This window comes from Phaseolus vulgaris, chromosome 5 (genome assembly GCF_051622355.1).
Source record: "Phaseolus vulgaris cultivar YP4 chromosome 5, ASM5162235v1, whole genome shotgun sequence".
NCBI classification, from domain to species: domain Eukaryota; kingdom Viridiplantae; phylum Streptophyta; class Magnoliopsida; order Fabales; family Fabaceae; genus Phaseolus; species Phaseolus vulgaris.
Genome location: NC_143502.1, coordinates 13,764,534 through 13,908,712, shown reverse-complemented (window position 1 = coordinate 13,908,712; position 144,179 = coordinate 13,764,534). Strand labels below are relative to the sequence as shown.

General features: G+C 36.1%; 4 protein-coding genes, 1 long non-coding RNA gene, 1 other non-coding gene and 1 pseudogene across 9 annotated transcripts; 3 read left to right on the top strand and 4 right to left on the bottom strand.

Moving 5' to 3' along the window:
• Positions 1-4,986: 4,986 nt before the first annotated feature.
• On the bottom strand, positions 4,987-15,607 carry LOC137835197 (protein yippee-like At5g53940). Its single transcript, XM_068643585.2, has 5 exons — positions 15,240-15,607; positions 14,028-14,071; positions 5,854-5,962; positions 5,449-5,504; positions 4,987-5,340 (listed from the first exon to the last, which is right to left on the bottom strand). The coding sequence occupies exons 1-5, from the start codon at positions 15,333-15,335 to the stop codon at positions 5,256-5,258; spliced, it is 390 nt and encodes a 129-aa protein (XP_068499686.1). The 5' UTR covers positions 15,336-15,607; the 3' UTR covers positions 4,987-5,255.
• A 1,866-nt stretch (positions 15,608-17,473) lies between these two features.
• LOC137833989 (uncharacterized) lies at positions 17,474-18,259 on the top strand. Its single transcript, XM_068642057.2, has one exon. It carries the CDS (start codon positions 17,474-17,476, stop codon positions 18,257-18,259), a length of 786 nt encoding a protein of 261 aa, XP_068498158.2.
• A 27,519-nt stretch (positions 18,260-45,778) lies between these two features.
• LOC150027493 (uncharacterized) lies at positions 45,779-47,259 on the bottom strand. 3 transcript variants are annotated; one of them, XR_016520777.1, is made up of 3 exons: positions 47,014-47,154; positions 46,428-46,933; positions 45,862-46,004 (listed from the first exon to the last, which is right to left on the bottom strand). It is a non-coding gene; the product is annotated as an uncharacterized LOC150027493 (long non-coding RNA). The 3 variants fall into 3 exon arrangements; XR_016520778.1 differs by lacking the exon at positions 47,014-47,154 and adding an exon at positions 47,161-47,259 and having other exon boundaries at positions 45,779-46,933; XR_016520776.1 differs by having other exon boundaries at positions 45,862-46,933; positions 47,014-47,248.
• A 12,977-nt stretch (positions 47,260-60,236) lies between these two features.
• On the top strand, positions 60,237-67,188 carry LOC137835195 (uncharacterized). 2 transcript variants are annotated; one of them, XR_016521124.1, is made up of 2 exons: positions 60,237-61,236; positions 66,928-67,188. It is a non-coding gene; the product is annotated as an uncharacterized LOC137835195 (transcript). The 2 variants fall into 2 exon arrangements; XR_016521125.1 differs by having other exon boundaries at positions 60,253-61,236; positions 66,880-67,188.
• Positions 67,189-87,567: 20,379 nt separating this feature from the next.
• LOC137836284 (small nucleolar RNA R71) lies at positions 87,568-87,673 on the top strand (annotated as a pseudogene).
• A 9,376-nt stretch (positions 87,674-97,049) lies between these two features.
• LOC137833988 (uncharacterized) lies at positions 97,050-97,778 on the bottom strand. Its single transcript, XM_068642056.1, has one exon. It carries the CDS (start codon positions 97,776-97,778, stop codon positions 97,050-97,052), a length of 729 nt encoding a protein of 242 aa, XP_068498157.1.
• Positions 97,779-102,963: 5,185 nt separating this feature from the next.
• On the bottom strand, positions 102,964-104,004 carry LOC137835193 (ethylene-responsive transcription factor 4). The gene has a single exon (XM_068643579.2). The coding sequence runs from the start codon at positions 103,879-103,881 to the stop codon at positions 103,300-103,302; it is 582 nt and encodes a 193-aa protein (XP_068499680.1). The 5' UTR covers positions 103,882-104,004; the 3' UTR covers positions 102,964-103,299.
• Between the last annotated feature and the right edge of the window lie 40,175 nt (positions 104,005-144,179).

Sequence of the window (144,179 nt, the reverse complement as noted above, 5' to 3'; positions counted from 1 at the left end):
CCACTGGTTTAACCTCTATCCACTTTGTGAAGTACTCAATGGCAACCACAAGGTACTTCATCTGCCGCACTGCTAAAGGAAAAAGCCCCAGAATATCGATTCCCCAGGTATGAAACAGCCATGGGCTATAAATCGATCTTAGCTTTTCTGGGTGTTGCTGGCACTGCTTGCACCATTGTGCATACCTCGTGCAGTCTTCCCTCATGGTTGGTTAGTAATATCCTGCGCGAACAGTCTTCGACGAGAGAGTTCGGCCATCGATGTGATTCTCGCATATCCCTTCGTGAAGTTCTACCATAATGCGCGTGCATTGCTCACCACTTACACATATCAGGTTGGGGTGAGTGAAACCATGTCTGAACAAATTCCCATCGATCAGGGTGTATCTGCTCGAATTCTTCTTGACTACTCTCACCTCTGCGGGTTCCAGCGGGAGTATCTCGTCAGCCAAGTAGCTTTGGTAGGGGGTCATCCTTGTCTTGTCTCCTTCAACTAGGCAGACTTGTATTGAGTCTTCCCCTGGTAACGCGTATGTGCTTATTCTGGGTGTCTTCAAGGTTTCTTGAGCCAACAACCGATGACTTCTCTTAACACCTTCTGAGGTGCTTATCTGCTGGACTTTCGCTGTGTCGTCTGTGGTGGTTCGAGGTGTCCTCAGGGTCTCTTATATGACTTTCCTCTGTCTGCCCCCCTTGTCTGAACTGGCGAGCTTTGCTAGTAAGTCAGCTCAGGCATTCTGTTCTCGGGCACACTGTAGGTATGCGACCATCTAGGGGTCCTTGGCCTGGTACTCTCCTATAACCTGCCCTGTTACCAACAGGGAGTCACTCTTTGTTAACAAACTCTTCGCCCCCCATCTTCTTTGCTAGCAGCATTCCAGCTATTAGGGCCTCATACTCCGCCTGGTTATTGCTGGCCTTGAAAGCAAATCGCAGGGCCTGGTCGATCAGCAACCCATTCGGTCCTTCCAAGATGACACCAACCCCGCTTCCCTGTTGGTTAGAGGACCCATCTACGGAGAGGACCCACCTGAAATCTGCTCCTTCTTGGTGCGTGGCTGCTGAGGAGAGCTCTACTACAAAGTCAGCATAAACCTGGCCTGCCCAAACACACACTTTTCAGGGTTCAACTTCAACTTGTATTTAACTATTGTAGTAAATAGCTCTTCCAAATCAACGACGTGTTGGTCTCACACCTAGGAGGTGACCACCATGTCGTCCACGTACGCCTGGACATTTCGCCCTATCATAGGCGTAAGCACTTTGTCCATCAGTCGCTGGTAGGTCGCCCCTGCATTTTTGAGTCCGAAGGGCATCACTTTATAATAGTAGCAGGAGAGATCCATCATGAATGTTGTCTTGCATTCATCCCTTGGATGCATGCGGATCTGGTTGTACCCCGAGAAAGCATCCAGGAAGCTAAGGAGCCTACACCCTTAGGTGTTATCTACCAGGGCGTCGATGCTGGGCAGCGGGTAGGAGTCATTGGGACAAGCTTTATTAAGATCTGTGAAATCCACACACATCCTCCACTTCCCGCTAGCCTTCTTGGCCAACACTATGTTCGCCAGCCACTCTGGGTATTGTATCTCCCTGATGTGGCCAGTGCTCAACAGCTTCTGGGTCTCTTCTCTGAAGACCTGTCACTTATCATCGTTGAACTTTCTTCGTCTCTAGCGGACAGGTCGAAACTTTGGATCCATGGTGATGCGATGGCACGAGAAATCGGGGTCGATGCCGGGCATGTCTGAGGTTGACCATGCGAAAGCATCCATGTGCTGTGCTATGACCTCGGCAATTTGGTCCTGTGCTTCTTGGCCCAAAGATCTGCCAAGCTTGAACTTCTTACCCCTGATCTCCCTCTCCAACACTTCCTCTGCAGACTCGGGTCTTCTCTCCCGGGTGATCTCGAGAGGGTGACCCCTTTTTCCCTTGGAGGTTGGGTGGTGACTGAGCACACTCCTCTTTTTGTCTTAAGGCTGTTCTTGTAGCACCTCTTGGCCTCCTTCTGATTAGATTTCATGGTGATCACAGCTCCTTCAAGGGAAGGCAACTTCATCTTCATGTGCCTCGACGAGGCTACTGCTTTAATCATTTTCAAAGCAAGTCTGCCCAAAAGAATGTTATAGGTTAAAAATGTTGGCGGTGCGGGACGCTGCGCCATCTGTGAAGGTCGTCTTCAACTCTATGTGCCCCCGCACTTCCACCTGGTCTCCTACGAAATCGTATAGGCAGCCAACGTAAGGCATCAACTGGTCGGGAGACAACTGCAGCTTGTTGAAGGTCGACCAAAACATCACGTTGGCTGAGCTTCCTTGATCTACTAGGACGCGATGCACCTTTCTTCCTGTTGTCACCACTGAGATCACCACGGGATCATTGTCATGTGGGACCACATCCTGCAAGTCAGTTTTGGTGAAGACGAGGTCGGGCTCGGGCGTCTGGTCTGATCTCTGCCCTTCCACTGTCATCACTCATTTGATGTACTTTTTACGCTGGGAAGCGGTACACCCTCTTCCAGAGAATCCTCCCACAATGGTGTTGATTTCTCCATGGATGGGCACCTCGTGCCCCTGATCTCCTGTTGGGGCCGCTGTCGTCAGGGTCCCTGCGGCTCTTGTAAGTAGTCTTTCAAAAAACCGCCTCTTACCAGTTCATCCAACTGGAATCCCAATGCCGGACAGCTGCGTAGGTTATGGCCAATGGCTTGGTGGAACTCGCACCAAATGCTTAAGGTCCACCCAAAAATTGTGTCTGGGTGGGGTGTTCTCTCTCGTGCGTGTCCTGATTTGGGGCTTCCTTGCTTCGTACGACGGCTATGCTCCTGGGGTCTTCTTCTCTGTCGCAGCCTCATATACCCTCATGGGCTAAGGACGACCTGTTCCCCGAGGTCGGATAGGGAAAACACTACCGTATTTTTCTATGACTCGGTCCTCTACAACGATGTGTGCCACAGCTCGACGCCTGATCTCGCAAAATGTCTTTGGGCAACATCTTATTTGCGAGCGCTGAAGGGTCTTGGCATCACTCCTTTGGTGAAGGCGTGCACCGTCATGGCTTCGTCCTTGGTGTGTAGTTTCACCACTTGTACTTCAAACCTGTTCTAGAACTCTTTCAAGGACTCTCTCTGGTATTGCCTTACGTTAAAGATATCGTAAGAGATTGGAGGGGGAACCCTGTTGACAATGTACTGTTCTCTGAGCAACGTTGAGAATTGATCGAATGAAGTGATGTGTCTGTCAGGGAGACTGACGAACCAGTCCAACGCTGCGCCTGCCAGCGTGTCCATGAATAGCTTACAGTACACAACATTAGAGCCTTCTGAAAGCATCATCTGGTGTGGAACACTGTGATATGCGCCTCTAGGTCTTCTACACCTGTGAAGGTGGCCTTCGGGCCCATGGACGTGGCGGGTATCACAGTGTCCATGATCACCTAAGAGAATGGCATGGGGCGAGCCCTAACTGGTAGCGGCGGGGCTCGCTCATCCACAGTGCGTTCTCCTATGTTATGCAAATTCTTGCGCAGTTCCTCATTGGTTATTTGCAACTCTTCATTGTTCGCTTGTGATGTGGCCAAATCAACCTGGAAGCGATCCTGGTCGACTCTAGACACTACTACCGCCTTCTGAAGAGTGCGTATGGTCTCCATGAGTTGTTGCATGGTGACGTTGTCCCCTCCTGAGGATGCAACGGATCCTTGCCTCGTGCTCCTCATGTTTCTGGTGGCTCTCAACACGATTGCGAATGAGATCTAGTTTTAGGTGGATGTCAAATGTTCTTGCCGGTTGACTTGGTTGCCGGTTGACTCGAACGGCAGCCTCAGGCCCCACCTGTCTCCTCCTTCAGTCGAACTTCCCTAGGTTGCATAACGCTTCACCTGAAAGACAAAAGGGCGCCCCTACGGCCGTTTGCACTCCGACGCTCAAGTCAGTAAGGGCTAAAGAAACAATAGTGTGTGTAAAGCAGTTTCAGTCTTAGAAACGGCGTATCTTGCTAGGGTTTTTACCCTTCTTTTTATAGGTTGTATCTAAGGTTACTTATGTGATGCTCCCACGTCTCTTAGTGGGCTTAGGATTCCTGCGAGAATGTCCTTGCGCCGCTATTACACAATCTTAGTGTAATCTAGTGCATTGGACTTCCCTTTCCTAGAGTACATAGACCTAACAACGTAGCCGCGAAGGTATCTACTCATGTACCAATGTTGCGACATCATCTATTATGAGGGTGCCCTAAGTATTCACGTGACATGCATGCAGTCTTTTCCTGGAAACCCTAACCCTAATGGACCTTAACGCCTCTAGAAAACACTTGTTTGTGCCGTACCCGAATGTACCATACACACCCCATGATCCTCTCGTGACTTGGGTCTTTTTAGTATCTGGGTGTTAACTTATACTATTTGTGGGGCCCAGCTTACGTGGCAATCAGACCACCGATGTCCGATGTCTTTCTCTCAAGTCGATGACCGAGGTCTGACCTGTACATATATATACACACTAGTGTCTAGTTTTTTTTAAAAATAATTAAGTTCAAATTGAATCAATTTTCTTGAAAAATTTGAACCACCTAATTTTTATGTAAGTTAATTGATTTAAATTTCAAATATGTCAAATTCCATCCAACTTGATTTTATTCTACAAATATATTAAGGGACATTTTCTTAATAATGTTAATTTAAATTTTCAAGATGTTCACGTGTCAACTTATGAAATGACATTCTTCCCGCCAATATGGTAGTAAGAGTTGATATATACATAAAATAGATAAGAGATTAAAAAAAATTAACACCACATTCTCATGTACTTTTAGGTTTGATTCTTTTCATCTCTTATAGTGAATTTTGATGTTGACTCCTTAACTATTTCTTTTTATAATTAGTTACTTTTAATCATTGCAACCAAATTATCATGTCAATCTTTTTCTTCTTAAAGAAAAATTCAAAATATTATTTTACTAAAATATAATTTCTTTGAAGAGGTCCATAGTGACACCAAGTAAAGAGCCAAGTTCTTTCCAAGTATTTTGCACAGAGACTACCACGTTTCATCTTTTTCTTTCTCCACAATTTACACACCATTAACAACTCTCATTCTCATATAACACAACTCTCGTTCTCATATATATACCACATGTAAATAAAAAACAAAATAAACCTCACTAGTTTTGAACATTTTTCAAGGGTCACCTTTATTGTTGATCATATACAGAAGTAGTGTATTTTTTCTTCTGATCCAACAAGTCCAGCAGCACATGTTTAAGCCTCATCACCATCACTCATGCAGCCACGACTGTCGATGTAGAACTCAGTAGAGAAATCAACTTCATCAACTATCCTTCCTCTGTTGTATTCATAGACAGGATAAGAAAAGTTAGTATAAACACCATAACAAAAGTGCAACCAAATTCCCTTAACCAATTTACAACACCCAATGGGAAGATATACATACCTTTCAAGAACAAACTTCCCTTCTTTATACTTTTGACTCTTCTCGTGTGCAGATTCCTGAAAGAGAATACTAAATTTAAGTCGTGTGCCAAGCTAACAACTATATATATACATACATACATATATACATATATACATATATATATATATATATTATATATACATATATACATATATATATATATATATATATATATATATAATCAATCACAAACAAAATGAGTTCAGTTTGTGGATTTTTACAATGACTATCTCATATCAGCAGTACTTTGTAACTGGATAACAGTGTAAAATTAATTTTACAGTGATGGTGTATTGTAATGAAGCTATGTCTATATATTAAAAATTCTGGACCAGTGATTCCTGATTATGAAATCCACCAAAGAGGGTAAGAGAAGAGTATTACGTATTTCCAGCCAATAATTTGACCACAGCTACAGCAAAAGATATCTGCCACAGTATGTAATCCTGAAAGCATCATCCTTTCTTCTGGTGTTCCAAGTGTGAAGTTGACACTGGATCATAGTCCCCAAACATAAACATACCCATCATCAGTATCGATTACTCAGGTCTAGTGGTATTTTCAACTAATAATGACAAACCAACATTCCCAAACTTTATTTACTTATAATGCAAACAACAAATAGATTTATAAGTGTCATCTAAAACCACAACTATCAAAGAGAGACGGTTAGATATTTAATGTTGTTTGTAGGAAAATAACATGTCAAATAAGATCAAGGCAAAACAGTGCCAAATTGTGCGTCTTCTCTGTCAAATAATTTTTGGCTGTTTGCCTTCTTCTATTGTATTCTCTTCTATAAATAGCAAATACTCGATTACAGTTCTAAATGACAATTAAATATAATTCCTGATTTGTATAAGCTAAAAACTGAAATACGTAACTATCAGGAAGATTCTATTCATCAAATAAAGGGAAACAATAATAAGGGGTCCATGACCTGATCCATGACTAATATCCACTCAAATTTATTTAATTGATCCATAAGCATCAATTGGTTGGGTAGGAACGGTTTGTGAGGATGCGGGACAACTTTGATAAAGATATCTACAACTTTGATGCAGACATAGGAACTCAACCCAATTTATCCTAATACTCATCATCATAATAGAGTTGTTAAAAGGAAACACAAACATGTTGAGATTGGCCTTATTTTACTTGGTCATATTTCTCTTCCTCTAAAGATATGGGTTCATCATGCCTTCACTATTTCTATCGACCTTATTTATAGACTTCGTACAACCTCTCTTTAGTTCCAAATACCTTATTATATTCTCTTTAAGGTTTCTCTTGATTTTCTATCCTTAAAGACTTTTGGTTGTGCTTGTTTTCCTTGTCTTAGATCTTACAACAAATACAAATTTGATTTCCGATCTCATGTGAGCATTTTTCTTAGCCATTTTCCATCTCATAAAGGGTATAAATGTTCATCTCCAAAGATTTTATCTTTAATTAACACAGGTTTCCCTAAACTAAGTTATTTTCCATCAAGGACATTAGTAACATCAACTTTAGTTTTCCTCTGTTTTTAGTTTCATTCCTCTTGTTTCTTCCAATAATAATATTGATTTTACTATTTCCTTTTATGGCACTAAATTTAACCTTAGTGTTTCTCATTTTGAGAACATTTCTTCCACTCAATTTGCTTCTCATATTAATTATGAAGCTCTCACTACTCAACCTTGGTCTTCCTATCAATACTCATCCATGCAAACTAGGTCTAAATATAGTTAACTGCAAAAGATGATACACCCTATTGTTCTTATAGCACATTCTGAGCCTAAAAATGTTAAAATGGTTCCAAAAGATCATAACTGGTACACTGTTATGAGAATATGATGCGTTAATTAACAATAACACGTGGACTTTGATTTCTCTTCCTTCTACAAGACAAGCTATTGTTGTAAGTGAATTTTCAGAGTCAAGGAAAATATTGATGGCTCTCTAAACAAGTATAAAGGTTGTCTTGTTGGTTTTCATGAAACTTCTCCGTTATCAAACCGGTTACACCTAGACGTAAATAATGTTTTTTTTAAATGGTGTATTGGATGAAACTATTTACATGCAATGCCCTCTTGGTTTTAAAGTTGTTGATTTATTATTATTATTATGCAGATTCCATTCTATATTTATTAGGACAAATTTGTTAGTGATTTGATTTGATTTGGTTTGTACAACTTTAAACACCCATTATTTCTAGCTTTCATTACCTATTATTTCTTTCCTAAATTAGGTTGTAAAACAGTCTATAAATAGATAATGTAATCACATTTATAAAACAAATCAGAAATACATTCCATCTATTTCGTTCAACTCGATAATCAGATTGCTCTTCATATTAGCTCAAATCCAGTTTTTCATGAAAGGACCAAACATATTGAGATTAATTGTCATTTCATTGGAGAAAAGATTATATCGAGAGATATCAAAATTCAGTTTGTTAATTCAAATAATCAATTAGCAGATATTTTTACTAAACCCTTACGAGGGCCTAGGATTGGTTATATTTGTAACAAGCTGGGTACAAATGATCTATATGCACCAGCTTGAGGGAGAGTGTTAGATATTATTAGATATTATTAGATATAATTAGATATTATGAGATATTATAGATATTGTTAGATATTTCATATTTATGTAATGGGCTTAACCCATATGTTTCTTTTCCTATATAAACATAACCCTATGTGTTCAATATACACAAGGGATTTACCATACTCTTTCTTTTACTTTAATAATCTTCTCAAAGAGACTGGTAAGTTGGGTTGCAAGACCACTGAAGTGCCAATAGAGCAAAATCATAGGATTGAGAATGATGAGGAAAATCCAAAGGTGGAGAAGACACAATATCAAAGACTTGTGGGGAAACTCATTTATCTATCACACACTAGGTCAGACATAGCTTATGCAATTAGTGTGGTTAGCCAATTCATGCATGACCCAAGAGAAAGACACTTGCAAGCAGTAAATAGAATTATTCAATACTTAAAAGCCTCTTCAGGGAAAGGATTGTTATTCAGTAGAGGGATAAACTTATCCATGAAAATATATACTGATGCTGACTATGCAAGACCAATTGTTGATAGGAGATCCACCATAAGCTATTGCATGTTCCTGGGAGGAAATCTGGTGACATGGAGGAGTAAGAAACAAAATGTAGTTACAAGATCAAGTGCAAAAGTAGAATTTAGAGCAATGGCTCAAGGGGTTTGTGAACTAACTATTATGGATGAAGATCATACTCGATCTCAAAATAAAATATGAAGCTCCTATGGGTTTGGTGTGTGATAATAAGTCCACCATCAGTATTGCACATAATCCAGTTCAACATGACCGAACAAAGCACGTAGAGATAGACCGACATTTCACTAAGGAGAAGTTGAATAATAGTCTTATAGCCACTGAGTACATCCCTTCAAAACTCCAATTGGCAGATATGTTTACTAAGGGACTTCCCACAAAGCAATTCATAGATCTTACTTGCAAGTTGGTGAATGATAGATATACATTCACCAACTTGAGGGGGAGTGTTGCATAATCAAGAGAATTATTCTGTAATTAAGTTCAAATTTCATTCTCTATTTATTAGGATAAATTTGTTAGTGATTTGATTTGTACAACTTTAATCACTAATTATTTATTGCTTTCGTTACCTATTATTTCTTTCCTTAATTAGGTTGTAAATAGTCTATAAATTGAGACTGTAATCACATTTGTAAAACATATCAGAAATACATTCCATGTATTTATTTCAACTGAAAGAAATAAATGGATTGTATTTCTGAAATGTGTTTACAATTGTGATTATAGTTTGAATTTATAGACTATTTACAACCTAATTAAGGAAAGAAATAATAGGTAATTAAAACTATACAAATCAAATCAAATCACTAAAAGATATAAAATATGTCATAATAAATAGAAAATGAAATCTGCACTTAATTACGAAATAATTATCTCCTAATTAAGCAAGAAATAGTTTTCCAATCAAAGCATATTGCTAGAATTCAAACCATCATGAAAGTTACTTCAATGGGTCAATTTTATGAAGCAACTAAACTATATAGGTTTTCGTTAGGGTTTTCTATGGGAAAATGCCTTGACACCAATGAGCCATGAGCCTTTCATATAAGAAACTCAAGACACCACTTTCAACCCAAAACCTTAAGACAATGGTATGTGGGTCTTCTTTCTTATATATTTCTCTTTGAACTCATTCCTACTCAATGTGGGACAAACTCACACTTGGAATCCTAACAATCACCTCTTCAAGTGCGAGTTTCTCCCACATTGGTATTTCCGCACAAGCAACTGTGGTTACCCACTTTTACCGCCGTTATTATCACAATGGGACACGCTTACCTAAATCCCTTGTGAGGAAGGATACAAGGAATCCTAACAATACAAGATTCAACCACTCACGTATTCAATCCACATTCACCACACCAGTTTGTTAATTTTTTTATGTGGGAAAACACTAGGGTGATTTAACACTAATGAGTCATGAAAATTTCATATAAGAAAGTCAAGACACCACTTCCAACACAAAACCTTAAGGCAATGGGTATGTGGGTCTTTTACTTATATACTACTCTTCACACTCATTCCTACTCAATGTGGGACAAACTCACACTTGGAATCCTAAGAATCACCCCCTTTAAGTACGAGTTTCTTCCACATTGGTACTTCCGCAGAAGCAACAACAACAGTTACCCATTTTTACAGCCGTTTCTATCACAACAGGATACGCTTACCTGAAACCCTGTGTCAGGAAGACTTTCGATACAAGAAGCCTAACAGTACAAGATTCAACCACTCACATGTTCGATCCACGTTCACTGCACCAGTTTGTTAGATTTTTTCTGTGGGAAAATGCTGGGGTGATTCGGCACCAATGAGCCATGAGCATTTCATATAAGAAAGTCAAGACACCACTTCCAACCCAAAATTTTAAGGCTACGGGTATGTGAGTCTTCTTTCTCATATATTGTTTTTCAGTCTCATTCCTACTCAATGTGGGACAAACTCACACTTGGAATCCTAACATTTTTGAACTCACGTAAAGAATTGGAAGGGTATCAATGCCTTAAAACATGTTTTTACTATTAAATTTTTTTTTTGTTGCTAATCATATTCCCCAGTAGAATTCTTTCAAAACATAAATTTAACACTTATTCTGTAATGCCAAATTCAATGCAAAATAAAATCTAAAAGATAGTGAAAAATTAATTAGCATCCCGATTTGTATGTGTTATAGTGTTGGAATTTATAATTTTGAAATGTTAATTGTTAAGAGATTGATGCATTTTCCTATGATTAGATGCAAGTATAAGTCTGGGAGTTTTGCAATAGATACCCATGATTTTGATGACAACAAATAATACTATGTTTTTTGTGTCTAGATTTTCATTTAGTGTGAAACAAGTTGATGGAGGACCATCCATACTAAAGCCACCATTCTTTTCAACTAAGAGCAAAGGATCAACTTGGAAGAATACAGAAGATAATATTTGCCTTAGTCTTGTATAAATTTTGTAAATAGTAGAATAGTATTTTCTGGCTTTGTATTTTTTAGCCAACTTTAGAATAGGAATATAATTCTCTCCAAACAAGACATATGCTTAGGGCACCATTTTCCTTTGCATGGGAAATAACTCTTCAAGCTCCTTAAAGAAGCAAGCTAGGTGCCTTCTACATGACTCTCTAATCATTCAATGACACATGACAACTTATGAATGGAGAGTTTCTTGTACATAGGATTGCCACATGGCATGCTATGAATGGAGAGTATTTTAGAACTCTAATAGTCATTTTAGGAGTTTCCTTAGGCTCTAAATAAGAGACTCCTCTCTTGTAAATTTAGAATTGATATATGAAATTGTATTTCTGAAGTTTTCAGCACATTCTATCCAAGTCTCTCTATGATGCTTCTTGCATTCTTAGAAACTCAAGGAAGTTGGCCTAGCCTCTTCCTTGGCCCTTGAACCTTGTAAACTCACGCCCAAACCTCTAAACCTCTATAGCCATTCGGTGCTTCCTCCACAAACCTACAAGTTTTTTGTTGCCTTCCATCAATTCCATCTAACACTCAAGAAGAATTGCATCACGTGCATATGGGCTATTTTTTAGTTGGGCTATAGTTTTTTTTTAGTTGGACTGCATATGTGTAATAATATTAGGGGTACTTTGTGGCATTTACTACTAAATGTAGTTATTTTAGTGTTGTGCAATTAATTACTTTAAATAATTATATTATTAAAGTATTTTTTTATTTAAGGTACACTCTTATGAGTCTGCGAGTCAAATTTATGGAACTCTCACGAGTCTACGTAGACTCTCGAGTTTGAAAAACTTGATCACAGGTGATATAAGTCTTTAAGACTACAGACTAGACTAAGTCTTACAAAGCACTAAACACATGCATAGGAAGCTAAGACAAAGTGTTTAAGAGAAGAGCAAACTGAACACCGTCTACAAAGAAGTGTCAGACGTTTGCGAAGAGTAGACGAAATCTACATGAAGCACAAGATGCACTTGAAACCTAGACAAAGTCAAGAGAAGGAATAGACAAGGACTAGTAAACAAAGTCAAGAGAAGCAACACATGAAGACAAGCATGAAGCGTTAGAAGATGTCTACATAAAATCCGAAAAGAACAAACATGTTGCAAAGAATAAACAAAGCTTTGTACAAGACACGAGTAGACAAAGCTAACATGTGAAATTACAAGACGCGTTCGCAAATGCGAAGAACATCTATAAGTCATTACAAGTTGAGTCACATCTTGAAGATGATTTTGACACAACGGATTTTAAGTATGTATGCTCAATTTGGTATTGTCTGAAATACAAAGGAGAGTGAGATAAAGGTGTCCTGCGCTAGGCATGTTGAGAATAACAACAAAAGCTATCAGCAAAAAGTCAATCATGTTCTGTAAAACACTGACATAAAGGACAAGAAAAACGCACAAGCTACAACGGTCCTTTTTAACACATCTTTAAGTATAAGAATAACCATGTAAAAACAATTAATATTCTATACACAATCTATGTGAAATTGATTATATAGAGATTCACCAGCTTCTAGTGCTAAGTTTAAAGATCGTTTGCTAATGACTTAGAGAGAGGGCTATACTTGTAAATACTTCACTTTTGTGAAGCTATTCTCTAGTGCAAGCAGTGCTTAGATTTTGTATCCTCTCTTTTAGTGTTTCCTTGTTAACACTTTAAGCAACTTTCATTGTATTGCCAAGAGTGGCATAGTCTACTCGCCTTTTATCTCAAGGGAAGATAAAGGGATAGTCAGAAGTGACTTTGTATATTTGTTGTAAGTCAAGAGTAATAGGGAACACTTGAAATCTTTATTGATTAGTGGAGCCTTTTACCGTTGGCAAAGAAGAACTAGACATAGCCCAAGTTGGGGTGAATAAGTATAAAACAAAGGGTTTCTTTTCTATTACTTATGTACAAGTCCTTGTTTGTCTTATCAACATTTGTGAAAATATATTTGAACGTATTTCAAAATTATTAGACAAAACCCAATTAGTGTCTAATAGGATATCATGCTGTTAAAAGTTTTTCAAAGCGTTTTTCAAGTTGTATTCAACCCTCCTTTCTAACCATTTATTTCATTAAGAATAAGCTCTTTTGTAACATTCTCTTCTATTGGTTTAAATTAATTAGAAATCCATACGTTTTTAGTGTTTCACTTTGACGTCCTATTTAATGAACTGTCCATCAATGTATAGTTTTAAATAAGTTTTAACCCAGGAGCAGTAGAAAGTGTGTTAGAGTGTGTAGCTCCTAGTACTAGCACTCCTCTTTTAAGATTGTAACTAATGCAGTGCAATAAGTTGAAATGTGAGGGCTATTGACCTACATACATAAAAGGAGAGAAAAGTAGAGTGGAGATATCCCATGGAAGAGATAGATGCCTAACAGACTAGAAAGCTGGCGACAGGACAGAGGGAAGAGAATTGGAGAATCATAAGAATGATGATGAGAGAAATCAGAGAATATGCGTTAGTCCAGAATATCTATTCTTTTTTTACTTTCTTGTCATTTTTCTCCATTCCTCTCTGACTGATTTCAGCATTGTTTTTATTGCTGATTTCTAGTTTTTAAGAGAAATTTTCTGTACTGAAAGCTGCTGAGCTCCATTTCTTCTAGAGTTCTGCTTGACTACTATCGTGACTTTTAGTTTCTATCAAAAAGCCTCAATGTTAAATGATTTTCAAAGATGTGGATGCATTACAATTAATTCAGTTAATATGGCAAAAAAGGTTGAGGATTTCTTCAGGTAAATAAATAAAACACTAAGAACAATGCTCTTGGTAAATTACATAATGCAATTTCAATAGAGGTTTGACTTTTGCAGAACATGCAGCAGAATTAGAATATGTTGCAGGCAATTTTCATCTAGCAATATGAATACAAAAAAATAATAAGCATCAGGCATATATCATTTTATCAGTTATCAAACTGGATACAGCACTATCATTAACTTTAATTTCTTAGTCACCACCAATGGATTATACAAGAAAAGCTTAGATATACTCACACGTTATTGAATAGGTATGCTTTTCCCCTCCGGCAATGAAACGACTGAAAGACAGGTGATAGAAGATTAATATGACAAGTAATTTAAGAACCCAGCAAAGCAGTTGAAGACTTAGAGCATTATGTTGGCAAAAACAGTTCTACAGGCATCATGCATGACTTTAGAAGTAATACATTTAGCTTTTTATCTTTTCCCACGTCACAAAATATATGTGAGCTATATATTTAATCGAATGAAACATGAAGTCATGAATATCATGGAAAGACACCCCTATAGAATAAGATGGACAAGGTAACAAAAGCACAAAGAAAGCAGTCAAAATTTACAAGGGCATATTGTGAGTTCACACTAAAACTAGGTACATGAACCTCTAGTGCCTATTCCTTTGATAACTAATTTCTGAACTCATAATTCAGACAGATTAGGCCCCCTTGAGTCTTTTACAACGTACAGCTTGATGGAAGAACTACATATGTGTCATCACACTCCAATTATTTTCCCAGTAGATAATTTTGATCCCCAATTATTGCTGAATTGGATTGAAAAGCCCAAGGATTGAACTGTAGTTGAGCAACTATGCCATACCCACTCAATCGAAAGGCAATTTATAGGCCTTTTTTCATATATCAGATGAGCCAGTATAAGTTTGACATTTTTTTAATTCTTCTGTGGATGTAATTGGGGATGCAAAACGGGAATGCTTACAATTACATGGGAGAAATATAATAGCTAAGAGGGTACCTAAGGCTAAGATCCAAAATATGGTAAAGCCCCAGAAAACCTGAGTTCAGAAGAAGTACAAACTTTGCAGGCAGATAGAGTAAGAAACACAACAATAAGGCAAGTACAGAACAGAAAAAATTCCAATAAACATCCTACAACCCAAAATCCATTGCTGCAATGACTGATTTCAAAATTGCATAAACCATATATAATTTAACTAACAAAACTTACCAACACAAAATTCTCATATTAACAATAACCTAACTCAATTCAGATACTCTGATCCAGCTTCAATCATGGTACAACCTATGGTTACAGTTCAATGAGGCAAGTAGTGTTCATATTCCAACATATGAAAATGTCCATAAAACGATTAATTTGTTGTCTGAAAATAGAATATGCCCTAAAGGGTAGCGTTCTTAATTGAGAAACAGATTCAAAAACGTAGGCAGAATAACATAAAAGCAAGCATAAGGTTAGGTAAAGTACCCTTGAAATGAGATCATCTGCAAGGGCCAAGTGAGTTCTACAAAACTTGCATCTATAAGACCTTCCCTCAAGCTCCATCACAAAGACTCTTCCCATCCTCTTTCTGCTTTCTCTTGTTTTCTTATGTCACCACCGTCACTTCTATTGCTATGGTACATGGAAAGAGAAACAACAATACAATACAAATGCCTCAGTCTCTGGAAACTAGCTCTGTAAACAGACACGTGTTGGTCTTCTGCTCACAGAAAATAAAAATATTAATATTAATTAATTCTACTAAATTAATAATCATCTCTTATTGTTCATAGGTGTCTATCTATTACTACCACCATACACTGCAAAGTTTAGTTTTCGAGTATTCTAACTCCAAACTTTTGATTAAATTACAATTAATTTATATCAATTGGTTCAAAATTAAAGAAATAATTAATAATAGGTCATCATTTATTCAACACACGCCACATGACACGTCTTAATCGGTTGATATTTCAGCTTAATAAACATTGACGTTATCTGATAATGATAATACTAACATTTCAATGCACACTTTTTATTTATTTATTAAAATTTGTTATTACCGAAGCCAAGCTTGGATTGTATAGGTAGATAATTTATTTTTTAGATGACTTAAGTTTAAAGGTTGTCTAAAGTATAAATTGAAAATTCACTTGCGTTTAAGTTAAGTTAAAACTTAGATAAGTATAAAAAGATTTAAATAAACAAACAGATCTATTAAATCTTGTTATGATTCATGATTTTTTTCTAAAATATTGGTAAATTAAAACAACTTTCTCTATTAAGAGAGAGATTATACTTCTCTTTCTTTTGATGACTTCACCATGAACAAAGCTAGAGGTCTTTTTGCTAGAGTGTTTAGGGTTAACATTGATATACTATATATCTCTTGTCTAATCAAATTTTTGTGGAAAGACCTGATTTTTCTTTTATTGCAGCTATTGAATTTGAGAAGTTGTCCCATTTTTCTCTTCATGCAAAATGATAGGGCATGATATTTCTAAATGATAACCACAATAACAAAACCAAATCGCCTAATGGTTTTTCCAAGCCTCATGTTGTTCAGTATAAACATGTGACTATCCAAACCAAAAAAATCAATGATGCCCCTTCAAGGAAGTAGTAGTTGTTGGGTTTATAAATGTCTAAGTTCAAAAGGGGGTGAATTGAACTTATAAAAAATCTCTTCAAATAAAACTGTTTTCAAAAAACTTGACAAAAAGAACAAATTGATTCGAAGTAAAACATATTTAATTTTTCTTGTTACACTGACACTTCCAGGAATTTAAACAGATTGGTTTTAGAATCAATGTGTTTAATTTTCAACTTTACAACAACCTGGTCATAAGCAGATTTATCTGCAATAGTTGCAGAAAAAGAGATTGACAAAGATTCAAACAAAACAAGAAGTCCAATCACAAATCTTTAGAAACTTAATCAGAATGCAAGAACCCAGAAACAAATCACCCTAAACCTTAAACCCTATTAGAAACCCTAAACCCTAAACACCTGAGTTGGGAATGCAAGAACCCAGAAACAGATCACCCTTGATGCTGAACTGTAACAGAATTTGAAAAACTCTTCACCAAGAAGCATTAGCATAAGGAAACTTGAAGTTTTTTAGAGACCTTTTCAAAAACAAAGGAAAGATCTCAAAACAATTACTGAAAGCTTTTGAAACTATGTGTAAAACGTAATTTTCTCAGCTCATTTAACACAAAAAGCACTTCTCCTTCATGTATCAGGTGTAATTTGTTCCATTCATTCTTATATTTTCTGTCTACATTTGAATACTGTAAAGTGTACCGGACAATCCTCAGACCTCGACGTTGACCACAGTTATGGTGGGGCCCCAGAGGCTGGGTGCACAAGGGGGACAGGCCAGTATCTCGCAAAATACGTAAGTGCAAGTAGCCGACGTGTGGGCGGCATCGAGGTGAAGGGCGAGGAGGCCTCGGACCTCGGCTACTTAAATAGCAAAGATGGGCCGAAAAAGGTGATTTCCAAGCCACATTCCAGTTATCAGTAAGGGAGAGGCCTAGATCATGGGGGAGCATGGGGTGTGGATGACGCGGTAGATGTGACACAAACAAAGAGCCACTGGGAAAGAGACGACTCGTAAGGGTCACGTTCCAGGGGTGATCTACATGCATGGCACGTGAACAGCTAGGGCACTCCCAGGGCGGATGGTCCTAGAGATTGGGTGCATGAGTTGGAACATGCCGCCCAAAACTGACAAGAAGCTGGGACCCCACAAGGAGGCTTGGTGCGAGTTTCACCAAGCGTTTGGCCATCCCATATGCAATTGCTTGGCGTTGGGACACCAGTTGGACGAGCTAGTGAAGAGCGGGTTCCTAAACGACTACCTGGTGGAGCCACAGAGAGCTAAGACCTCAGCAGCATCGGGTGAGGACCAAGGACGTGAGATGCCCGTTCACAACAAGATCCACACCATCTCGGGGGACTTCTCAGGTGGAGGGTGCACTGCTTCTCAACGCAAGAAGTATGCACAATCAGTAATGTCAATAGAGGCGCAAGTGGCAGATGACATTCTCGACGTCGACCTTACTTTCACAAAGGCCGATCTTCGAGACGTCATTCCCCATGACAATGACCCTGTGGTGATTTCTGTGATAACCATAGGGAGGAAGGTACACCAAGTGCCAGTGGACCAAGGCAGCTCAGTGGATGTGATGTTTTGGTCTACCTTTAACATGCTGCAGTTGTCTCCCGACCAGCTGAGGCCTTACGCTGGGTGCTTGTATGGCTTCGCGGGAGACCAAGTGGAGGTGCGGGGGCATTTGGAGCTGAGGACCACCTTTATAGATGGTGTCGCCTCCTGCACAGAGAGAATAAGGTACTTAGTGGTTAATGCACCCTCAGCCTATAATATTCTATTGGGGAAACCAGCTCTGAATAGGTTGAGGGCAGTAGGCTCAACACGCCACATGAAGATGAAGTTGTCGGACTTGAGCGGGAAGGTGATAACCATCAAGTCGGACTAGCAAGAGGCTAAGAGGTGTTATGAAAATAGCCTCAAGACCAAGAGGGGGGTGTTCATGGTTACAGAGCGCCCGCCCAGCAGAGACGGGGACGCTCGTATAGAGATCTCCAGTGCAGAGAGCGCCCGGGAGAGGCGACTCGAGCCCGTAGGGGATGTCGTGGAGAGGCAGATTGGGGGCAAAATGTTCAAGCTTGGTAAGTCACTGGGCAGAGCGGAGCAGGACCAAGTTGTTGGGGTGATAGCATGGCATCTGGACGCCTTCGCATGGTCCGCCTCGGACATGCCAGGCATAGACCCAGATTTCCTGTGTCACCGCCTCACCATGGACCCCAAGGTCAAGCCCGTTCGCCAGAGAAGAAGGATGTTCAATGAAGAGAGGCGACAGGTCATAAAGGAAGAAACGAAGAAATTGTTGAGCGCCGACCACATAAGGAAGATCCAATACCCTGAGTGGTTGGCCAACGTGGTCTTGGTGAAGAAGGCCAACGGGAAGTGGAGAATGTGTGTGGACTTCACCGACCTCAACAAGGAATGCCCGAAGGACTCGTACCCCTTGCCAAGCATCGACGCCTTGGTGGACAGTTCCTCGGGCTGTAGGATGCTCAGTTTCTTAGACTCTTTCTCCGGGTACAACCAGATTAAGATGCACCTAGAGACGAGTGCAAGACAACGTTCATGACCGAGATGTCTTGTTATTGTTACACGGTGATGCTCTTTAGGTTGAAGAATGCAGGCGCCACCTACCAGAGGTTGATGGATAGGGTCCTTGTACCCATGATAGGTCAGAATGTGCAGGCCTACGTGGACGATATGGTGGTGACCTTGCAGGAGAGGGATCAACATGTGGCTGACCTAGAAGAGCTATTTGCAACAATAGCTAAGTATAGGTTGAAGCTGAACCCCGAGAAGTGCGGGTTCGGGGTGGAAGTGGGTAAGTTCTTGGGTCATAGGCAAAATCAGAATTTGGAAAACCAATTAAGTTTAAAGATACATTACATGGATATCATAGGCCAACTTCTTTGGTTCCTTGTAAGTATTTCAGAATCCTTTTAGCAACATTGAGGTGTGATTCCTTTGGAAAATATTGGAACCTAGCACACATACATACAACAAACATGATATCAGGTCTACTAGTTGTTAAGTACAACAAAGAACCTATTAAACCTCTATATCTGGTTTGATCAACAGGGTTTTCCAAAAAGGTCTTGGTCAAGTTGATAGCTTGTAGAAATTGGTGTGTTGATTGCCTTGCAGTGGTCCATCTCAAACTTTCTCAGCAGGTCCTTTCAATATTTGGCTTGATTTATAAAAATACCATCCTCCAGTGTGTTGATTGTCCTTGCAAAAGGCATATTTAAACAACCTCTAACCTAATATAGATCATGAATTACATAACAATAAGCTTCAAGGCGATTTTCTACATCAAACGCACTCTTTTACATGTTGTAAAGAAACTTCATCTATCTCCAATAGTAGTGTCACAGAGAAAGAGAATTTTGCGGTAGAGTCACAAATATATGATGTTCTTGTTCAGAGTACAGGGGTGGTGGGAGTTGAGAGAGCTCTTATTGATCATGATACTTTTGTTGAAGTTGTTGTTGGGCAAGAGGAGGTTAGATCTCTAGTTGGTTAAAAGTTTAAGAAATTTGTTGAAGAATTTTCTGTTGTTGATAATGTTTATGTTGTGACACCTGATTGTAGAAGGGTTGGTTCATGATCTCAGAATGATATTTTTGCTAATATGTCATCTTAGGAGAGTATCTATGAATCATATGATTTACTACAAAAAAAGGGATCCTTGCCTCTAAAAAATATGATCTTTTATAAGCATTCTCTGAACTTAAGTCTGCAACTAATGCAACAAGTTTTTAGTTTGTTGTTGCCAAATGGGTTATTTCTAAATTTGTTTCTCAGGATTTGGCCTTGCAATTTTATTTTTAATCTCTTTTAGGTGATGATCAAGAGGCTTTAGAGTCATGTCCAACCATCTTGGCAACGAATAAAGTTGAATCTACCTTTTTAGTATTTTCTAGAAGAAACCAATTTGGTCTCTAAGTTCTTGGCTACAAAGATGGATAAGGAGGAATCATTAAGTGAAGATGGTGAACAAGTTCAAACCTCTAAGAGATCAAGACGTCCTTCTAAAGCTATAGTGAAAGCCAATAAGAAGACCTTTAAAACTGGACAACCTAAACAAAGTAATGGTAGTGACATGCATGAATATCACAGGATTTTATCACCATTATTGAATGCAAACGGTAATCATTAATTCATTTGTTTCTTTTTGCTAATTTTATGGGTACAACGCTTTAGAGAAGGTTCATTTCTTTGTCTTCTTCTCTTTATTTTGTTTTTTGTTTTGTCTAAGGTCCCAATGTAATTGCTTAGACTACTTTTGGTAGTTTTTTTTTTTCTTTTCCTTTTTTCTTTACATGGGTTTGGTCTAGTCCCCCATGTTTGTTTACTTTTTTGGTTTATGATGGCATGTGCTTCCTAACATAAGTTAAATAATAGTAATAAATAAATGAATGAGATTAAGTGAATATTCACTGGAGAATAAAGCTATGTTTATAGGATTTTTGGCCTAGGTTAATATCCAATTAGGTGGTTATCAAATATTGGGTTGATTAGTATGTTACAATAGAAATCATTTTCATGAAATCCAAGTTATTTGGATTTGCAAATGGTTTTATCCTACTTTACAAGGCAGATGATATTATATTATTATTTTTTGGTACTAGGTAGTACAAAAGCCCCCTAAGCTCGGAAATTCAGTTTATAGGATGATCGGGCTTTATTTTGAACTTAAGCTCTGGTCATATTTTTGGCCAAGATAAAAAAAATAGATAATATTTTCATTACTAACTTTAGGTTAAACTTCGTGACCCTTCACTTAGCTCGATGGGTCAAACTTAATGTAATTATGACTATATAAATATAACTTAATTGAAATGGTTTGAAAACCTAAAAAAATTAACGAGAAACATTAATGAGAGAGATGTATACTTAATAATGAGTTTCAATAACTTTGAGGCATTACGTCATTTAGGAGTTGACGTTTCACCTAACCTGCCACATTGCCTTAGGACAGTGTAATGCTTTAGAGTTCGTTTTTGCACGTGTTATTCATGGGAAACAAAGAACTTGTTTTACATTTGAAAAAAAATGAAGTGTTTTCAAACGTTTATAAGAATCAAACCAAACTCATTTTCTTCTACGCTTTTCCTTATTTATGTTGGTGCTCTTGCTTGCGCATATCATCTTTTGCTTTGCTTCTATTCACTCAGACCTCTTACTTATGTATCTTTAGTGGCTTCTTCTTCACATTCTAGTTCATCCACCAGGAATAACCCTCTAATGAGCAGAGAGGTTGTTCCCAATGACCCTTCCATCTTCATTTCCATGTTTCTAGCAATTCCAATCGGTAGTTTGTCTTTTTAGGTGTTGTTCTTTAATTTCCACCGTTTGTTCTTGTTTCTCTTGTGTTTCCTTTTATTTCCAACACTTAATTCTCCTTTCAATCGGTTCATATGTGTTAGTTGTTGTTTTTAATCAGTTCAATTGTTCTATACTGTGTTTCTACTTGTGTTCATGTGTTGATCTTGCTGTCCTTTTTGTTCCTGCCGGTTGACTCGCTCCGTCGGTTGACTCTAACAACCGCTACGACCCTTCGATCTTGCCTGAGAAACGTGACTTCTAGATCAAGAAACCTCTCGCCTGCAAAGACAAATGGGCGCCCTAGCGACTGTTTGCACTCCGACGCTCAAGTCAGTATTAGAGAAAAAAAAACACCAAGAGTTTGTATTAGATTCAGTCTTACAAACTGTGTACCTTACTAGGGTTCTTAGCACCCTTTATATAGGCTGAAACTAGGGTTTACCTCTGTGTTGTTACCCCTGAATAGGGTTCCTTCGAGAATGCCCTTTTGCCGCTATTCATAGAATCTTAGCGTATCTGGCGCATGAACTTCCCTTAATTGGAGTGCAACGAATGACAGAGTGGCTGGTTGGGTACCAACTTGTGCACCTATTCTCTAGCGCCATCTGCTTCTTGGGTGTCCTAAGTATTCACGTGCCATGCATGTAGCTTCCTTGGAAACCCTAACCCTAATGGGCCTTGACGCCCCCGAGGATTATCCAATGTGTTGCGCCTTCATGCGTCATACACACCACGTGCATGGATCCCTCGTGACTTAGGCTTCCCACATATCTCTTATCTTTAACTGTTATCTTAACAAAACTCTAGGGCTCACCATACGTGGCTCTCTACAACGTCCTGACGACTGATGTCCAATCTTCTCCCTCCGCTGGTGAGGTTCGATATCGATCTCCAACATCAGGCTTAGGATAGCAATCTCAAAGACTAACCAAACCCCTGGTAGGTGCGTCCTCACGAGGCCCCCTTCCACCATCAAGTATCGGTGTGCGATGTTTGAGGTCAGTCATTGGGACCGAGGACCGAGGACTGGTCAGGACACAAGCCCCCTAGTCTCAAACTGTAACTTGTTTCAGTGAAGAGACTAAGTGATCGCGTTGGGCGACTGGATCTGGGCGTGAACAGTACACCGAAGTGACATCTCATCATTTCTTCGTTAATCAACGTACACATGTCGGGATCGATGGCCGAGACTTGTTGGCGCTTGAACTTCTTCGTGTACTGTTTAAACACTTTAACCCTTACGCTCTCACCACTATTTCAACACTTTTACTTACGCGAACCTTCACTTGGCATTTGCGGGAAAACACTCTCTTCTCTTTCTCCCAAAACTCAATCCCTCGAACCTCATCATTCGAAAGGTATGATTTTTATTCCCCAATCACTTTGCCATTTATGATTTTGCTGCTTGTAACATGCTTATAACTGCCTGGGACTGCTTATGATTTCTGCATTTCTCTGCACATTTATTTTTACTGTTCATGCTTCGAGTCTCTGTTTTCTGTTTAATTGCCTGTTTCACTTGCTTGCATTGACTTCAACTAACAGCGTCTTCCAACCTAGGTTTCCCTTTAGATAGCACGATGGGCTTTATACTTGTGTGTGCGAATCTCTTGACTGGTCTGTCTTGGGTTCGAGGATGAATCCTTTCTTTTCTTGATCTTTTTCTTGCGAAGTACGGCAATTTGCTGATCTCGCCCCTACCTTCCTTGGATCGACGAGAATATCCCACCAGTAGTATGGTGAACTACACCTGTTCATGCCTTTGGTTTTTGAACGAGGGAGAAGCATATCCTTCCGATCTCGATCCTGCATCATGAAGGTAAGGGTAAACTTGGCTGGTGAGCCATGCTGTTCGACCTTGGAGTTAATACGCAAGAGGGAGGTCCCCTATGGAATCACACTTCTCCCATCTTGGTGTCTCTAACTCGGGTGAACGGCTCTTGCCGACCTCGTCCTTGCTGTACAAAGTCAAGGGACAAGTTTCAACATCTAAACCATGCTATTCCCGGCCTTGGTAAACTTGCGTAAGAGGGAGGTTCACTATTAAATTGTATTATTCCCGTCCTAGACGCATTACTTCAAGGGGGAGGTTCGTTTCAACGGTGAACCATACTGTTCTTCCCCATGGTGAACTTACACGAGAGGGGTTCATTGGGATAACCAAACTACCTCTACTCTCCGCGTATCATATCAAGGGAGAGGTTCTTTTTACTGCCGAACCATACTATTCTCGGCCTTGGTGACCTTACCCAAGAGGGAGGTTCACTCAGGAACCATACTACTTTCGCTCTTGGCTTAATCACTACAAGGGAGAGGTTCATTTAACTACAATGCACATTTCTTAACTGAATAACTGGAATTTTATTCGGGTGACATCGTTAAAAAACCCTTATGAGGGAAAAAAGAGTGCCCCCTTAAACATGTACAACGCAAAAATTAACTAAAATAAAACTTCAGGTTGGTCACGTTCCAAGTACGAGGGATCGCGTCACCTTCCAATGTTTCGAGCCTGTATGCTCCATTCCCAAGGGCCTCCGTTACTCTGAAAGAACCGATCCACTTGGGAGATAGCTTGCTTTCTAACTGGTAGGGGGTGGGCCTTCCTCATCACCAGGTCGGCAACCTAGAACTACCGAGGTCTCAGCTTGGAGTTGTACTTGTACTCCACCCTCCTTTTCAAGGCTTCAACCTTAATCCTTGCTTCCTCCCTCACTTCATCCAATAGGTCCAGGTTCACCTTTCTCTCTTCGTTGGACTCTTTGACCACGAAATTCTAGAAACATGGTGAGTTCTCCTGGATTTCCACTAGAATCATTGCGTCTGAACCATACACCAAGTTGAAGGGTGTTTCCCTGGTTGTGGATTAGGGAGTAGTGAGGTAGGCCCACACGATTCTAAGAACTTCTTTCGCCCAGGTCCCCTTGGCTTTGTCTAGCCTTCTCTTCAGACCTCTGAGCAGAACTCGGTTGGCTGACTCGACCTGTCCGTTCGTCTAGGGGTGTTCTATTGATGTGAACACCTGTTTCACTTCCAGCTCTGTGCATAGTTTGCCCAATTGCTGGCTTCCAAACTGGGTACCATTATCAAATACCAACCTCTTCAGAATTCCGAAGTGGCACACTATGTTTTTCCATACGAAGTGTTGGATTTTATGGGCTGTGATTTGTGCCACTGGCTTAGCCTCGATCCACTTCGTGAAATACTCTATTGCAACCACAAGGTACTTCATCTGCCGTACTGCCAAAGGGAAAGGCCCCAGAATATCGATTCCCCAAGTATGAAATGGCCATGGGCTGTAGATCAATCTCAACTCCTCTGGGGGCGCCTTGTGCCAATCCGCATGTTGTTGGCACTACTTGCAGCGCTGGGCGTATCTCGTGCAATCTTCCCTCATGGTTGGCCAATAATATCCTGCATGAATGGCCTTTGACGAGAGAGATTGACCACCAATGTGGCTACCACATATCCCTTCGTGTAGTTCTGCCATGATGCGCGTGCATTGTTCACCATCTACGCATACCAGTATAGGATGGGTGAATCCGTGCTTGAACAGTTTCCCATCGATTAGGGTGTACTTGCTCGAATTTTTCTTGATTTTTCGAGCTTCTGCGGGCTCTAACGGGAGTACTTCATCGGCTAAGTAGCGCTAAGTAGCGTTGGTAGGCCATCATCCAGGTTTCTCCTGAATCAACCTGGTAAACTTGCAGCGTTATTTCCCCAGCAACTAGGTACCTGCTTATTCTGGGTGTTTTCACTGTCTCTTGCATTAGTGACCGATGACTCCTCCTCGTCCCTTCCAATGTGCTAACCTGTTGAATTTCTGCCACATTGTCCATGTGGTTCGAGGTGTCTTCAGGGTCTCTTGAATCACCGTCCTCTGCCTGCCCCCCTTGCCCGAACTGGCGAACTTTGCAAGCAAGTCAGCTCGGGCATTCTGTTCTCTGGGCACGTGGACTAACTCGAACACTTTGAACGACTCCTTCAGGGCCTGGACATATTCCAGGTATGCGGCCATTTGAGGGAGGGTCTTTAGCTTGGTACTCCCCTGTGACTTGGCCTGTAACTAGCAAAGAGTCACTCTTTGCCAACAGCCCATTCGCTCTCATCTCCTTAGCCAACAACATTCTAGCGATCCATTTGCTTTGTGGGTGCCCTAAGTATTCACGTGTCATGCATGCAGCTTCCTTGGAAACCCTAACCTTAATGGGCGTTGACGCCCCCTAGGATTATCCACACGTGCTGCGCCTTCATGCGTCATACACACCACGTGCTTGGATCCCTCGTGACTTAGGCTTCCCACATATCTCTTGTCTTTAACTGTTATCTTAACAAAACTCTAGGGCTCACCGTACGTGGCCTTCTACAACGTCCTGACGACTGATGTCCAATCTTCTCCCTCCACTGGTGAGGTTCGATATCGATCTCCAACATCAGGCCTAGGATAGCAATCTCAAAGACTAACCAAACCCTTGGTAGGTGCGTCTGGGGCCCACCTCACATGGCCCCCTTCCACCATTAGGTATCGGTGTGCGATGTCTGAGGTCAGTCACTGGGACCGAGGACTGGTCGGGACACTTTCCATTTCCGCCCTATATTTGTGTATAAGGATATGGCACTCATGATTCTTATGAGTTTGGCTCTTCATTTTGGAAGGCAATGTCCTCCATTGAACTGTCCTTAAGCCTCCTTATTGTGTTCCTAAGGTGTCTATGCTTGATTCAACTCACATCATTTTTCCTTCTAATATTTTCACAAGACAAGTTTATGTAAAATAAATTGGGCTCACTTTAGGGGTGCCAAATAGAAGAATAAGCAAGAGTAGGGTGTGCTTAGTAATTTGAGTAGGGTGTGCTTAGTAATTTGGGCTTGTGCCAAGCCCACCTTTCATGACATGTGAACCTAGGTTTAGGTTTTCTTTGACTTACCTTCTAGAAGGTTTCTCACAAATGACATCCCTACCCTTTATCTTACTCTCCAAGACACTCTCTCCTATAAATAGAGTATCTTGCCTCATGTATTTGACACATTAAAATTGAATAGAAAAGAAACTCTATCAGAGTGTTTAGTGAGTCGAGTCTCCTATCCTTGGGTCTTATCTTGAGTGTAGTAAACCTCAAGTGGCGGCTCTTCACCACTCATTTTAGAGTCTTCCACCACTCCATAAGCTTTCTCTAACTCTAATTTTTTTCTTTTTGTTCCATTGTACCATTTCCATTCCTATTCTTTTTTCCTTATTTGGTTTCTATCTTGTGTTCTTTCCCTTTATGTTCTTTAAATTCCCCACCTTCATCATCATCACCTTATAATTGGACCTGAGCACCAACTATTAACTTACTTTTTATTTCAGTAGAGTGGGGTTTAATTAGCATAATTGGGCTTGTGCCAAAACCCACTTTTAACCTAGCTTCTAGAAGAATACTACATGTGTCGCCTCTATGCCTCACTTTGAACTAGATTCTACAAGCTTCTTTCGTGTGTGCGATATAGTGAGGTTAGACCTAGATTCTAGATGCACCTTGTCATTGCCTCCCCTCTCCCTTCACTGTTGCTCTCCAAGGCACTCATATCTATAAATAGAGTTCCTTGCCTCTTGTAATAAGACATTGAAACTTGAGTAAAGAAACTCCGTTAGAGTGAATTCCTAAGTGTTTTCCCTTTTTCTCCGAGTCTTATCTTAAGCAAAGATTGCTTCAAGTGGAAACTCACTCTTCACTCCTCTTGTAGCTCTCTCCCCTAAGTGGCGTGTTTCAACTCCATTTTCTCCACTCCATAAGCTTATCTATCTCCTTTTCTATTTTCCTTTCTTTAATACGCCCATTTTCTTTTATGTGTTGATCATTTATCTTCCTTTTAATTCGGTCTTTCTTTCCCTTTGCCTTACTTTAATTTATGTTCATCATCATCATCTTATTATATTGTGTTTTTCCTTTTGCTCTTTTGAAAAGAACCTTCACACTTACTTAACCACTTCGTTAAGTTTGTGTCAAATTACAATCTTCACTGAGTCTCAACATATTTTGTTAAATCAAAATTCATAACCCAAGTAAAAACCTCTAAAAATGTGCAATCCTAAAATCATGTGTTACTTCATGTATTACTCTTCCTCCCCTACTTCCCTAACAACCGAGACCTTTTCTTAGGCTGATCGTTCAAAGAAAGGGTGGCCCCTTAACCTGAGTAGATCATGTGTCTATATCGACCCCTAATTCAAACTCTTTATGGCACATCAACATGAAGGCCAACCAAGTTAGTGCCAGAGGTAGTATGAGATTTTCAATCTCATATGGTGCCGAGCTACTGGAGGTTGTCGACCCTATGGGATATCTCAACTCAGCGAAGATCATGATGGTGCAAAGTATGGCCATTATCCACTATTAGAAGGGTGCGACTGTTGAAAATGTCAAAATGGTGAGCATAGTTCAAAAGTTAGAGCAAAATTTATTGAGGGACAATGTGGAATCAAAGCTCGCACTATTCTCCAAATCACTTGAACTTGCTCAAGGCCAAGGCAGAATCTCAATGTTGGAGGCGAAGGTAGAGCTTCTCAAAAAGAGGCTCAAGAGTGCGAAGGAAGCTAGAAATAAGTTCAAGGAGATTGAGACTTGCATTGTTCTTCTCAAGGAAGAGAATGAAAAAATTTAGAAGAGCGCATCAAAGTGGAAGACCGAGAATATCAAGCTAACAAAGGCCAACCTAGAAGGCTATATGGAGGGCTTTAAGAAAGTCATGCACCAATTCGTGCAATTCGCTCTGACTTTGGATGTATATGTATTTAATTTTGATGACAACTTTTACCAAAAACATGCAATTTCACTCACCTTAAGATGTATTACAATTGAAACTTGTATTTTGTTCACTTTTTTTTATAGGAACGATGTACTCTTTTTCCTTAGCTCGAATTTCATCCTTAAGAAGGGTTTTGGGCAAAATTTCAGAAATTCAGTTTGAAAGCTCATTTGACAGAAGAAAATAAAACCATATCAAAGAAATTATGTATATGTATTTTTATGTATTATAATTTGTATTTTTCAAAATTTATATTATTTAGTATTTATTATAATTTGTCTATATATTATGAAAGCTTTTAGGTTAGAACAGAATTATCGTGTTTGTATTGAGTTCGAGGGTGTTCGACACTCGGCAATTGATACGTGTTGGTATTGAGTCTGGGGGTGTTCGACCCTTGGCAAATGCATGAGATAGAACACTGATTAGAAAACACCTGAATGACTATTCCAAAATATAATGGATCGAAATTGGATTAATTTTGTTCGCATAAGTGATAAGTACGAAGGAGGAGTAGAAGAATTTATACAATTTGCGCAACGTATCGTGATTAAGAGTGGTCATGATGGAGCAAAGATTAAGTGTCTATGCATTAACGGTTTGAATGGAAGGATACTAGATGTTAAGATAATGAGGGAGCACCTGCTATGTGATGGGTTTCTTCAATCTTATACAACTTGGACATGGCATGGTGAATTGTTAAATTTACCACGTTTCCGTAACTAAAGAATATATGGGGTCCACCATGGATGATGTCGTAGAAGATGATGTATATGATGATCGATTGGAGGACGTGATATGTGATATGGGAGCTGAGTCTTTTATAGAAGTGCATGGATATGGAAGTATGTCAAGCGATGCAGAGACTCCATTGTATCCTGGATCAACTAACTTCACACAATTGTTGACGGTGTTAAGATTGATGAATTTGAAGGCAATAAATGGATGGACTAATAAAAGCTTCAAGGAATTACTTCAGTTGTTGAAGGATATGCTTCCAGAGGGAAATACTCTACCTAATCGTAATTATGAGACCAAAAAGATTCTTTGTCCAATGGGTATGGAGTATAAAAAAATACATGCATGTCCTAATGATTGTATATTATACTGGAATGATTTTGAATTGTTGAAAAGTTGTCCGAGGTGTGGGTTATCACGTTATAAGTTGAAACAAAAAAAATGATGATACTATTGAAGAGATAGAAAAGCATGAACCCCTAATGAAGGTTATGTGGTATTTTCCCATCATTCCAAGGACGAGGTGTTTGTTTGCAAAGCCAAAAGATGCTAAGAATCTTAGATGGCATGCATATGAAAGGAAATGTGATGGCATGTACTGGCATCCAGCTGATTATATTCAGTGGAAGAAATTTGATGATGAGTTTACAGAGTTTGATAAAGAATCAAGAAATATTCAACTTGGTTTACCTACAAACAGAATGAATTCATTTGGTAATATGAGTACAAATCACAGTTCATGGCTTGTTTTACTAGTTATTTACAACTTACCTCCTGGATTGTGCATGAAGCAAAAATACATGTTGTCTATGATGATATCTGGTTCGAAACAGCCAGGGAATGACATAGATGTTTATATAAGTCCCCTAATTGAAGATTTGAAGTTAATGTGGGATCAGGGTGTTGAAGTATTTGATGGATTTTCTAATGAAACTTTCAAGCTCCATGCCATGTTATTTTGCACCATCAATGACTTTCATCAATGACTTTCCGGCATATGGTAACTTATCAGGTTATAGTGTTAAGGGTCATAAAGCATGTCCAATATGTGAAGAAGATACTGCTTCTCAACAATTGAAACATGGAAGGAAGATAGTATATCTTCGGTATCGGAGGTTTCTTAGAAGTCATCATCCTTATCAAAGGTTGAAAAAAAGCCTTTAATGAGCACCAAGAGACTAATGGTCCACCAACTCCATTAACTAGTGTTGAGGTTTACGAAAAGGTAAATAACATAGACCACACCTTTAGTAAGTAAAAAAAAGTCATTTGTGACAAACATTAGGAAGTAAAAATCAATCTTCTTTGATCTTCTGTACTGGTCGAGGTTAGAAGTCATACATTGTATAAATGTAATGCATGTTCAAAAGAATGTGTGATAGCTTAATTGGTACACTTCTTAACATTAACAGGAAGATGAATGATGGTCTAAATGCTCGCTTAGATTTGATTGAAATGAACATACTAGGCGAGTTGGCACCCATAAAAATAGGTAAGCGTACATATTTGCCCCTAGCCTGTTACACCATGTCAAAATATGAAAAAATTAGTTTTTGTCAATGTCTAAAGGGTGTGAAAGTGCCACAAGGACATTCCTCAAATGTCAAGTCCTCTCTCTGAAAAATCAGGTACCCATTGAATGAAATTAAATTCAAATTGATTCTCTTTCTACTATAAAATCAGGTGCATATTTCTTCCATCAAGAACAACCAATTGCAACATCTCTTGCAATATCTCTTGCAAAATTTCTGTGAAGTGAGTTTTCGTCTCTACTGTCATGGAATCAACTCCTCCCACCTCTAAAAGAGTCAAAACCAGAGCTGTAAGGTCTGGAGGAAGACTTGAAAGCTGGTTTTCTGGTGACACCGATCTCATTGAGAAGTATAGGTATGAAACAAGTGTCAAGAAGATAAACAACCCCAAGGTTGTGTGCTTTGATTGGATGAAAAGTCAAAAGCTTAACAAAGTGAGGAGGCTTCTCAAGGACCAATCACTCAGAAAATTTATGGAGCTAAAAGGGAACATATATCCAGATTTGGTGAGAGTATTCTACACCAACTTGAAGTTTGAGGGAAACAACTTAGTCTCTCATGTGAAAGGTGTGGAGATGGAAATAACTCATGAGGTTTGGGCAGCTGTTGCTGGGCTTAAATTCTCTGGATTAAGAATCAACAAGGGAAACCTTGGTGTGGTGGAAGATTTCAACAAAATCCAGTTCTACAAAAGTTGCTTGAAGAACAATCAATCTCAAGTTAGCACTTGCTCGGTTGGAGGTTTGAAGCTTGATGAGAGGTTGCTTGCTCTCATTGTAACTTGGATTCTAACTCCAAGGGGGAGTAATCACTTTGTGTTGACTGAAGAAGATCTGGTTTACATCTTCTGCATCACCAAGAAAGTGAAGATCAATTGGATTCGCATAATCAAAGAACATATGCAAAAAGCCATGAGGTTAGGCGATTACCACTATCCCTATGCTGTTTTAATATCTAAGTTTCTACTCTATTTTGAAGTTAATCTTGAAGATGAAACTTCTGAGCTGGTCAAGTCAACTCAAGAGTTGAACAATGGATCACTCAGCAAGATGGGCTTTACAAAAGTAGGTGGAAAGTGGATAAGTAAGGATGGTGATCATGGTGCCTCATCTAGTGGTGCTGCTCATCTTGAACAAGATGAACCTGCTGATATGGATGTTCAACATGAAGATCCAGCTGAAGATTTTCAAGATGTAGGACCCAGTGCTGATGATGGACATTAAGGAGAAAGAATGCAAACTATGTCTCCTTTTGAAAGACTCATAGTGAATAGGCTAGATAACTTTGCTGAAAATCAAAGGAGCCTTCATGATCTGTGTGTTAGTAACTTTCAGAGGATTGACACCAGGTTTGACAACATGGATGCAAGGTTTATGACTCTGGACGAACAGATTGAAGCTGTCCAGAATCAAATCTTTGATCTTCAGTTTGCTGATGAAGAAGATTGAAAGAAAAACAACCGATTGGTCATCAAAACAATCGATAGTTTTTGAGCTGTTCTTTTCTAGTTTTAAAATTTCTTTCCTTCTGCTGTTGCTGGTTTATTCTGATGTAATGGAAACAATGTTTTTTTTATCTCTTATCTTTGTCTATTTGTGAAGACAAATAGGGGGAGATATATGCTGTGCTTCCAATTTGTTTTATTTTTCTGTTTTTCAAGTTGGTAAAAACAGTTTGGGTGATGTTATTTGGTTCTAATATTAGATGTTTTAAGCTTTAATTGTTTATCTGTATGCTAACAGAATATCAGAAGTTCAATGTATTGCTCAAAGTTCTATTGCAGGAATTGCTTCAGATTTAATCAAGAACAACACAAGCATCAGGGATTTGTCTTCATCAAATAGGGGGAGATTGTTGAACCAAGTGGTGTTCAATGTTTTGAAGAATCCAAATCCTTTGGAGGATGATGAAGCCTCTGCTTTGCTTGATGCTGCTGTGCTGGTTTAAGCTTTGTTCTGGGGTAGTTTAATGTTGTAATCAACCCTTAGATTAAATCTCAAAGCAATTAGCATCTCAATTTTAACAAAGTAAAATGTTTTTCAAACTAAGTTGAAACAACCGATTGTTTACACTTAGGTGTTTTGAGAAAGTTTGAAAACTGTTTTTGAATGGTGAATTTTGTTAAGTAACAAAACAACCGATTGATTCGAGGAAACAATCGATTGTTTGTTTTGAAACCATAACAGAAAAACTGTTTTCTTTTACTGAGCTTTAAATGCTTTAACTGAATACGCTCCAGTCATTAAATGCTTTGACCAATCTGTTTTAAATGCAATTAAGAGTTTGTTAAGATTTGATAACAAACTATATTCTTAGATATATTCTGAAAAACTGTTTTATGTTTTAAGAATCTTAAAAACAAAGTTTTGATCGAAGAGTTTTTCAAAGAGTTCTGAGATTGCTTAAGAGTTGAGAGATTGATCAAGGTGCTGAATAGGATTCTACTTGTATTGATTTCAGATATTCATCTGTAATAAGTGTAATCTTTGTAAACTGCTGAACAATTCGTGTGAGTGTTTTGCTGAGATTGGCTGTGTGTTCTTGAGGTGTTCAAGATCAGCAATCTTAGTGTTGGCCAAGGAGAGTGTGTTTCTTGAGGTGCTCAAGGTTATTCTCTTGGTTGTGGTGTAAGTGATCAAGTGGTGATTGCTTAGTGGATATCCTCAGGGTTTCTGAGAAGACTGGATGTAGCTCTTGTTTGGAGTGAACCAGTATAAACAACTGTGTACAATCTCTCTATCCCTAACTCTTTAATTTCAGTTTGTTTGTTGTTTGCTGGTATAAACAATCGATTGTTTCGAAGAAACAACTGATTGTTTTTTCTAGTATTACAGTTTTGCTTTCTGAAATAAGTTCATTCTAGCTTTGAAAAGTTTGCGAAAACCTCTTTAAACAATTCACCCCCCTCTAGTTTAAAGCCATCTTTTCTAACAGAAACGTGCAGCCAGTGAGACGACACGTGTTGACATTGACATCAACATTAGAGTGGCTTTTGGTCCTAATGCGGATGAGTTTAATAGCTATCTTGGAGTTGTTTCTCATAAGAGGCTCTCCATTTTGATTAATTCATGGGATAACGTGTCAGAGGTCGATCGGAACATGATCTGGGAGGATGTTTGGGTAAGCTTTACATTATTATTGTTATCATATAATGCTTTTTAATATTCATTTATTAATTTTAATTTGGTGATGTTATTTTGTAGGCAAATTTTGAAATTCCTAATGTGGAACCGCTTCGATCAAAGATTATATCCAATATTGGACTTAAATTTTGTCACTTTAAATCAAGACTGACGACGAAATATATTTTTGGCAAGCTTAAAGGTGAAAGTCCTTGTTTAAACAAACATATTGATGAAGAGACATGACATCTTTTTAAAGAAAACCTTGAAAATGAATTTTGGATGGTAAGTGAAGTTACTTAACTATTTTTATTTATATATCATTAATAAGTTAATATTATTTAATTCACTTTGTTTAATTCAATTATGACAGGATCGTCGGAAGAAAGCTCAAGAGATAGCTTTAAAGAATGTTACCCTGGACGTACTGTCTCATTCGGGGTATCGAAAGCTTGAGCAATAACTAATGGTGGAAAAGGAGCAATCTAGACAGGGGACTACGTTTGAGAATGTGGAAACAGGGGTCACTTCTCCTCAATCACTACCTTTGTGCCATGTAAAATGGAAGAGGTCTCGAATTAAAAAGTCACGTGCACCAAGTTCTAAGCAATCGGGGATTATCATCGAAAAAATTGTAAGTTATTTTTAACCTTTTTTATTTCAAAGCATTAACTATATTAAAAATTGATATGATTTTTGTCTCTTGCAGGATTCATTGAGCTCCCAAGGTAATTTTGTACCTGAAGGTCGTCGCGATATCCTAGTTGAAGCAATTGGACGACTTGAGCATTGTGTCGTGTTCGTGTAGCTGGACAAGGGGTTGGAATTAAACTATATTTTGGAGTTTCACCATGACACTCATCCTCCTCCCCTCAATAGATCAAAGCAGGAATGAAGAGTAAGCTACGACAAGAATTAATGGAGGAGATGAGAAAGGAGCCTCAAAGGATGCGGCTAGAGTTGCGACAGGAGTTGCTATCGCATCAACTTTGTGTTGAGTCGCCGGTTCAGGTGCTTGTTAGTCTCGCTCCCAAGAGCATAAAGGGGAGTTGTGCGGCTCCTACAACATCAGGGGAGGATATCATTTGCCATACAAGAGAATGTGAGCTAGTGGTAGAGGGCGACATGCTTCCTCGGGTGGTGGCCATTGGAAAAGTCTATGAAGAGGCCACCACCTTACATAACTTTCCTCTCTCCCCTGATGTGGCGAACGTAACGGTTGAAAGAGTACGAGTACCTGATGCTCGTGTTTCACTACCTTCAGATGAGGTAAAAACTGCGGCCGAAGCATTTCAGGCATTTGTAGCTATACATGTCAGATTTGTTAGAATTTGTAGCTAGGGATCAGGAGCTCAATATAAATATAATTCAATTTCTTATGATGTAAGTATCTTTACCTATATTTTAATTTAATTTATGTTAAATTAGCATTCATTGTGCTTTAACTAATTACTTGTAGGTTTTTGAATGGTGTCTCTATCAGTGAGGGGAAGAAAAATGTGTATGGATTCTTAGATCCCGCATATACTAATCCCACTGGAGCAAAGGCAAATGAGAACCAATCATACATCACTAACACCCTGAAAAAAGAGAGAAAAGAAATTTATTTATGCCCTTATATTAATGAGTAAGTTTAATTATATATGTCGTCAATTATTACTATTTCATGTTTTAAACATTTACTAACTCTTTTCATGGATGATATAGTGGTCATTGGCAGTTACTTCTTTGTGGTTTTGTTCCCCCTACACAAGAAGCCATCCACAAGTCTTAAGAATATCATTGATAGGTAAGTACACTATAAACTTAACTTTGTATGTTACTAATTAACCATCTACTAACGAGGTTTTTTGTATTAACTAGTTCACGACGTGGATATAACATCCTAAAAGGACGATCCAATTCAAATTTTCAAAATTTGAATTGGATAAGACTAAAGGTTTGTAATTTTTTTTCTTTCTCTTTTCATTGTTTATCAATATCAACTTTTACTTTTTATTGAATTATAGTGTAATAAACAACCAGGAAGCTATGAGTGTGGTTATTACGTGTTATGCAATAGATGATTAGCATTGTAAGACCAGGCCTTAAAAGTGATTGGCAAGAGGTAACATGATATGTTAAATTATTTTTATAATTCTTGAACATATATGTATCTTAAAACTAATTTATGTCAACCATATTTTGAAATGCAGTTCTTCACGAATGAGGCACCAATGTCTTCGGAAGCCATAGCATATGTGGTCCACATATTTCCTAAATTTTTATAACTCTAGGATAGTTGATCAATAGTGTAGGAATTAGATAGATAGATAGAGATAAATTATTATTGTTTGTAATACATTTTGATCAATACATATAATTTGATTCTCTGAAATGTATCTGAATTTATGTATTTGTTTGGCTGGGTATATATAATTGAACATGTTAATTTATATGGGAATTAACACTAAACAGATTGCACTAAAAATCAATATTTACAAGGATAGTTATTTACCATAACCGCATTTATAAATCCAACGCAAGAATTATTAGTGCGGCTATTACCAAAGCCGTCCTTGTAAATCACATTTATGAATGCGACTATGGTAATAGCCGCACTTGTAAATGCATTACCTTTAAACCCTAAACTCTCATTCAAAAGCATATGCAAGTGCGGCTACCAGAAATAGCCACACTTATAAATGAAATTTACAAATGCAGCTATATAGTCACCATCTTATCTCTTCGATTTAAGAATGCGTGCTCATCAAATGTGGCTATATAACCACTCTTATAAATGTAAAATAGCCGCATTCATTTTGCCTGTCTACACCAATCACTACAAAAAAAAGTGTAAATTGTGGCGGTTTTTTTCGTATAAAGTGGCGTTTATAACCGCCACAATATACATTTGTGGCGGTTTCCCAAACCGCCATAGAACTGGCCGCCACAAAGTTTAATGTGGCGGTTTTATGTTACCCGCCGCAACACCCGTCACTTTAAACATAGTGTAAGTAGAGGCGGTTTTTATATGTAACTAGTGTCAGTTATAACTATCGCAATTTACATTCACTGAAGAAGATTCTGGCACCATTATATACGTAAATAGTGTCAGTTATAACTGTCGCAATTTACATTCACTGAAGAAGATTCTGGCACCATAATATACGTAAATAGTGTCAGTTATAATTGTCGCAATTTACATTCATTGAAGAAGATTCTAACGCCATAATATATGTAAGTAGTGACGTTTTTAACTGACGTAATTTTAATTCTGAATAAATAAAATTTAACCACCACTTTTTTACAATTTTTTTTATAATCGGATTTATACAATTATAAAATTTAACTACCACTTTTTCATAATAAAATAAAATAATGTATAAAGTTATAATCATCCATTTTATTGAAAATTAAAGCACACATAATAATGTTCAAAAGTTTATATGTAATTGAAAATTAAAACACATATAAAAAGTTCATACATCCCTAATCAAGTTTAAAATTACAACAAATAATTTTTCAAAAGTTCATACATCCCTAATCAAGTTTAAAATTAAACACACATCCCTAATCAGTTTTGTTTCCAGCACTTGATCTTATTACTAGATTCTATTATTTTATTAAGTGATGAAGCACCACTTTAAGTATCTGATGCCTGGAATGAAAAGATCCTGAATGAGTTCCTATCTATGAACTTGGGCCCAGACTAAACCAGCCTACTTCGTAATTTCAGGATAATCTTGAGAAGCCACAACCTGCAGTTTTAACGCACCATTATTATTTAAATAGCTAAAGAAAATGTCGGTATTTCTCCCAAACACTTTTACATTAATTTTCAATGCAACATTTGCAAGGTACTGCTTGCTCATTTTAAACACATGCTTAGTCAAACAACATTGTGAAACTAGTCCAAGATCCGTCTAATATACATTTAAGGTCACCTACACAAAAAATAATACAAAATTAAGATATTTTCACATATACGTGTGCATAAAAAAAAACAAGTTACAACGATCACAGTCAATGCACCAACCATAGAGAGATCCATTATTGTTTGGCAAAATAACAATGAGCAAATCAAGCTCCCCTTCCCTGAAGCTTATTCTTTGCATCATGATAACAGGTTTTCAGATCTTTCTCCGGTGGGACAATTGGCTCAGGATTAAATGTCTGATCACATGAAACAAATGAGTCAAGCAATCAAGAAAGCTGCATGCAAAACAAATTGATTAAAGATATATAGCACATCTGAGCAAGTTCATAGCAAAAGCCACGGGAAACACTATCTTGAACACTCTTTGAAAAATTTATGCAGAACCAGTTGTTAACCGTACCCCCATCCTCCATTTTCTGAAAGAAATAGAAAATTATTATTCATAAAAAAAAAGTTGAGAAATAATCTAATTGCAAAAAACCAAGCCAGACATCCCTAATAAAGTCATTCAAAAGACAAACACCTTGTAACCATGCATGTAGTACCACATGACGCAATTTATTAGAATTTCACTCAAACTTAAAAACTAATGAACCTAATACGGTTCACATCTTTAAACCATTAAAGATAAAAAAAAAAAACACATTTTATATTATTATCATATAATGTACACAAGTACCTTGTTCATCATGTTCGATTGCCCAACTTGAGGAAGACAATCCTTCTCTCTACCCGTGTCATGATACTTGAGCTGAAAGAAACATAAAATCAATGGTATTATGAATAATTTATATTCATCTCTTTTTCAATGGAGTATACATGATAAAATAAGAGAGGATAAGGTGCAAAGGGGAATAATTTACTCTAAACTAAAACTATACTAAAATTAAAGTTGCTTCTAGATATTATTGATGAAGAACTAACCAGTTTCCAACTACAATGCTCTTTATAGACTTATTAAGAAAGATGGATAATGAGATTTTGTCATGTTTCTCGAGGGCCATCAAATGATTGTGTCTTTCTCAAATTCCAATGGAGGCCTTCATGAATGCTGCGCAAGAAGTCATTAGTGGAATCATCCAAAGAAATTATTTCTAGTATAAATCACCGGTAATGTAATTGCTGGAAATCTGAAATTTAATAATACAATAATAATATAAATACAATGTATTATTTCTAGTCTTTAATATTTATGGTAGTTTAGACTATTTTTTTACATCCTTTTCAGTAAAGTTTAATTTTAATTTTTAAATTAAAATAGAAAAACATTTTAAGGAACTAAAACAAAAAAAACTAAAAAGAAAATTTTATAAAGATCAAAAACAATTTTATATATAGCCTTATCTTTTGTACTTCTGTTAGTAATAAGCAAGAACGAAGTGTCCATGTTCTGGAGGACTAAACTGTTTGGGCTGAGAGTGGCTTCTAGAACGTAACATAAATCTTCAAGAACAGATCTTATTTTCTCATTTGATTTCATAATCACCCAAAATTCTTTCTCCTTATATTTCTATCATAAAATAAATAATAATAATTTTCAATATTTATAATTATAAAATAAAAGACACTAATAAACATAAAATAAAAGACAATGAAAGATATATCAAATTGAAATTTACAATTACAAGGGAATACCTTGTTGCAGATGATAAAAGACCAAGAAATGCAGAAACAGCCTCATGTTCACTCTCTTCTTCGTATGCCATAAATGTTTCACTAATACGGTTGTCTCTCCTTCTCACTTTTTCTCCCAGAAGACTTGCATCATCCACTTCTTTTCTATCGCTCAACCATCAATTAGAAATAACAGTTGACTCCAAAATTCCCATCAACTTCTTTAAAAATACACACAAACTTTATTATTTATATCTTTATTTATTTCCATTTGATATATAATTTGGAAGAATGTCTCCCTAGAACAATTAAACTAGGAATTAATATTGTAAGCAACGTGTCAAAATTAGACTTACCAAGCTACATCACCACCTACCTATTCCCTTACCCACCCTTCTTCTTCAATTGGTTACATATAATAGCTACTATATATTCTTGTTTCTCACGCTCACTATAATTTATGTTACAATACTTCAAAACATTCATAATCTTTAGAGAGGAAGGTACTTAATGTAACTTTTTACTAAATTAGTTACATGATGAAAGAAATATATATTAATATCATGATTTCTCATACTTGTTCAAGGTATAGTCAAATTAAAAATTAATCTATATGTATTTTATTTTAAATCGGTGTCCTTCTGAAAGAAATTTGCATTTTTTGAGTGCTTATACAAAAAATGTTAATTAACATTTTAGAAAAATACTAACCTTATCTTAACATTTTAGAAAAATGCAACATGTCATATTTAAGTCATTGAATATTGGAAATCCAAACATTAGACAGGTAAGCATTGTCCTAACAAAGTTGTATGGCTCTAGACTGAAAATTTAAAGTGTAAGGTATGTTATAAATAATATTTTGGGTAGGATTGTATGCAGTAGAGAATATTATAGGTTGATTAAAAAAAGAAAATAATATGAAGAAGGTTATATTCAAAATATCTAAGAATATGTGCTTAAGCATGATTGTTTTGTATATTCAATTAGGTAGGGCATTAAGAAGAAAGTGAAAAACTGTGTGCAGGGACATTGTGGGTAAAGTTGATGAAGGGACCCAAGTTCTTCCCTCCATTGTGTCCACTCTCTGAGTCAAAGACATAGTCCTACAAAAAGATTCCCATCGTATTAAAAAAATGTTTGGTTATTCCTTTTAGTTATTTTCATCGAATCCAACATGAATTATTAGACTTTGTTCTTATCTGCACGAGGAAACCGCATCTTTAGTTACCGTGGATCAAGCAGTGTTTTCAAGTATATTTTTTCACAAAAGTTTGTTAATTCTTCTAAGTTCAAACATCCAATATATAGTACTACCTGATGTATGACCTCGTACTGCTTCCCCTACAGCTCCAAGCAACAACTTATCATGTGATATAGAAGTCTTGCGTCCCTATTCCTGGTACAGCTCTATAGCAATATGCCCATGCGACAGCCATTCAACAGAAGCTACATTAACAGCCTCAACGCAACTGAAACCGCAGTTGAACCCAGAGTGGTAGCCTCGAGGAAATGTCAGAACAAAAGTCCCCAGGGTTTTGGACACACCTATAAACTGGTACTCCTTTAGACTTAAAGATAGAAGGAGAAAGCTGAGTGACTTGCAACAAGTTAGAAATACAAGCAACAATCCAAAGAAATAAACAAGATCATCACTAGTTACCTACTTAATAATAGAAATATGGACAGGTGGGTAGAAGAGAGAGTTTAACTGTTTTGAAAAACTGTTTATCATTTATCATAAACAGACATGACTACGCATCCAATATCCAATAGGTTTAGAATAAACCATGAGTACATTTAGCAAAAACACTTAAATAAATTGTCAAAGTCTTTCCTAATGCTAACGGATAACAGGTAAAAGTAAGCTACTAGACCTTCTTTTAACAACTTCACCAGCCACAAGCAATCTAATGACATTCACATCGCAAATAACGACCAACTAGCAGCAACCAAATTGAAACAAATGCCAGAGACGAAAGAAAGAATCTCACATCACCAATCTATCTTCTGAAAGAGATGGAAGAATACGTTTAACAGCGACTGGTGTTCCACGCCAATGGGCTTTTAAAATCTCACCAAAAGACCCCTTCATGAAACATAAAGATGATATACACGAAAAGAAATTATACCATTGTCTTGCTATTTTTGGTATAGATCATATATATCCTTCAACAAATAAAATCTTGTTCAATCCAGGTAAGATTACTATGGACGGTAAAGCTCTCCTCCTAGTATTTAATGTATCTTTATACTGAGGACTCTAATTCGAGAGAACTAGATAAGCTGAAACAACCCCATGCCAATTAATCTGTTTTCTTAGGAGAATATATTATCCCTCTCTTTTTCTAATTAATTTTAAAAGCAGTTTTCCTTTTTCTAAAATTTGTTTGTCTGTTGAGCACATTGGAGAGAGTTTGTCTCTTGAGCATTTTTTCCTTCTAAAACCTTATCCTCTGACTGAACACATAAACAGTGCATTTAAAGAAAACAAAGAGAAGACGATGAAAAAACACTTTTCAGTTGTTGCTGTTATTGAATTTTTTACAACAGCTGTTTTGAAAAAAAAATCAGTACTTAATTTATTTCATATGAGAAACTGATTGATCTTTAGTGTAAAATTGTTTTAGAAAACAGCTTTTAACACAAAAAGTCTGAGAGGAATGAAACAGAACAGAAATTTGTTTCCTTTTTTCCAGAATCATCCATAAAAAAGCTTGAAATGCGACGATCGTACTTGGATGATGATTACGCAGCAAACACTTCAGTCCACTATCAAACTTGCCACTATTGGGACTAAAGCATAGCACAACATCAACAAATTGCACTCAACACAACAAATAGTTCTGTTGTGGTTTAGCAAACAAATCTGGGCAAAAAGATGACACCTATACTATGTGTCCCCTTAGTCTCACACAAATGCATATCCTTACGTCCTTTCCATCCTGAAAAAGCATTTCGAAGACAAAAAAAACACATGTAAATATATTACAGATATATTTCAGGAGATCTGATACAAATTTGATTTAGTTGACTTTATTTCTATTTATATCATATTTTATTTGTATTACGCAGACAACCTATTTTGGGAATATTTGCTGTAAATTATTTTGACAAGAACCATGGAAGAACTCCACCACCAAAAAAGCTAGCTGCAGTAGTAGTTGAAGAGTCGAAGACCTTATAAACCTCACACTAGAATCTCATACTACCTTATCTACTGTAGTATTCTTCAATTAAAATTAAGTTTTCACCATCACCTCAATCAATTTTTATTCACGAACTATTAAGACAAAACTACTTCATGGCATTCTTCCTAAATTAAATTTTGTTGTTAAGTTGCACATGCAAATGTGGTGATTAAAGAGTTAAAAGATGTACTCACTCTGTTTCACTTTCTCTCTTTCTCTCCTGCGGAGAATAAGAACATTAGAAAGTTGGGACAACTGCATATTTATGATCACAACTCTTATTATATGTGGCATTGGGAGTGTCTAGTTTTTTCAATTAGAAATGAAGTATTTTTTTCAATCTTTTTCTTTGGTCTCAAGCATTGTAAACACATATTGTGATGAATTCAATGAAATACATGCTAGAAAATAAGGAAACTATGTAGTTCTTACCCAACAAAAGGAGGAAAAGCACATTCCAATGTACAACCATGGGACTAAAACACTAGATATATCACTGATTTCATAAGAGAGAAGAGATCCAGGAAGCCTTGCAAAGTTATTTAAATTCCAGCCAGACTTTACGTACTGGTCATGTGAAGCAGAACCTAGTTGACTAGATTTCCTAGGGAAACCACTCCCAAAAAATCCAGTTTCCAGATCAGCTCCATAAAGCACTTAGAAGTGATAGAAAATTAAATGTAAGTAGAGCAGCATATAAGGGCAACAAATAGATAATAGTTTCATGCAGCCAAAAATTATTGAGTTTCTACAGAATGTGACCTCAATTTCTTCAGTAGGAAATGTTGAGTATTAATTGTATTCAAAATCAAGATATAAATCAATATGACACGGACTTGATCAAGCCACCTACAGTCACCCACAGTCAGAGTCTTCATCTGAATGGTCCTCATATTGTCCATAATTAATCCATGGTCTTCGACGAAGGGATCTAGGAACCTTTGCAGTTTCACGAACTTGAACATCATTTTCCACCTTAGATGTAAAACAATAGCACTCTAAATACACACTAGAACGCAAATTAAATTTAAAGGACCATACACTAAAATTTGTTCACAATAGATTTCACAAATTAAGAACCAGCACACGACAAAGGAAATCGAGCAATAGATTTCGAAGACAAGTTTATAGAGCACAAACCTGAACAAAGGTGGACAGAAGTTTGAAATCCTTACGAGGAGGAGGCAATGGCGGACAGTGAAGGGCACGAGATTGAGGATTAGGTTTAGGGCGCGAGAGTGAGGGTTAGGTTTTGGGGACGCGAGAGTGAGAAGACATTGAAAGGAAGAGTGAGTGAAGGCCAGAGTGAAGAGCGACATTGAAGGGAAGAGTGTTTCGCGAAGAGGTGAAAAAAGGGATTCGTTCATGAAGATGAAGAAAGGGTTTGTGAAGTGTTTGCAGAGGGAGAGAGGGAAAAGTCTAGTTTCTGAAGTTAAGTGTATTCGGTTTCTAAAGAGTGAAAGAAGGTTTTCAAAAAAAATTGGGAATAATGAGAAATGGAATGGAGGGGTTTTCATTTTGAATGGATAATTGTGGCATTTCAACTCAAGGATAATTGTGGCGGTTCAAATTAACATATTTTGAAGGATAATTGTGGCGGTTACTGAAATGTCGTATTATACGGAAATTTGTGGCGCTTATTAATAACTGCCATATTAAAACCGTCACTTCGTACATGATTTTTTGTAGTGAATCTAAATATAGAACATATGTATTATCTAAGCACCATTTTCTTTTGACTTCACACTTTTCCTCATTTTTCTTTTTACCGTTTCATGATTTTCAACATGATTTTTTTTTTCTCTTTCTCATCTTTTTCTTTTTCTCATGAATAGGAATAAATTCTTCCTATTTTGAACTTTTTGAGCTTTTAACAATTAGAACCAACCATTCCCTTTCCTATATTTATTTCATCTATTTTCTCCTTTCTTAAACATGCCAAAGGGTAGGAAAATATCATTAAAGGTGTAGGGGCAATAATAACAAAAATTCTTGCCTGAAAAGGGATATATATAAATAAAATCTATAAAGGTTGGCTATTTGGCCCTAGGTTCCTAATTCACATAAATGCCTCAATCATCTTCATGCTCTTTTATGATGTAAAAAAAATAAAAATTAAGGGATTCAATCATATTTTATTGTCTAAAACGTGTCTAATTCATCTCACTATTTAATATTTAAACAAAAATTCTTTTTTTTTTCCATAATTCAAAATTTAATATTTCAGTTCTTTTTTTATTTGAGAAAAATTAAACTAGAAAACCTACTCAATAATTAAATTAAAACTAAAATTTGTTCAAGAAAAATAACAAAATAAGCAATAACATCAAATTGATTCAAAAATACAAAATATTATCTACATTACCATTTGTGACTTGTTTCTATAGTTTGAAAAAGGGTCATGATCAAACACATGCTATATGAGAAATCATGGGGTTCCTAATGGAAAGTATGTTTGAATTCTCGAATAAAACCAAAAAACAAAACAAAAGAGTGTTAATCCTAACTAACCCAATATAAACTAGGTACCAAAAAATTCTTTTTAATCTGTTTTGTAGATATCTTTTGAAGCCAAAATGTTTGTGGTATTTCAATGGTGGTTGGTCAAGACATATGTGGTGAACAGAGCTTGCTTAGTATCATTCAACTCTATGGCGTAGGTCATTTTGGATTATTTCTGCCTTATTAAGTGCAATTTATGAGATTTTTGTTAGTTCATGTACAATTTAATCTTATATAATAAGATTATTTATTTGAATTTCCCATGCAATTTAATCGATTATATAAGATAATATATTTCAGGTTCATGTCATTATCATCATTCAGACTTTGTTTTACAATTTATACAAATGATAACAAGTTCTTTTAGTATTAGCAATGTCTCTTTTGTAAAAAATCATTCATTAATGACCAAAATCTTTCAATTATCTATTTGAATTTCTCATGCAATTTAATCGATTATATAAGATAATATATTTCAGGTTCATGTCATTATCATCATTCACATTTTGGTTTACAATTTATACAAATGATAACAAGTTCTTTTAGTATTAGCAATGTCTCTTTTGTAAAAAATCATTCATTAATGACCAAAATCTTTCAATTCATTGTTGGATCACACAAAAGAGATCACTAAAATCAAAAGCCAATGCACATAAAAGAATTTTTTTACTCCATCCATAAACATATAAAGTGAATGATCACCGACATAATTTGACAAAATAAACCAAAGGCCAATACAGAATTATTCCATACACTGAAAATTGTGAATATAGTGACACTTTATTAAATAAAATTTGAGGAGGCTATACCTCCAAATATTGACGATTAAGTACATATATTTGAAACGTTTCCTTTTGTAGACATGAAACCTTGTAATTCTTTCCGGTCAAGCTGAGGAAGATCACTGCATGGTACGGTGAAACACAACCGAAAATGATACTCGTAGTAATAGCGTTGCAAAATTTAAAGATGAAGAAGAATAAGTTTACAGAGGAAAAAATCTCAATCAATTGTTAACTTGAAGTATTGTGTATTGACTAAAGTTATTATAGAAGTCGACCCAAGGATCAATATTGCTCTTACGAATCTATCATCCAAGCTGTTATATTAGAATTTACATAATAATATCACTTCAATTACTAATTCACCATATGGAAAGATAAACTACATGTGATTCATTTCTCATATACAAATTCCTTGATTCAATTAATTAATGATGGCAATTGTATTCATTTTGTCGTTGCTATTTGTATGTATATTGACTATGTTGCGAAAAAAGAAAGGCGTTATTGTAAATGAAAAATTAGACTGATAGATTATACGATACCTCGTTAGATGGATGGCGAAGCGAGTCCAGTGGTGGTGTATCCGTGGCAAGGAGTGTGAGCGAGGAAAAGAAAGATATAAAAGAAAGGGCGAAGGAAGGAAGAGGAACACATCAAACACGCCACCACACCAGAGGGAGAACCCGAGAATTCCCGTACGATCTCCCTCAAAACCCACAAATAATCTTTTTTTTATTAAATTTTTTGACCTGCCATGCAAGCGCACCTGTCATGGCAATGGTCGGTTGACAAAGCTCTCCACAACCACTTCATCCCCAAATATTCATTCTACCATTTACACCGAATATTTCCCCTCAAAAACCCTCATAGCATTCTTTAAATCCGAATGCCAAGAACTCCACGCAGGAACGGCAAGAATGAACCGCTGCACCGGCCTAATCTCGTTCTCGCGATCCGCGCTATGTTAACCGAGCCTTCACGAAACAATCAACAAGAACACGATCATCACACCTCTGAACGGTAGATCGGTGACACCGGGCTTCAAATCCTGGAAAAACAATAAAACACGGACACGTAAGAGTGAAAGAACGTAAGCAAGAAAAAAGTCGAATCGAAAAGTAATCGCACCAATTCGTAGGAAAAGCACGATTGGCGAGTAGATCGGAATCCGATCCATGTGAAAACCTAATTCTTGATACGTGGTAGGTAGGAGAGGAGAGAAAGAAGTATTAAATTGAAAGTGGTGAAATTGAATTGAAATTAGGGAAAACATACCAACTATTATATATAGGGTTGTTTTAATGGAATGAAGGATTGAGATTTCAAATTTTAGACCCGTGATATTCTTCAACAGCCATATATAGTTCGTTACATAATCACTTCTGACTTGGTGCATGCTGTTACGTTTTCTTATTTAAGTATTAAATAAATAAATGGACTTTTTAGGACTTATTTTATCATCAAACAACGACATTTTAGGACTTATTTTATCATCAAACAACGACTTTTTAGGACTTATTTAATACTTATATTGAATATAAGAGGGAATACAATAAAATATTGAAAAGATAAAAACAAATTTATAAGTTGAATAATTTGTTTTATCAGGGTAAAAACTAATAAAAAATGTAAAGTTAAAAAGATTAGTAATGAAGAGTAATGTTCTCAACAGTCTAACTACTACCTGAACTAACAAAAACATGAGTTCCAAGATCAAGCCAGTCTTAATAAAATATTATTATTTTAACGGTTAATATAATATATAAAGAATATTAATAAAAAAGCAAAACAATACATATAAATACATAAAATTAAAATTTAAAATTCACTTAAAAATGTGATAAGTATTTTGTACCATTAAGTGGATTATCTATGAGAATTTTATTTTATTTTTACCAACAAAATTTTTTGATATTCCCCGCAAGAAATCTCACTTAAGCGAGATGACTCCAAAGAACACTCCCTTTTTCGTCGTTAGACTCGTCTGGGCGAGAATCCCAACAAGAAAACATGGTATTTTAAAGGTAAAATCAAAACATAGATAACAAATCAACATCAAACTTAAATTTGTAGAGTGGGTTGCCTTCCAGTAAGGGTTCATTTAACGACATTTAGCTTGACGCCTATTTCTTTCAAGGTGGACGACCCCTTTGTTGCAACAACTTCGTGGTTACAACTTTAGTTCTTGTTGAGTAAGAGCTTTCAAGTTCAATAGTTTCATCTATTCTGACTTCTTTGATAACCCATAATCTTGACCATTTTTTCTTCAACCATATAAGGTGAAATTTTAACTTAGCACTTCTAACCATAATTGGTTGACTAGTAGCTTTCATTATATTTGCATCATGATGAACCTAGTCTTCTCCTTCGATGCAAATGGCTTATTAACAATGAATTTCTTTTCCCCATGTTTACTAATGAAGTCATTTAGATTATAAAAAAAACTACATTTAAAATTGTAAACAAATTTACTGTTTCGTTCCCAAATACGTTTTATTTCGTGTACACTTTAAAAATATTAGTCACTAATTACTTCATTCACAAAAAAATCATTAAATAAAAATTAATTTTAAATATCAAAATATTTAGTTATTATATTAACTAAATTAAAAAAAAATTGATATATAAAGTAATTTATATTATTAATAAAAATTTATAAAATAATTTTAATCTCTGTAATTAATTTAAAAATTATTTTATAAAATGTCTAATGACTTGGCCGAGATAGTAACATCATGCGTGGCCTTTTCCTTCTCCAATTCTTGATTCTTATGCTCCAACTCTTGGATTATGCCAATCGTTAGAGCGTTGTCAGTAGCTACTCCTTTCTAGTATAGTGAATGATCGTCATGCACCTTGTCATCATTATCTTGGTAGAGTCTAAGCATCTTGAAGGATCCACCATCTTCAAAAGATTGGCATTGTAAGGAACAAGGAAACCACGACTACCACCAACCATTACTTGGTTGACCTTTATGTTAATATGCCACAGTGAATTGGAGTTGGGTGTTGAAGTAGACACATGAGTTTTTGCTTTTTGATAGGCAAGTCGGGCATGGTTTGCTTTCTCTTCTTAGGTATTGGTCGTGGTCGAGGAATCATGGGCGTGGGCATACCTTGAAGAGAGTTGAGAGGTGGCATATGACCTTGGGAACCAATGGTTTGGACTGGGGGGTCAATAGCCACAATAGTTGGTTTAGCAACAGAACACCCCGCACTGCCTACATTTATCTTACCTTTATTCTGTTTCGAAGGATTCTAGAAGTAATACAAAAGATCCTTTTTTTTTTAGAGAGGGGGCATTTACTTTGGCATGGAGATTCTTGTAATCGAAATCTTTACCCATGATATATGTATGAGAAACAACAAGTAAGTAAACTAAAGCAAAATACTTTTACAAAGGAAAATCAAGGACAAATGAGTCTTACTCAAAAAGAGGAAAATGAGATCCTTTGCAATAGACACACTAAGAACATCTTTGTTGCTTAAGGACCTTGGAAGGTTCTTTAGAATTTTTATATCTATCCTATTCTCAACGCTAAGAAGGTACAAGACCATATTATCAGGTCTTTGCTAATAAAGAGGGAATTGATGAGTATACTTTGTGAAAAAAAAATAGCATTTTAAAAAAAAAATAACATAGAATTTACTTTTGAAGTTTTTAAAAGAAGAAAGTTAAAGATACCCAACTGGCTTGGCTTCTGAGTCATGTTTTAACTAATAAAAATGCATGAACTTATTTGTAGTTGGAGAAATTTGAAATTGTTGACATATTATTTGAAAAGCCTTTAAGAAGGCTCATCTATTGGGGTGGAATTCATTGGGAGCCACATTTATGGTCGTTAACATCCCACATTTGAAAGGGGAGAGAAAAAAATAGAATTTTGACCTCTTTAAAGACATACACAAAAATGAAATCCTCCCCATTGGTGCTCGATTTCATGTAAACCCTATCATGAACATCATAAGTCTCGACCATAATAAACTCAGTCATATTGTCATAGCATGTATTGAAAGAGGAAATAAACTCTTCCACAAACTCTCTAAAAGTAAAATCATAGGGATAGACGACAATCTCATCGAGAATCCAAAAGTACTCAGGGTCAAGGATGTGAGGAAATTTGTCTTTCCTTTTTCTCTTGGCTACATGTGGTTCAACGATTTCTAGCACCTCAAGAGAAGAAACCTTTCACTTAATCACTTTAGAAGAACTGACCACGACCATTATGTATGGTAGCTCGATTATTAACATCATGCTCATAACAGAGAGGAAAAGAAGAAGTTTCCTCTACAACATCCCCTATGGAGAAAATGAGTTAGTGTGACTCGAGGAAAATTTCTTTCCAATTGCAACAACCTCTTTACTTACTAAGGACTCTTTTCGTGAAAAGAATCGGGAAAGGAAGAAGATGAAATCATTAAGAACGTACCTAAGTAGAAATGGAGGTAAATACGACGGAAAACGCAAGCCTTCACAAAAGCTTCAAACATATAAGGAAGTTAGAGGGGTAGTATGTTAAAAGAAGTAACACAAGAGGAACTATATTCAAATATGCAGCAATATAAACATTTCAAATGCTTCATGTGAAACGGTGACACTCAAATGTAGTGTCCTAGGGCAAAGTAGCATAGAAAACTGAAACGTAAGCTGTCAAAAGATGAAACATCTTGAAGGAGTAAAAGCACCATCATTAATATAAAAAAAAAAAACTCCTCAATAATGCACATGGGGAAGTGCATTGTTATGAGACATGTCATATCAACTAGAAAAATCGGACAAACTCTGTCCCATGAGAGTTACAAAATATCTACCTCAAAAGATAATTGTGGTTACTTAAATTTGAACACAAACTCGTTCATTTCTAAAAAAAATCACTTGTACCTCACTCATGTATTCTAAGCTTATATACATACCCGTATCCGAGATAATACGAAATGTATTAACATAATAATGTAAAATCAAATTAGATCAGGTATACCCATATAACTCGAATATATATATATATATATATATATATATATATATATATATATAACTTAGATATGTATATATATATAAATAATTGATTGAGTATTCAGTAATAAATTATATCTTGTATTTGGAATATTGACATAGGATTATTTACTCAATTCTTTTATTCACTTTATACTCATAATCAATTGCATTTTTTGGAATATTTCAATCTAGGTCCAAGAGACTATGAATACATATCAACACTCAATTCTCTTATTGAACTTATACAAATATAATTTCTCTAGCTGTTACTCACTTGAGCGTTGGAAAATCTTCTACATGTGGATCTCCCTTAAGAATTCATCAAAAATTTGACAATTAACCCTCATAGGTATAAACCCAACTTCCTAGACATACAACTTTTTCCACCTCGAGAGAGTCGCGCTTCTTTCTAATAAGAACATTTGCGCTCCTTTCCGATAATAACATTTTGCAAAATATTTACTAACACTTAATTCAGTAAGAGCTAGATAAATTATATGAGTATAAAGCAAATAAAAGAATTGAGTGAGTAATCCTATGTCCTGTGGGATTGATATGTAATTATAAACTCTTAGGTCTAGAATGTAATATTCCTAAAAATATATAAAATAAATAAAAAAATAGGATCGATTACTGAATAGTATCAATTATCATCATCACATATATATATGGCTACACCTGATCTAATTTGTATAATATTCTACATGTGGATCTCCCTTCAGAATTCATCAATAATTTGACAATTAACCCTCAGAGGTATAAACCCAACTTCCTAGAGATACAACTCTTTCCACCTCGGGAGATTCGTGTTTCTTTCTAATAAGAACATTTGTGATCCTTTTCGGTAATAACATTTTGCAGAAGATTTGTTGGCACTTAATTCAGTAAGAACTAGAGAAATTATATGAGTATAAAGCGAATAAAAGAATTGAGTGATTAATCCTATGTACTTTGAGATTGATATGTAATTATAAATTCTTAGGTCTAGACTAAAATATTCCTAAAAATATATAAAATAAATAAAAAATATGATTGATTACTGAATAGTATCAATTATCATCATATATATATATATATATATATATATATATATGGCTACACCTGATCTAATTTGTATAATATTGTACATGTGGATCTCTTTTCAAAATCCATCAATAATTTGACAATTAACCCTTAAAGGTATAAACCCAACTTCCTAGAGATACAACTTTTTCCACCTCGGGAGAGTCGTGTTTCTTTTTTATAAGAACATTTGCGCTCCTTTTCGGTAATAACATTTTGCAGAAGATTTGTTGACACTTAATTCAGTAAGAACTAGAGAAATTATATGAGTATAAAGCGAATAAAAGAATTGAGTGAGTAATCCTATGTCCTGTGAAACTGATATGTAATTATAAATTCTCATATCTAGACTGAAATATTCCTAGAAATATATAAAATAAATAAAAAAATATAATTGATTAGTAAATAGTTCTCATTCAATCAATTATTCATCATATATATATATATACATATGACTATATATGTCATATGGCCGCATCTACATCTTTGTATATTTCGGATATGTACACTAATATATATTAAATAAATATAAAAAAATTAGTAAATATAAGAAACTAAACAATAATAAAAAAATTTAAAATAAAATAAAAATATTAAAAAATCAAAACATTTATCATGAGTCGAGAAATAAATTAAAAAATTGAATAATATCATACGTTTTTTTTAAATAAAAAATTCAAAATAATTCTTATTGACATGGACGAGGGAGGAAATAAAATGTGAAGTGTACTGGTATGGGCAAGACCGACATGTGGACTCCCTAACCGAGACCCACTTGCCTGCCCGAGACCTGTTCTATTTGACTGAGACCAGGGGAATCTGGCCGAGTCCCGAGAGTTTTGGCCGTATCCTAAGAGTCTCGGCCGAGGCGACCGAGACCTAAGAGACTTAGCCGAAGTCAGGTAAGCTTGGCCGAGACGAGTAGAATCACCACGACCGGCCGACCGACCCATACTACCGTTAACGCTCAAACCAAGGTCAGTGAAGCTAATCCGTTATTAAGAATTAGGTAATACAACCCTAAGTAAGATCCACTCCGATAATCGGGCCCAATAAGGTAGGCTCATTAGAATAATATAAATAGCGCACATCCCAAGGAGAAAGGTACGTCATTTATTACTGTTCACCTACCTGAGTATTGATCACCGCTTTACTAACTTGAGCGTCGAAGTTCCTTCGCAGGTACCCCCACCATCTAGTATTCACCCGAGACCGAGTGCTGAAGGAGAAGCAGGAGGACGAGAAGAACCCCAGTTCATTACCCAGCAACTTGGTCGACCGAAGGAAGGAGAAGAAGACTTCAATAGTTCTCTAGGTCCCATCTCCCTAGTAGGAACATGAAGTTATACATTTTTTTTTCTAAAAATAAGTTTTTTTTATAAATATATTAAATAAACAAATAAATTAGAAAATATAAAAAATTTAGATTTAAATAAATAAAATAAAATAAAATATATGTAATATAAAAATAATTAAAACAACTATGTATGGATGTAATTAATGTTAACGTAATTGGGTAATTAATTTTTGTAATAAGTATGCACTCTACTATATAAAAAAATGTCACACCTTGCTATTAGTTTAATTCATATATATATATATAATTAATATTTTATTGTGGAGATATTATATTCAACAAAAAGATCAAAAGAAGGCTTCGTATTATAATATGTTAGTTATCACATTTTTAAAGAAATATATTGAAATTATTTATTTTAGTTTTATTTTTTTAATTCTAATAAAAAGATCACTTTCATCTTATATTCATGTTGAAATAATGAGGTATTAGATGAAGGAGGTGAATAGGTTATTGAATTTTATAGTGTTTTGTGATGGGATGTCTTTAAACAAAGCTAATATTTTAGAGTTAGATTATGATCTTAACTTTTAGACCTACTTAATAGGAAAATAGCTACTTGAATAGGAAAAAGAAGTATAATTAAATTGGTGAAAAACGTAAACCGTACAATCTTTTCAAGGAACATAAATATGGACGACTTGTTCAACCAGATGGGTGATTGGGTAGATGGTCGTTCCCGAGAGACTTATGTAACTAATTGTTTTGCTTTAAATTTTTTATTTCATTTAATTTTTTAATGTAAATTACTAATATTTACAACTTCCATTACTCATGTAGGAAATCTATCATGAGTGGTTGAGGATGATGCAATCAGAGAGTTTTGAAGGATCAACTTCTAATGTCCTTCCCATAGATGCATCAACAAAGCTTCATTTTAAAAAAAAAGTTGTTGTTGGAGAGAATAGTAGAGGTAGAGTTTATGGCACTACATATTTGGCTACTAACTTTCGTCATAGTGCCTCATCCCTCACTCAAGCCTCTATATTAGCTTCTAGTATTGATCGTGATGACCAACTAGTTGAGAATGCACAACTTAGACAACAAATCTTTGAAGCAATTGAAAAAGCAAACTAGGCTAATCAAAGGAATGCACAATTGGAGGACACAATGAGATTGATGCAACAACAATTAGCTATGATGATGGGAAGACATGTTGCAGACACTTCAACAGGTACCAGTCAGGCCCACCCCTACTATGCCGAAGACTTTGATGATCACCTCGTTCTTTGATTACCATTTCTAGTGTAAGTTAAATTACTTGATCGTTGTGTTCTATATTTCTACTTCCTTCAATTTATCTATAAATATAGTTTTTATTTCATTTTAACTATTGTTATTTTTTGGTATAATTACCTTATTTGTCGCTACATTTATGGTCAATATTCAATTTAGTATAGTGGTTTTTAAAAAAATCAATTTGGTCCCTATGTTTTTTAAAACGTATACAAATTGGTCCTTTCCGTTAAATTGCAGCTTACGACGTCAAATGTTGCTTACGTGGCAGAGAGATGAAATTGAAAGATGTGACGTGTAAAAATAAAATGTTGACATGCCAGTTAAAACTTTGAAATTGGGATTGGAACTCATTGACCACCAATTTTCTCCACCTTCCCCCACCACCCTTTTCCATTTTTCCCTCTCTCCTCCACCTTTCACCTCCACCTTCCACCTTCCAGTGCGAAAAACATTGGGCAGTGAAACACCGAGAGAGAAATCAGTGAAGCATCTCTGATCTTTGCTCGGCAAAAACTTGCATCAATTCATGATGCACGACGCTCTTGTGACAGCGAGTTCACTTGCAGCGACGTGAACAATGATCCTCCTGAAGTGTTTGGTGTGGCCGACACCGAAGCCGTCATTGGCGTCCCTGACTCCGATTTCGACGATGTAGGCACCGGGCATCGCGATGGTGGCGGGGCCGTCGACAAGCTCGCAAGCGGCAACGCAAAGGATGGGGCACACACATTTACCGCTAGCGGAGGGAGTAGCGCATGACCTTGTGGATTCGCAGCGGCTCGCAAAGCGGAACGACGTCATCGAGCGCCTACACGACGTTGGCTTTGTGGAGCATGTAGGACTTGAAGTTGAAGGCCGACTTTTCTTCCATCTGAAGCGTCTTCTCTTTGGTGAGAAGTATAGAGAGCGTGGAAGATGTGGTGGATGAATAAGGCTTATGTCTTGGTCGTTTGGTAACTGTGAGGGAGGGTATGGGAATGGGAATGGGAATGGGGAAAAATAGAAAAGTTGGGGATCTGGATTTGGTGAAGCTCGAGTGTAGCCATGCGTTGAAATTAAGGGCAGTCATGGTGGGGTTTTTGAGAATCTGTTTGGTTTGGAAAGTTAGATTGGAAGGTTTGGGCTTTAGGTAAGAGGTATGTACGAGAGTTTATGCCATTACATGATTAGTGAGTGTTGGAGGAAAAGCAAAATGAATGAATGTGGTGAAAAGCCGAAACGAAGAGCGATCTAGATTTTGGAAGCACTTCCTTTATCGCCACCATGGTTGTGCCCCAGAAGAAGAATGGTGAAACCAACACCGTCCATTCCCACAGTGCTTCTGCGAGACACAAAATCGACAATGTTCAACAACCACATCAGCACCTGATTTTGACACATCATATTTCTCAATCCCACCTCTCTGCCACATAAGCATCATTTAACGTCGTAAGCTGCAACTTAACGAAAAGGACCAATTTGTATACGTTTTAAAAAACATAGGGACCAAATTGATTTTTTTAAAAACCACTATACTAAATTGAATATTGACCCTAAATGTAAGGACGAATAAGGTAATTACACCTTATTTTTTTTATAGGTACTTTCCATTGTTCCTATTGCTCGCTCACTATTATGCTTTAGGAAATATTATATCTGTTAAAGACTATTTTTCCTAATTATGTAATATTCACATAATATTCATACTTTCTTTCATTAGCACATTGACTTTAGCGCTATTACATTTTAATAATTACTTCTTATGTTTGGTATTTTTAATTTTTATATGTTTGTTTTCAGATTAATTTATGGATTTCAATTTGAACTTTTATTTTGATTAGAAAATACCAATTGCAATTACTCTCCAAGATTGGAATTCAACGATTGGATGATTGAAAATGCATAATTATGTTGGATGATATATGAAAATGTTTGGATGAATGATATTTGAAAATGTGGATGAAATCTAAAGATGTAGGTGATTCTGACATGGATGTGATTATGGGATTCTAAAGAGAAGAAACAACTTTTTTTTTCTATTATGCTTGGTCTTAGCAAGGGCCAAACCTTTAACCAAGTTAGGACTTAACCCTCGCTATATGCTTCTACATTAAGGCTAATCGAGGTTAATGTAGAGCATGAGAGCTTTGATGTTTCAAATCCATGATGAAGGTTGAAGCTGTGCTGCTTTTGGTTTGGGTTTAGTCTAGGGTGTTTATGTTAGAATGTTTTGCTTTAAATTAGAGGGGGTGAATGGTTTAAAGGGGGTTTTCGCAAACTTTTTAGGATAGAATAAAATTCTTTGCAAGAAACCAGATTTAGGAATTCAGTTTGCTAAGAACAAAGCTCAAAACAGAAAAACAATCGGTTGTTTCGCAGAAACAATCGGTTGTTTATACCAGTAAAATAGCAACAACTGAAATTAAAGAGTTTAAGGAAGAGAGAATTGCACAAACAGTTTATACTGGTTCACTCTTAACCCAAGAGCTACATCCAGTTTCTCAGAAACCACTGGGGAATCCACTAGGTAATCAAATCCAGATTACATACACACACCACAAAGAAGTGACCTTGATCCCCTCAAGACACACTTCCTTTGGCTCAGCACATACACCACCAAGAATGTTGATCTTGACAACCTCAAGAGCACACAACCCTTCTTGGCTTTACAACACCAGAATTACACTGTTACAGAGTCAACTGAAATCAATACAGAGTAATCCTATTCCACTTCTCTCTTGAATAACCAAAGCTCAAAGTTTTAAACTCAAATGCTTCAAAAAACTCTTTGAAAAACTCAAATATGTTTTTCTTTCTTGTTCTTTGTTATAAAACATTAACAAACTATTTATAGTATTCAAATCTTGGTCAAAGCATTTAAAGCAAGAGCGTATTCAGTTATGAAATCAATTAAAACTCTTTTAAAAAAACAAAACTATTTCTGTTAGGATTTCAAACAAACAATCGGTTGAAATAGCGAATCAATCGGTTGTTTGGGTTTGACAGCAAGTCAACCATCCAAAACAGTTTTCAAACTTTTTCAAAAACACCTAAGTATAAAACAATCGGTTGTTTCGACAAAACAACAGGTTGTTTTTCACTTAGTTTGAAAAACACTTTAATCTTAAAAGATTTGAAAACACTTAAGCTTTAGATTCAACAAAGAGTGAATTACAAATATAATCTACCCCAGATCCTATTCTAAAGCACCTCAGCAACAACAAGCACATCTAGCCTTCCATCAAACACAAAGGATTTAGATTCTTCAAAGCTTGAACACACTTGATTCAACAGTTTAGAATCTTTGTAAAGATCTTTCCTAGTCCCTTGCACAAGCTTGCTTAATCTGTTTTAAAAGAGAAAAGTATTTTTCTAAGCAAAGAGAAAAACAACCGGTTGAATCCTCAAAATAATCGGTTGTTTGTCACTTGACTTGTTTGAAGGTTTTAAAACTATTTTTGACTTGGTTAAATAACTGCCTAACCAATTCAACCGGTTAAAATGTCTTTTCAACCTGTTGATTGTGACATTTCATAACAGTTTTTTGAGAACTTGTTAATCTGTTTTGGAAGTGAATCAAAACTGTTTTGGCTCATAAATGCTGTCTTGAACGACTAGTTTTGAGTGCTATAAATATGGTTTTTCTTTTAAAACAAAACAAAAAAGTTTGATATCAAATACAGTGAGATTGAGATTGGTTTTGAAAGAAGTTTTTTCAAAAGTTTGCAAGATTGTTGAATAACTGTGCAAGTGGTTCAAGGTCTGATCATACAAGCTTTCTGATTCCTGTAAACTCAGGTGTAATTTGTTCCTTTCATGATTCTTGTGTTTGTTCTTTCATAAACTTGTAAGTGTGTGGAAATCCTGTAGAGTCAGAGGGTGTCAGAGGGTGTTCTGACTAGAGGTGTGTGTTTGCAAAGAGGGTGAGTGGTTCTTGTGGTTTCAAGATTACTTCTTTGTGGTTGTGTAAATTGTAATTTGTGAGTGATTACTAGTGGAACCCAGTGGTTATTCTGGGAAATGGATGTAGCTCAAGGTTGAGTGAACCAATATAAAATTGGTTGAGTACATCTCTCTCTCACACTCCTTATAAACTGTTTGTTTTAATTCTGCTTTTGTTGTTGCTATAAACAACCGGTTAAAACGAAGTTTCAACCGATTGGAATTCTACAAACAGTTTTTTAATCATTGTTTGGTTGCTTTCCTTGACTGCTCAATCTGTGAATTGTGCTAAAACTTCATTCTCATTCAATCTTTGTGAAAATATTTTATAAACAATTCAGCCCCTCTTGTTTAAGCCAATAATTCTAACAGTTAACCCTCTATGGGTTAGAGTGAGCTGAGGTTAGCCCTTGTTAGGTTGCTTTTTTCATTATTTTTAGTTAAGGCTTGACCCTCTCTAAGTTAGATCAAAAGCTTCATTTAACCCACTAGTTAGGGCTCGACCCTCACATTTAGTTTCCAATAAGCAAGAGCTTAGACTTCGCTCTTAACTTTCTTTTAGAAGGATAAACTTGTACTAATAACTATAGACCTACACAAAAATATTAGTTTTCAACATTTAATGTACACCTTAATTGAATCTCCACACTATTTTGCATGTAACGTCTCTTTCTATACATGTTACGTTTGTGTATGGTCCACGTTAAAACATACATTCTTGTAGTGTTTTCATCCATCTCTTATTATATATACATTAATTATACTTGTATAAATTTATCTTTAAACACATGAAGGAAAAGAAAATAAAAAGGAGATTCTCCTTTTTATTACATAAAATCTCTTTTTTATTTTCTTCTCCTTCATGTGTTTAAAGATAAATTTATACAAATATAATTAATGTATATATAATAAGAGATGGATGAAAAACACTACAAGAAATATATGTTTTAAAGTGGACCATACACAAACGTAACATGCATAAAAAGAGACGTTACATGCAAAATAGTGTGGAGCTTAGCATTCAAGTAAGATGTACATTAAATGTTGAAAACTAATATTTTTTTTGTGTAGGTCTATAATTATAAGTACAAGTTTATCCTTCTAAAAGAAAGTTAAGAGCGAAGTCTAAGCCCTTGCTTATTAGAAGCTAAAAGTGAGGGTTGAGTCCTAACTAGTAGGTTAAAAAAAAGTTGTTAGTGTTAAATGTTTGCCTAACAATCCAAAATAACAAGAAAGGAGTTGAGAAAACGATTTCTTCCATTAACTCCATCTCTTTCTTTTAGTAACTCTGATTTTTTTTTCTTTTACTTTATACTTCATGCTTTAAAAAATATTCAAATTATTCAATGATATAATCCAAAATTTGTGATTTTTTTTATTTTGACGATCTAAAATATAAAATTTGTAATTCAAAACGTACAATTATAATTTAAAATATGTATTTTTGGATTATATAATTCAAAATACAAGTTTTTTATTTTAAATTACATGAATTGTAAGTTATTATATTTTAAATTACACGAATTATATGAAATGAAAATTTGATATTCTAGATTATACCATTCAAATATAATTTTTTATATTTTAGATTATAAAATTCAAAATATCTTTTTTTATTTTAGATCATACAATCCAAATGGATATCTTCGGGTGCAGGAAGATATCATGGAGGTGCAGGAAGAAATTGCCAATGGAGAAACACTAAAACCCTAATACGACCCAACCCACTAGTCAACACGAAGAAACACGAATAAATCATGGAGGTGCAAGAAGAAATGGCAATGGAAAAACACTAAAACCCTAATACGACCCAACCCACTAATCAAACGCGAAACCTGAACAACCACTGAACCACGAAATTGTTACCCAGGTGCGTTCTGCTTTAATCTTGACCTAGAAACTAATAATTCCAGTGTTGTTTTTTGATCCAACCATGCGAGTGAACTAGGTTGGAGGATGTGGGAACGTAAGTTTATCCAAACGGGTCGTACAATGTTTCAAAAATCTTTACAAACTCAAGTTTCAGTTCTGTTTTTTCTGCTTTCAGGCTAAATTTATTTATTGGATTAGGAGATTACAATGGGTGTTAAACTAGATTGATTTGGCATTCTGAGAGACTGTATCACAATGAGTTTGCTTTCAAGAATAAGGCATTATTTACCTCATGGTTTGTGTAGACTAACTTTTCATCCAACAGTAGTGCGGCTTAACTCTAGTAACATAAATGCATTTTTAAGAAATTTTGGTCAATCTGCAAGGAAAGAGGAGGAGGATGTAGAGGAAGTGGAAATTGACCAAAGAAGTCTCCCTGCTGATTTTGACCCTGTTACATTTGATCCCAATGATCATCGAGGCCCTCCATCAGAAAGAGTTTTCCGGCTTGTCGATGAAATTGCATCGCTTACAGTAGCTGAAGCTGCAGAATTGGGTCTTGTTCTGATGAAGAAAATGGGAGTGAAGGAGTTACCCAATGTGGGATTTATGAAAGCAGGAGCGGGAAATTTGGCTGGAATGGCAGCGAAAGCACCAGCTGTGGCCAAGGAGGAGCAAAAGCCGGAAAAAACTGTGTTTGAATTGAAATTGGAGTCCTACGAAGCGGCTTCCAAAATTAAAATCATCAAGGAGGTTCGGGGCTTTACTGATTTAGGTTTGAAGGAGGCGAAGGATTTGGTGGAGAAAACACCTTCTGTTATAAAGAAAGGTGTTTCAAAAGAAGAAGGGGAGAAGATAATGGAGAAACTGAAAGCTCTTGGTGCAAAAGTTGTTATGGAATGATGTATGTTGTTTCTTTTTAGCTGTCTGAAATTTAGAATTTCATAATGATGGCCGAGGACACTGCAAATTTTGCTGGTGTTGTGTTAATTTTTTAGCATGAATTGGAATTTGATTTTATGCAGCTTTGCAACATTATTCTTCTGTTTCTCTTAATGGAATAAATGTTGTATTCCTACTTACAATACTTAACATTACTTAATAAATGTTGTATTCCTACAATACTCACTTCTTACAAATAAATTAGAGTTCTCTAGACCTTTTCTTGTATCAATTGAATTTTGAACCTTCACACTTGGACCATAAATCAGAATCATCAACCAAGGAAAACCTTATCTGAATTGAGTTTAGATAAACAGTAGACAGTTTAGTGTACGTCTGGTTTTCAGTTTGAAGGCCCTAAAGTAGTTGTAAAAGGTAAAGTTGACAAATAAATTAATCTCGTTTGATTTTCATTTTAAACTTAGTTTTACTATCTGCATGTTGATTTTGTTAGAATATGTATTAAATATAGGTAGTAAATCATTGTATTGGAAAACTGCTATATGGGGTACCTATATCTATACCTAGGATGCTAGTTCTGGTTTTTGATCTTTGCTCTTCCCTCTATTCATTCTGTATAAGAACATACGAGAGGTGTGATTAAGCTCTCTCAAATATAGTCTCTTCTATTTATCCCAAGTTGGTATCAGAACAGGTTAATCGGGCTTAGCTAATCTTAGTCTTCGGTGAAGTATTTGCCATTCATTGCTAAGATCATCACCATCCTGTCACAATTTCCTTTGGTAACCATCGGATCTAGAGCGGCTCTCCTAGTGACCGCCAACCTCATTGTTCCCGGAAGCAAAGTCTTCTCCACGTGCCGCCCACGAACACAGTTTTGGTTCGTCGTTGCTAGGCGCTTGACGTCCACATGCCACCTTCCTCTCATCACCAGAATGACATTGCACCTCCTCCACACCTCCTAGTCTCTTTTTCGACCGCTGGTTCTTCATTTCCAGCATGGTTGAAGGTCAAACCTATGGTTCTTTTTTTTCATTTTGCCTATTTTATTCTCTATCGACGAAAATGTTTTTTGGACTTGTTGTCTCCTTCTCTAGAATTCCTACCATTACCTCTGAAAAACTTTACGAAGTGACAATGCCAAAGAGTACTTCTCTAATTTCTCTCCAATTTTAAGTTCACATGGCATTTTCCACCAATCTACTTGTCCTCACACCCCTCAACAAAATGGTATTGCAGAGAGGAAAAATAGACATTTGGTTGAGATTGCTTGTACCTTATTGCTTAGTGCCAATATACCAGTCCATTACTAACACAATGTTATCCTAATTGCTTGTTTTCTTATTAATAGAATGTCATCTTCTTTTCTCAACAATAAGGTTCCTTATTCCATTCTTTTTTCCAAATGATCCTCTTTTTCATGTTTCCCCCTACATGTTTGGTTGTGTATGTTTGTTCATGATTTGTCTCCAGGGTTGTGTAAACTCTTTACCCATACTGTTAAATGTGCCTTCTTGGGCTATTCTCGACTTCAAAAAGGGTATTATTGTTACTCTCTTGAAACCAAGAAGTACTACATGTCTGCCAGTGTCACCTTTTTCTAATAGAATCATTTCTTCTTTTCTTTTGTCCAAGATGTTTCTTCCATCTAGCAGGTCCTCCTTATACCATTAGTTGAGTATGTTGTTCCTAGTGCTCCTAACAATTCCAATCTTGTTCAAAGTCCTCTTGAACCATCATCACCTCCTCTTATTACCTACCAATGCAAGAGTGAAATAACTAGTCCAATTATCCAAGATGATTCCTCTTCATCAAATTCTTTTCAATCGTCACTCAAGACCACGTCTCCTAGTAATGATGATTCAGCTTAGCCCACTGCCCTCCAGAAAGGTACTCGTTCTACCCGTAATCACATCCTATTTATGATTTTCTTAGCTATCACAACACAAGTTGTCTCTCCTTTCTATTGCTTTTTTATATCCATTGTCTTCTATTACTATTCCCAAAATTGTGAATGAAGCACTTGATCATCCTGAATGGCGACCAACCATGATTACAAAGATGCAACCTCTTGACCAAAATAGCACATGGAAATTAGTTCCCCTTCTGCCTGGGAAGAAGACAATTGGATGTCGATGGGTTTATGCCATTAAAATTGGCCCCAATGGTGAAGTTGTTTGTCTTAATGCACGATTAGTTGCTAAATGATACACTCTGGTCTATTGCCTGATTATAGAGACACTTTGTCTCTAGTGGCCAAAATGACTATTGTTTGTCTTTTGTTTGCCACGACAACTATTTGTCACTGGTCACCTCATCAATTTGATATTAAAAATGCTTTTCTTCATGGAGATTTAGAAGAGGAAGTCTTCATGGAACAACCTCTTGGGTTTGTTGCTCTGGAAGGGTCTGGTTTGGTTTGTAAGTAGCAACGCTCTCTCTATGGTCTCAAGCAATCACCACATGTTTGGTTTGAAAATTTAGCCACATTGTTCAAACCTTTGGACTGAAACATAGTGAAGCAGATAATTTAATTTTACTATCATACCTCCCTTGGAAAATGTGTTTACTTGATAGTGTATGTGATGACATAGTCATTACAACTAGAATATCTCAGCTAAAGGAACACTTGTGTAAACATTTTCAAACCAAGGATCTTGGAAGCCTCAAATATTTCTTGGGTATTGAAGTAGCTTAGTCAAAAGGTGTTGTATCTGTCAAAGGAAATATGTTCTAGATCCTAAAAGAGATGTGTATGATTGATTGTAGACCAGTGGATAGTCCTATAAACCCAAATAAGAAATTAATGACATAACAAAGTGAAGCTTTTTTTTGATCCATAAAGATATAGAATATTGGTGATCTTATTATTAGTAGACCTGATGTCTTTTGTAGTTGATGTTGTTAGTCCTATGGACCCAAATCAGAAATTAAGACAAAACAAGGTGAATCTTTCTCTGATCTAGAAAGATATAGAAGACTGGTTGGAAAAGTTATTGTACCGCCCTGGTGGTCGGGTGCGATGACGTGGCACCCTGCTACAGTGTAGGCGTGTTGACAAGGCGCCAGGTTGGCAGTTGGGAAGGAAGTCGGGAGGCACGTGTAGTCGCTGATTGTTAAGTTGGCGTGCTCCGATCTCCAGCTTACCAGAATAGGCGATCGCCAGTTTGAGGATGAAGTCGCCAGACGCAGACTCAGGCGACCAGGCAGTCGGAGATCGCCAGAACAAGCACATCGCCGAAGGTGAAGCAGACTATGAAGGCGGCCGGCGAGACCACAGGGAAGGTGTATGAAGACCCTAACTCGCCAGTTTCAGTAGGGATCGCACTCCTGAGTTAGCTGTGCACTGGGCAGTACCATGCATAGGTAACTTAGCCAAAATGAGAGTAGAAGCAGCGCCAAGTCAGGGAGTCTCCAGATGATGGCACGTGTACAGTTGGATGCGAGCCACGTGTCCAAGTCTGTAACTGCCAGGAGAGAGAAAATCACCAGGTATATAAGAGTTCCTAACAGATTTTCTAAGGTACGCACGTTCAGTTCATACACTTTACGCTTGCGAGTGACAGAGCTGTTTGTGAGAGAGAGATTTTGCACGGCTCCAGTTCTTAGTATTTGGTGATACCGTCACTGACTTGAGCGTCGGAGTGCGATCGGCCGCAGCGGCGCCGTATCGTTTCTTTGCAGGTTCTTGAGATAGATCCAGAGGAGGAACGGAAGTGAGAAGCGGCGCGCACGTCGATCCTTTGACGAGGCATTCTCCAGCGCTCCGGTCAACAGGCAGGATCAGTTATTTATCTTACTATTACTAGACCTGATCTGTCTTTTGCAGTTGGTGTTGTTAGTCAGTCATGAAGGCTCCTTGTATTGGGCATTGGAATGTTATCATTCATATCTTAAGATATCTCAAAAAGGCTTTAGGACAAGGTTTGCTATATGAAGATAAAGAAAACACCCAAATCTCTGGGTATTGTTACGCCAATTGGGCAGGATCTCCTAAACGCTATACTACAATTTATTGTGTTTTCCTTAGAGGAAATATTATTTCTTGGGAAAGTAAGAAGCAAAATGTAGTTGCCCCAATCAACTATTGAAGTTGAATATAGGGCAATGATGTCTCTTACTTGTGAACTTGTATGGGTGAAACAATTCCTTCAAAAACTTAACTTTTGTGATATTCAGCAAATGAAGATGCATTGTGATAACCAATTTTCTCTCCATATTGTTCCAATCCAGTGTTCCATGAGAGGACTAAACACAAAGATTGTCTCCCATCTTATTTGGGAAAGTTTTCAAGAAAAATTGTAATGAGTTTGTCAAATCCAATTATCAACTTGCAAATATGTTAACAAAATCCTTAAGGGAACCTCAAATTGAATTTATTTGTTCAAAGCTTGGTACACACAATTTGTATGCTTCAGCTTGAGGGGGAGTGTCAGAATAAGTATTAAATATAGGTAGCAAGTAGTTGTATTAGAAAACTGCTATATGTTGTACCTATGAGTTGAACCCATATTTGCTCCTGGGACTCTAATTCTTGGTTTTGATCTTTGCTCTTCCCTCTACTCATTGGATCATAATTCTATGAATATAAATATGAGAACATAAGGGAGGTATGATTGAACTCTCTAAAAAATAGTTTCTTCTCTTTATCTCATGTGATTTAAAGTTGCAAAATTGAGCATTCTAATGTATGATCCGTTGATGAAATTTTTGTTGCTACAAATGCTTTTAATCCAAACATGCACAACTTTGTCTTGAAAGAGTCATTAAAGGGGGAGTTGCACTGACAAACTCAGTAGGCAAATAAACTTAAGACAAAAGTTTACAAACTTTTAATCCAATCATAACCTTAATTAAGTTCTTATTGAATATGTACTTATGATTGGATAAGCATTTGGATTTAGGGTGCATTAACCGTGATATATCTCCCATTTTATCCAGAACCAAGGTAATGAGTAACTGGATTTAGAGTTGAATAAACAGTTTAATTAGACTCTTTTATTGGAGAAGTAGTTATTGATAAACAATTTATATTTAGGCTACATTTGGAAAACCACTATGGCTAAGTTTCTTCATACTCAAGGAAGTCAAATTGTTGAACTGTCTAGACATAAGTTCTTCCAAACATTTGTGTAGGTGTTTATCATTATATAAGCTCAAAAAATTTAAGGCTTTGTAGTACTTTTTAAATCTGTTAATTTTGCTATTTTATTATGATTTTTATGCATATTGCTTACACCTTTTACTGATAACTGTTAACATAGGTTTTTTCAGTAATGTAAACATTTTTCATGTAATACTTGACAAACTGAGGGAAATACATAACATAGGAATGAAGACAAAATAATCCTCCTGAATAAAATAGTGATAAAAAAATGGCTTTGCAATTCAAAGTGACTAAAAATGAAGCAATTGTACTACTATTGTGATCTATATTGTCTTTGGATGGAAACTCCTCCAAACTAAAATTATTGAAAGAAAAACAACCTCAAGGGTCTCAAAGATGCAACAAAAATAACCGTAGGTTAGAATCTTTTTTGCATATTTTAGTACTCAAAACTGCATGCTCTATGCTTAATCATTATGTGTTGCTTTTTCTTTGTGTTCACTGTTCTATGAATTAATATTTGACCTGTGTCTGCAGTTTCTTGTCTTGGATGAATCAGATTGAGTCTGGGATGTTTGTTTTCAGGAGGAATTGATATTTATCTTTTAGTGCTTACCTGAAAATGGACAAAACCTGTTCTTTTCTGCGACAACTACAAGTAACTTGTAAAAGTTGCGTGAACATTACCAAGAAAAGATGTATGTATACGAAGCATATGAAGGCTTTAAAACAGTTGAATCACTTAACTAACAGGTGATATTCATCCCTAAAATGCTAAAAAGGTGAAGGATGTATACTTGGTTCATATTCTATATAAGATGGATGATATAGGAATTTGGTCTGCTATGATGTTTATCTCAAAATGCATGTATCTTTCTAGATTGCATATTTGATTTTTTTGTTAGCAATTTTATTTCTGTATTATGGTTTGTTATTCATTTTTCTTCTAGGTCCATAACTATATTTTTATGTTATGCTATTGGAAAATGTTGCTTCGTTTAGCTTAATATATTAAACAACCCCGCCTGCTAATTTATTTGCTTGATACTCTAGTTTGCATTAGCTGGTTTCTGTATTGACAAGTAATACCTAAATGTCCAATATCAAAATTTTGCCTTTGACCACTTTTTTTTCAAGAAATGATTAGGCTGTTTTTTTAACTTCCCCCTCCCCACCTGCTGTGAAGAAAAACGGGTAAAAAATCATTCTCATTCTAATATTGGTATGCTGAAATTTGGCTGTACTAGTTATTGCATTTTTTTCTTGTTTGGACAATTTATAATGGACTTTATAAGTTTCCTTTATCTGATTCTGTAGTACAAAGTAAATTGAAGCTTCTTGTTGTGGAACCTTAGTCTAATTGAATCTGTTTGTAGTCTGTTGGTATAGTTTTGTGCAATGCTCAGTAATAAAAAACATTTGTGGTGTTCGTAAAAAAGTTAGCTTCAGTTTGACATTGAAAATTTGGAATTTGGAATTATATCTTGTTATTTGGCAAATGGTAGGCCTTGATTGTTAGAGAATAGATATTGGACATATATATGATTTCTTAGTTTCTATGGTATGTATGCATTCCATTCAGCCGAAAATGGAGGCAATTATTTAACATTATTAATTTCTGGAATACATTTTCTTAGTTGATGGGTGAACCAGAGCTTTATTATATGTATTTCTTAGGCTTTCCTTCTTACTCATATTAAAGCATATATACTTCTGTTATTTGAATCCAAGTTTTACATATATTGAATTTGTACCTAAGAGGCTTTGTTTGAAAGTTGTTTAATAAATTTGTGAGGGCTTTGATTGCTTATGTAATACTACATTTGAGTGTCCATTTGGCGGCTAAGCTGATTTACTGGAGACATACATTGTTACTCCTGGGTAACAGCTTATCAATAACACATGTAATCCTTCATGATTGATCCGTGGATAGAGGGCACAACACAACCCTCACCTTTGCCCAAAGACGAGATCATAAACATAGTTATCTAATTCAACTGTTAAATTGATAATTTTTTGCATTTGAAAGTTATTAAAGGTGTCATTTTACTAAATTTGACACCGGTTGCCAATTGATCCAGGTGATAAAGAGATGGTGCTAACAATGATCATTACCATCCAAATTTAGCTTACAAGGATTATGAACTCTATCCAATTAAATTATAAAGCAGTTTTTTTGTGTTTTCTCTAAATAACTTGTTTTGGAACTCTCTTTGATTAAGGGCATTTATGTGTATGTGTATGTGTCCTTCCCTCACAATGACACATTTCACCCTTTGCGGGAGTTCTTGAGCTTATAGATCTCAAGGTTTGCCGACGTTATCAACATGATTCTTGTGATATTCTTCACACCGATGAACATTCTCCCCACTGCTGTCTCATTTCAATAACAAAAGAACATAGTCGAGAAACCCATAAAAGTGAAACAGACACCATTGCTGATACCTATGCTTTAGAATAATGAATTCTGCTCCCCTCTTTTTTGGTCTGGATAACACTTTATCCTTTTTGAGTTAGGGGTTTTGTTTACGCTGTTGTAGTATATTGTCTCTTTCATTTTGAACTCAAATAACATATTCTAACTTACTGGGAAAATTGTCTCCTTTGAAAAATAATGGAGGGTTGCCACCATGTAGAATCTGAAAAGAAGACATTTTTTTTCTAAATTCTGGTATAAGGATATTAAACTCTGCCCAAGATAGCCATTTGGGCCATCTCTTTTTCGGAAAAGACATCATAAATATATTTCCAAGTAACTTATTGAGCATTTCAGTTTGATCGTGGTAGACAGTGCTGTACTTTAATTTTCTGTCTATCTATCTGGACAATTCTGTCCGAAAGTGACTAACGAAGATATTGTCTCTATCAATTTGTTGCAAACCCATGTAGTTTGACAATTCCTTTGTTAAATATGTGAGCCACATTCTTGGCTAGGAAAAGAATGTCACAGGAGAAAAAAATTGTATACTTGGAGAACCTATCTATTGTATTAAATAATATATTAGGATAAAAATATTGTTATCTCCATAGTTTTTAGAAAATGATATTTATTTTACATCTGCTCATTTTTCTTTTGTCATTCTCTAAATCAAACCCACCATGAAATTTTACAACTTTTTCTTCGGTTCAATAGTGTCAAATAGAAAAAAAGAATACTTGGAAACTAAAAAAAAATCTATATATAAACAAATTATTCTGTTTATATATTATATTTCTCTTTGTAAGATCCTTTTAATTGATCTATACTTTTTAACAAAATAACTAATACACTATTAATATTATTTGTCAATAATTTATACTATTTTTTTAAAAATTTCTTAATATTTTAAAAAATTATATTTTCCGTGATTGATTATTTCCTATAAATTAAAAAATATTTAGAAAAATAATCATATAATTAATCTTCATGTTTAATAACTTGATGGAAAATAAAGATTTTATCTTTTTGTGGTTTAATACTGATATACCTATATATAAAGAGGATTTTCCTCTTATTATTTCATTTTTTCTAATTTTATTCTTATATTTATATTTTATTTTATTATTTTAAACATATATAAAATGAGATATTTATATTTTGTCAGCAGTTTTAATTTTATATTTTAAAAAAACACTGACCAAACAAATAAAACTATTAAAATAAATATTTGGTCAATTCATAATTCCTCTGGCCATGAAACCGCTCTCAATTTAATTGAAATTTGAAATTTAAATTTGACTTACGCAGCAGTTTCCTATTTCACCATTTTTTACCTTTTTTTCAACGAAACCGCATTTTAATCACGAAACCCCATTTCACCATAATTGATCCCCTCCATTACGCATATTATATACCGATCTTACTATCATTACTTAAAATAAAAGAAAATCATATATTCAAGCATTTAATATAATTACATATTTGCTCTTATATTTACATATGAGCATAATATAAATACTCATAGATAAATATTTACAAAATAGAATAAACAAAACACATGTTCAATAGAATTGGAATTAAAATTCCAAAACACGTGCACCAACCATCTCTCCGTGGTCTAATAGATTAAAGGATCTCCATGGTCCAATAGATTAATTTAAGGGAGTGAAATAAAAAGATAATTTGAATTAAAAGAAAAAATTGAAAAATGAAAGAAATATGAAAATTTATAAATGATTTGATAGATATAATAACAATAGAATGTTAATTAATAGTTTTAATAATAATAATATATAATAAAAAATAAAATAACATATTTATAAAATGTTACTTTTATTATTATAAATTAATTTGGATTAAATAAAAATTATAATTTAATTATTATTTAATAATTTTAATTTTATTCCATTTTATTATAATTGGCGGAAACATCGGTGTTCTAGCGTTTGTGTATCCGTATTTTTCTCTTCTACTTAACTTGTACAATGATAGAAATTTAACATATATAGAGAAATAATTTTGGATGAGTTGAAATTAAAAAACAAAAAATAACATATAAAAAAATGATGAATTGATTAATAAACCTTTTTTTTTTTCTCCTATGGTTTGAACAAGTTTTTTCTTTTTTCCATTGGTGGTTGTGGGATCGGAGAGAGTGATGATGTTAACATTAAAATTAAAATTAGGATCCACTTGATGGTAGACACAAAAAGAATAATGGTTTTATCAAAGAATAGAGTTGATTGAAATGGGATGGAGAGAGTGATTAGAAATGAAGTGGAGAGAGTGATTGAAGTGGAGAGAGTGATTGGAAATGAAAATTATTTTATTTGATAGGTGAGATTAGGTGTGGAAACCGATTGAGGTTGAGAGTATGCTCTCTTTCTTTATTGTTACCTTAAAATAATAAATTAAGGAAAGAGTTGAGTTAGTTTGCATATAAAAATTGTCCCATAACATTAATTTAAAAACTTAAAAAATAATTTTATTTGTTAAGTAATTCATATGAAATGACAAAATACTTCATTGTACTAATAAAATGAGATATATTAAATAAGGGTAAAATCAGAAAAAATTTGTGTACACAAAAAACGGTTATATATATATATATATATATATATAATTTTTGAGGTTTGATACCAATAAAAATATTAATTTTCATAAATATACAATGATCATTTATATCACGTATTTTTTCTGTAAAATAACTTAATATTATTTTTTAGTAATGATAGAGTATCTAAAATATTTTTTCTTTTTCTCAATAATTAGGATATAACACTACAAGAAAATTGTTAAATAAAAACTAATTTTAGAGACCAAAATAATTAGTCAGTATATTGACTATATTAGAGACATTTTATAAACTAAAAAATTATTAGTATTTAAAGTAGTTTCTATTATTAATAAAAAATTACAAAATAGTTTATAAATTGGTATCTAACTATTAGCTACCAAGGTTTTAGTTACTAACTACTTATGTTCTAAATTAGTCTTTTAGAAACTAATTTAGAATCTAAAATATTAGTAGTTAAAACTTTAGTAGCTAATTTAGATATCAATTTAGAAACTATTTTATAATATTTTATTAATAATAGAAACCACATTAGATAGTAATAATTTTTTAGTCTCTAAATTAGTATAACCATATCTAATTTAGTTAATATAGTAACTAATTATTTTTAGTTTCTAAATTTGGTTACTATTTAATGATTTTTTTTAATGTAATTAGTAAAATCATGATAATGTAGTTTTAATTTTGAGAGATGCATATAAATAGAAACAAAATTTTGAATAGAAGATTAAAAATTAAAAAAAATAGATATAAGAAATGCGAAAAGTAGTTACTTATTTACGTGTCAATTTGAAAATGTGAGAGTGGGTCCAGTATAATTGTGTTAAGTTTTCACCCAGCAAAAAAATGTGCATAACAAAGAACACAAGAGAAGAAAGGTTTTTTATTAATGGATTAGGGGTCAATATGTAATCAATTAAGGTACAATATATAATCAATTAAGGTCATAACCTTTAGGGGACAATTTTTAATCAATTAAGGGCACAAACCTAATCAATTAAGAGCCAAAATTTAATCAATTATGAGCTTATAATACACTATTTTTCCATGCAAAGCCACACTTCAACAAGGCTTACAACCCCAATCCACATAAACATATTAATGGCCAAGAAGAGGTACATTGATAAATGCATAGAATGACCCACTCTTTCCAGGCAAATCACCTCACTTACTAAATATATAGAGTACAACCACTCTTTCCAGGCAAATCACCTCACTTACTAAATATATAGAGTACAACCATTTCTTACTAAAGGATTAAAAAACAAACATAAACATGTGACAATTTTATTAAATGTAAACATTTGAGACTAATACTTATCATACTTATCATAGTATATCTTACAATCATATTATCCATAAATTTTTATCTAACTAGCAACTCACATATGGTAACATATTATATACATGTATGTTGTTATGTAATTGTTTAAGATGACTATTAAAACTTAATTGAACGTGTAAAGACATAAATTGAGAGAAACACTAATCAAACAAAGTACATATAAAATACAATTGGTGAACAGAGTAAGTGTACAAAAGTTCATTCTCTAAAGGTTGTAATGACTATTGTTTTGAAATTTATTCTTCCAATTTAATTGCGAACCTGATGTAATCTTTATATTGAATTATGTTATCATCTCAATAATTAAGAAAAACATATTGACTTGAAATTATTTTTCTAAAGTGTTTGGTTTTCTATATTAGATTCAATGTTTGGTTTTGTTTAGCTTGAGAAGCAAAGTTTAAGTTTAGTATTATAATAATTATCAAATATTGATATATAATAATCCTATTTATGGCTTATATTTGGATACTTATGATTATTTTATGATATCATTTTAGTAGTCTTTTTTTTTCAAATTTAGTTTAATATGATATTTTGCTTTTCTTTTCTTTTTTCCTTTTTAATAAGATCAAATCCTGATTCTCGCTTGAGTGAGAGAAATTATAGGGTCCATGAATCGTAAAAGAACTATTGGTCAAACAAAATATTTGTTCACATAAGTAAGTGTTGATCGCTTGAGAAGTCTAAGCAAAATAGTCTTCCTTAACTGAGTCTTGAAAAGCTTAAATGAGACTCATGACATACAAACTTTAATTCAACAATCATTAAGGTCATGGGACACTTTGTTCTTGTTGTCATTGTTGTTGTTTGATCTATGAGACACTCTACAAGTCAGTCTTGAAAAAAAAAACTATAAATATTATGAATTAAGGGTTAGACAACACACAAATCACAACCTTATACATTAGGATAGTACCTCTAATATCTAAGCACTACCCTACTTTCTTAAGTCTTTTAGTATTTTCTCTTAATGTTGGTGTAAGGATTAAGACATGGATAGCTAAGAACTCTCTTGTTAGAGATTGATGCAATCTTCTAACTCAATTGATTTATTTTCTCCTTTTAAACAAGATTGATTAATTAATTATTTTTACTTTTTTCTTAATGTTTGGTTAGTCTGATAAACTAAATCATAACTTCATAATTTTAGTTGTAGTTGGAAATGCGTTTATACATTAAGATTTAGATAAAAACTCTGATAAAACTTATCACAAGGAGCGAGGATAAGAACTATCAATCAAATTTTAAATCCTCGACCTTTAGCCTTTAGTTGGTTGGTTAATAAATGTACCAAGATGCTAAGATCTTACTTAACTAAATTAGATATTTTCTCACTTAGAAATGAGTTTAAACAAATCTTATGGATCATTAAATTAATTGTGTAATTAAAATCCTTGAATTATGGAAAACTGAATTATATGTGAAAGGTTAATGACATGAATATCCAACATCTTTTTTTTTATTCCTTTCCTTTTTACATATTTTTTTATTCCAAAACCTTAAATATATATTCTTATCTTTACTCTTATTTATCTTTAAAATTTTACTTTCATTTGGGTTTTTCAAATAATAAACTTTATAGTTAAATAATTATACAGTGTCTATTTATTATTTGTGACAATTTCTTACTGTGGTCAAACATTTAATCTGGACTAATTTCAAAATTCTAGTTGTTCACTTGCTCCTCTTCAAAGTAATACATATTTGAATGAACTTGAATAAGAAAGTGAGGACTTGCATGAACATGTTGTTGCAGGTGTTTTTCCTAATCAGAATTAACCTCCAACTGTATAAACAGTTGAACATAATTAGGTGAAATAAATGAGGTAAATAATAATGAATGGAAATCTTGGGTGAGGTTGATTTATTGAAGAGGGAAACTATTGAAAGTGTTTGATGCAGCCAAGAGACAAAACTAAAAATATGAGTACAGTATAGCAGTTAGAGTAATAGAGGATGTGTATTTTTTTTTTCTTCTTTCTTTTAGTAGTGCTATGCCACACTTCTACATTCAATCATAGCTTTACACAAAAACGTGTTCCAAACAAAATGAACAAACTTATGAAAGTGATATATGCCACAATGGCATCCATCTTAATTGGTCCCTCCCTATTCCCTAATTTCAATTTCAACCTTCTACTTTTCCTTATCCATTGCTTACATCATTCCTACATAAATTTGTTTCCACCCCAACTTTTTCTACTCTAGTGCAAATTCATAAATCAATAGGACACTCCTCAATTATGAAAATGTTTGGTTTACCTAAAGGAAAGTAAAAAAAAAATCATAAAATCAATTATTTCCCTTTCTTTACCATAAACTACATGCATTTTATTCAACTTATTTACACACAAATTGAGAAATATTGATGTAAATTATATTAGACACAAGATATTCTACTATACATATTTTGTTAAAAAAATTAATAACCCTTCTGAAACAATCTTAATTACTACTCACCTGCATAGAAAAACATATTTAGGGAAAAAACTACACAGATGCATATTGAAGTTCTAGGAAAAAGGTATTTAAAGAAAAACAAAACACACCAAAAAGCTGAACATTGTTTTCACCTAAATTATAAAAATCTTTGCATTCTAAATATTTGTTTGTATATAGTGAATATTAATTTAATAGAGAGTTCTAGAAGACAGTGAGAATATATGGGTTGTGGAGTTTGAGTTTAGAAGAGTCACCTGACAGACACTGCTCCCATCTTTTTTATATGACAGCCGCCCAAACCCTAACAACCTCTTATCTAACGGTTCACTATCCCACACCACACCACGTGCCTCTTCTTTCACACCACGTGATTCTCTCCACGTGTCTCACAATCATTCGCCCTGTCCCTCTCTTACCAAAATACCCCCACATTTTGTAAATATTTTTAAATAAATAATAAAAAGTATTAGAAAAATGTGTTGTGGTGAGAATGTGAGAGGAAGGAATCTGTGGGCCCACGACAACAGCGGCCGCCGCGCCTCCATCGACCAGACCGTTTCACACGTGACACGTGGACCCTTCTTCTTTTGTTCCTCCTTTTCAATCTTGCAACGTTTTTTCTTCAAAGCCCGACAAAACTTTTCAATAACAAAAAATATATAACAAACTATAAATTAAAGTTAGTTATGGTGGAGCTGTGGGGGCAGCATTGGCTCCTTCACTCAACTCCTCACGTTAAGGACCATCTATTTAGAAAAGAAAACAATGGAATAATATATAAAAGTGTAGTACTTTAACATTTATTAACTTAAAAGTCAATTCTTTTCTAAATTCTCTAATTTTTTTTTCAAATAAATGTTTTCAAAAATATATAAAATAAACTCCACCCAGCATTATTTGCCAAATAGAAATCATGAGAGTTTAGTTAATTGATAACGGAATTATATTTTGTCATATTCTTTATTTAAAATAAATTTAAAGAAAATAAAAAGTTAAAAAAAATATATTAGAAAATGAGTTTAAATTGATCTTATATTTATAAGATTGACTTGTAAGATGAGTTTTGTCCAACTTATATATTATAAATTAATCTTATATGTTCTTGTATGGATCAGGAAGAGTTCTCCTTACTCGTTTGAATACTCTTCGTCCCTATGTTATTATAGGGCTCTGATTTTCGTCATCCAAAGAATATTCGGCCATGGGTATGACACATTATCTTTGGTCGTCGTGTGATCTCCAACCCACATCCTTTATGCTAAGACATGAACATTTTATATGTAAGACTAGATATTTGTGGATGGTTCAGTAGCAAGTGACACGATAAACTCAACAAACCTCATTAAATAGATTTTTATACAAAATTAAGAAGTTTAATTAAGTTTAACATATTATCACAAAATTGACTTGTAAGGTGAGATTTGTCTCTCGCTTATATATTGTAAATTGATTGAATTTGGATTTTTCTTAGATTTTTAGTGTTGCCTCTTTATTGTGGCATCAAAATACATTAATCTTGATATTTTAAAATATTTAAAAAAAAATTTAGTATATCAAAATCAGTACATTTGTTAAGAAATAATAGAGGGACAACACAAAAAATTCAACATACAACATTGAATTAAATTGATCATATTTCTAGTCGTTGTGAGATCTATAATAAAAAAATAACAAAAATTAAAGAAAAACAATAAATTATTATGATTTTCCTTTTAAGTTTTTAAATAATGAATTAAATTAAAAATAATTCAAATAAAAAATATTACAAATGAATATAATTAATTTAAATAAGGAATACAAATATGATATTTAAATAATTATTTTAAAATAATACATAGTGAGATTATTACATATTTAAAAATATTGTCAAAGTAGTTTTAAAAAAAAATTAAAATATATTAATAAGAATAATAGTATTTTAATAATAGAAAATAAGTTATTTAAATTTATACATGCACTACCTTGACATTAGTTAATATTCTAGAAGTATCATACATAATTGGACTATAATTTCTAACCTTAGGTTAACAACAATACAACTTGCTCAATATTGTGTAGTGTGGAAAACCCTAAAGTAGTGCACAATCTTTGCAGCTTCAAATTAATAAAAGGAGAATAGTATGAGATCATAAATTTAAGGGATGTTGAACACCATCCTCAATTTGTGTAAAATGAATGAAGGAAAAAAAGTGTTTTTCTTAAGTCATTATTATAAGTAGGAATGACAAATAAACTTGTCTCCGTAGATATTGTCCTAACCCGTCTCAATTTTAATGGAAAATTCTTGCATTGACTCGGTTCGGGTATGAGTATGGAAAAATACCCAATTTTTTAAATTGGATATGGGGAAGATGATATGTATGTACATATCCGCCCAATCCCTTTCCACATACCCGTCCTCATACTCGTCCCCGTTTCAAATTACAAAAATATCTCTAATTTATTAGGCAAACTAAAAAAATTATATTAACTTTTCTTTAGTCTCTAGTTTTGTTCTTACGGTTGACCTCGGGTGGACTGGATGGAGGGCTCCGCTTCTAATGGGTCTTCTCTGGCAAGTCTGGCACTCAGCTCTATTGGACAGAGGGGGCTCTACCTGGTGATTACACTCTGACGATCAAGTCAGTGAGGGCACTAGAGATATCAAATCAATTTCAGTTTTAGTATTTAGAAATAACATACCTTTTATAGATATCCCGCCAAACTCCCTACCTGGACCGAACTCCCGACCCACCTCTAGGGCCCAAACGCCAAGCGGATCTCCCCCAAATACCTGGGTCGAGGTCACGAGCCCTCTTGCGCAGTACAAGTTTCATAGCTTATTTATAGGTAATATATTTGACCATCTTTACTCTTTTCTATAATTATTTGATATTTATCCAATTATTAATTTATACTCTCATTTGATATTTATACAATTATAACTTTTTTCTTGATATTTGACATTGTTGAAAATAAAATGTGTATCCTTTTGACATTAAATACTTGATAATATCATGTTTTCTTTGTTGTGATTTTTATTTTCTTATAAAAAATTAATTAATATTTAGAAAAGTAAGGGAGTAAATATGTGTATATCTATCTCCCGATAGAATGTGAATGACACAAAAAAATTCATACCAATTGAATATCATGAAGATGGAATGATTTTTCCTTTAAGAGATGGAGATAAAATAATCAAACCCGCACTCCCTGGATTGAGATGCATAATGATGAGTTACTTTATTGTAGTTATAAAGGATGAGAAAAAATTGTAGTATTTATCAAATAATTCTTGAAATTAAAATAATATTACTTCATGTTATTTAGATGTTGAGAAGTATTCATAAATGTCTAGTTTGATTTATATTATCGACTTAGTTCAGAGTCTACTAGTCACACAGAAATAAATGCTATAATTTTTATTAAAGAAATTAATATTTTATTATTAAAGTAGAATTTTAATGTGATCAAATAAATAATTAATTTTATATAAAATGTTATTATATTATTTGTTAGCACTTAAAATATAATTAATATGAAAATATTTTGGAGAAGAGATTGATTATATGGTAATAATAGAAAATAAAAAATATTGTTATATATTTAATTATAAAATTTATTGTGATTTTTCTTATTATGATGAAAATTATTTTTTTCCAAAACAATTTAAAGTAATCTAGGAGTTATTTCTTGGATATAGAATTATTATTATTATCTGTTCCTTCTCTTATAAAATTTGAGTACCAAAATATTTTAAGATAATATTTTTATTCTTGTGTCATATTCAAAATAATTGATAATAAATGTTAATTTTGGTGTGAAAACTTGTAAAATCTCCACATTATTGAAAATTTGTTATGATTTAAAAGTTTATCTAACATTTAAATATCTATATCTATATATATGTTATCCATTATTGGTTTATTTGTATAATTTAGATATAACAATATTTCTTTTATATTAATTGCATTTTAAGTGCTAGCTTATATATTATTATGCTGTAAATAATATTGAAAATATGTGTACTTATATAAAGTTTATTCATGTTTTTTTCATTTTCTCAACTTATTTCTTCTTTATTTTCATGCCTTTTAATTTTATTTTTCTTTTCAATCAAATTTCATGTCATTAGCACAAAACTAATTTACTGGTTCTTGATACAATGAGATATACAACTTTATTATATATTTACGGTGATAGCCTCGGATTCAATGTAGGTTATTGAAAGGTGAAAATGTTTTATATAAGTTGGGATATGGCAAAGGATAGAATAATACGAAACATATCTTTTGATAGTTTACTTGGAACATTCTCTAAAATTTGTAGTGGTAGGTTATATACTATTCTATATTTATTTGTTGTTATGTTTATATTTAATTATCATTATCAATTTGGATGATAAACAGCTAATAAAAATATATGATTACAACGAAATGAGTATCAAATTAAAAAACTTTAAAGGACTTATTTAAGAGTGATAATCTTTTTGTTGTTGTTTATTTTGGTGTTGTTTATTTTAAATAGAAGTTCTACATTACAATTTATTTTTGAGAGACGACGGCTATTTTTTATTTAAAACGACAGCTTTATAGTCACATTTGTTGTACACATAGTCGTAAATACACGAGATAAGAAGACAACTATTTAGTCGCATTCTTAAATGCCATTTATAAATGTGGCTATTGCAAATAGCCGCCTTCTTAAATCAAAATGCGTCTATTACAAATAGCCTCATTCTTAAATCAAGTTAATATAAAAAATGTCACCGCATTTTGAAAGATAGTGTCTAACCCTACAACCGCATTAAATAATGGGTCGTTGTTTTAAACTTTTGTATTAGTGTAATGTGACTTGAATAACTAAGAAAGAAATGTATTTGTGAATTATTTTTGGTTTAAACTCTTAAATGATGTGAAACTATTGAACTTATTAGAATAAATTATGCAATTGAGAACTAAAGAGAAGGAGGTTCGTCTTTAAAATCAATTTTCTCAATATTTTTCAATCACAAATGTCTTTAAATAACGTCTTTAAATCATTCACAACCTAAATTTTTCGTTAAAAAACAATTTATAATTTTTCTTTTAAATATTGTTCTAAAATAAAATTGTGATAAAGTTACCTAAAATTAAAAATAGACGATACTCATTTACCATTATATTAACAATAACAACAAACTAGGGGAAACATTTACATTAAAAGATGATTTACATTATTGTTGTTTCTATAACCAAAACATACATATAACTTAATTTTAATATTAAATATAATTTATAAACATTATTGTTTTCAAATTTATCAAATCGTTTTGTTTTAAAAAAGAATTGTGATGGAATGTAAACAATATTTTAAATGTGGTTAGATTATATGTATTAATGAAGTTAAAGGTTGACACATATGTGATTAGTTTCAGTTTGTTAATCAGGACATGACGTGTATATAACATACTTAGAGGTCGACACAATGCAAATAATTAAAAATTTACATGGTTGAACCTACAAGTTTGTAATTTTATGTCTTCCTATCTTCATTGTTTGTCAAAATTCAATATTAACTTTTAATTAATATTGAATTGTAGTGTATGATGACTTTTTATGAAAAGTGGACCGCGTCGTCAGAAGTAATAATGTGTCCCTAAGGACGGATATCTATCTCACAAGGAACAATTGAATAATCAAGTAAAATGTTCGCTAAATATAAAAAAAACAATACAAAAATGTGTTGAAAGTGATTGTGTTGGCAATGATTAATTAGAAAACAAAACAAAGAATTGGTTGCTTCAAGTTGGAAAAATAGGGATTAGGTTTCATCTTTCTCACTCTTATGTATTTTGATTAGTATGGTAACATTATGTTCTTTGATTGATATTGATGCCCGCATAAAATTCATTTATATTGATTCCTCGCATATCAAATTATTAAGATGCTTCCTAAATATCGTTCCTTGCATATTTATAAAAACAACTTAGAGTCAAGCTCAAACGTTAATAGCAATTAACATTTCAAGTCTATTCCTAACACTCAAATATGTTAAGTATTATTGTTTAGGTTAGAACCATAAAATTACTTTCCGGTCAGATTTAAGATTCTATGATCAAGAATTAGAAACAAAACAACAATATCAATAATCAATCAAGAACAAAATATTATATCATATTTAAATATCACCTCAATACTTACGAGTTCAAACAGATTACTCCCAATATCAAAAGGTAGAATTAGCCACTCATGATGACTATTACACGCAAGGATGACATTAAAAGAAGATCCTGAATGTTTCCTTTTGACGGTTGCCTCCTCTAATGTTTCCTACTCCTCCTATTCTTCCAATTGAATTACAAGTCACTCAATGGTGTTTTTCCTTTCAATTTGGCACACTAGGATTGAGCCTCAAACTCCCTATTTAACCTAATTTGCTAAGGTTAGGTGACTTCCTGTGTCGCGCTGATGGGCTTGTTGATGAAAATATAAAATGGCCCAATGTTTCTGGTGCTTTCTTGCTCAAGCGAGGTATAACACGCTTAAGCGAGAAAGGCATCGATTTTTTATGTTGTCACTGGAGCATTCTCGCTCTCGCTTGAGCGAGTTGCTCCGTTTTTGAGTTGGGCTTTTTACTTTTGTGCGATCCTGGACCTTCCAACTTTCTCCTTGTAGCTTATATTATTCTTTTTTAGCCCAGCCGTCTCTATTCTTCCATATAAACCTAAAATTAACACCAAATTTGAGGATAAAATGCTCTTATTAAAATAAGATCATAAAATATGTAAAAAGATATAAATTCATAAATTAGAGATTGTTTTATATTTATTTTAGCAATTAATACTCATAAGTGTCTATATTTTAATATGAAATATTACTAAAATTAGGCACTTATCAACTCTCCCCAACATAGAATCTTGTTTGTCCTCAAGCAAAGTAAATGAATAAATTTGAATCTAAATATCAAAATAGCTTAATTCACTTGACAATAGATCAAATTAGAAAATTATGATGCTTCCAAATTCAAATATAGAAAAATATAGACACAATCATCTTCCAGGATCAAATCAAAACAAATAAATGACAATTCATCAAGGAATTCATTCTCATATGTTCACAGGTAAGTGTTTCTCTCTATTTTCCCCAAATCATAACAAATCACAGTTGCTTTTCATTTCATCTTCAAATCACAAACATATTAGAAACATGAATCTTGAGAGGATGGACTTCCAAAAAGTATTGGTTTTTCAGATAACAAGTATTGGTTTTTCAGATAACAAGTATTGGTTTTTCAGATAACAAAATGCACATCTTAAAGAAGAAGAACATACCTACAATCCAATTATAGAGAACATATATGTTATCTAATAACCATTTTCTTTTGACTTCATACTTTTCCTTGTTTTTTCTTCCTACCTTTTCAAGATTTTTAACATGATTTTTTTTTCTTTTTCTCATTAATAGGAATAAATTCTTCCTATTTTAAAATTTTTGAGCTTTCAATATTTAGAATCAACCATTCTCTTTTCTATATATATTGCATCTATGTTCTCCTTCCTTAAACATGCTAAAGTGTAGGAAAATGTATCATCAAAGGTTAGGGTGCAATAATAACAAATTTTTTTGGCTCAACAGGGATATAAAAAAAAGGAATTCTAATAAGATAAAGGTTGGCTATTTGGCCCTAGTTTCCTAATTAACACAAATGCCTCAATCATCTCCATGCTCTTTTATGATGTAACAAAAAATAAAAATTAAGCAACCACAAATGTCAGTTCATCAGTAAAACTCTCAAAACTGTTAAGGTTCACACACTCACTTATTAATTGGTCTCATTACTTTTTGTTTTGTCATTCTCTGTTCTAATCAATCATCCTGTTAGATTTTCATGTATCACAATTTTAACTATATTTGAATAGGGATTCAATCATATTTTCTTTTATAACATGTGTCTAATTCATCTCACTATTTAATATTTAAACACAAATTCTTTTTTTTCCACAATTTCAATTTTATATTCTAGTTATTTTTTATTTGAGAAAAATAAACTAGAAAAAAAAAACAAATTAAAACTGAAATTTATTCAAGAAAAATAATTCAAGACATAAAACTAACAAAATAGCAAAAACAACAAATTTATTCAAAATACAAAATAAGCAAATAAACAAACTAAGCAAATAAACAGAAAACAAAATAACTGAAAAATAAAATAAATAAAAAACCTAAACAGAAAACTAAAACAAAATTCAAATAATTGAAAAGAAAAGAGAATTAGAAAGATAAAACCATATTTTTGCTCAATCCTCTCTTCTTAGGAAGTCATCCAACTTTTTGTTTAAGTATTCATCTATAGTCTTGCTTCATTTGCTGGATCTGCCCCCTGAATAATAGAACCTGTCCCCAGTCTAAAATACATAACATGCAAACTGATCGGGAGGCATATATGGAGGGGGTTACCTTTGAGAAAAAAAAAATTGTTTTTAGCAAAAATTGTTCGCTTGAGTGAGATTCCCTGTAAGGAACTCATTTTTTTTTGTCGTAAAACTCGTTTGAGCGAGAATTGTGTCACTTGAGCGAGATTCCCTGTAGAAAAATCAAATTTTGTGTCATCAAACTCGCTTGAGTGAGATGACTCCAAAGAGCACCCCACTTTTCGTCGTTCAACTCGCCTAAGCGAGATTGGACTCGCCTAGGCGAGAATGCCTGCAAGAAAACATGATTTTTTTAAAGGTAAAATTAAAATAAAGATAACACAAACAACATAAAACTAAAATGAGGTCTGGGTTGCCTCCTAGTGAGCACTTGTTTAACGTCATCTAGCTTGACGCCTATTTATTTCAAGGTGGACAACTCCCTTTGTTACATCCTTTTGTATAAATTCTTCCCCTACATTAAAACTTTTTAGACCTTAAAAAAGATTAAAAGTTACCTCCTCATCTTGAGCTCTAAGTTGAAGTTCTCCTTTATCAACATCAACTATGCTTCTAACAGTCTTCATAAAGGGTTTGCCAAGTATCAATGGAACCTCCTCATCTTCTTTCATGTCCATTATAACAAAATCCACATGAAATATGTGTTAGAATTAAGGGCTTAAACAAGAGGGGGGTGAATTGTTTATTAAAAGATTTTCGCAAAGATTGAATAAGAATGAAGCTTTATCAACAATCACAGACTAAGCAATCAAGGAAGCCAATCAAACAATGTAAGAGAAACTGTTTGCAGAATTTCAATCGGTTGAAACGTCGTTTTAACTGGTTGTTTATGGCAGCAGCAAAAGTAGAATTAAAAAAAAAATAGTTTATAAGGAGTGAGAGAGAAAGAGATTACTCAACCAATTTATATTGGTTCACTCAACCTTGAGCTACATCCAGTTGCCAGAACAACCACTGGGTTCCACTAGTAACCAATCACAAATTACAACTCACACAAACAGAAAGAGGTGATCTTGATACCAGAAGAACCATTCGCCCTCTTAGCTATACACACCCTTAGTCAGAACACCCTCTGACTTTACAGGATTTCCACACACTTTACAAGTTTATAAAAGAACAAATACAAGAATCATGAAAGGAACAGACTACACCTGAGTTTACAGGAATCATAGAGCTCCTATGATCAGACCTTGAACCAGTGCACAACTATTTAGCAATATTGCAAACCTTTGAAAAACTTTTCTCAAAATCAATCTCAATCTCATTGTATTTGATATCTAACTTGTGTATTTGTTTAAAAAAGAAAATCCTTATTTATAGTTCTCAAAACTAGTTGTTCTAGGCAGCAATTATGAGCCAAAATAGTTTTGATTCAATTGCAAAACAGATTAACAGGTTTTTGAAAAGCTGTTATGAAATGTGACAATCATGTTGAATCAGGTATGTTCAAGCTTTGAAGAATCCAAACCCTTTGAAGTTTGATGGAAGGCTGGTTGTGCTTGTTGTTGCAGAGGTGTTTTAGAATAGGATCTGGGGTAGATTTTCTGTGTAAATCCACTCTTGATTGAATCCAAAGCTTAAGCATTCTTAAACCTTTTAATTGAAAGTGTTTTCAAACTAAGTGAAAAACAACCTGTTGTTTTGTCGAAACAACCGATTGTTTTATACTTAGGTGTTTTTAGAAAGGTTGAAAACTATTTTTGATGGTTGACTTGCTATCAAACCAAAACAACCGATTGATATGAGCATTCAACCGATTTTTTGTTTTGGGACCATAACATAAAACTATTTTGTGCTTTGACTGAGCATTAAATGATTTTATAACTGATTACGCTCCAGTTTTAAATGCTTTGACCAGTCTTTGAAAGCAATAAATAGTTTGTTATGTTTATGTAACAAATAAGAACTGAGATTAAATAAAAGAAAAACAGATTTGACTTTTTCACTGATTTTTCTTTTGTAGAGTTGAAGTTTGCTTTGAAATTGCTTGGATCAAGAGAGTGTGGAATAGGATTTTCATCTTGTATTGATTTCAGATCTTTCTGTAACAAGTGTAATCCTTTTGTACTTTGAAGAAACTCTATGTGTGAAGCTAAGAAGTGTTGTGTGTTCTTGAGGTTATCAAGATCATCATTCTTAGTGGTGTTTGTGCTAAGCCAAAGGAAGTTTGTGTCTTGAGGGGATCAAGGTCACTTCTTTGGTAGTGTTGTAAGTAATCTAGGGTTGATTGCTTAGTGGATTCCCCAGTGGTTTTTGGGAAGACTGGATGTAGCTCTTGGTTAAGAGTGAACTAGTATAACTCTGTGTGTACAATCTCTCTATCCCTTGAACTCTTTAATTTCAGTTTATATTGTGAACTGGTATAAACAACCGATTGTTTCTGCTAAACAACCGATTGTTTCTGCTAAACAACCGATTGTTTTTCTGGTGCTGTGCTAAATTGCTTTGTGTTTTTGGCAAACTGAATTCTGATTCAAGTTTTATCAAAGGAATTTCATTCTAGACTAAAAAGTTTGCGAAAACCTTCTTTAAACCATTCACCCCCCCCTCTAGTTTAAAGCCATACATTCTTACAAATCAACCGGTTGAAAAGTCGTTTTAACCGGTTGAATTGGTTAGAAAGTTATTTAACCAAGTCAAAAACAGTTTTTAAATCTTCAAACAAACTAAGTGACAAACAACCGATTATTTCGAGGTTTCAACCGATTGTTTTTCTCTTTGCTTAGAAAAACACTTTTCTCTTTTAAAACAGATTGAGCAAGCTTCTACAAGGGACTAGGAATGATCATTACAAGAATTCTAAACAACCTAGACTAAGCTCAAACCAAAAGCAGCACAACTTCAACCTTCACCATAGATTTGAAAAATCAAAACTACCATGTTCTACAATATGAACTTTTCTACCTTCACAAGAACATCTTCAACCACACCATAAGGATATTTGATGGATCTGTTTGCCAACCGTAGATACATCTTGGTGGGTTGAACCTGCAAATCACCTATCTCCCTTAGTATTGCCAAAGGCATTAAATTGATGCTTGCCCCTAAATTCAGTAAGGCCTTGTTTATACATAAAACACCTATAGTCAGGGGAAGCCCTTTTGAATAATGGCATTATATTTATTCTCCAGCTCTATATTTCTCTCTTCAATATAGCTCCTATTCTTTCGAAATCTCTGAAGTGTTGAATCTTGCTTGAAATTTCCTGCAAAATAATTTTTAGGGAGCAAATTGTCAAAACAATTCCTTCTCTTTTTTTTAAGGAGCCTGGGGATATAATAAATCTTTTTCAAGAACACCTCTCTCTTTATTTTTAATTTTTTCTTCCTCACTTTTCTTTTTTTTTTCTCTCTTTCTCATCTCTTTCCCTCTCAGTCTCATCTTTTTCTTTCTCAGCCCCTACAATTTTACCATCCCTCTCTCCTGTTATTTTACCACACTCGGCGACAATTTCATTGGAATGCTCTCTTGGGTTGGTTTGGGCATTGGCTGAAAACTTGCCACTTTGTCTCTCTGCTAATTGTTTGGCACTCTGTCCCATATGAATTTCTATATTTATGACTATTGCCATATTATTCTCTTGACTGGCCATAGTGGCTTTGATGAGTTTCTCCATGGTATCTTCAACTTTATTCAGTCTTTCAGTATCTGAAGGATATAGAGGTTGTTGTTGTTGTTGGAAAGGACCTTAATTATTGAAGAAACCACCTTGCCTTCCCTGATTACCCATGTACTTTACCTCAGTTTTAAGGGAATTGTTCTGATAAGAATAGTGACCAATAGGATTATCACTTCCACAAAAATCACACCCAATTGGTTGACTCCGGCTTTGAGATGAAGAAGAACATGTAATTGTTGAGGCAATTTAGCCATTTGTGCAGTTAGTTGCTCAATCTACTGCGTCAAACTTTTATTTTGAGCCAATAGTGCATCTTTTAACAACCCTTTCTTCTGAACACCTTGTCTATCATGTTGGGCTTGATAATTAGTTGATCTTTGTGTCAAATTTGAGTCCATTCAGGAATATGCTCAGTTGAGCAATATCTTCCAACCCATGATTTAGGCATTTTTTAAGCATCATTTTGAATCTTTCCCACGTCTCACAAAAAGATTCACCTGCTCCTTGTGTGAACATAGAGATTTCAGACCTTGCTTTGATGTAACAAGAGATTGGAAAAAATCTTTGCAGAAATTTTTCCTCTACATCATTCAAACTAGTAAAGCTCTGTATTTTATATGATTTGAGCCATAACTTAGCATTTCCTGCCAATGAAAAAGGAAACAAACGCATATAAACATTTTCAATATCACCAGATTGAAAGCCCCTTGTTCCCAAACATTCATAAAATATAGACAAATATGAATATGGATCTTCATGATCCATTGCTAAAAATTGATAGGTACTGATGAGAGTGAGAAAAGCGGGTTTTATTTTCAAGGCCTTGGCTGTAGCAGGTATTGCAATCCCAAAAATATGTCTTGGCCCTTGATACATGACATAATCTCCAAGTGTCCTCCTAGGAGGTGGTGCTTGCTCTTCTGCCATGTTACTTTCCTCCTGAAAAAAATTAGTGGAAAAAAAAAAAGAAGTGGTTGAGGATCTCTCTCTAGTATCTCTATATCTTTCTTTTGTCTTTATTTTGTTGTTTCTTTTGGCTACCCTTTCAATCTTGTTTCAAATAATAACTTTGGGAATTTGACCTCTCAATACCATACAAGACAACTAAATCAAGGCTTAGCACAAGGATTTACTAGAGTAAGAGTATTTAAAAAAAAAAATTAAATTTTTTTTGAAGATAAAATAAAAAAAATTAAAACAAATATGCAATTAAAATAAAATACAGAACAAGATAAAAAAAAATAAAAAAATATAAACAAACTAAAGAAATATAAAAAAGAATTAAGAACTATTAACAAAAAATAAAAACAGTTAGAATATTCACAATATTTAGGAATTCATACTAACAAATCTAACTGTTTCCAGCAACGGTGCCAAAAACTTGATAACTTTCTATGGCAAGTGCACCGTGTTATCAGAAGTAATAATGTGTCCCAAGGAAGGATATCGATCCCACAAGAAACAGTTGAATAATGAAGTAAAATGATCGCAAAATAAAAAATAGAACAACAAAAATTGTGTTGAAAGTGGTTGTGTTGGCAATGATTAATCAGAAAACAAAACAAAAAATTGGTTGCTTCAAGTTGGAAAAATAGGGATTAGGTTTCATCCTTCTCACTCTTGTGTATTTTGATTAGCATGGTAACATTATGTTCTTTGATTAATATTGATGCCTGTATAAAATTCATTTATATTGATTCCTTGCATATAAAATTATTAAGATACTTCCTAAATATCGATTTCTCGCATATTTATAAAAACAAATTAGAGTCAAGCTCAGACGTTAATAGCAATTAACATTTCAAGTCTATTCCTAGCACTCAAATATTTTAAGTATTATATTTTAGGTCAGAACCATAAAAATACTTTCCAGACAGATTTAAGATTTTATGATCAAGAATTAGAAACAAAACAACAATACCAATAGTCAATCAAGAACAAAATATTATATCATATTTAAATATTATCTCAATACATAAGAGTTCGAACAGATTACTCTCATTCCCAAAGGGTAGAATTAGCCATTCATGATGACTATTACACGCAAGGATGACATGAAAATAAGATTCTGAATGTTTCTTCTTGGAGGCTGCCTCCTATAATGTTTCCTACTCCTCTTATTCTCCCAATTGAATTACAAGTCACTCAATGGTGTTTTTCCTCTCAATCTGGCACACTAGGGTTGAGCCTCAAGCCCCCTATTTAACCTAATTTGCTAGGGTTAGGTGACTTCTTGTGTCGCACTAATGGGCTTGTTAAAACATAAAATGGTTCAATGTTTCTGGCGCTTTCTCGCTCAAGCAAGATATAGCTCGCTCAAGTGAGAAAGGCGTCGATTTTTAATGTTGTCACTAGAGCATTCTCGCTTTCTCCTTATATCTAATTAACATATGAATATATACAACTATCTCATAATTGTATCTCAAAAAGATATCCCTCTTCATAGGGATTTTAATATATATACAAAAGTTTTAAAAAAACAAAATAAAGCATTCAAATTAAAGTTATCTCATCCTTCAGCTGTTCACAGAGGAGTTCTATTACCTGTAACCTCATTTGCTCCCGTGTAAAACATGATCATCACAGATAAAGAAACAAACACAAACAAAAAACAGTGTAAGCTAGCTATATAAAAAAATTTCTATATAATTCCAATTTCAAATTAATAAACATAATTAATTAAGTCTCATACAATTTCTCAAACCATCAAGTGTCTATAAAAAAATCATAATTCATCTTTCACATGTCAGACTTCTATTAACTCACAACAAATAGACACATGACTCTACTTTTGGAAGACTCGTGTGTTGACTTAAACTTAGAGATTTGCACCCGTCATACTATCTCAATGTGAAATCCACACAGCTATGCGCATAAATAATCTCAATATCATCTCTTCTAGTATGACAAGGTTAATTCATATAACAGGTCAAGTTAGTTATCTTTCAAACAACTTACCCATTCATATGAACCTCCTTCGACTCTCACCACCTGAATAACTTCATCTGTATGATTCCATTATCTCAAGAGAGTCAGGATATCTCCTTCTAGACAAATCCCTAGTCAATGCACATCATAAACAATCTTAACACGGTAATTTCTTTCATGGAAATACTATGTCTTGATTAAATTCATATTCTAAATCTCACAATATCCAAAATCACACAATTACATCATACCAAAGCGTATAATTTCAAATCACTCAATTTCATCCAAAATCACATAAATATCTAATTAAAGGATTTTTCAATAAAATAAAATAAAATAAAATAAAAGTCTACATAATTTATAAGTAGAAACTATACAGAAAGAAATAAACCAACCTTTTAAAAGAAAATATAAAAAAAGAATTTTTTTTTTACACAGAGTTTAGCTTGAGCGAGAATGGGTCTCGCTCAAGTGAAAATTTTCTTGCTTGAGCAAGAATCAACCCAAGAGCATCCATAATTTCATCCCAAGCCTCGCTTGAGCGAAAATGGGCCCGAGAGCACCTCTTTTTTCATTTTATTCTCGCTTGAACGAGAATTATCTCGCCTAAGCAAGATATGCAGACAAATTCTGCATAAACCTATTAGATTTTAAACCAACATTTCATTCAATTCATAAATTTATAACTCTATACATTACATTGACAGTTCCTGTTTAGAATTGTACAAGCACTCTCATTGAGTCATTCAACTATTATGTCAATCTATACATATATATGATTTCTAGATCAAAATCATTTAAAATCAAATATCCAATTCTCATCAAACATTTCATTTAACTCGATTCAACAAACTTTTCAAAATACATTCATTAACTCATTCAATTCCAAACTCATATACATTCTAAAACATCTACTATATCTACAATTTCACATTTCAATTTCAATAAATTTCTAATTTACTCAAAATAAGAAATCCTACAAACAAAAATTTGGAATTGGTGACCACGTCACCCCCACATCTAGATCTTCTAGCCTAGAGTTCTATTGAAAATTTAAACTAGCTTCCCTTACCTTTACTGGAGCAGATGCTCACTAAGAACTCCAAACCTACCAAAAGCTTCAAGAGTAACTTAACCTGCACCATAGAGTCCTGATAAAAATTCTAACTATATCACTAGGAATCTTAGGTAACAAAGACTATTCCTAAAGCTAAAAGAGTCACATGCGTAAACTTAGATCGAGACATGCTTACAAGTTCAAAATTTAACTTAAAGAGAAGAGTAAAATTGAACTTACTCTTTAAAAGATTCTGATAAAGCAGTCTTGTAGTCTTTGCCACTATTCTAATGACGAACTCCAATTGTCAAACTGATGAGCGAGAAGGTTAGAATCTTAGAGAGAAGGGAGAGGAAAGGAAAATGAAACTTCTAGAGAGATGGTGGTTCTTTTGAAATGAAACCTGAATAACTGAAATTTCTATTTATATGTTCTTTTCACTTTAATAATAAAATATTTAGGTATCATTTAAAATATATCACTTCTACTCTAAGGTTAATTTCTAAATCCTTGCAATAACTACTGTGTAAGACTTTGGCATTAAAGAAAGTTGGGAGTAGGTAAACAAATTTAAATTATTGTTTATAATAAACTATATGTATTTTAACACTAATTTAAACTTATTTTGTATTGTAATATTTTATGGATGCTCAACCATTAAATAAGGAAGCAGTTGACTATGCAAGGAATGTTTAGGCCACATACTTCATTAGCTTCTATAACTCTAGGACAATTAATGAATAATATATAGGTTTAATTAATATAACATGCTTCTAATGTATAGGAAATTAGCTAAATAGATAGAAGTAGATAGGAATATATATTGGTGGATGTAAATGATTTATCAATATATATGATTTCATTAATTTGAAAAATGTGTATCTGGTTGTATGAAATATTATTACATATATGACTGGGCTTTTAAATAAACATGTTAATTAAGAGGAGGAAACTCATTAAAAAAAATTGAACGAATTTTTATATTTCCATCATAGACTATGGTTATAGTCAAAACCAAAGTTTATGAGGCACTAGGTTATGGAATAAACCATCATAGACTGCGATTTTGATTACAACCATAGTTTATGAGAGATCATGCTAGAAGCCCAGAGAAGGGTATAGACGTCGATTCTTGAAATAATTGTCGTCTATAGTATATTAAAATATTATATTATGTAACAAATAGGCTTCGGTTACTCAAACAACCGGGACCTATAAGTGTCTATAAGTCAGAACTATAAACGACTTGATCATAAATTATGATTTAAAAACTAATGTCTAAGGTAAAAAATCGTTATCTTTGAGTATTGTTACACTAATGACTAAATCAGTACCAAATTAAAAAAAAAAAAAACTACCATATTAAAAGATCTTTAATATCAGTCCTACATCACAATTTGTTCTTAAAAAGGTGATTTGAATAACTAACAAAGAAATGTGTATCTAAATTATTTTTAATTTAAATTCTTAAATAATGTGAGAATCTTGAAAATATTAAAAGAAACCCTCCAATCAAAAATTAAAAAAAAAAGGCTCATCCTTAAAATGAAGTTTTTATTATCGCATTCAATATTTCAATTACAAGTGTCTTTAACTAACATCAGATCATCGAAAACTTAAACTTTTTTAAAAAGTTTATGAATTTTTAAAATATTATTTTTAAATAAAATTATGATAAAGTTACCTTATATTAAAAATAGAGATGATACTCATTTACCACTATCTCAACAATAACAACATACTAGGCAGGTGAAACATTTACATTAAAAGATGATCTACATTATTGTTTCTATAACTAAAACTTTCATATAACTTACTTTTAATATTAAATATAATTTAAGCACTATTGTTTTTTAATTTATCAAATTATTTTATCTTAAGAAAGAAAACTGTGATGGAATGCAAACAATATTTTAAATGTGGTTAGATTATCTGTATTAATGAAGTTAAAGGTTAAAACATATGTGATTCCAATTTTTAAATGACTAGCTTTGAGTAATGGTAAATGTTCTCGTGTGAGGGTTGGGCCTAGAGAACTATTGAGAGGATTCTTCTATCTCCTTCTATCAATCAGTCGTACTATTATCAAGCTCCCTTCCTTGCAAACTCCTTGCTCTTCCTTCCTAGCCTCGGTTCTCTGTCTTCTCGTAATCTAGACTCAGAGGGTACCTGCAGAAGACACTCTGAAGCTCAAGTTAGCAAAGATGTTCGGTACTCGATTCTCAGAGCACTGTATATGATGACGTACCTGATTCTTGGAACGTGTGCTATTTATATTACCTTTGGTGGGTTTTCCATGTTGAGTCAGGTTAAGGAGTTGGACCATGTTTAAGGCTGCATTACCTAGCTCCTAATCACAAATTAGCTTTGTTGACCTTGGTTGAGCATAATTGGACTTGAACTATTGGTCGGCCCAATAGACGTGGGCCTTAACTAACTTTAGTCGGCCCAATGATGGGGACCGAGACGTGATATCAGTCGTACGACCCTCACCGGTACACTTGCCTCCAAGGCTTGAGGATGGTTAATCTGAAGAGTCTTTTGAGAGTGATGTGTCGGTTGGATGTCTGAGTTTGGTGTGACGATTGGGGTTCTCGATGTCTGACGTGACATCAGGTGGTGTCTAACGCGTGACGTGACTCGCATTGATGAGGGTCGTACTTCTTTGATGAAGTCGGTCGGTCGAGGTTTCCTATGTCTTGGACTAGGAAGTCTCAGAAGTTTAAGGAGTGGTCTCGTCCGACCGTGGGTTCTGAGGAGCTCGAGATTCTTTCTCTCTTCGATCAACTCCCGATGGAACTCCCTACACAGAAGCTGATAACCGTGTATACAAAAACGTCTCGTTGGGCAGCCTTTAAGGGTATGTTGGTTTTCTCTAGTCTCGGTCGATTGCTTTGTTTTTTTACCAACTTAGCTTTTCGTTGTTGCAGAAATCATGGACGCCTTTAAGGAGAGTGTCGCCCAGCGTAAGGGCAGGCCGAGAATCGAGTCCCTGGCGGCCAGGAAGGGGTCAGCCGGTGTTGGCCCTTCGAGAAAGAGCAAGAAGAGGTCGAGAGAGGAGGGCAAGATAACGATGACCACCCGCTCCCCCGGGGTTACGCCGACACCGCCCCCTCCTCGTCGTGCATCGATCGACGTTGACTTGCCCCTAATTGACAACTTCAAGCGCCCGATCCCCCCTTCTGCGACCGACCGCACCATGGAGGTTTCCAGGTGTTGGAGGTGACTTACAATTTGCGAAGGGGGTGAAGATTAGCCTGCCCGAGCCGACCCGAGAGGTTATCCAGGGGTTGAAGATTAGCCTGCCCGCATGAAAAAGTTGTGGAGGAGGCCGACAACAAGAACTCGATGTTGCATGCCGAGAATTCTGAGCTGAAGGCCGAGAAGGGAGCAGTCGAGGCAGAGTTGGATAGGAACATTGATGAGACTTTGGAGCTGCTTAACCAAAGTTTCTTCCAGGTCGTCTGACAGGCTCACGTCTTCTACAACGATCAGTCACCATCCGGTGAGTTTGACCCCGAAAGCAAAGTGTTTGAGGGTCGGATCTTGCCGAGGGCCGAGGTGAGGGCCTTGGAGAGTGCAGCTCAACCTACTACGATCGAGGGTGCTGAAGGCGAAGACCATTAAGTCTTAGGCTTTCAGTGTTTTGTTTCCTTCGGCCAGGATGTGGCCTTTTATCGCTTTTCCTCTAAGGTCGGGGTGTGGCCTCCTTGTATCTTTCTTTGTGAATGAAATGGTCGCTTCTTTGCATATTGTGGCTTTTTTATTAAGTTAAGTAGTCGGTCGGATAACTTAATTGCACAAAGAAAATTGAACAAGTTAAGTAACCAGCCTGTTCGTGCTTGTAATTCGTTTTAAGGTTTCGGCAGGGTATGCTGGTTTAGGCTTCATCCAGACCAAACCGAGTCATCAGGATGTCGATAAGGTATTCTGATTAAAGCTTCATCCTTGACCAGACCATGTCTTTGGGTATCGGCAATATGTGCCAGTTAGAGCTTCATCCAGACCGAACCAAAGTTTTTCGGTATCAGCAGGGTATGTCGGTTAGGGCTCCATCCAGACCGAACCAAACTTTGTGCGGTGTCGGCAGGGTATGCTGGTTAAGGCTTCATCCAGACCGAACCGAGCTTTGTGCGATGTCGGCAGGGTATGTCGGTTAAGGCTTCATCCAGACCGAATCGAGCGTCGAAAGATGCGTGAACTTTGAATTGCAAAGAGTTGAAGAAAAACGCCTCGTTAAAACCTGTCCGGCCAAAAACCCTCCTTAGGGAAAAAACGGTTGGATGAGGAAAGAGTGCGTGAATTTTATTCATTAACTATAGTAAAACTTGATGTGTGTGACATTCCACGTTCTCTGTACAGTTTTGCCTGAGAACCACTCTAGGTGGTACGCCTCCCCAGCTGTAACTTCTCGGATGCGGAAGGGCCCTTCCCAGTTGGATGAGAACTTGCCTTCATTCTTCCTTGCATCGCTTCTCATTCTCCAGACGAGGTCTCCCTTATGAAAACTCCTCATTCGGACCTTCTTGTTGTAACGTCTTGCCACCTGAAGCTTGCATGCTGCTTCTCGAATCTTGTTCTTGTCGCATAGCTCATTGATCAGATCTAGGTTGACCGAGAGACTTTCTTCATTCAAGGTCAGATCAAACATCTTCCTTCGGACGGTAGATTCGCCTACCTCGACCGGGATCATTCCTTTGGTCCCGTACGTTAGTGATGCAAACCCACAAAGACCCCAAAACCAAGTTCACAAGAAGATCACCAAGGATGCCAACTATGAAGGGTCATCTCAACATGCAAAGGAAGACCTCATCAATAGGAGGAATGGACAAGGTCCAGAGCACTTGAGGTTCTTCCTATTAGTCTTCTTAAATATTTAGAAAATGTTGTAAATAATTTGGGCTCATTTGTAGGGGTCCAAATAGTATAAATAAGCTAGAATAAAGTGTCTTTAGCATAGTAGGGGGTGTGGGTAGCATTCTAGCTTGTTCCTAGCCCATTTGAAGGCATTTTGACCTAGTTTCTAGAAGGATAAGTCTAGAATACGGGATTGACTTAGTCAAACCCTATGGCTGCCCATTTTTTCCCTTTTTCCATTCTACCCTTTTTTTCTTCTTTTCCAAGGCTCCTAAAATCTATAAATAGGGAGGCCTACCTCATGTATTCATATGTTGAATGAAGAGTAAAATTACTATACACAAATTGTGTTAGAATTGTGAGTGGGAGATTCTCCTCCTAAATTGGTCTTATCTTGTGAGTGTTGTGAGCTTTCAAGTGGCGGCATCTGCACTTATCTTGGATTCAATTTACCATTCAAGTGGCGTGCTCCTTTTACAATTCCATATCTCCTAAGTTTCCTTTCACTCATCTCTTTCCATTCCTATTTTCAATTCCAAAATATGTCTTGTTCTTGTTCTTTAATTTTCAATTCGGTCTTTATAATTGCTCACCTTGTGTTTGCTTAAATTCTGCACCTAATTTGTCATTGATTCTCATCATTAATTGTATTTTTCCTTTGCCCTTATGGAAATGAACCTTTACATCTACTTAACACTTGTTAAGTTAATGTCCAGTGGGAATTTTCCTTAGGCTTCTCACCTATATTTGTCCTAAAATCTAAATCTAAGTAAAGTGTCACTAATCAAATGAACAATCCTAAAATCAACTCACATCAGTTAGGTTGTACGGTGTTTCTTCTGAGGATGTCTGGGGGTGCAGTGATATGCCCACGGGACTTCTAACAGTTCTTCGGTCCATCGACCTTTTGCTTTGTCAAGCCGCTTCTTTCGTTCGTTCAAGATGACTTTGTCGTTCTCTTGTTGGCGGATGTGCTCTACCGTTGCCCTTTGAAACCTAGTGATGTTGTTGTGGACCGTGTGATAGTACCTATGGAGCAAAGGCTTTTTCACTTCAAATTCTCCTTTGCTCTAATAGATCATAGCTTGGGAGTCGCTCTTGCAAGTTACCTCGCGAGCTCCCATGTCGTATGCCAAGTTCAGCCCGACAAGAAGAGCTTCGTACTCGGGTTGGTTATTGGTGGCCTTGAACCCAAATTGGAGGGCTTGGTCAAAGAGGAGGTCACCAGGTCCTTCGAGGACGACTTCTGCTCCACATGCAGTCTTGTTGGAGGAGTCGTCCACGTATAGCGTCCATCCGGCCAAGAGGTCCAGCAAAGTTGTGCGCTCAGTGGAGAAGTCGACCAAGCATTGGGATTTTATGGCACCTCTCAGTTTGTACCGGATGTCGAACTCCGAAAGCTCAACCAACCACGTTATCATTCGTTCTGCAAGGTCGGGTTTAGATAAAATTTTAAAAATAAGGTAGTCAGTTTTTACCGTGATGGAGTGGTTCTGGAAGTATGGGCGCATTCGCCTGGCCGTTAGGACTAGGATGAGGGCCACCTTCTCGATCATCTGGTATCTCGTCTCGGCTTCATGGAGCGTCCAACTGATGAAGTATATTGGTCGTTCTTCATTCTCCACCTCTTGAACTAGTGCAGTGCTCCACTTCCTCAAAGACCGCCAAGTACACCACAACGGGCTGGTCAGGTCTTGGATGACTACCGGTGATGACAAGAAGTTCTTTAACTGTTGGAAGATTTCTTCACACTTCTCATCCCAACTGAACTTAGCTTCCTTGCGGAGCTGCTGCACCATCGGCCTAGTTATCTCGACCAGCCCGGGGACAAACCTGGAGAGGGCGGTAAGACGTTCTATCAGTTGTTGAACCTACTTTATGTTCTGGGGGCTCCGCATCTCGGTGATCGTCTGACACTTGTCCGGATTGGCCTTGATTCCCCGGTGGGTTAGCATGAAATCCAAGAGTTTTCCTCCTTCAACCCCGAACGTTGACTTCTCGAGGTTGAGCCTCATGTTCGTACGCCTGATGGCTTCGAAAACCTCTTCAAGGTATTTTATGTGTTGGTCGCAAGAGTCAGACTTCACCATGATGTCGTCTATGAGCCATTGGTAAATTGCTTCAGCGTTCTTCAGGCTGAATGACATTACCTTATAGTAGTAATTGGCATCGTCCATCACGGAGGTTGTCTTCTCCTTGTCCCAGGGGTGGATGCTTATTTGGTTGTAGCCAGAGTAAGCGTCCAGGAAACTAAGGATCTTGTGGTTGAACGCCCCATCTACTAGCTCGTCGATGTTAAGGAGTAGATATGAATCCTTCGGGTGAGCCTTGTTTAGGTTCGTGTAGTCCACGCACATTCTGCATTTGCCATTCGGTTTGGTGACCATCACCATGTTGGGCAACCATGTTGTGTATCGGGCCTCACGGATGAAGTCGACCAAGAGTAGCTTCTCAGTTTCTTCCTTGGTTGTGAGCCTTTTCTCCTCACCATGGTTTCTCTTCTTCTGCTCCACCGGACACGCTTCCTTGAATACTTAAAGCTTGTGCATCATGATATCCAGGCTAATCCCCGACATATTGGATGTCGTCCATGCGAAAAGTTCTACGTTCTTCTTCTACGCGGCATGCATCAACTCGGCCTCAACAGCTGCTATGGCCGTGTTGACACAGATACTGAGTGTTCTTCATCAAGAAGAGGCACTCGGCGCAGCTCTTCTCTGACTTCCATCTTGTCCTCGATCATCCGTGGATCTAGATCCACCAAAGCGACTATATCTTCAATCGGTGTAGGGTGGTCTTCTCTTCGAGGAGACTTCTGTCCTCGAGAAGTTGTATGCTTAGGGAATCGGTCGTTGCGCAGCGTCTCCACCCTAAGGCTCTCGGCATAACATTCTCGTGCGAGTTTCTGATCCACATGCATCGTGATAATGTTTACTGACGATGAAGGGAACTTCATTGCCAGGTGGGGCGTTGAGACGATCGCCATCATGATGGACGGTCGTATGAGGAGGATGTTGTACGAGGTGTTAGCATTACTCACCAAGTATCGAATCTTAATTGTCTTGATGTTCATCCCCTTGTCGAAGGTGGTGTAAAGCTCAATGTAGCCTTTAGTATCGACCCTCTCACCTGCAAAGCCGACAACATGATCAACGTACGACACCCTCTCTGCCTCAGGTATCCTCATTACCTTGAAGGTTTTCCAGTAGAGGATATCTACTGAACTTCCCTGGTCCACCAACGTTTTCATGATGGTGAATTTATTGATGTCGACCGATATCACCATCGGGTCGTCCTGTCGATAATCAACACCTTTGAAAACGTCGTCAGTGAAGGTGATGGGCGACATTCTCGGTCGGAATGACACCGTATTCACCTGATGCACCGCTCTGAGGTGCTTCTTCTGGGTGTTGTTGGAGCTTCCATCGCCGACGAACCCTTCAGCGATGGTGTTGATGACTTCCCGGTCGCCTCTCCTATCGTTCTCCCGCGGAGGGTCTTCTCTGCGTGGAGGGTCATCCTTCCTGGGCTGACGTTCCGGTCGGTGGTTATATCTTGCCCTTAGAGGGGAGTAGTTTCTTCACTTTGCGGGCTCGTCCCGCTTGGGGGATCGCTTTGTGCCCCGGGCACCCTGGACGAATTGTTGTAGGTGCCCGCTTGGATAAGTTCTTCTATCCTATCCTTAAGGGCTTGACATTACTCGGTGGAATGTCCACTGTTCTTGTGGTACCGGCACTGCTTCCTGCGGTCGGCATTTTCTGGGCTTGATGCCTTATTGAGTGGAGGGATTAGCTTGGCGTTGAGAGCCTCGTCCAGGATCCTACCCCTCTCGGCCATCAGGGGGGTGTATCTTGAGAACTGGCTGCCCGAGTTATCCCTTCTTTTGTCCCTGCGATTGGCTGATCGGCCCTGGCGTTCCTTCTCCTCCTTCCCCTTCTCACTGTTGGCCTCCGCTCGGGCCTGGTTGCGAAAATCTCTCAGTTCCTCCAACTGCATGTACTTGGCAGCTCTCTTTTTGAGCTCGTCCAAGCCAGCGGTCGATTGCATGCAGAGGCTATCAGCAAACGGTCCTGGACATAAGGTCGTCAGCATGTGGTGCATGGCCACGTCTGGGCTGAGATTTCGAATGCTCATTGCCACCTTGTCGAACCTATCGACAAAGGTTCTCAAAGACTCTCCCTTCTCCGGCGGATACCAACCAGGGCAATGGAGGTCAGGTGGTGCGGTCGGATCGGGGCAAACTGCATCTCAAACTTGGACATCAGCATCGCAAAGCTGTCGACGGAGTTGGGAGGGAGCTTTGTGAACTAGCTAAGAGGTCCTCCCTTCAACGACCTGGGAAACACTCGGCACAGGATCACATCGTCCGAGGTATACAGGCTCATGTGTGTAGTGTACGAATCCATGTGCTCATCTGGATCGGTCGTGCCATCATAGTGATCCATGTTGAAGCCTTTCCACTTTTCCGGCAGTGGAACCCCAATAATGGAATCAGTAAAAAGGTGTCGACGCATAGAATCCATGGTACCGGTCATGTGGACCATCTTGTTAGGATAGGACTCACCATCCATCTCCTGAGTGGGGGCATTGTCCTTGGTCTCCTCATCCGCTCTCAGGTTGGGAGGGGAGGTGAACAACCTACCAACAAGATTAGTTGGCACAACGGACCATCCTCCCTCGATCAACTTCCTCTTCATATTCTTGTTCTCCCTGCTGAGAGCTTGGATTTCCTGCTTACTTCTTCATTCCTTCTTCTCAGCTCAACCATCTCTCTCTGCAGAGACAACAACAGCGTGGTTTGGTCAATTTTAGTCATCCTCTCGCTTGTCATGCTTCGAGTTGATACCATCTACTAGCGTCAAAAACTCGATTTCACACTGTACTGGTAAGAATCGTACGACTGATATCATGTCTCAGTTCTCATCAATGGCCAACCGACACCACAAATCCAATTATAGTTAAGCAAGTTAGTGAAGTTAATAAGCAATCAAGAGTTAGGTAATACACTTCTAATATGACTTAAGCTTTCTAATCTGGCCCAATAAGAAAGATACGTCATGATCTGATTACCATGCGTTGAATACTAAAACTGACTTGAACGTCAGAGTGTCTTCTACAAGTACCAACCGAGTATGGGTTATGAGAAAATCGAGAGGTGGAACAATCTAAGGGAAGGAAAGAGTTTGCAGAAAAAGGAGTTAAAGTATAGACCGACCAAAAAAGGATAGGAGTATATAATTCTTCCGACCAAAAAAGATAGGAGTATATAATTCTTACGACCCTAACCCGATTATACAACAATAAATACAATAATTTAATAGTAGTATACGAAGTTTTAACACAATAATACATTAAGTTTTAACAATAAGTAGGTCAAATACAAAGTTTTATGGCTTCAAATACAGTATGTGCGTGTGTTTCAATTTTAATTAATGTGCCGATTTATTAGATAAGAAATGGTATAGATTACTGTTATCCATTTTTTTTCATAATCTATTTTTTTAAGGAAGTTGTCCTTTCAAACTTTATTAGTTAAATATCGTATACTCTTTTTTTAATTCTTATAATTTCAATAAATAGAAGAACAGCAATGATTCTATCGCTTTCATTTTATATTAGAAGCATATTTTATCATTTACGCACAAACAATTATTTCGAAGAATACAGGGATGAAATTAAGAGTCCATTTTTTAAGAAAAAAAATGGTTCACCTTATAAAACAATTTCAATATTTATTTTCTTCATTAGAGATAAAATTCCATGACCAGTCATCATTCCTTTTAATTTTATTTAACTACAAGTATACGCCACTCAGTCATAGATTCCTGCTCTTTTAATAATAAAATTTATTATATACGATAAGATTGTGGAATTTTATAATAATTATTTTTAATGTATTTTTTAATGAATCTATAGCGTAAAAACTTATATGATACATAAAAATAATTTTCTTTTAATCTTATTAAAGGGTATATGTTTAGAAAGTATATGAATAATTAAAAATATTATTGTTGAGGCCAAAAAAAAATTGATTGATTGTTATTGTAGTTAGTTGGCACAAAGTGGTTCTTTGATTATGTATGTATTGTGAAGCAATGATGGAAAAAGGTAAAAAAAAAAAGAATTGGAAAGGACGAAGAAGAAAGAGTGGGAAAAGGTGGAGACACAGGAAAGATGGGGGCGCAGAAACATCACGTGAAGACAACATCAACTCCGACAGGCACATAGTCAACACGGAATGCCCACGTGGGACCCACCGCCAGACACGCTCACTTCTCATTCGCTCTTTCTTTTTACGCAGCGTTTTTGCCGTCGGTGCCGCCTGCGCACTGCATCCCATACAACAACAATGCATGAATGCATTCTTAGTACCAAAATAAGAAACAATGAACCACTCTCTTCACTTTATAGTCTGTGGGCCCACTCTCACAGCCGTAGGATTAAACATGGCATTGAGATCCGCGCCGCAACGGGATAAGATAACCCTCTCATCTGCACCTCCATTTAATCAAGTACCCACGCTCCTCATCATATCAAATCCCTCAAAAACCACCTTTTCTCTCTTTTCTTAATTTCCCTCTTTCAAATCGAATCGGATTCACCGGTTACAGGGATTGGATCGCAAATTAATTATTATTATTATTTATAATACTATCTGGATTGATCATATTTTCAATTGCTATGTAATCACGTTTCCTCTCTTTAACTTAAGTCTCACTAATCCAATTTGGTTAACAAAACCTGCAACTAAGTGGGACCCCTGCTGACACCACACAGCAATACCAAGGTTTAATTTATCATGATTTTAGGTAGAGTTAATAGAAACCACCACGACAAAAGCCTAATCAATAGCACAACAATGCCGGCGACATGTCTGTGATGTCAGATCTCAACCAAATCCAACAACAACAGCCAGGATCAACTGGAAAATACACAAAAATCACTACGCACAAATGGATAAGGTCACCATAAGAATGCCAGTTGTTGATAGAAAATTCTCAAGACAAATAAAATGAGAATATTATATATGTGAAGTTGTGAGAAAATGCAGAAACAACATGAGATACTACTGTGGATGAGTACTCAGTTGCAAAAAAGCAAAACAGCGTTTGCTATAAGTCTTCGTCATAACATATTTACAAAACATCCTGGTTATCTTTGCCACGATAGTCAACAAATCCGAGCATGATGATGTCAGCTACCACTTACTTTGCTCATGCTGTCCATTCAAAATGGGTAATACCTCACACACATGCTTTGAAAAAAAAAAGGTGCAAAAAATTGCGAAAAACGAGATCTATTCGTGAGGAGATTCTTCAATCACGCAACCTCGGGAAGAGGAGGCACGTTGAGATCGAGATCCAGGAGCGCACGTCGCTCGGAATTTGAGTCGCCGCGACGGAAATCGGAGACCGGACGTCCGAAGCCACACGTGTCGCGGCGGCCGACGGCGGCCACGGCGTCTGCACGCGCGAAGGCATCGAAGAAGAGGACCGGACGTGCCACTGGCAGGACCGCGGCAGACAGAGGGGTGAGCGTAAGGTCAAGGAGCGGCGGCGGCGGCGGAGAGGAAGAGTCGAGCGTGCTGCTCTGGCTAGGGCTACGCGCGTTGTTGTTGTTGCTGCTATGGTTGTTTACGAGAAGCTCGGAAGGTGTGGGGAAATTGGTCTTGGCTTTGGCGCCTCGGAACTCGCGCGCAGCGGTGTCGTAGGCTCGTGCGGCTTCTTCCGCGGTGTCGAAGGTGCCAAGCCAGACGCGGGTTTTCTTGCCCGGGTCGCGGATCTCGGCGGCGTAGCGGCCCCAAGGGCGTTTCCTGACGCCTCTGTAGCGAATCTCTTTGTGGGCCTGTGTTGGGCTTGGACCGGGTCCGGCGAGTGCGGTGGCTCTGTCCCTTGGAGCCATTTCTTTGTAATTCAAATATACCAGGTTTTTCTTTTTTCCTCAACGGGGAACACGAACAGAGAGAAAAGTGAGAGGAGTGAGGATGCGTGTGGGATTGAGACAATGTCTGAGGGAAAGAAAGGGAGTTGGAGTGGTTTTATAGCCCAGATGGAGAGAGAGAAAGCACACCGTGTGCGTGCGTCTTTAATGCTACGCTCCACTCACGCGCGTCCTCACCACATCACTTCCCTTCCCTCTCACCTCTTCATGCTTCTCGCCACTCCCCTCCTGCCACCTCACTACACACTTTTTTTTCTCTCTCATTTTTTCGATTTATAAATGATTAAGAGTATATTAAACAAATAACTTAATATTTTTAAGAGAGAAATTAAAAACATATAATGAGGAAATTAAAAAAGTTGTTAATTTTATAGAAACAAAGAAGGACATATTGCGTTGTGTGTAGCCTTTTCATATTTTTCTTTTCCATTCTATCTTTAGTGAGTAATAAATTAATGATAGTATGATTTTAACGTATTCTCTAGCTAGCTTTGAAATAAAGTTTAACGGCACCAAAAGGTTTAATTCTCGTGGGTAGCTGATAGATGATGTGGCAAAACGTAAATGATTATTTTTTTCCTCTTTTGTACACTCTGCACTTGAATAAATATTACTTTTTTTTTCCTCCTTCCAGTCTTTATGGTAACTTAAAAAACAACACTCAATTACTCAATTATACTTTGTTTTATTTCAATAAACATTATTTCAAATCAATTATAACGCACCAAATCCTAAATAAGCAAAAATAAGTTATGAGAAAACTTAGGTATATGGATACAAATTATACAGAATTTCCATTTTTCTGCTAAATTTTAAGAAAGGGACTAACATATCTTATTGCATCGTATGCTCCTAAGGAGAAAGAGGAGCAGAGATAAAAGGGCCTCCATTAAAACCCGACAGCGAGAGGAGAGAGAAGAAAAAAAAATGAAGCGGTTACACGTGTAGGAAAAAAAAGTGGTGAAGGAAAGAAGTGGAGCGCGTATCCGAACGCTCCCCACACGTGGGTGGTAGCACCTCTAAAACATTTGGCGCGGTCAACGATGTTCGTTGACTGCACTGTGTTCATTCATGCACTAGCGCATCATCATGGTATGCTCCATAAAGCGCCGCGCCGCCCCAGCCGCGATAGAGAGCGTGGTGGCGGGGCCCACCGTCAACATTAATAATTGCAAAAGGAGGGCCCAACGGGGCCACGTTGCTGCCTCCAAAGGATGACACGTGGACCTGACACCAACAACTACCGCAGAGGCGGCGTTTTCCCTGATGCCGTTTGCATCTCTGTGTGCCGTGCTAACGGAGCGGTTGTCCAAGGTAACGGCGTTGGATGGAGACGATTATTACAGGGGACATTTGTCGGCACGCTCCGCCTCTCGCCGCGTGAGATGGATCAGGATCAGAATCAGAGGAATAAACGAGAAGAAGCGAATGTGTTAAAATCCGTCAGATGAATCAGACGGTGGAGATGGGGTACACTGAAACCGTGACACGTGGTGCTTTGGATCCCTGGCGGGAGACACGCTTGTGCATACGCCACCATCCCAAAGTATCTTCATGTATGTACTGCCGTCCTTCTTTTCGCTTCCACCACATATATTATTAATATTATTTTATTTATTATTAATTTAATATTATATTCCTCAACTTTTATATTATAATATTCAAATACTTTTTTTTTCTGCCAACAGTTTTTGTTTATCTCTTCTAAAGTGTCAATAAAAAATACATGAGTCTAGAAACCCACAATGTGTGATCCTCCGAATCTCATGAAAAGTAAGAATACAAAATTAGATAATCTTATTTTGTTATTTGAAACAACCGTGAACATATGTTGCTACTGCTACAGTCTCTTATTTAATTTTAATAGATTTATATTGATTTTATTAATAGTCTTATCAAAATATTTTAAGTTATTTTTAGTATTTATTTTTAAAATAAAATTATCAAACATTATTTAATATAAATATAAAATGTTTGTATAATACTAATAATAAATTAAAAAGTTAAACTGATTAAAATGTATTCATAAATTTATTCTTCAGTGTTTTGTATTTTTTATTAATTAATAGTTTCATTAAAATAATCAGACAAGTAAGATATTATGCTCTAACTTTTAGTTACAAGTTATTTTTTATTATTAATTTGCTTTTTAAATTTTAATTTTTGTATAGATCTAAAAGTTAACAAACTCGTGTAACTTTTGAACAATTAGTATTTTCAGTTAAAAGAATTGAGATTTAAGTAGAAAAAGATGATTGAAAGAAATACGCAATCAATGAAAAATAATCTCATCACTTTTTAAACAATTTAATATATTATACTGGTTAGCATCACTTTTTAAATAATCTAACATAAGATTTAAGAAGAAAAAATAATTGGAAGAAATATCATTGGAAATGATATTATAAGGTTTTAAATATATTAATCTGTTTAACATTATTCTTGAAAGTATTTAAAGTCTACAAACAATTTTGTTTTATGAAACTGGCCGAGTTCATATGAGTACGTACAAATATTTTTTTTTATAGAAGTAAATTGTAAGGAGAGAGAAAGTGGTACAATGAAAATGATATATAAATATTTATATTATTAAAGTAAAAATATTATATAAATAGAAATTCAGTTATTTAGGTTTTATTTTAAAATAATTACTATTTCTTTAAAAAAAAATTTCATTCTTCTATTTTCTTACTAAGATTCGGACTTCCTCGCTCATCAGTTTGACGATCGGAGTCTGTCATTACACTCTTGATAGACTTTATTTTGAGCTTGCATCTGATGTTTTTATCTTCAGGATTAGTCTCTCTTAGCTCAGGGTTCTAGTGATATAGTTAGATTTTTTTATCAGAACTCTAGTGAGCACATGCTCAAACTCAGAAAGGAAGTTAGTTTTAACTTCAAATAGAACCCTAGGTTAAAAGATCTGGATGTGGAAGTGACGTGGATCTGGATCTGGATGAGTAATGCAAGGTATTGTTTGAAATAAAATGTGAATATGTTGATTTTGATATGGATGATTTATGGTAGATGTTTTTGTTTGAATATGAAAATTTGGTTGATTTGTATAGTTGATACAATGTCAGTTACGCTTGAAGTGAATAAGTTATTGAAATTGTTTTTGTTTGACTTGAATGATGAAATTAGGCAGAATTATGCAAATTTTTCTGCATATCTCGCTTAGGGAGATAATTCTTGCTCAAGCGAGAATATAATGAAAAAATGGGGTGCTCTCGGGTCTGTTTTCGCCCAAGCAAGAAGGAATATTGCTCAAACGAGGCCTGAGATGAAATTTTGGGTGCTGTTAGGTTCAATCTTGCTCAAACAAGAGAATTTTCACTTGGGCGAGAATGGGTCTTGCCCAAGTGAGCAAATTTTCGCTCAAGTCAGTAAAAAAACAAAAAAAATACATAAAATTTTTATTTTTTCTTTTGAAAGCATAGTTTATTATTGCTTATTGTATTTAAGTGAAAATTCTAATTTTTATTTAAAAATATGATTAAAGGAACCCAGTCATGTGTTTAAGTGAATTTTGAGATATATTTGGATTGTTTAGAAAGTTTAAAATATAATGTGATTGAATGGTATATTGATGTGCTAAATGAAGTATGCAATGAGGTGAAGTGTGATTGATAACTGTCGTTTTGCTGTCAAATTAATATGATTCTAGCGTAAACTTGTCTAACACTAGAGAGATGATAGTATAATTGTGGACAAATGTCCCCAAGTCGTCTTCCAACGAATCCAATACTAAAATCAGTTGATCATGATTTAAAATCTATTTGCAAGCAATAAAAGTTAGTAATAACATTAAAGATAAAAGGGGGGTTTGAGATAGTTGTGCAGAAAATATAAAAGAAATTAAAATAGCAAATAAAAAGTGGTTGATCCCCAAGTTCTTCCACCATTGAATTCTTCACAGGTTCTCTAAAGATTAATCTTTTCTCAATCCTCCAACAGAGTTAAACCAGATTGAACATGCGTCAATCTAATTCAACTGAAACTCACCAGTAAAACATGCGTCTACTAGTTTAATCAATACCCACTTTGTTCCATGTGTATACTCCATGAGAATGCTTACCTCCTCTCTCTTGAATCATGCGCCCAAGAAATTAATTAGAACAATGTGAACTAACTAAGAAACCAAAGTTTAAGACAAGGAAGACTCTCAATCATGCGTTCAAGTACAACCGCTCACAAAAACCAGTTTTCCAGGAGATTAGACAATAAAAACAATTGTTATAGAGAATTAAAAATCGAAACTTTTATTGAACAAAACCTCATAACTCAATGGGAAATTACAAAGGAATCAACCAAAAAGGTTTAGCCTTCTATGCGGAGACAAAACAAAAGGATTACTAAGAAGAAAATAAACTAAGAAAACCCTATGAAGCCTTTTTCCCTTTCTACTTGATGCTTATGTCCTTTTATAGGCTTTTCTGCTCCAAGGATCTTAGAAAAATATTGCAGTTTAAATTTTGTAAATAATTTCCACTTTCCATAATTCTTTTTATTTTGCAGAAGATTTGCTTCCAATTCTGTTTCTGGAATCTTGTAGCTTTTATTTTCTCCTTCTTCTCCTCAAAATTTGTTTTCTATTTTGATTCAAAGAAGCAACTTGGACTTTTGCATATTTGGCCCATTCACAAAGGTAGATGCTTCCTCCGGATAATCTATTCTAAAAACACAAAATTAACAAAAATAATAGTTAAGGCCCAAATAAACCCAATTATAAGAATATTAATTAAAACAATGAATTTATTTATTATTATAGTCCAATAATACATGATTAAAGCTATTGAGTGTGAATAAATATATGCTCATCAGTGATCAAAACGTAGTATTTCTAGGAAAGAAAATATCGTGTTGAGATTGTTATTAAGGTGTATTATTTTGTAAGTATCCCATTAATGAGACAATCCTGACTCTATTGATATGATGGAATCACATAAATGAAGTTATTCAGTTGGTAAGAGTCAAATGAGGTTCATATGACTTTGTTTGCGGTTTGAAATATAATATGGTCTTTCAGGTCATATGAATTTACCCTGTCATATGAGATGATGAGATGATGAGATATTGAGATTGTTCCGACCTCAAGTCCAAGAGATAGCATCATTAGGGTCAATCACCGCATCCGAGGTATTGTCCGCTTTGGAGGTCAGTGCTCTGTCACGATTTTGTCCTTAAAAGGCGCCTCGGTGAGTTGAGGAAGGAGGGAGTATATAAACTGCCCTTGGCCTCGACTCCTGAGCGATGTGGGACTATATTGGTGTACGGGCATGATCGGGCAAGTCACAGGTGAGTACCAGGCCAAGGATCCGCAGATGGCCTCGTACTTAAGGTATGTCACGCTCTTAAGGGAGACCTTTCCCGTGTTTGAATTGGTACATGTCCCGAGGGAACAAAATGCTAGAGCAGACCTACTGCCCAAGCTTGCCAGCTTAGGCAAGGGAGGTTGCCAGAGGTCAGTCATTCAAGAGATCCTGAAGTCACCCAGAACCACCGCAGGTTGTGCGGGAGAGGTCCAACAAGTGGAGACTTTGGAGGGCGGAAGAAGGGGGCACCGATTGTTGATGCAAGAAATGCTAAAGGTGCCCAAGGTAAGCGCCTATGGCTTGTTGGGAGAGGAATCGTTGAACGTCTGTTAAGTTGACATGGGCGAAACCTGGATGACACCATATCAGTGTTACCTTGCTGATGGCATGCTCCCAACAGAGCCTGTAGAGGCTAAGATGATTAAGAAGCACTCAAGCAGGTATACCCTGGTAGATGGAAAATTGTTTAGACATGGCTACACACATCCGATCCTCACCTGCGTAAGCGGGGATCAGTGTACACGCATCATGGCAGAGCTCCATGAAGGCATCTGTTGAAGTCATGTCGGGGGACAAGCTCTTTACTTGAAGGTTGTTCGGGCGGGGTACTATTGGCCGACAATGAGAGAAGACTGCATGAAGTATGCACATTGATGTGATCAATGTTAGAAGCACGTTGATTGGTATCATGCACCCCAGAGGAGTTGCAATCTATACACAGCCCCTGGCCTTTCCACACTTGGGGGATAAACATCTTAGGTCCATTCCCACTAGCGATTCGTCAGAAGAAGTACCTGGTGGTGGACATTGAATACTTCACTAAGTGGATAAAAGCTAAACTAGTTGCGCAGATAACTGCCCACAAGGCTCAGAACTTTGTGTGGAAGAACATTGTTTGACGTTTTGGGATTCCAAAAGTTCTAGTGTCGGACAACGGCACCCAGTTCGCGAGCCAACAACTATGCAAGTTGTGCATAGAGTTAGGCATCAAGCATGTGTTCGCCTCGGTAGAGCATCCTCAGACGAACGGACATGTCGAATCCGCCAACAGAGTCTTGCTCAAAGGCTTGAAGAGGAGGTTGGAGAAGGCTAAGGGGACTTGGGCAGAAGAGGTACCTCGAATCTTATGGGCCTACCATACCACTCCACAATTTACCACGAAGGAAATACCCTTCAGTTTGGTATATGGATCGGACGCCATGATCCCTGTGGAGATCCAAGAAAACTCGTCGCGATTCCAGAACTTCGTGACAGAAGAGTCTAACGAAGGGAGGAAGGTGAACTTAGACTTACTCGACGAGGTGCGGGAGCAAGCACGCGTTAAAGCTGAAGCCTTGAAGAGAAGGGTAGAGCAGAAACAGAGGTCCAAGCTGAGACCTTGGCAGTTCCAAATTGTCGACCTGGTAATGCGAAAAAGTTCACCCATACCAGTTGGAGAACAAGCTGTCCCCCAAATGGATTGGCCCATTCCGTGTGGTAGAGGCACTCGGAAACGGAGCGTATAGACTCGAGACTATGGAGGGTGGAGCTATACTCCGAACGTGGAATGGGGCCAACCTCAAGTTTTATTTTAGATAATGTATTTTTGCTAATCTTTATGAACAAATTGAATAAATTAAGGGGACGCCCTTTTTCCCTCACAGGGGTTTTTTTAATGAGGTCTCCCAATGAAAAACTGTTCTTGGAAGATGATTTGCCAGAATACTATTAACACGGAAGAGGGCGACTTGACTGGTAAGTTATCCGAGTAAGCGCAATGTGTGCATAATTGACAGTTAAACAAGGTCGCCTATCCCTCTGGTAAGATTCTGGGGCATAGGTGACTTGACGACCATGCTATTTAGATGGGGAAACCTTTTCTCAGTAAGATTCTGAGTCTAGGCACCCTGAATGGACTTAAGATTATTTATCCGAGGGCAGGTAAGCTAACCTACCTCGGTGTTCAAGAGTAGATTTGGTGTGTAAGCCGATACTCAAGTCAGATACTCCAAGTAATAAAAGTTATTTAAAAGTAGACTTGGTGTGTAAGCCAACACTCAAGTCAAATGCTCCAACTGAAAGGCCTTAATAGAGTAGACATGGAGTGTGAGCCGACACCCTGGTCAGATATTCCAAAGGCAAAAAGTTACGAAAGAAATGTCGATAGGCAGAATACCAGGTAGGATGACCTACCTTGGTAAGGCGCCTAAACAGACATCCTATGCGACTTATCCCAAGAAAGACGATCTTTCCTTGATAAGATTCCAAGCCTAGGGGTGTCGAAGTTCATCGCAATTCAGATGGGATGACTTTTGCTTAGAAAGACTTTGAGCTCAGGTTCCCAGAATCGTAGTTAACCATAACTAAAATTGTTTGGCTTAAGCTGGGAAGGATGACCTGGCTCGGTAAGATTCTGAGTCTAGGCACCCCAAGCATGTACCATGAGGCAGTACGCTCTCCCCTTAGTAAGATTTTGAGTCCAGAAGGTACTGAACCATAATTAACAATAACTAAGAGCACACAGCTAAAGGTATAGAGAGCAACCCACCTCGGCGTTGGTGAAATAATCGGAGCTCGGACACTCTATGGAAAAGAACAAAGATTAACCTTGTGGGGTAGCAATGCACCACGAAGGTGCTAAGATTAGACTTGGTGTGTAAGCCAACAGTCAAGTCAAATACTCCAAATAAAGAAAACCATTAAAGAGTAGACTTGGCGTGTGAACCAACACCCAAGTCAGATACTCTCAGCCATTGAAGGTCATTCAAGGGCAGACTTGGCATAGAGATTGGCCCCAAGTTAGATGCTCAAGTCACCCCTAGCCTTGGGGAAGGATGCGTAAAGAAAGCGAATAAACCTTCTAAGTGCACAAGTCCTGCGCGACCAAATTGAAAAACCAAATCCCTTGCTCGTGTAGCTAGTCAATGCTCGAGCAAGTGAGACATCCTTCGCAGTTAGAAGGTACAAGTCATCCATGAGATAGCTTCGTCAAGAGCACTATGATTTACCATGCTTAATCGGTGTATTACATTGATAAGGTGGTTGATTATATTATTACTAGTTGATTAAGTTATGATAGTCATGTTTACCGAGACATGTATTTTTGATACATTAGTCGAGGTATCACAAAAACAAGCAAGTTAAATAAATAAAGGTACTAATATATACAAAGGTTTAAGAAATTGTTCAAAGAGCTGCAAAAGACAACTAATTACAAGAAGACTCGACACTATACTCTTCCTCGTCCACTAGACGCCCATCTACCACCTTTTTCCCCAAACCAAGTTGGGAGAAATCCATCTCTGGGTAGATTCCCGAGGCCTGTGCGACAGCGTCTTCAAACCCCGCCATAAATGAGTTAGCAGCATCGTCAGTGAGAGCTTCCCTTTCTCGCACCTACTCATCCTTTTGGATCAACTCTTCGTCCTTCTTGGTTAGCTCCCCCTTTAGTCTCTCCACTTCAGTTTGGAGCTCCACGTTCTTGTTGGATAACTCAAGGGCTTCCTTGGACTTCTCAGTCAGAAGAACCCTAGACTCTTCCGGTGTTCGCTGAAGCTCTTCGTGGAGTTTGGTTGTTTCTTGCTTTAGGCCATCCATCTGCTGTGAGAGCTTATCAACCTTGTGGGTTTCCTCCTTGGCTGAGCCTTTCCACCCCCTTAGTTTGGAGATGGCCAGGCAGTTCGCAGCCAAGGCTTGCCACAATTACCTCACTGCTTGCTCCACCAACTGGTCCTCCTCCAAGCTCTCAAGTTTTTCTTTGGCCTGGGCAGATAGCAAGGTCTTCTCGAGGAAGGTAGGGGCATCCAAAGTAGGATCCCACAGTCCTCCCACTGCGCACTTGCACCCACGCTCTCCTACACCACTATGTCGCGAGAAGGAGGTGGGCTAGGTAAATGAGCTTGAGGAGAAGGAGCGCGACCATCTAAAGTAGAGTGTTCAGCGGGCTTAACGGCAACGTTTCTTCTCCGCTTGAAGACAAACCCATAGTAGGTTTCTTCATCATCAGAAGGGACAACCTCAACCACGGTCTTGAGCTTCAAGTCTTTGGCAAAAGATGCTTGGGCAACTGCCTTCATCTTCTTGGCCCTAGCAACCAAGTCCTTCTTGTTGAGTTTACCCAGCATGTTGTCTGCAAGAGAACAAAGGTAGATCAGCAAACAAACACACAAGTTAACATCAGTAAGAGCAAGAGAATGAAGGATACCAATATATGCTTTAAGTCTCACTAGGGAGAACTCTTGGCTTATGAGGGTGGCTGTGTCAGAAACCACCTTCAAACTGGAGAAGAAGAGACACACCTCTCGTTCCTGTTGAGGCATGTCTTCCAAGCATCTAGCGCCTTGGAACCTTGGTTTCTCAGTCCAATACAAGGGAAACTCGTCTAGAAGAGTTGGTTCCCTCTTGTTGCAGCGGATTTTCAGGAATTTGCCTTTGAAACCCTTGTAAGATTGTTGGAAGAGTGACAACAAGGCTCTCCCAGCTACCCCATTGAAGGACACCCACAACTGGCGACCTAGGCGTTTGGCCTTAAAGAAGTGCAAAAAGATCACCACTGATGGCAGATGGCCGAAATGGGTGCAGAGAATGGAAAAAACCCGAACAAACGCCCAACTATTTGGATGTAGCTGGGCTGGGGCGACGTTTATTTCGGTGAGAAGTTCTTTTTCGAAAGGTGGAGGAGAACTTTTTTGAAAACGGTGGTGTAGAAATAACAAAAAAGACCATATGGGTCTGAGGATTCATCACAGCAGATCGGCTCATCCTCCCTACAGGGTACTAGCTTAAGGCCTCTATTGTTTTCCCTAACAAAAATACACTTTTTGGGACGTTTGCTTTTCATATAAAGCATTATTTGCTCGTGGGAGGTGTACATGGAGGTTTCCTCTATAAGGGTATCAGAAGCCTAGGGGTATATAGTTCGATAATCCATCACACATAGTATCTAAAACAAGAAAATAAGACAAGCACAATACAGGCACACATTCAGGCAATGAAGCAACACGCATTCAAGAAAACAACGAAGCTAAACAAAGATAGCAATCAAAATCGAATGAATGCAAAACAGTCCCGGAACAGTCAATATGATCATGATGAAAGCATTAAATGATACCAGCACATAGCCATGAATCAGGGTACCTTGTTTCGAAGAACGAGTTGAGGCGAGGAGGTTGCCCAGGGTGAGGAACGAGGTCCATAGAGTTTGAGTGAAGGCACGAAAGCTTTGTGAGAGGAAGATGGAACAGTGAGAAACGACGAAGTATTTCGAACGTTATAAGACATAGTGTTGGGAAGAGCAAGCGACAAGTTTCCAGTCGTTGATGAAAGGCCACGTGTACGCTCGTGATGGAGTGTGGTGAAACGTCCACTCAGAAACACTTCGTGCGTCGCGTTGCATGCACCACTACCCACAAGACACGTAAGCCACCAAGGGCGAGCAAGTGGCCTCTTCACTGAAGCAAGCTCAGCTCGAGCCTGGGGGCTTGTGTACTGGACCAGAGCACTCAGAGCTCAGTGCTCACTAGTCGGAGCTCAGCATCTGCCTCAAACAGGTTAGCTTGGATTTTGGGCCAAGTTGATGGGTCATGTGATTGGGTTCAAGACGTGTGTGTGTTAACTCTTTTCTGTATACTTAACGTAACCCTTCGTGCGCAAGGCCTAGGCGGTCAGCAAGGGGTAGTAATGGGCCTAGGGGTGCGCTTATTGTGTGATCCTGCCGACAACTCGAGCGTGGAGGAATCGCTTACGCGACTGTGTTACTTGCAATATCACCCTCAGAACCTTCTCTAGGATCTCCAAACGCGACCTGCAAAACACACAGACGGCGCCTCTAGCGGCCGTTTGCACTCCGACGATCAAGTTAGGTCACAGAACCACCAAAAATCAAACTGTGTAGTAATGTGTGTAAAAAAACAGTGTGTGTGTATTTCTCTCTGATTCTCCTTTTATCCCTTCTCCTGTATCTGCGCCTAACAGAATTCCGCTATGCCTCTCTGGCATGTGTCAGGATCCTGTTGCGCTTTTCTGTGGCAACGTACCTCCAGAATCAGTAAAACGTGAATGTCTGCGCGTGTCTGCGCTTGTCTATACCTTTAACGGTACGAAGTGCACCTTTGTCTGGACCGCGCCCCTCTCAGATGATGACACGTGGAGGCATGCAGCTAACCACACACGTGCCACTACTTGAGGGGCTCTAGCGCTTCTCTCTGTGTGCCTAAGTTATTCCCTTGCGGAGTAACTTAGCGCATTCCTTTTATCTGGGCAAATCGCATACTCTCAGGAGAACGCCAGGTGTGGCTGGTCTAGGCACACTCACCAAGCATTGCTCTCTGGCGTTGACGATTTCCCCTTCACGATGTCATGCACATAATGGGTTGAGGGAGTAACCAATCACTGACCGGTTTGCTAGCTCCCTCAGGCCACTCTCATGCACGATTCTCTGATATATGTTCATGCGAGGTCCGTGCGTAACGCTCTCGCTGGGAACCTCAGTCCCAGCTTAACTGCGTGTAACATGAAACCCCGATGACCATGCACTCGATGACTGATCGGTGCCCTATTGCTTCTCGCGTTCTCCCCCAGGTGTTCATCTGGGAACTGATCTGTCGGTGACCGCCTGGTTACTGACCACCGATCACCGTTCTGGGTGATCTGTCCCCTGACTTCTCTGCCGACTGATCTGTCTGTGGCCACTTGGCTACTGACCACCGATCACCGTTCTAGGTGATCTGCTCCCTGATCTCTCTGTCACCCGGTCCACGTGTCACCCCACGAGTGGCCCACGTGATCATCTTCTGCTGACATCATCAACTACCGATGACCGACCGGATCACAAGCCCCTCAGTCTCGAGCTGTGAACTCGTTCTCAGCGAAGAGACTAAGTGATCGCGCCCTCGGTCCACGCGACTACCTCCCTTAATCTCGCGACACGTGGGCGCATCAACGGCCAGCGTGGAGTGTCGCTAGCGCTTCCCCTCTTTTCAAATAGGCGCGCACCTTTACTGTTTCTTCATCTTCTTCAATCAACTCCCAGACTCTCTACAAATCCCCTCTCTGCGCTTCCACCTTTCTTCCAGCTTTCTACCTTCAGAACTTTCGCGATCACTCAAAGGTATGGTTTTTCTTCTTCCTTGGTCCATTTAGGTTCTTTTCATCGATTGCATTCGTCCCTTTCATCATCATGCATCCATCTTCTCCGTTTTTCCTCTTCTCGACCCATGCTAGGGTTTTCGCATTCTTCACTCCGCTCTCCGCTTCTCCCTCTTCCTCTTCCCACTTGGACCTTTCTTTCTCCTTCCCCTCCTCTGTTTTTCACCGAACTATTCATCATTCCCTCACCTTCCATTCATTTTGACTCTTCACTTTTCCTCCACTGCAGCTATCTATCAATGGCTCGCTTGAAACAAACCGCTCGAGTCATCGCCTCGTCTTCTGGTGCACAGCCTTCCGCAAGTGCCCCAGCTCCACCACCACCTGTTGCAACCTCCTATCACGACAACGCCAGGGTCTATGACTGGGCTCCCCTGGCGTTGCTCGCCGAAACCTATACCTTATTGCCGCAGGGGCACCTAAAATCCCTCCTGAGCAGCGACCCGGATGAGCCCTCTTGCGCCATCGATCGGGAAAATGACTTCAACATCCGCGTCTGCATTCCTCCTCGGGGGATGCCCATCTGCGCGGACGATAGGGCCACCAATGGGGTGCCCTTCACCTTCATCTACTTCGCCATCTTCAAGAGGTTGAAGTTGCGCCTGCCCTTCACCTTTTTCGAGAAGGAGCTGATGATGGAGCTGAACGTCGCACCCTGCCAACTCCATCCAAATGCCTGGGCCTTCATCCGGGAATTTGAGATTCTCTGCAATTACTTCGGGCTTAACGCCTCCGTGGACGTGTTTCTCTATTTCTTCGAAGCGAAGAACCCTGGGGACAAGTCCTGGGTTTGTCTGAATGGGGTTGCTGGACGGGTGCTCTTGGGCCTGTATCAGCAATCCTTCAAAGATTGGAAAGGCAGGTTCTACATGATATCCGCCACCCCACAAAGTCCAACATTGCTCGAGGGGTACCCCCTCTACTGGGTTCCTAGGGTCGAGTTCAAGAAACCCCGGGATCTCGAAGCCATGGCCCCCCACGAGCGCAAGCTATGTGGGCTGTTCCTGGGGGCCAAGTACAACTCTGCCCTTCTCATCAAACATGAGTTTGATGTGTTGGCCTTGAAAAAGTACATAGGTAGGCTCTTCTTCTTTCACCTCTTAGGATACTTGCACATTCTCATGCATGCTTGCACACATTTTGACTCACTTGCATAACTATGCCATCTAACTCTTCTTTTTCCCTTCGATGTAGATATGATGTCAGGGAAGGAAAGGAGGAAAGTTTTGCTGGAGCTTGCCAGACTCCAGGGGGCCAAAGGGACTGGCTCCTCTTCTTCCACCATCGAGCCTATCGCAGCCCCTCCTCTCTCGGTCGCGCCAGCTGAAGGCCCCGAGCCAGGAAGGAAAAGAAGGAAGCTGGTGAAGGCCTTTCCTTCATCTGCTGCTGCTGCTGCCGCTGCTCTTGCCCCTTCAACTGAAGAGGAGAGCTCTGGCTCTCCTCTTGTTCACCGCAAGAGGAAGCTTCCAGCTGTTGGGGGGGCCTCATCTCTTCAGCCTGGGGAGATTGAGGTAATGGAGGTAGAGGAAGGTTCACCCTCGCCCCCCTCTACTCAACCTGCCCCAGTGCCTACGTGCTTTCCCTCTCCCCAACAACTGCCATCCCCAACTCCCCGATCGCCTTCTCCTTCCCCAGCAGGCCAACCACTTGGTCAATCCACTCCACCTGCTGGGGGCGACTCTGCTCGCTCGGGGGATCTTCCGGGACCTTTCGTGTTGCCACCACCACTGCCAACCTCCGCCGCCACCGCTGAAGGTGGGGGGGCCAGCTCTCGACCAAGCGGCTCTGGAGCAACCAATGAGAACTTCAGCCGAGTCATCGCTCTGGTTCGACAGCTCATTTGCAGCTGGGAGCTCATCGAGTGGAACGGGGAGGAGGTGGACATGCACCTGGCGAAGCAGATAGTGCTTTCCCTGGAGTTCTCCACCCAGCACCGCAAGCAGCTAATCATGGAGAAAAGGATCAAGGAGCTTGAGCATGACAAGGAGTCACTGCAAAGTGACTTTGAGGCTGCCCAAGGATCCGTAGAGCTGATGAGGGGTATGGTGGAGAAAGCCAGGGGAGAGTACCTAGCGCAGGTCCAAGAGACCATCAAGACTGAGATCTTGATGGGGCAAGCCATCAATGCCTTGGACTGCGAGCTGCGGGGCAAGGTGACCCACCTGGAGGCCGAGACTTCCTCCTTACGCAAACTGAACTCACAACTGGCGGGGGATCTCGAGTCTGCCAAAGAAACGGCCACCATTGGGGAGAAGAAGCTTGAGGAGGTGGTGAGCAAGCTGTCTGAGGCAAAGGGCCTATTGGAAGAAGCTGCTTCTTCCATTGCTTCCCTTACCGCCGAGAAGAATGCTGCAGAGGCCTCCAATCAAAAGCTCGAAGTGGAGAAAGCTGACCTTATGGGCGTGGGCGCTGAAGCGCTGGCCGATGGGTTCGAGCTGGCCGTCGAGTAGATCAAATGCGTTCTTCCGGATCTGGACCTCTCCTAGTTCAGCATCTATCACGAAGTGGTAGATGGAAAACTCATCCCTCCTCCTTGAGCTCTTCCTCTTTTTGTAATTTTACACCTTTGCACCATTTATTGCACTGGGAACTTGTATAAACTTTGTTGCGTAATATATATTAGTTTCAGCCGCATACCCCTCATTTCGCATACGACTAATTGTTAACTAACTTAGGTTTAGCGCGATCTTGCACTCTTTGATCTTGGCCTCTACTTGATCGCGACTAGTTACTCCCTTAGCTTTGTATTTAACGATTCTTGTGCATAGCTTTGCACTGGACGACTGACTAAGTGTAATCTGTCTGCCTAAGCTCGTTGTGTAAGAATTTGTTTGGAAAAGTTTCCTTCGACAAGGCAAGACTGATCAGTCATCGTTCTTCAGGCAGCGTACCCACCAACAACTCATCAGTCATCGTTCTTCGGGCAGTGTACCCACCGATAACTCATCAGTCATCGTTCTTCATACTTCACCTTGCTTCTTTGTCGCTCTAGCGCCAAGTGCATAGAGGACATCGATCGTCAGAGGTGATACCTTGTTTGGCGAAATTTGCTCAACTGCGTGAACTCGGCAATACTGGAACTTGACCCTCCATGTACCGCTTTTAACTCGAGCAAATTGTTTAACCTTATAACAAACTTGGCAAATTGTTAACTCAAGGTAAACTTGAGCAACTATCAACTTTTCGGTGATGACGTACAATAAACTTGTGAACTTAAGGCAACAAATCTTAACAGGAAATCACTTACTAGGCAGCAGGTCCTGACTCAAACTAGTATTAAAATACAGTTTACCTGATCTGCCAAGTGAAATCCCTCCTACTTCTGCCATTGCCCGGAACTCTTCGGATCTGGTACTCGCCGCACAACCCCTTCACTGTCTCAACTTTCACGTCATAGGGTTCTGGCGATGTTGCCTTTCTTCTTTTCATGACCTGATCATTGTTCCCTCATCTGGGGGTAGAGGCGCCTTCCGGATCCTCCTCTACCTCCCTGAGTTTCGGACCAATAATCTGGTCTTACTGGGTCAGTATTGACGCTTCACTTAAAGGGGAAAAGCATTTTCTTTCCCTTCCCACCACTTGAGGTCACAAACACCCCTGACCTTTCAGCTCATCTTGCCTGAACTCACTCTAAGGTGAGAAGGACTTTTTCTTGCCTAAACTCACTCTAAGGTGAGAAGGACTTTCTCTGGTGCCTCAACTTGCCCAGGGTGTACATCTCCACCCCCCCTGGATGCACTGAGGACTTTTAATCTTGCCTCTATCTGCTGGTGCAGAGAGGTCCTTTAATCTGTTCTTGCCTGCACTCGCACAAAGTCGAGGAGGACTTTATCTGGTGCCTCCACTTTGCCCAGGGGTTACATCTCCTCTTCCCTGGACGCACTGGGGACTTTTTAATCTGTTCTCGCCTGCACTCGCACAAAGTCGAGGAGGACTTTTATCTCTTTCTCGCCTCAAGACGCGCGAGGGCGTTGAGGTCTTTAATCGTTGCTGGTGCCTCCGATCGCCGAAAGACGATGAGGACTTTAAAACTTTAACTGTGCCGCCGATCGTCGAAAAGCGATGGGGACTTTAAAACTTTTAACTGAGAGCATGCAATATGATTTTACTGTTGCCCTAGATCACATACGAGTAATAAGGCCTTTTTCCTAAAACTCTCGAAACCATAAGCATGCAAACATAGAAGCTTTAAACTTTGAAAAACTCTTCTTTATTGGGTGGCCTCATTAAAAACCCTCCTTAGGGAAAAAAGAGTGCCCCCTTGAAATTGTTTTAACAGAAACTTTTCGAATCTCTTCATATTCGTCTTTACTTACAAGGCTTTAACTGTAATACGACTTGAGATGTGTTGCGTTCCAAGTGCGAGGAATCGCCCCTCCTTCTAACGTCTCCAAACGGTAGGCGCCATTCCCGAGCGCCTCGGTTATTCTGAATGGTCCCGTTCATTTGGGCGACAACTTGTTCTGCATCTCGTACTGATGGGCCTTCCTCATCACCAGATCGCCGCTTCTAAACTGCCTTGACGTTACCTTAGAGTTGTACCTTCGCTCAACTCTTCTCTTTACCGCTTCGGCCTTCACTCTCGCCTCCTCCCTGACCTCATCCAGCAAATTCAGGTTCATTCTTCTTTCTTCGTTCGAGTCTTCCGCCACGAAGTTCTGGAATCTCGGCGAGCTTTCCTGGATTTCGACTGGAATCATCGCGTCGCATCCATAAACCAAACTATATATGTAGTGTCTTTGAGAACATTTAAATAAAACACACTGCATATTCTATCATTTTATAGTGTCCTTTATAAGAGAACAAGACATGACATGCTTAAATTTTGGTAGTTTAAACAATCGGAATCTAATGCAAGATTAAAGATATAATTGAAAACTGTAGGCACCAAATACCAAATCAATTTAATAAAACTTAGAGTCCAGTTAGAAGTATAATTCCAAAGTTCATATTAAATAACAATGATTTAAAAGGAGCTATTACAATTGCAATCATCTCATAGCCACTATGCAAACACTATAAGAAAACAAGTAATTAGCTTCTACATATTTGCGTGGGCCAAATGTGGACGCATTTTTCGTCGACCAAACCCATGCAAAACAGATGCAAACTTAAAAAAAAATTATAATAATAAAATTTTAAATTTTTGAAGGTTTAGCCCACGCTATGCCTTTGAAGCTAAGCCCCCGCTACTTAAACGTTTTGAAGGTTTAGCCCACGCTATGATTTTAAAATTAAAAATAATAAAATTATAATTAATTTATTTCAAAACTTCTAGTTTTTGAAAAGTGCTACTGAACTCGAATATGAGCCTGAGAGAGCCCACAAAACTGCTGAGCGTACTGAACATTTCTTCCTCCACTCCTTCTTCTTCTTTGACCATGACCGTGATGGTGACCGTGCTTCGACCGTGAATGTGCGACCGTGAACGTGCTACCATGAACATTTATCCTCCACTGCTTCTTCTTCTTTGACCATGACCGTGCATCGACCGTGAATGTGCGACCGTGAACGGTGAGTTTCGCATTTCTTCCTCCACTCCTTCTTCTTGTTTGATGACCGTGAACTTAATCTTTGTGTAACCCTAGGTTCTTGATGTAGGTTTCCCATATACTTGCTTTTTCTTACAATTATGATGCTGATTTGTGTAACCCTAGGATGATTTTTCTTCTTACATGTTGATTTAAGAGGATGCTAAGTTCTCAAATGATTTTGATGCTAAGTTCCTTGTAGGTCATTATGATGCTTTATACAGTGAATAATTTGTGTAAAAAGAGTATAAGTGAATACACATTGGATTACTGAGGGAGTTAGGAGTAACAGTGGTCCTTTGCGTTATTCGAATTGTCTGTGGTAGGCAGCAAGAATCAAATTCCCCTCAACACCTTTCGAAAATGATTTCTGCTATTTTAATATACCTTTTAAAGTTTGATTGCACTCCAGCGTTTTTCAGTTTCCACGAAGTTTCAATAATTGACGCTAGCTAGCTACCATGGCAATTCAGAGTTTTTGTCCCAAAGCACATTCACAAATTTTGTTCCAAGTAAAATTTGATTCGTATAATGCACATTTAAAATGTGGTTTTGATTTTTCTATCAACAAGAAACAATATATACATAAGAATCTCTTCATAGATGATCTAACCGATATAAAAAAACCTGAAACAACCTTACAACACAACACTTTCCATCCATCTGACTTTTCAAAACTAACAGTTAATTTGTTTTCCTTTCAATATTTGCTTGCTACAACACATATCTCAAAAGCTTAAGATTTATATGTTAAGTACTAAAATGTTCTTTACGAAAGCATGAATATTGCACATATGCAGCAGACCTTGAACTGAAATTCAACTTTAAGAGGATAAGAATTCAAATCTCAAAACCCATTAGGGTTAACTTAGTGGTATAAGGAGTTTAGTAGATAGTTAGTGTGAGATTTTAGGTCAGCCACGATTGCTGAAAACACTATTCAACACATTATATATGCAAGGTATCTATTTGTGTTGAAACTGATGTGAAGGTATTGTGGATGGATGGAGATGATGGAAGACCAAAAACTGACTGAAGGGGAAGACCAAAGCTAGTCAATAAGGGGTATTGAATTGCAGTAGGTCTCAACAATGCTTCTGGTGAGTAATGGGGTGTATATTGTCCTGTTTTTGGTGTTTTGTAGCTGTTGGTTGGGGTTCTGGTTTTGGTTCCTGTGTGGGACGATTTTTGGTAGCTATGTGGGATGGTATTCTAGGTTTGTATAGAATGTATTTGCCTTGTGTAGGTGGTGTTACTCATGGAAGAAGTGAAGGAAATGGACAATTGTGCAGTAAGGAGTATTTATGGATAGATTAAACAATCTCTGGTGATTTTTTTTTTAATATAACAATACTTTATTTTATTTATTCTTATTCTAAACAGTGACAAACGTATTAAGAAATGTCTATAGAAAAATACTAGTTGCAAACGTATTAAGAAACATAATCAGTATATTTTTAATATAATTATATTATAGCTAGAAGATATTTTAAAGATTATTTTTAATTTTTTCGTGTCTTTTCCTTCCTCTTTTTTATCATTGGTTTATGTGGAAACAAAGAGAGATAGAAGGTAAAAAAGAGCAGTGATTAAATTAACTTTTGGTCTTCGCCTTCTGAACTACGTTGGAAGTTGTTGCTTCCCCATAAAGTTCTTTCTTTGTTGGATTTGGGTTGAAGAAGAAAATAATAAAGATTGAAATTAACAAACAATGGGTTGGGAAGAACCATTTTACACTCTCTTAACCTACTCATTCACCCTCCTTTCATGGTAAATCTAACACTTTCTCTTTTCTTCATTACCAGTTATTTCAAAATTTAGCTATGATCAACCAAATGTAACCCTTCTGTTTCAGTTTTCTTAGTTCTTATTGCCTTACGTTTGTGTCTGTTTTGTTTTTCTTGCATGTGCTGGACTCCGTTTAGCTTTCTTTGTCCATTGTAAGTAGCTGCTATCAGTACTCGTAAATATGACAATAATAAAGAAAATACCCCATTTTGTTGTTAAATTACATTACCCTCTAGCATAAGAGATGTAAGCGATTGGTGTTTTCTGAAAGTATAAGAGATGTATGTGTTCCTATTTTTTTTTTCAGGTTTGTTTCTGTTCGTGTAATGGAGAGTGACTCCCGTTCCAGCAACCAGCGATGCCTTGCTTTTTGGGTTTTGATTTCCTTGTCAATGATCATGGAAAGGGGACTTTCAGTGTTATTGAACTGGTACTTTTTTTTGCTGAGAATTTAATTGATAATTTGAGAAAATCTAAAGTGTATTTATTTTACATTAATCATTAAACTCGCCTAATTGTTAATCATTTTTTTTGTCATTTTTTATTAACTCTTATACTGTCATTCCATAGTTTCCTCTTTGAGGCTTTAAACTCCAACATTTTCTTCCATAGAGCATATAACAAGTCATAAAGTAATGTGATAACACTCACTTCTATAGAGTACAAGTGGTCATTGAGCAATATGATCACAATCACTTCCATAGAGTACAACTGGTCTAAAACTTTCCTTTAAGCTTCGTAGGTACTTTGTGATCACAAATATTTTGAGTTGAAAATCACTTTACAAGTCAAAACTGATTTCACACCATTGTGATATGGTATGATAGTTTTGTTTGATAATTCTTATATATCACTACTCATAGAGCGCTGTTATATTGGCTAATAATTTCATCACTACTATATACATATATTCTATGCAGAAAAATGGGTCGAAGATGGATGTATGAACGACTTGATCCTTCAAGGAGACTTAGCAAACAATTCATTACACATATTTAATAGAAGGTTGTCTTGTTCTATCATACGTCCTCATCCCTTGATGAGCTACACTCTTTCCATTTTAATTTGATCATGTTCCAAAGCCTAAAGGATTTTCAAAACCTACGAAACAGACTTTGACAGACACATTGAAAAGGCTAATTTATAAAATGATACTGAGACACTGCATATATATGTATATATATATATATATATCCCCATGTATGTATATATATAGAGAGAGAGATAGACTCAAATGAAATTAATAATGTACATAGAATCTAAAGTGATAATCAATACTTACTCCTTGTATATTCATCTTCTTATAATAGTAAGCCTCAAAAGAATATTAGTGAGTACTCATTATTTTGCAATGAAAGAACTGTCTCTTTATAAAAGAATCTCAATAAGATTAAATTATAACTTAGAAGAAAAGGTATATTCACCTTTCCAAATCAACTATTTTTTTCCTATGATAATGAGTTTTACTAGAAGAGGTGAGAAGACATTAGTAGTTTGATGTGCTTCAAAGTGGAGGTGCTAACGAGGAGTAACTGTTGAAAATGTATTTGCCAATATGGCACTTCAAGAAGGAGAGGTGTCTTTGCTTCATAGTTCAAAGCTTATTTCATCTTCTGAAATTTTTAAGTTGAAGGTATTATAAAAATAGTTTAGTGGCACATGCATATTTTCAGAGAAAAATATATCCTTGGGAGGGTCATTCATAGTTGCTCAAAATTGCCAAGAGATCCATTTACATTCGGATGAAGCATAACACATCTTCATCTCTCAAGAAATGGAGCATGATTTGTCATGTTTCTTTCTTAAAATAGTGGTTTTTTAATGGTGTTTCCCTATATATGCTGCAATGTTTGATTTTCTTTACCATTCATTTGTGTTCTGATAGTGTATTTGTGTATTATTTGTGTTGACAGACTACAACAAAGAAGAAAATTTCTTCTGCTTTCTCATTTCCTGCTGAACTTGATATGCGGCATAGAATGTATGAGCTGTCTCAGTTCGACTTGGTGTATGACTTGTCAGCTGTACTGATTCACAAGGGAACTGGTGCTAATAGTGGTCATTACATTTCTCATATTAAGGATGTAAACACTGGGCAATGGTGGGAATTTGATGATGAGCATGTTACTAATTTGGGTTGTCATCCATTTGGCGAAGGGTCTTCAAATTCTACCTCTAAATCCATCAAGAATGATGCAATTCATTCTAATTGTTCTCAAGCGATAGTAGCTGACAGTAATGGAAATGGTTTACATGCCTCTCATTCAAAATCTTCACTAGTGGAGACATTTTTGTCTAGTGATGCGTACATGTTGATGTACCATCTTAAACATACAAAAAATGTTGGTGAAATTGGGAGTGTAATTTGTGGTGCTAAGCATGATGAAAGAGAGGGAGTGGAAGTTGCTTTGCAAAATGGTGCTTCTTTTGCATCTCATCTTTGTAATGAGATTCAAAATTTCAATGCCTCATATGATGAAGCTTGTCAGGAGTACAATAACAAGAAAGAGTTGGAATTGGGTCGTATTACTGGAAGGAAACAGGAGCTTCGATCTGTTTTAGCTGAAGCTCCTGTTCAACCACTGGAAAACCATTTTATTGGATTTCTAGCGAATGGCTTCGCCAGTGGGCTGACAACATTATTCCAGTGTTAGTGCTTTTCCTTTCAAACAATTATTAGAGTCAGGTTAATTGATGTATTAGTATTTTATAGGAGGCTTACTTTGCAAGGTATATGCAGTCCTCTTGACAACTCGTATGCCCAATGCTCACATGGGAAAGTCCCAGTTTCAAAGGTTACCTCAATGAAACGAGTGTCTGCTAAAGCATGGGATACCTTGTTCTCCAAGGTAACTTTTTGTTGGTCTCCTGTTACATATTTTTTGTGGATTATTAATTATCTACATGTGGTATAGTTCTGTTAAGGTTTGTTTGGTGTTTAAGATATGATAAGATGATACTGGGATAAAAACAACTTACGATATGAATACGATAGAATCCAAGCATGATAAGCTTAAGCCAATCAAATGTTTGGTGCACCTCAGATAATTAGATAACTAAATTATGTTACCTTTTCCTGTATTCAACATGGACCAAATAATGGTAAGATATGATAAAAATTATGTTTAAATGACAAAATTACTCTTCCGTTAAAATTACATATAGTTTCTCATATTTTATTGCTTTCTAACTTAGTTCCTCCCTCTGAGGATAAGAAATGCTTTGCACGGTTAACAATGATTATGTCTTGGGAAAGGTCAAAATTGACAAGCAACTCTTTCAACCTATTTTTATGTTCTCAGTTGGGCAATACTGGTAGGAAAGATGAAAAGAAAATTTACAAGATGTAGTGGAGATAAATCTAGTTCTATAAGTGAACTTTAGAAGTTGGGGGAGTGGTTGTGTTGCCCATGACCACATTTTTTACTGGTGATGTTTGTAAGGAAACTAGTGTTTATTGGGGGCAGATGGAACATAAACTTTCTTAGAAATGCTTATGTGAGGAGGAAAATTCTATTTACTTAGCTAAATTAATTACAGTTTCTGGCAAGAGTAGAGGTCGATGTTATGGCACTGCAGACTTGGCTTCCAACATTCGCCATGGAGTGTCTTCCCTAACCCAACCTTCAATACTTGCTCCTTCCAGTGATTACTTTTCTCATAATGAACAACTTCATCAACAAGTGATGCAAGCAAATGAAAAAGTCGATCAAGCAACTCAAATAGCTGCTCAAGCAAATCAAAAGTGTGCAATGTTGGAGGATAAAATAAAGTTCATGGAGCAAAAGTTAACCATGATGATGGAGCGACAACAGGGTGAAACCTCAACAAGCACAAGTTAGGTTCACCCTATGCTCGGAACTTTGATGATCAACCCCTGCCTTGAGTTCATCATTTTGTAAGTTTTCTTAAAACAATATCTGTGTATGGTACTATAACTTGTTTTTCCTTGTATTAACTAGATTATGTTTCATTACCACCCTAAAGTTGCTTTTGGAGAAATTACCTTCATTGATGTCGCATACTGCTCTTGATGAAGTTTGATAATGTACAAAATAATCAGAAAGTAGAAGTTTCTTTTCCTTTGGTGGGTGATTAGATAGTAGCAGATACTAATTTGTTGTAAGCAGGGTAGGCTTTAATAGCTCAACTTACGATTATGATTATGATTATGCAGGGGGGAGTTAGATATCATGAAGTAGCTGCTAGGATTATGATGGTTTTCTGTTGCAGTTTTGGTGTTGGTTTTGTTGGTTTTTATGTTGTACAAATGTTGGTTTGTTGCTGCTGTTTTGGTACTACTTTTTGTTGGTTTTATGTAGTATAAATGTTGGTTTTTTGGTGCTAGTTTTATGACGTGCAAATGCTGGTTTTCTGCTGCAGTTTTGGTACTATTTTTAGCTGGTTTTATGTTGTATAAATGTTGGTTTATGCTGCAGTTTTGGTGTTGGTTTGGTGTTGTTTTGATGCTGTTTTTGCTGCAGTTAAAGTGCTTTTGATGTTCTTTTTGGAGCCTAGGCACTGTTATTTTTAGGTTTAGTAGCAGGGTGTTAAACATAGTTTGTTTGAGTGTGTGTCCTTGTTCTTTGGGAATGTTTGTAGTCATCTGTTATGTAGATGATCTCTTTATTTTTAGGCTCTTTCTTGTTATGTTAAAACAAGAAAAGTTTCAAAATGTTTAAGATTTAACTTCTCTAGGTTGACATGATCATAAAGTAGAAGTTTCTTGGAACCTTATTAGCTTCTCTACGTCGAGTATATTAGCTTCAAAATTCTTATTAACGCTATGCCGACGATAATCACCCTTTTGTGTAGGTTTTTCATACTTAGCCTCTGTTTTTAGCCCACGATAATAAAACTTTTTTTGTAGTGAAACTTGTGATGAGCAATGAGAGTGATGTGGTTATTTATACCATTGTCACTGCAATATGATTGTGTCATAATAAATCGCTTATGCTAACACCAACAAGAACAATAATTTATATCTTCTAACAAATCAATATAACATTCTTCCACCTTTCTTCTCTCTCTTCCACAGCTTGACCTCATACATTATTTGCAAACAAAGCTAAAGAACATATGCAGAACACAAAGAATATGCATTTCTTTAATTCACTCTCATCTTTACTAAAAACTGTTGGGTTTAATAGTGTCAAAGTTCAAGAGGGGGGGGGGGTGAATTGACCTTTTAAAAGTTTTTCGCAGACCCTGTAATTACCACAGTATACAGAAAATAAATCGGTTTATTTGTAAATGAACAGATTTATTTTGGCACTGTTTATGTTTGAAAAACGTTTATATCAGCCCAGCTATTCTCAAGGTTATACAGATTAATTTGCAAGTCACACACACTGATATTAGGAAGAAAAACAGTGAATCACAAAACAACAAGCTTCAATTTTAAGCAAGTGATTAAGGTTCAATTGATAGCTTGACAATTAATTGAGTAACTTATCACAATCAATCTGTTTCAGTGGCTTTTAACAGATTATGTATGTTCTTTTCAGAATCAAACAGTTTTTCTAGAAAATAAGAACAGTATGAAATAAGCCCAGAAAGAACAGGTTTATTTTTTATTGAACAGATTTATTTCTTGACAGTTTAACAGATATGCGGTAATTCGAGTGCAGAGATTAAGGGAGAATGAACATGAAGCAATTATACTGGTTCACTCCAATGAGATACATCCAGTCTTCACCTAAACCAAGGTGAAAATCACTAAATCACAATTCAAACAACACACAAACACCACTGTTCTTGAACCCTACAAGAAACTTGGCACACTTGCTGAAAAACACTATTTCAGCATACACACTCTTCAAGAAACCCTATCAAGAAGAGTTTACAACCACACTTTTACAAGAAAAGAAATGTGAAACGAATACACCTGATAGAGCATCCAGAAATCTGCCTTAAACTAGTAGAACAGATTGCTTAAACAGTAGCAGCACCTCTCACCAAGCTTTGGAACCAAACAAGAACAAGCACACCTTTGATTTTTGAAATCTTTCAAGAACAAATGCTAATTCTTTGTAAATCCTTAATTCTCTGATGCAAAACTTGTTTTCTCAATTGTATGATCCAATTTTAAACGCAGGAACAAGTTTTCTTTTTTATAGAAAAACAACTTATAACAGATTTTCAAAAAACAGTTAAAGCTGTTATAAAAAGAACAGATTGAAAATAAAATGAACAGATTTATTTTCAAAAGCAGTTAGAGAATTTGTTATGTGAAGGAGACTTAGTCAACCATTCTGGTGCAGGGACAAAAACTAAAAACCGTTTAAGATAAGCATTGCACCAGACTAAAAAAGAATCTATTCATTTACAGATGAACAGATTTATTTTTCAAAACGATAAGAGAAAAAAACTTAACTATTGAAACACAGACGTTTTGAAAGAGAGAAGACTTAGTCAAAATACTTGATGCACAAAATCTGATTTTCACAAGACTTAGCCAAAGCATCAGTTTAAAAAAGAATTTGTTTATTTAGAAAATAACAGATTTATTTTTATGCAGTAAAGGTGTTTTTTGCAAAACATGTGAAAAACAGTTTAAGAAATTTTGTGCTTTCTCTTATCACATGGTAAGGGGTTAAGAGGTGAGTTACTCAGCAAAAAGCCTACTCTTAAACAACCTCTAAACTCTACCTAAGACATTCTTAAAGCAAATGTAAATATACATGAAATGTACACAAATGTATTCATCAAACACATGTCTTGAAGGGACAACAACCATCTTCAACAAAAACTGCATAAAGCATGAACATTATCAGGGTAGGAGATGAAAACCACATGTGCAAATGTGCGTGTCTATGTGGTTACATGCACCACTTAATTATAATTGGAAATATATCTTTATAAGATTGCAAAGATGGCTATGTGGATTCTCTCGAGAAACAAATTGCATAATTAGTCTGAATTGAGTGCCAACTTATTATTAGACATTTGAAAATTCAAATTTCAGAATGCCAATGGCTTTGAGTTATTGGGTATCAAATTATACCATTAGCTGTATAATAATGCCCCAAACCAAATGACAAAGAATGTTAAACTAAAATTTGAGATTAATTTCAAGGAGGCCCACACTATTCATCTATATGGTTTTGCTAGTCATAATTCCAATGTTAGCACACATATTAGTTTGAAAGTTTAAAGTTAAGTAGTTATTTCTATTTTTCAAGACAAAAAAAAAAGAAAATGAATGAGAGATTATAGCCCAATTATAGGATTTTGAAATGTTTTTTATTGTTTAGATAAGGTCTCCTTTACCTCTTTTAATTGAGGAATCTTCCATTTGATTTACATTCTTAACACATCTGTTGGTCTTGTCCTTGAAATCAAACCATCTTCAGAAAGAACTTGTTATTTTCTCCTCAATAAATGACACTCTTAGAAATAAGTTATGATATTAGGGATCTCCATTTTTCTTAAGGAAAACCTAGGAAGTAATAATGATAGATCTTTAGCAAATAAATAAGTTATTGATGTATATATTGCCATTCAAAACAAAAATATCATATAAAATGTCCTTTTATTAAGTTGTATTCATATTGTAACAAAGTTTAACACTGTGATTGTTGACCCTTATGAAGAATAAAACTTAACTCTGATGACAGTAGTATGTGATATTTTAACACAGTAGTTTCCCTTTTTCTATCTTTATAATTTTGTTGGGTTTGATGCTTGATAGTTTTACTTTACTCTTAGTTCACCTTTGCATTACTCTAGCAGAAATATGGGTAGGTTTATTTGAAATTGGAAACAACAAAGGAAAATCTTATCTGCTTCATGCATGGATAATTTCATTCAAGAAACATTTTTCCTTTTTTTTCTTCAAATTTTAGTGCAATTCTCTTGGGTTTATTGAATGTTTAAGTTTTGAAACACCACAACACCGAGAATGTATATCCAATAAGGATGTTTCACTACAAGAAAATCATGAAATAAAAACCAATTTTAGTACCAAAAATAATTAGTTGTTATAATGACTAAATTAGAGACCATTTTAAAAACTAAAAAAATGATTTCTAAATTAGTTTCTATTATTGTTAAATAGTTTCTAAATTGGTATTTAATTAGCTACAAAGGTTTTAACTACCAATTATTTATATTCTAAATTTGGTAAAAAAAACCTTGATAGCTAATCAGATATCAATTTAGAAATCATTTAACAATAGAAACTAATTTAGAAACCAAAAGTTTTTTAGTTTTTAAAATGGTCTCTAATTTAGTCACTATAACAACTAATTATTTTTTGTGTCTAAAACTAATTATTTCTTGTTTTGAATAGTACTTGTGAAATCTAATACATGTGTTTGACTTGTTTAAGAAAAATTCAAGCAATGAGATTGAATATTGAGATTAAACATTGTTAGGTATTTAGGTTAGTCCACTAAAATATGATATTTAAACATTGTTAGGTATTTAGGTTAGTCCATTAAAATATGATATCAAATGGTGGAGAATTTATGTTTGTTGGCTAAGTGTCTCTCTCTAATCACAGTGGTCTCCATCGTGGTGTTGTTTGTGTAGTTTATAACTATTTCATAAAAATCTAGCGGAAAAGGAAGCAAGAAGAAGTGTTAATCATTGGCAATTAAAAGGTACTAAACAATGAAAACACTTATGTTTACCATATATACTTTACATGCATATTATACCATTATTTTAAGGGTGAGGGTGAGACAAGTGAATTTGTTGTTCAAAATGTTACTAGTTGTGTTGCTATTACCACTAGCGCAAAAATGCTAAACAAGGGCGGTTATTTTACATTTACAAATGCGGCTATAGAGCCGCATTTGATCAGCACGCATTCGTAAATCAAAGAGATACAAATGCGCGGGTATATAGCGGCACTTGTAAATACTATTTATAAGTGCGGCTATTTTAGGTAGCCGCATTTGTATATGCTTCTGAATGAGGTGACAGGGTTTAGAGGTTTAGGATTTACAAATGCGGCTATTACCATAGCCACATTCGTAAATGTGATTTACAAATGTGTTTAAGCGCAAAGTCGCACTAAATAAAGAGCGTTCTTTTCTTCATTTTGCACTAGTATACTGAAAATTTTGAGGTACATATATCCTAATATGTGATTGGATTTTACTATAACCTTCTCATTTTCTACTATTATGTCTTCAATTTATATAGAAATAGTCTTTGTTCTGTTAACATATTTCTCTACATTTTTCCAATATGATGATTATACTCTACATTTTTCCAATATGATGATTATACCATCAGTAATATTGTCATGCATCATACAAAAACTTAATCGTCAATTAATACACATAAAGTGTAAGGTTCATATTTCACATAACTTTTTAATAATACTTTTTTTTATATGTTTATGAAAAAAAATTTCAAATATCCCTATAATACATTATTGTATAAATAGACATAGGACTGTAGGGAATAATGGGAAGGTCTAACTCCAAAACCTCACCTATGTAGGTAGCAACATGAGTCTTCCCAGAGTAAAGCACAAAGAACAAAGTGAAATTAGTATCTGAGACCCATCTCTTTTTCTGGTTCAACTCACACAAGTCACACGAATAGTTAAAGAAGCAATGAAAAGAGATAATAAAAGTTTATTGGTGGTGAGTGGGTAGAATTGGAAAGAACTAGGCAGAGTTTGTTGCCCTAAGACTTAGTGCATGCATAGATAACATAGAACACCTTACATGTTTGGGATTCTGCAAAATAAATTTTATGACAATGTTTCCAGTCTTCAAATTGTTGTATATACAATTAGTCAAATGTTAAATATACAGAACATGGTTCAATTTCCATAAAATAAAATTGGCTAACTTTTTGTCAATTGTTCTTATATAAAACATGGATCAATTTCCTCAAATCGTGGATGGATGTATGATAGGTGTCATAAAAGAAGAAGTGTTTTGAAAGAGTTTTTTTATATTGAGAGTTGAAAAGTTTATAACCAAAGCTTGGAAACAAGATTGTTATCACAATGATGAAGGAGTTCGATGTTCAAGTAGTAAGTGTGATTGTATAAGGATTTTGGAGGAAAGACTTGTGAATGTTCACCTATACAAACATGGCCTAATTATTGGGTTTGGACCAATCATGGTAAAGACATGCAAGAAGGTTATTTGGATAATAATGATAATTTCATGGATCTGGGGAGGGATGGTATACTCAGTCAGTCACAAGATGACCAATTTATGTAAATGGAAGAGATGGTAGGTAAGCATATTTACAAGAGTCATTCCAACTACCAAATTCAGATAACATGGAAGAGGCTCTGAACAAAGAAACTCAAATGTTTTATAAGCTTTTGTTGGATGTAAATACATCATTTATGAAGGGGCATCAAACTCCAAATTATCAATGTATGTCAAACTATTAACTTGTAAATCCAATTGGAATATTCCTGACCAATGCTTGGAGTTTATTTCAGAAATGCTTATGGACGTAACAACCATAAAAAAGGGTTTGCCTAAAAGTTATTATGATGCAAAAAGGTTAGTGTTGGTTGGGATAAGAGGCGAAGAAGATTGATTGTTCTAGGGATGGTTGCATGCTCTTTTATGATCGTGAATACAATAAGAATGATGGAGCATTGCATGGATGCAAATTTTATCACAAGTCAAAGTATCGTCACCACAACATGGGAGCAACTAATAAAAAACAAATTCCTATTAAGGCGATTTTCTATTTGCCAAAAATCCCAATGTTACAAAGAATGTATGCTTAACATAGATTGCAGGAGAAATGACATGGCACCATGAGAAGAGAAGCATTAATGGTGTTTTGCGTCATCCATGTGATGATGAGGCCTATAAGCACTTTGATAGAGTATATCCCGATTTTTCATTGGAGGCACACAATGTTCATTTGGGTTTATACTTGGATGGTTTTAACCCATATGCTCAGTCATCAAATGTACCCTATTCATGTTGACCAATAATTGTGACCATGTACAATCTTCCTCTAGAAATGTGTATGTTTAAACCTTATATTTTTTTAGTTGTCTCATACCAAGGTCATTCAGTATGAAGGTTGGTATTATTTTTTTTAGAGCCTTTGATAGACGACTTGAAGAAGTTGTGGAGTAGTGTCCTAACATATGATATTTTAAAAAAATCAAACTTCATGATAAGGGTGACATTAATGTGGACGATTAATCCTTTTCTTCTTAAGGTATATTGTCTGGTTAGGAAACTCAAGGTAAATTAGCATGACAATATTGCATGGACTATACACATACATTTAGATTATATCATTGGGGGAATTCTTTGTTTAAATCCCATCATAGATTTTTACTGGTGCATTTAGGAGGAACATGAATGAATTCAAGTAAGTGGAAAGTTGAAATGGGTCCTTCACCACCTAAGTTGACACCTACACAAGTTTCGAATAAAGTGAAGACTTATCCTAAAGTAACTGAAAGTGGTGTGCAAAGAATAGATAATTACGGGAGTGGCATAGTTGGACGAAAATAAGCATCTTTTGGGATCTTTCGTACATTTGTTAAGACATAATCTTGACATTAGGCATATTGAAAAAAAAATCTTTGAAAACATTTTTAACATTGTGATGAATGTGAGTGGGAAGGTAAAAGAGAATGAGAAAGCACAAGTGGAATTAAGTTTGTATTGTATGCAAAGAGACTTGGAGTTGAAGTCACATCCTATTGGAAAGATGTTCAAGCTAAAATCAAATTACACACTTGCAGTTGACCAAATGAAACATATGTGTCATTGGCTAAAGGATCTTAGGATGCTCGTCAAATAACTGGAAAGATGTGTTGATGTCAACAAAGGAGGGGTGCTTGGGATGAAAAACCATGATATTCATGTATTCATGGAATGCCTACTTCCTATAGCATTCAGTAAGTTACAAAACTCATGTTCTAAATCCCATTATCTAGGTTAGTCATTTTTTCAAAGTTTTGTGTTCCACGACGCTAAAGGATGTGATAACCTTACTAGGATAGAACAAAACATTCCAATCATTCTCTGTAAGTTGGAAAGAATATTTCCCCCAACATTTTCTATGGAACATCTATGTTAGAATTGTAGGCCTTAAACAAAAGGGGGTGAATTGTTTTCAAATGTTTTTTGAAAGTTTTGAAGGTATGAAGAAAGTCAAAGAAGAATCATAGCCAAAGGAATCAAAGAACACAAGATAGAAAACAATGTTAGTTGAATTCCAGAAATTCAACCGGTTGTTTATGCAATTCAATCGGTTGTTTTTATCAGCAGAGTGTAAAAACAACTAAAAACAGATATAAAAGAGTTAAGGGAGAGAAAGAATCACACAAGCAATTTTATACTGGTTCACTCTTAGAGATGATCTCTAATAAGACGCTAGAGATGGAAACAATGGATAGATGGGTTTGGAAGGATAGTGATTCAACAAAGTTTTCAGTTAAGTCCGCTTATGGGTTTTTAAGGGGAGAAGGAAGTGAGGAAGACTTAAGAAGATATAAATTTTTCTGGAAAATTAAGGCGCTTCCCTCAGCTCAAGTCACTGCTTGGAGAGTGATTGAAAACAAGGTTGCTTATAGGGTTAATCTGGATCGAGAGTAATTTGTGTGTCTTGTGTAGGAGGTCAGAGGAGACAACAAATCATTTGTTCTGCGAATGCAGAGTTGCTTGGCTAATTTGGAATCTTTGTTATGACTAGTTAGGAATAAGATCAATCGATTTTATGGATCCTGGGTCTCATTTTGAACATTTCAAGATTCTGGATTCACCTATTTCAAATAATCTTATTATGGGCAACTTGTGGATTGTGTTGGTTACTGAGATATGGAGGCACATGAATAACTGTTTATTTAAAGGTGGAGTGGTTGATCATACTGAAGTGTTCTCTCTAACACAGATTAAGGTTTGGTCCTGGATCTCATCAAAAATACTGTTAGCTAATTTCTCATTCTCTGATTGGTGTCTTGAACCCCTGGTATGTATGCATTCAATTTAGTTTTATAAGGGTTAATCCTTGTGATTCTTTTATCATTGGTAGAGATGGGATAGACAGTAGGGGTCTTTTTGGTTGATATGTAGATGGAAAGGTACTTTGGGAGCATCATTTTGCTGTATAAGGGTTGGATCACCCCTGAAGTGGTCTCATTTAATTTCATTGTTATTTGCTTATAAAAAATAAAAAAACAAGAGTTAAGGGAGAGAAAAAATCACACAAGCAATTTTATACTGGTTCACTCTTATACCAAGAGCTACATCCAGTTCCCAGAAACCTCTGGGTATCCTCTAAGTAATCAAAAACCATATTACAAACACACAACCACCAAAGAAGTGATCTTGATCCCCTCAAGAACACACACTTCCTTTGGCACACCACAAACACACCACAGATCAGAACACCCTCTGACTTTGTGAACACCAGTACTTACAAAATTACAAATCAAGAAGAAATAGGATTGATCACACCTAGTACAAATCAAAGTACACAGCAAGTCCTACTTCACTCTTAGAGAAATATCCAAAGCCTTAAGCAATCTTGAAGAAAACTTGATTTCAAAAACTGATCTTGTAAGTGATTTGTTAGGAGCGTATAACAGAACATTTATACTCCAATTAGCAGTTGAAAACATTTATTATAAAAGCCAAATCACTTTCAAATCATTTAAAGCAGATTTAACAAACTTAACAAAATTTTGTTAAGGTAGCTAAAAAAATAGTTGGTTGTTTTGTCGAAACAACCGATTGAATTGGTTTGACAACAAAGTCAACCAATTTCAAATCTTCCAAAACCAGTTTCAAAAACCTTAAGAATGAAACAACCGATTGAAACGATAAAACAATTGGTTGTTTTTCTGCTTCTTCATAAAACATTATTTTAAAAACGATTTGAATTAAACAAGCTTTTGGATTCAAACTAAGAGTGAATTAACAAATTCAAACTACCCCAAAACACACCCAACTAAGATACAATCAACCTTCAAGCAATCCATGGAGATTTGGAGTCATGAAAGCTCTTCTTCAACAATCTCCTTGTCCATCTAGCATATGAAACAGGACTTAGTGGACTTGTCCAATATAGGTGGATGTACCCATTTGAAATGTAATAAAATGAGCTCTTAGTCTTCAATTTTGTGAATTATAATTACCAATCCGAACATATTTATTTGATTTTTATAGATTTATGGGATATGCTAAACAATCAGTGAAGAATAAGGCTAGGTGATAGTTATTTTTAGTAGTCAAATTAAAATGATATTTAACGTACACCGTCTAACACCAAAGATATTATAGTATACTTGTGATTAGATGACCCAAAGTCGTCTCTCAACGAATTCAATAATAAGTCCAGTTAAATTAATATTCAAAAACTTATCTAGAGTCAAAGGGGTTAGAAATAACAATGAAAATAAAAGGGAGCTGAGATTGTTGTGTAGAAAAATAAAGTAGAGATAGTAAAATAGTAAAAGGAAACAAGTTGACTCTCAAACTTTTCCAAGAAAGGATTCTTCATTAGTTGATAAATATATCATCCATTCAATAATCTAAATAGAATTGAATTGACCAAACCTACGTCAACCAAAGACAATCAAATCTCATTAATGAAAGGTGCATCTACTAATTTATTCAATACCTTACTCGTCTCCATGCATATACTCATAAGGTTTTTAATCGTTTACCTCTTGAATCATGCGCCTAAGAGATTTTTCAGAAAATTAAACAAGAGTTTAATTAAAGAAAAAAATGAATTATCAACATGAGTTCACCCAAAACAACAATTAAACTAAAAAAATCAAACATTTAACACAATAAGATTTCGAAGAACAAAACTTTAATTGCACAGAACCTTAGAATTCATTGTGATTTTACAAGCGAATCAACCTAAAGGAGTTTAGCATTCCATACAAAGGTAAAATGAAAGAAGTACAAAGAAGAAAATAAAGAAAACTAAGAAAACCCCAATGTTATGTTTTTTTGAACGTTGCTGTCAAGATTTAAATCTTGATGATTTCTCCTTCAAGCTTGTATTTTTTTATAGGTTTGTTTTGCTCCAAGGATCTCGAAAAAATATTCTTGTTCAGATTTTGTTCACAGTTTCTCAGTTTCTGACTTTCCAGAACTCTCAGATTTTGTTTCCAATTTAATTGTAAGCTTTGTTTCTTCGTATCTATGTAGATTATTTGCTTCCAATTCTGTTTTTAAGATATTATGGATTTTATTCTCTAATTCTTTAACTCAAATTTCATTTTCCATTTTAGAGAAGCAACTTGAACTTTTATTTTTTATGACTATTCTACGGCAAGTGCACCGCATTGTTAGAAGTAATAATTTGTCTCTATGGACGAATATTAAACACATAAGGAATAGTTGAATAATCAAGTAAAAGATTCACCAAATATAAAATAGAATAATAAAATTTTGTTGAAAGTTGTTACGAGGGCAATGATTAATAAGCAAACAAGTCAAAGAGTTTGTTGCTTCAATTGGAAAAATAGGAACTGGGGTTCATCTTTCTTACTCTTTTGTATTTTGATTAGCATGGTAATATTGAGTCCTTTGATTGATATTGATGCCCATATAGAAATCATTTATATCGATTCCTCGCATATAAAATTATTAAGATGCTTCCTAAATATTGATTCCTCTCATATTTATAAAAACAACTTATCATTAAGATTAGGCATTGACAGTAATTAACATTTCAAATCTATTTCTAGCATTTTCAAACATGTTAAGCATTATCGTTTGGGTCAGAACCTTAAAAGTACTTTAAAGTCAAATCTAAGTTTCGAGATCATGGAAAACCATGTAAGTCAAAACATGAATAAACGTAAATTGAACACATGCAATTATGTTCACAAATAGATCTTATCATATCATGATTCTCACACAAAACATACAATGAAGAAGGAATAGGCACTTACCTTGATCCATGAGTGATCCTAATTGAGCAGTTACTTTATCTCCTTTATCTCAATCTATCTCTTAGCAATTCCGTACTTGTCACACACTTTCGTGATGGTTAACAGTGAGACAACTATTATTTGCAGAGACAGAACCCTATAGCCTTTAGTACCCAATCTCCATCAGATGTAGGTTTTCCATTAGGTATATCATCAGATATATATTTCTCACATTAACCAATGGGCCTTTAATTCTATTATTATTATTAAATCATATTTGGGCCCAAAGCCCAAACTCTAAGTCATGTGAGTCACTTTATAGAAATTAATATACATAATTTCTTACATTCTCCCACTTGACTCATATGAGTTATAATACTTTCATGATTTAATAATGACATAAATGCGCATTTAAAAGGCCTTACATAAATTGGTTCTATCATTATTCATAATCAAGAATACAGAAATAATAAGAGTCATGGCAGTTACATGTCATTTGAATCAACACATTTCCTTCCATGTACTACTATATCATTCTTTCTCCTTAATATGACTTTATAGTGAGAAATTCATAATAGGTTCAAACATAATGTCATTATCATCAATAACAACATAATTTGTTTTCCACACCATAATAACATAATTTGCATGCATATACATAAAGTAGAAAACAACATAAATTTCAGAAACTTTATTTATCAATGAGCTCAGAGTGTCAAATAAGCATTAACAACATTCATAATTCACTAGTAGACATAATGCCCATATTTACAACATGACCAGTAAATGTTTTGGGCGGTAACCCTTTTGTTAAAGGGTCAGCAATCATAAGATCAGTGCTAATATGTTCTATTGACACTTTATGTTTCTGAACTTCTTCTTTAACGGCAAAGTATTTCAATTCCATATGTTTAGCACCTTTGGAATACTTGTCGTTTTTAGAAAAGAAGACTGTTGCGGAGTTATCACAATAAATTTCCAGCGGCTTGGCAATACTGTCAACAATTCCAAGTCCTGAAATAAAATTCCGCAACCAATTAGCCTGAACTGTGGCCTCAAAGCATGCCACAAATTCAACTTCCATAGTGGACGCAGCAATGACTGACTGCTTCGCACTTTTCCATGAAATCGCTCCTCTGGCTAAAAGATACACATAACCAAATGTAGACTTTCATGTATCCACACAGCCAGCAAAATCTGAATCTGTATATCCAATCACCTCAAGATGATCAGATCTTTTATAAGTAAGCATGTGATCCTTCGTTCCTTGCAAGTATCTTAAAACTTTCTTTGCAGCTTTCCAATGATCTAATCCTGGATTACTCTGGTATCTACCAAGCATACGAACTGCAAAACTAATATCTGGTCGTGTACAAGTTTGAGCATACATTAAACTCCCAACAATAGATGCATAAGGTATATTCTCCATCTGTTTCCGTTCCAAGTCATTCTTTGGACATTGCATGAGACTAAATTTGTCTCCTTTCTGTATTGGAACAGGAGATGTCGAACATTTATCCATTTTGAATCTCTCTAAAACTTTATTAATATATGCTTTCTGAGACAAACCTAACACAGTCCTTGTGATCTGTCACGAAATATTTCAATTCCTATCACATAGTATGCCTCGCCCATATCTTTCATCTCAAAGTTATTACAGAGAAACTTCTTAGTCTCACTTAATAGACCAAGATCATTAGTTGCAAGCAAGATATCATAAACATATAAAATCAGGAATATAAACTTGCTCCCACTGATCTTCAGGTATATACACCGATCAACAATGTTTTCCTTAAACCCAAAGGACACAATAGTATCATTGAACTTAAGATACCATTGCCTAGAAGCCTGTTTAAGCCCGTATATTGATTTCTTAAGTTTACACACCATGTGTTCATTTCCTTCTTCAATGAACCCCACTGGTTGGTCCATATAAAAATCCTCTTCTAAATCCCCATTCAGAAAAGCAGTTTTGACATCCATCTGATGCAACTCAAGATCATAATGAGCTACTAATGCCATGATAATTCTAAAGGAATCTTTCTTAGAAACAGGTGAAAATGTCTCCTTATAATCAATGCCATCCTTTTGAGTAAAACCTTTGGCAACAAGTCGGGCCTTGTAATGTTCGATATTGCCATGAGAGTCACGTTTAGTCTTAAAGACCCATTTACACCCAACTCTCTTGCATCCTTCTGGCAATTCTATAAGGTCCCATACATCATTCTGTGCCATTGATTTAAGCTCATCTTTCATGGCATCTAACCACTTATCAGAATTATCATCATTGACGGCGTCTGAAAATGAAACTGGATCATTATCAATACTTAAGTCATTTTCTAACTCTTGTAGATAAACCACATAATCATTCGAAACAGCAGACTTTCTTTCTCTTTGAGATCTTCTTAATACTATTTCTTGTGGTTGTTCTACTACAGGTTCATTGTTTTCTTCATGATCATTAATTTGTTGTTCTTCTTCATCGTTGCGTGACTCAACTACATTAGGAACAACAATACTTGAAGTAAAGGTACTAGTTGAAGGAACTTGTACTCTAACTTCCTTAATCTCCACATTTTGTGAAGTATTACTCCCACTGGTTTCACCATTTTCAATGAACCGTGCATTTCCAGATTCAACAATTCTTGTGTTATGGGTAGGACAGTAAAACATATACCCTTTTGACTTTGCTGGATAACCAATGAAATATCCACTAATTGTTCTTGCATCCAATTTCTTCTCTTGTGGATTGTATATTCTGACTTCTGCCTGACATCCCCAAACATGCAGGTGTCTTAAACTGGGTTTCCTTCCTGTCCATAATTCAAAAGGTGTCTTTTAAACTGCCTTACTAGGAACCCTATTCAATAGATACATGGCAGTTTTTAAAGCATACATCCACAATGAAACAGGTACAGTTGACTCACTTAACATGCTCCTAACCATATCCATTAAGGTTCGATTACGCCTTTCTGAAATACCATTTTGTTGTGGTGTACCTGGCATTGTGTATTGAGCACAAATACCACGTCTCTCAAGGAACTTAGCAAACGGACCAGGGTGTTGTCCACTTTCATCATACTTTCCATAATATTCACCACCTCTATCTGACCTGACAATTTTCACCTTTCTGTCTAATTGTCTTTCCACTTCATTTATATAAACTTCCAAGCCATTCACCGCTTGCGATTTTTCATGCAGTAAATAGACATAACCATAACGTGAAAAATCATCAATGAAGGTGATAAAATACCTTTCTTTATTGAAAGAACTTGCATCAAAAGGTCCACATATATCAGTGTGTATAATTTCAAGAAGCTGAGTACTTCTTTGTGTGTTTTGTTTGTTTGCCTTTAATACAATCCACACATACATTCAGGTCAGTAAAATCCAAACTTGGAAGTATTTCATACTTTACCAATCTCTCCATTCTTTCCTTGGAAATATGTCCCAAACGTTTGTGCCATAAGAAAGCAGAACATTCATTCACCAAACTTCGTTTAATGCCAACATCATGATGCGAGGTCATAAGAGTTTCAACATATAGATTATCGAGATTCAATCTATATAATCCATCATAAAGAGTACCAGATCCAATCAAATAGGTACGCTGATATAAACTGAAACATCCATTCCCAAATTTAAAAGAGTATCCGGCAACATCAAGTTTAGACAATGATACTAAATTCCTAGATATACTAGGTACGTAAAAAGTATCCATCAGGTCTAAATAAAATCCAGTGTCGAGGATTAAACGATAAGTCCCGACTGCTTCCACTGGAACCTTCTCTCTATTTCCCATGAAGACAAACTTTTCATTTGGCTTTATGGTTCGGGTTGAAAGGAATCCTTGCATCATGTTAGAAACATGAGTTGTGCATCCAGAATCAATCCACCAAGAATTATGTGGAACTTCAGTTAAGTTTGATTCAAAACATACATAATAAGCATTAAAGACTGGAACAGACGTAACCTGCGAACGTAAGGCTACAGGAACAGATACTGCAATCACACATGCTTAACATTAATACTTCGAGTCATAAACTAAACATACTATACAAATTCAGAAAACATTATATGTATACTAATGTTCTCCTTTGGGAGATCCATTAATACACAAAACATAATGATGCTAATAGTATTAACTTTATTTGGCAAGATGTATGCATTAACTAGAAACACTTGTTATCTTTGGATATACAAGCAAAACTAATAACACATACTCACTACCAACAATCATATCCATTAATTATAAGGACAACTAATCAACCTTTGGGTGATCCATAATGCCCTATAATAATGAATTTCCATTTACCCATATATATAAATAATTTAGCATCCATTCTATAGGTAATTGGAATAAAATTTATCAGTAATTTGGAATTAAATAAAACTTAAAGATTTGATCACTTTGGTGATTACAAATCTATCATACAAATAATTCCATAAATAATATCATTAATTGAAATAAAATTTCATCCATAATTTGGAATTAAATAAAACTTAAAGATTTGATCACTTTGGTGATTACAAATCTATCATACAAATAATTCCATAAATAATATCATTAATTGAAATAAAATTTCATCCATAATTTGGAATTAAATAAAACTTAAAGATTTGATCACTTTGGTGATTACAAATCTA

Excerpts from the sequence above, each read along its gene's own strand:
- LOC137835197 (XM_068643585.2), bottom strand. The coding sequence starts at position 15,335 with ATGGGAAGAGTCTTTGTGATGGAGCTTGAGGGAAGGTCTTATAGATGC. Across the intron at positions 5,963-14,027 it reads GCATACCTATTCAATAACGT|TGTCAACTTCACACTTGGAA; the intron begins GTGAGTATATCT and ends ACTATGATCCAG. Across the intron at positions 5,505-5,853 it reads AAATTATTGGCTGGAAATAC|GAATCTGCACACGAGAAGAG; the intron begins GTAATACTCTTC and ends ATTCTCTTTCAG.
- LOC137833989 (XM_068642057.2), top strand. The coding sequence starts at position 17,474 with ATGCCGCCCAAAACTGACAAGAAGCTGGGACCCCACAAGGAGGCTTGG.
- LOC137833988 (XM_068642056.1), bottom strand. The coding sequence starts at position 97,778 with ATGGTGCAGCAGCTCCGCAAGGAAGCTAAGTTCAGTTGGGATGAGAAG.
- LOC137835193 (XM_068643579.2), bottom strand. The coding sequence starts at position 103,881 with ATGGCTCCAAGGGACAGAGCCACCGCACTCGCCGGACCCGGTCCAAGC.